Genomic DNA, 124,727 nt, shown 5'->3' with positions numbered 1-124,727 from the left:
ACTGCCCTTCTGTGCTCCTCCTCCAGATCAATATCTCAACTGCTTCAGATGCCTGGGTGGGGCCACTCCGGCTGAGTGGAGTAGGTTATGCCCTCAGCTAGTCCATCAATGTCAACACTATAGGCTTGAGAAACAGTACAGCATTCAACAAAAGGTAAGTCAGAGCCAAACAACAGTGCCAATGTTTGTTTTATTATACAAAAATAAAATCCAAATTACCCAACAGTACACAGCAGACCCCCTACTAAACCAAAGCATTAAAATGTACCACAAATTTTAGTGCTTTTTTTTTCCTACACTTTTTTGGGGGCTTGATCTAGATAGGAAAAAGAACACGAAAGGTCTGTGATTGTGGTCGACCGGTTCCTTCTCTAGCGTGGGTGTTTGTTTTTGCAAAGTCTTTCTACATACGCATCAGCCACAACATCGACATCCGCCTGACATTATCTATGGTTGAGGGAGAAATGAAAGAAACATCTGGGTTTCATGTTGGTTAAACAGAGCATCCTTAGATTATGTTGCGAGTACATTGTTGCCTTGGTGATGTATGATAACAAGTGCAACCCACCCCTTAGTGAGAGATCATCTAAAAACAAACTCCTGGGCTAGCGGAGGTGTACCCTAAACAACCCATTTAAGAGACCTGATCATTTTCTCCACTCGGTTATCTAGCACTGGGATTAGATTTGCTTCCATACTTGATAAAAGGTCACATTCACCATCTTCTATATCAAAAGGTTGGGCAATCAATGAGAGAAGGCAACCATTAAGTAGTCACTGAAAATTTCTCAAATACAATAAAAACAAGCCATCTCACTGTTTACAAATACACCATGACAGCGCAACACACAAGGGGTGGAACAGTGGCAAAGGTACCCACGGGACCAACAGAATAATATTAGTCCGACGAGGAGAGATTAAATAGTATTAATACAACAAAATATAATTCAAAACACTCCTTTAGTTTACACAAGTTAAACAGATGTATTTTTTCTTCATAATAAGCAGGAGTAATATTCTTAGCAGATCAGAATGACAGCAGACTGTACTTCTATCCATGTCACTAAAGACTAACAGAAACAAAATACAAAATTAACTAGAATGGCTTTTTATCTTTACTCCCCAACACACCAAGAGGTAACATGTAGATATACACATTTACTTTCAAAGCATACACACAAAACACCATAGTAGCAATAAAAACAAAAAATAAACTGAGGTACACTTGCGACATGTACTGAGAGTAATATTGCTTGTACTGGCAACCACACAGAAGAGTTGTTGCAGCATATCAAATGGGTTGTTTTTTTTGCATAGGCTAGTCAGTTACATTACAGAGGCGCGTGGAGCAGAAAAGAGGGACAATTTAGGGTGAAAGGAGGCCTTTGGTGTAGTGAGCAAGGTAAATGAAACTGGACAACTGATGGCACTGGTGCTAATGGTAGATTCTGAAAGATGCCAAATACTGATGCCCATTAAAAAAAAAGTTTTATATTCATGACAATAGGATCGCGTGTATGAGACAACGTGTGGGTTGAGTACAGTGATAATTTAGATACAGGCAAAAGATCTCAAAAGATAATTGTGCCTGCATGATCTTAAGGATGATATATGCAGAGGCAAAACCCCATCTCACAAAGACAAACATTGGTGTGGGTTGCCACAGTTTCTGTTACCATGCTCGGTATGGTCGGGCCCCCGGGGGAGAGGGGGGGTGTGTCTCATGGTCTAGAGGGATGCAATGAGCCATGGCTAAAGCCCCCATCACTATCACACCTGGGGCTAGTTACCTCATCAGGGGCCACATACCCAACTTGACACTGATCCTAGCTTGTGCCCTCTGTGCTGGTATATGGTGAGAGGCCATAGGGGACTGGGTGGGGTTTGAGAGAAAGAAGAGACCGAGCGAGGGATAAGAGCTTCACGCGCCTCTGTGAACATTGAAACAAAAGCGAACAGGGAACAAAAAGGCAAAAGATGCTTGAAAATATACAAATCTCCCATTATTCACACGAGTACTACAAAAGTCCAAAGAATTACGTTCACATATCGCCGATGTCTGCAACTGTAGGTAAGAGGAAAATTACAGAGCAGATGAATGAAATGGATGGGTGTTTGTCCATGACTGACTGATAGCCCTTTATCTAGGTAAACATGTGAAAGCCAAACAAGAGTTTGCCCAGTAAGTAGTGAGCAATGGGACTGAAAAACTATGGGTCCCCATTTTCTTTTTTCAGAAACATGAAACACCCTCAACGTCATAATCTTAATTTATCTATATTGCATAAAAAATAAATGCACTTTAGCATCTACATTTGTCATTCCCCCCCAACCATTCAAAAAACATCTCATATGAGCACAAGAAAAACTAAAACAAAGGATTTCTTAACATCATTTTGTTTGGTACTAACTCAACATCCTTTCAGGTCAGTTCAAATATCAAACTTATCTAGATCATATCCTTGAAATAAAAATACAATCATAACTAAAGAAAAATGGGGGTGGGGAAGGAAAAAAGTGATCAAATAACCACAGATAACCAGGGAGAAGCAGATGGCATTTTAAAACGTCATACACAAGCGTTCTGACTAAACAAATGTTACCTATTCTACATGCCAGCTTTTACAACATATGATCTCGTCTTGTGGTTTCACTCAGATACATTTCCTGCAACTCATAACCACAGCCTAGAATAAGTTGAGCCAATCGATTCATCAGACATAATTTTACACTTCGGACTCCATCTGTATAAAAAAAGGACTCCTCTGGACTACTAGAAGAAACTATGCACACCATGCTTCAAACATGGGAGAGGGGGGCTAAAACATTTTAGGTTTCTTCCAAAGCACAAGTCTGGAATATAATCGCCTACTCTTCAAACACAGATGCCAAAACACATTTAGTCTACCTGTCCCTAACTACATTTTACCACCGTGCCACAGTAAGGCATTTATTTTCTTATGCCTCAGAAGGAGCACTTAAAATGAGTGTTCATATGCCTTCTGAGGGGTATCCTACAAAGCAAGCTAGATCTACTCAGGGTTTTCTAAAGCTAACCAGCTTCAGTTAGCTTCACATTACAGCACAGGCTTCCTCTGTACTACGACCATGGATAATATTTAAAATCAGTCATCTCCCTCAAATAAAGGGGGTGATGACACAATCTTTGCAAGTGGGAGGGAATCTGATTTCATAGTCCTCAACTCACAGCCCAGTCATTTCATTCATGATAAGTGGAATTAGCCGACCCCAGAACAGGTAAGTGCTGAAGGATTCGTTGCCATAGAAATGTACCTGGCTCAAAGTTGAGCCACCATAGAATCAGGAATTAGAATACTATGTGAGCCACTTTCGTATGACTGGTTATCCCGAGTTGAACTCAGGGTTCACCAATGGTATCTCGCCAACTCATCAAACCTGCTTCGTAGGATACCCCTCTGTTGTGGTGCACCTTGAGCCGCATGTCTGCTCCCTAGCAACCTACCAAGGCAACTTATGGTGTCTTATCAAAAACATGTTAGTGTCCTAATGTGAGCGGGTGAGTCTTTGTGAGTGCATGACTATCCTCTGACTTTCCAGCGTTACTTTTATAGTGTCAAGACTTAACACTTGAAGACAGACAGACAACTTATTGATTGATAGTTGAAATTAATGTCTTTGTCTATCCTTTTTCATTAGCAGTGAAATAATAAACAGTGCATCAGTCCATAACCTACTTGAACAATAAGTGCTGCATGAAAGCAAATCAATACCCTAAATAATAAAACTATCATATCTTCACTGCCATTTAAAACACACCCAAGGCAGCTGGACTTTTGTGCTTATTTTTAGGTGGAACGGCAGAATAAAAACACTCCCGATTCTACGGCTGTGCTTCGACACATGCTGGGCAAGCAACGCACTTCACTGGTTTATCATAACAGTGTGCAGCTGCACTAACAGCAAAGCCAACCCCATCCCACTGAATGGAAAATACCAACACAAATCTGTCACATTGCTTCTACAATGTTCACACCACTGCAAGCCAAGGGCGTATGCAACAGCACATTGCAAGCCCAGTGCAAAGTCATAACATGATGAAACTAGATACATGGTGTCTATACTTAAACCTTGGTTCACTCTGTCCGAGTCCCACACGGCCAAGGGACTCGTGGCGGAAAGGGAGTGACACTATCAGACTCCGGCTGCTGCTGGGTAAAAACAGCAGCGATTCATCATTGTCAGCTCGGGGCCAATGGCCTGGGAGTAGTAGACTATATGAAACACGGGCCCAAAAACACACTGTTGCTGACAGGACGAATCAGAACGCAAATCTACCTACACAGACACACAAATGAATTACTCATGCCCTCTAAACAAGAACCCAGTGCATTTTTTTTTTTAAGAAAAAAGTGGTCCAGAGCCTGGTGAGTTGAGTGCACTAACTTACACCAGGGGCCAGGACACTGAGGATACACTAAATAAGACTACACTACTCCACACTCACAGCATCCCTTGGATAAGAGATTCTTTGCCATTGATGTGGGTTATAGTGGCCTCAGCTAAAGCAGGTTTTTAGAGAAGTAATAAAAAGACAAGAAAATGATACAGGACAAAGTACTACACTACTGAAACTTCAGTCTTCCCACCCTCTGGTTTGTACTTTTATTCCCAACAACATACCCCTTACCACTCGGTGAGACTGTCAGTCCTTCAAAATGCTGCTGACCCCACCACACACACGCCACGTTATTTCACCGCCGGTCTGTGAAAACACATACACGGTCGACCACCACAATGCTTTTTATAGATACCAAGTTGCAGGCACAGCGATGGGATATTGTCACGTCTTCAGTTCACTTGGCCAGTCAGACCAGATAATCACACATCAAAACATCCGTTCCAGTCCATTCAATACCTTTCAGTCTGGCCAAGTGTTGACCGGAGTACTGGTGGAGACATGAGGGATGGGTGTAGGAGGGGTGGAGTCTGATGTTATTGGGACACAGTTCAGAAAGACGCTATAAGAGACAGGCACATCTTCACTTCCCAGCCTTTTCTCTGGATGCAAATAGCCCTGCTGTCACTCCACAAGGAAACCAGATGCAGGCCAAGATTACCTCAGGGGTGACATCACTTTGCAGCTGTGTCCTAGATTACACAGTACACACACACACAAACCCCTGCAAAAACAAAACAAGTTTTATCCGTAACAGTTTGTATCCCCTGGTCAGGACTGTGTCTGGTAGCATGATCTTATGTTTTGGCCCCTATGTGCTGGGGCCTAGGGATTGGTGACCATGGTGGTATGCCATCCTGCCCTGTCCCCACAGAGGTGAAATGTTAGAAGGACCAAAGGAAAAATGTCCAGGCTAAACAGTTGGGTGGGAGAGTGAGGGACAAGTGGGTGGGTGGGTAGATGTAGTCAATTCTGTACCAGCATCAGCACCTCTTCTTGCCACTTGGTAGATCTCTAGAAGTTGGCATTTTCATCATCACCATTGCAAGAACTAAACAAAGCAGATGAGGGACCATCCATGGGTATTAAAGAATTAAACCGTTAGCCAAACTAAGCATCTTTTAAATAAACTTTTTTTGTCATCATTGGCGTCATTTTATGGATCATAACTGACAAGCATGTCAAAGAGCAGGACAACCTGGTTCATTTGGTGAGTCGTTGTGGGACATTTCATTTGCTGGTGGTGTCTGGGTTATTGTTATGATGACAAGGGCACTCCCTCCCTAAAGCGCAGATCCGGCAGCAGCAGCAGCCTCTGGGTGGTTGGTGGTGGAGCTCAAATCAGGCGGTCTCCGGTGCTGGCCCTTGGGTTCTTTCTTTGTGTCTGATGTGGTGGTGCTCAGAGGCAGAGCAGCAGTCCCCCCTGGCCCCCTGACACACCTGCTCCTCGTCCTCTTCCGGCCCAGAGCTCTCATCCAGTTGGCACACACACACCTCGATCCCCGAGTCGCCAGTCACATGCCTGCGCCGGGTCACCAGTTCCTCTTCCACCGGTCGTTCTGATTTGCTGGGAGCAGATGTGGATTCCTGGTCTGCTGAGGAACTAGCGGCCTGCTCCTCTCTTGGAGTGTCCTCTGTTGGGGGCTCCAGCACCACAGCAGCTTCTGATTGGATGGGGGGCAGTAGGATGGGAGGGGTGGTCTCTGGGGGGATCTCGGAGTAAGGCGGAGGTGGAGTCGGGGGATGACCCACCACCTCTTCATAGTCAGGAAGCTTGCAGTCTGTCCAGAACCCTGGGAGTAAATACAACAACAAAAAAAACACAGGAGTCAACCATTTTACCAGTCTAGATAGGGTTAGCTGGTGTTGAACTAATTCACTAATTGTCAGATATGGTTCTGAATCTGCTAAGAACCATCTCCAACTACCAGGCCTAGTTACTGTAAACAGTTAACTCAGAGGGAGAGGTGAAGTAATTTCAGGGCTGTAGGGTCTGGAGGCATCCAGCCCAGTGCAGATGGGGGAAATAAGTATCCTGCGGGGTTTAAAAGACTCACTCAAGTTGAGGGGTGGAGGGGAGATGAAAGAACTAGAAGCTCCCTGATAGGCCATAAGGCTGATTTCGCGCTGGCGCTGCTCCTGCTGCAGCCGCATCTTGACCCGACGGTGACGGTAGGCACAGCAGCAACTCAGCATTATGATGAGGGTCCACACCAGCCAGAACCCTACACAAAACAATCACATAGTTACATTCTCCATCAAATCATTTCAGCTTATGTTAATTAGGTTTAACGTTATTGATTTCGGCACCAAAACATGTAAAATTAGTGACTCGAAAAAACAAAGTGACACATTCAGAGATTACTATCATGAAGAATAAGTCATGGAAATATCGTCAGAAAATAAATATGGGAACGGGGGAAGAGGGACTGAGTGGTGCCAGAAAAGGAGAGAATAAAGGACACTGAACATACACCACAGCTCATAGTAGTAAGTGCAGCACTCGGTCTCCCCGCAGCAGTAGCCCATCTCACACCGGTATTGCTCATTGTTCACTCCAAAACAGAATTCCTTTCCCTAAACAAACACAGGCATGTTATTCAGTGACATCCTACAAAACACAAATGAGGAAAGCTATGTATTATGCATACACGCACACACAACTGTTTGACATAACTTCACATTGGCATTTACTGCACAAAACACTAGAAAGCATGCCTGCAAAGGCACAGACCTACTTTCACTGGGGATGAAAATTGTAGGCGCATTCAATGTTCGGAAAATCAAAATAGGTGTTGCAGTGATAGCTAGCTAAGTGACATTTCAGGATGATACAACAATGTCATAGTAGAAGCTGCCAAATGACCTCACAAATTAGTTTTAAAAAGGTTAGCTAACTAGCTTTTTAACTAGGTACTAACGTTACAGAGGTAAGCTAGCTAAACATGTTTGGCCAGTAGTTAACGACGGTAACAGCAAGCTATGCATCACTGCCAACAAATAAACAACAGGAAAAACGCAGTTAGCCAGCTAACGTTAACTGGTAATTTAGCATGTTAGCTAGCTATGTTGGTTTACGGGTTTTAGCTAACAGCCAGCTATTGATGTTATTTATTTGTTTTATATGCTTCAAATTGTGGCCACTTACTGTATAACAAAATATGTCGCCGTATTGTCTGCAAATATTTGAAAGCGTTAACGTTGGCTAACGAGATACTTAGCTGTGGCTAGTTTATCAGCTAGTCTTGAAAGATGTTGCGCTGCAGCTACATTGGTAGATGGTAAGATTTCGGATAATATCGTATAAGTATTTCAAGCTATAAACATTGTGTAAATATTTCAAGAAAACACACGATTTGGTCAAACTGACGTCACGCAAAGTTGGAGTTGCTAGCGAGCCCAAGTTCCTTTGTGGGGAAACAAAAAGGCACAATAGAAGGCCTACTTCCAGCTGCGATCCACGGGCTTGGTCGAAAGCGCCTACAGCGCTATGAAAGCAAACTGCCGCTTACCTGTACCAACCAGGTCCCGGTGCAAAGCAGACAAACAATGGATCCCAGTGTTTTCTGTGGCATCTTTCCCGTTGTTAGCCGAGAACACGACGGGAATCATATAGCAGTTGATCCAGAACTTGTGAAATGAACAGCTAATTCAAACCGTTACGTACGCGACATAATTTGTCCCTGTCGAAAGGCGTTTGAATTCTCAACCAGAAAATAAGAGTTATATTTTGCACCAGCCACTTGAGGGCGGTGTTGTGTCTATACAACACCAACTGGAGAAGCATTACTTTTGTGCAACTGGTGCGATTTAAACTAGTACCAGAGACAGAACAATGAGCCAGATGTTTCAATCTGAAGCATCCGGTTGGCGTTTCCACTCACCACCAAATATGGTCATGAAAGGAAGCCCAGTGGCCGGCAGTGGGAGAATATTGAGCGATATGGATTTTGGCCGAAATTCTGCTAATTTTCTCATCGATTAAATATTTGATCTCAATACAGTTTTCTGCTCCCAAGAACTAAAATATGTTACTAACACAGTGGACTAAGTTTTGTAGACATTACCATTTGCCAAAGTATTTAAGAACGTAGTTATTGACCACGCGCACTTCACAGAGTAGACGTTCCCTAACGGAAATATGCAAATAATGCTAGAACGCGCCAATAGGATCTCACTAGCTCTTGCTTGGCTCTGCCACCTCTTTGCTTGTTCTGCCCACTATGATTAATTTGCGCCTATTGAAAACGATAGGCTATGGTCTATATTTGGTTCTTTATATATATATATATATATATATATATATATAGTAGCAAAATAATGGGTAAGATTACGGAGACATAATTTATAGGTCGACAGGTAAGGGTGCTCTCGAGCAGCTAGATGGTCTTTACTATTCGGCCATCAGATTTGCCACCAATGCTCCTTATAGGACACATCACTGCACTCTATACTCCTCTGTAAACTGGTCATCTCTGTATACCCGTCGCAAGATCCACTGGTTGCTGCTTATTTATAAAACCCTCTTAGGCCTCACTCCCCCTATCTGAGATATCTACTGCAGCCCTCATCCTCCAAATACAACACCTGTTCTGCCAGTCACATTTTGTTAAAGGTCCCCAAAGCACACACATCCCTGGGTCGCTCCTCTTTTCAGTTCGCTGCAGCTAGCGACTGGAACGAGTTGCAACAAACACTGGATAGTTTTATCTCAATCTCTTCATTCAAAGACTCAAGCATGCACACTCTTACTGACAGTTGTGGCTGCTTGTGTGCTTCTTTCCCTTTGTGCTGTTGTCTGTGCCCAGTAATGTTTGTACTGTTTTGTGCTGCAACCATGATGTGTTGCTACCATGTTGTGTTGCTACCATGCTGTGTTGTCTGTCATGTGTTGCTGCCTTGCTATGTTGTTGTCTTAGGTCTCTCTTTATGTAGTGTTGTCTCTCTTGTCGTGATGTGTGTTTTGTCCTATATTTATATTTTATTTTAAAGTTTTAATCCCAGCCCCCGTCCCCGCAGGAGGCCTTTTGCCTTTTGGTAGGCCGTCATTGTAAATAGGAATTTGTTCTTAAATGACTTGCCTAGTTACAGTTTTTCTCAGTCGCTTTGGTGCATTTCTTAGATCAAAAGTGCAATTCTTGATACTACTTGTACAAATTCCAAATCATCTAGTCACTTGTGCACATCATTAAAGCCATTTCTTATTCCTTTGAACACATTGCAATTGATAATGTACAAGTGTCAGCTTTTTTCCACATTATCAATTGCTCATGTCATGTTGATCAAAATATAGTAGATGGTTCTCTGTTGAATAGTCTTACCCCTCAAAACATCTAGGCATTAGTTCCTTGCATAAGCCATTACATGCAAAATTGTTGAACTATTTGTCATAAACTGTCAAGCATAGTTTTACACATTTCTATTAGACCTTTTGTACAAAAACATGAATTGATGAATCGTGCAGGTGAAATTGACCCTCACTCATGAAGGAATGTAAAGTGTTAGTTCAACCAACAATCAACCAGTTGTCTAAATTGCTCAAAGGTGCATCTCATGAAGAATCAATTGGCAAGCATATATAGACAGACCACAACACAGAGTTGCAATTTCCAATAATGGATGGACCAGGAAACAAACAGGGTCAACAGCCAAGAGGAGGAGGAGGAGGAGGAAGAGGAAGAGGAAGAAGAGGAGCAAGGATGCGTGGTGGAAGGCAAAACAGAGGAAGAGGTAGAAGAGGACATAGGCGCATATCTGATGACATAAGGGCCACTATTGTAGACCATGTTGTCAATCATGGTCTTACAATGGCTGAGGCGGGTCGAAGGGTGCAGCCGAATATTGGGAGATCAACCGTGTCCTCAATAGTTCAAACGTTTCGAAGAGAGAACAGGTATGTCCACCAATGTACAGTGCACTGTTACTGTATATAAGCAGTATACTGTATACTTCCTACAATGCTTCATATTAGAGTAGTCCACTTGTATTTCACAGCATACAGAAATATACTCTATACAGATACATACTGCACCTTGCATGCACCCACCTGTATGTTTTACAGTAAAATGTGTGTTCGCATAGTTTGTCTATGTGAAAGTGTGCCATGCATCACTGCATTTTTCCCCACATAGGACTGCAAGATTACCTCAAACTGGTGGCAGAGGATGCCTTTTCACACCTCAACAGGAGGAGGCTATTTGCACCATGGACCGAGCAAACAATGCCATGAGACTCAGGAAATACCATTATAGAACACAACGATGTCTTTGAAAACATCTATATGGTTAGCATCTCAACCATCGACAGGGTGCTGCATAGAAACCAGATGAGTATGAAACAGCTGTACCGTGTACCATTCCAAAGGAATGAGGAGCTACGGTACCAGTATGTACAGGTAAAACATATATCTATGTAACTACTTTACAGCAACATTTTATAGTGATACATAGTACAGTAAGCATAAACTGCACACATTTCCATTGCTGTGGAAGGAACATGCAATATATGTACATTTTATGTCACTCTTCCTTACCAAAACAAATTCAACTGTGTGTTCTGGGATATAGCGTATAATGGAGTTGGAATCAAGTGAACCCTCTCACAACTTTGTATACGTGGATGAGGCTGGCTTCAACCTGACCAAATGCAGAAGGCGGGGTCGGAATATCATCGGTCACAGAGCTACTGTGGATTTGCCAGGCCAACGGGGAGGAAATATCACCATGTGTGCTGCAATTTCGGAGCATGGTGTCCTAACCCATATCCCCCTTATAGGGCCATACAACACCCAGCATCTACTCAACTTTTTAGAGACTCTCTACAGGGCTCTCATCCCTGATGATGAGAGGGGTTTGTTTAGAGAGGATTTGCCAAAGTATGTGGTCATTTGTGATACTGTGAGTTTCCATCGATCAAAAATCATAAGACCCACCCGATGGATGCTCATAGAATTCCTCCCACCTTATTCACCATTCCTTAACCCAATTGAGGAGTTATTTTCAGCACGGAGGTGGAAGGTGTACGATCGTCAGCCACACACACAGATGACCCTGCTGGCTGCAATGGATGCAGCATGTGAGGACATCATTGTAGACGCCTGTAGAGGATGGATAAGGCATTCCAAAATATTCTTTCCACGTTGCATTGGAAGGGAAAATATCCGGTGTGATGTGGATGAGAATATGTGGGCCGACAGATAGGAACGTCTGGATGTGTAGAGACAGCACAACAGTGCTGCGGGCAAAGTTGTGCCTTAGGGGTGGTTTCCTGTGTTTCTTTCTAATTTAGTTTTTTTTCCTTTGTGCCCCTTGGGTTGTCCAGTCTCTTTCAATCAATAACCCACATACAGTAATATGTAAATAGTACTGTTGAAATTGATATATGCCATAGAAGGGGGGGGGGGGGGGGGTGCTGTTGGAAGCCAAGGATGTAGAACGCATTTCCCTATCACTCCTGAGTTACCAAATGTGACCAAATGTATATATTTAACCTTGCGAAATTGGATATATTTCTGTTTGGCCAGGCATCTGGAGAGACAGCTAAACAATTCAGATCAAGTTTGAGAAATGGAAGTTTGTAATGTCGTCTACCCGGCCAAAAACGGAGTCTGCAAGAGCAGGCCGCAGCAAGCCCCCGCCCTCTCCTGATTCACCCCCGCCACCGGATGCTGCTAACACCGGCCCCACGGAAACACTGACTGTGAAGATGCTACAATCCGTGAGCGGCACCCTCAAAACCGATATTTTCTGCAAATTTGACTCTCTCTCTACCATTCTCAGGTCAGAGATATCAATGGTCAAAGTCGAGCTTAAAAAATCTATTGAGAGTATACAGAATAAGCTAGACGCACACGGAGTGGCCTTATCGGAGTTGGAGCGAGGTGCTAAAGACCACAGCACTCGCATTAGCTCATTAACAACTAAGGTGGCATACCTCGACAATAGATGCGAAGATATGGAAAGTAGAATGCGGAGGAACAACATTCATCTACTGGGAATACCGGAGGGAGTGGAGTGCCCAAGACCCACGGAGTTCATGGCCCAGCTGCTTCAGGAGCTGCTCGGTCTGGAGGAGAAGCCACAGCTAGACCGGGCCCACCGCACTCTGTGTAGCCGACCCCGGGATGGAGGACCCCCGCGACCATTTGTCATCAGGGTGCACTTCTTTCACGTCCGCAATGACATACTGAGGAGATCAGGAGAATCATCCCCTCTCCTCTATAAGGGTAAAAGAGTCTCAATATTTGCAGACTACACCACAGCTGTGGCTAAGAAGCGGGCTAGCTTTGGAGCTGTGAAGCGCCAGCTACACGCCTGCCCGGGCGTGAAGTTCGGCCTCATCTACCCTACGGTTCTGAGACTGACTTTACCGGACGGCTCCACGCACAGATTCGAGGACCCGGCTTTAGCGGCAGATTTCATCAACAAGAAAGTGAAAGCAGCTGTTGTACTGCATGGTGTGGAACAAATGGTTGGTTAGCTGGTCTTTTTAGCAGGCCAAATGGTTGGCTAGCGAAGCCAACTTTGCTGGGTTCATAGACATTTGAATGTCATTCTCTTTTTTTATTTTTTCATTTCCAACCCAGGTTGCCGCCTCTAATGCCAATATCCGTCTGTTTACATGGTTCAGTCGTAGTTTTACCATCTGTATTGCTGTTAAACCTCTCTTAACCGAGGTTAGTTTTCCTTAGACTCTGCTGGGGACCAATCTATGCATGTTTGGCTTACTCTAGTTAAATGGTCACACATCTCAGGTAGCACAGAGAAAGAGTTATCATGCTTTGCTCTAAACGTTTTTTGTATTCAGGGTTTTGCTTGCATCTCAGTTGGGGAGATGCTTCGGCAAGGGAGGTTGTGAGGGAAGCGGTTTTTCCCTCTTTATTTGTATATAGTTTTATTATGTTTTTTGTGCCTCGTCGCTTGTCTTTGTTTTTTAAATTTGCGCTTTTAGGTTCAACTAAGATCTTCAGTTTACATTGTACCTTGTCCTTTACACGTCCTCTCTCTCTTAAGACATGACTCAGCCTAGTGTAGCCCATCCTGCTGGAGGGAATGGCTTTAATTTTCTTACTTGGAACTGCAGGGGAGTAAATAACCCAGTTAAATGTAGTAAGGTGCTACACCACCTTCATCAATTTAAAGCTCACATCATCTTTCTCCAAGAAACTCATCTGAAGGTATCACAACACTCAAGTCTTAGGTGCAGATGGGTGGGTTAGGTGTTCCATTCCTCATTTCAGAGTAAGGCAAGAGGGGTGGCTATTTTACTTCACAGATCGGTACCTTTTACATGTTCTAATGTGATTGCAGATCCCCATGGTAGATACATAATTGTCAGTGGTATGCTGCTCAATACAAAGGTACTTCTTGTTAATATTGATGCTCTTAATTGGGGCAATGGTGATTTTTTTTTTTCAAATCGGTTTTCTTTACACTCCCAGATATGTCTTCCCATATGTTGATCTTAGGTGGTGACTTTAACTGTTGGTTAGACCCACATTTTAATCGATCCTCCACTAAACCTACCACCTTATCAACCTCAGTTAGAGTTGTCCGAACTGTTACGGAGTCTAGTTGATAGGTAATCGACTAGCCGGACTGTTCCCCGCACTCCACGTGTAGGGATTTGTACAATGCATGAACAAGGCTATTGAACTTGACATTGGTGTATGTCTTTATTCCTTTATCCAACATATCATACTGAAACATGGTATCAGAAGTGGCTCAAAAACCACACGTTTGTTATTTTTGTAGCTAAGTACAGTATAGGCGCAGTTACGTTCCATATGCGAACACACGCCGTTTCCTACTTCTAGTCATAACACTGATCAACTCTTTGTTAGCTGGCTAGCTAGCATCACTACCTACCTCGATGACTGAAGGCAAAGAAATCTCCTATTCCATCGCTATGGCAGCAAACATTCCGCCACCAAAATGGTTCTCACAGGGGACTGGAATACTAATTGGGACAACTTCAGAGATTAATTCGAGGACTATGCGCTGGCGACCGGTCTACATGAGAAACCCAACGAGGTACAAGCGGCAACTCTGAGGAGTTTAATGGGCAGCGAATGCAGGCATATCTACCTGCACAATCTCACCCTCACAGCACGACAACAGTGTGATGCCAATGCTATATTGGATGCATTGGAGAATTACTTCAAACCTGCCAGAAACGTCATTTACGGGTGGTTCGTTTTCGGAAGCTGCAAACAGGAAGAGGGTGAGTCAGTACACAACTTTGTAACTGGTTTGAGAGAAAAATCTGCCACTTGTGAATACAGGGGATTAAAAGATGAATTGATTTGTGACAAAATAGTACTGGGAATTGCAAATGAGGATACGCGCTGGCATCTACGGAGAGAGAGAGAGGCTTAACATTAGTAACTGCCATTGAAATGTGCCGCACTGCTGAAGTCACTGACGTGAGAATGAGAGCAATGGAAATCGAAACCCCACACTCCGACATTGATACTGTTCACGCTGTTGCTAGGCAGACATTCAGACAAAATCAATCGAGGCAGGGTAATTCAACACGAACGGTGAACACTGAGAGCCCCGTAGCATGTAAATACTGTGGGAATACATACACACGTGGCAAAGAGCACTGCCCTGCCTACGGAAAACCATGCAGAGCTTGTGGAACTAATAATCACTTTGCAAAAATGTGTCTCAAGCAAAAGAAGGTTGAGTGAGGGCAAGATTCACTGTGTTGATGATGTCACTCAATGTTTAGAGCTGAACAGTGAAAGTGACATTTACATGCATGAATCCATTGGGGCTGTACACTCAAGAGGGAATAAATGGTCGGTGACACTACGATTACACCATAAGCAACAACAATGTCAACTGGATTCCGGTGCTACATGCAACGTAATGAGCTACAAAGACAAAATCAATCTGGCACCTGACACACATCTATTGCCCAGCGATACTAGACTAAAGCTGTACTCAGGAGAGCTAATGAACTCTGTGGGTACCTTTTGAGACAAATGTGTTATTCGGGGACGCAAACACAAGCTGGAGTTTGAGATTGCGAAAACCAGTCAACATCCTCTCCTCTCAGGCTCTACATGCGAACGCCTGGGACTGATGCAGTTCACTGTACCAAATGACCTGCACATTGTGGAGCATGTCCAGCATGGACCCCTGTCCAAAGAACAACTACTCAGCAGATATGACAATGTATTCAACAGGCCCGTTGAATCAATGCCTGGGGAGGTACACTTTGAAGTGGATGAGAGCATCACTCCAGTCCAGTGTGCTCCTCGCAATGTGCCCATTGCAATGAAAGTGGCTGTGAAGGCCCAGCTGGACAAGTATGAGGCCGATGGCCACATGACATCTGTGACTGAACCAACTGACTGGATCAGCAATATGGTCATAGTGAAAAAAACAGAGAAGCTGAGGTCTGCATCAACCCAAAGCATCTGAACCAAGCACTGAAACGATCCCACTACATCATGCCTATACTAGAGGACGTCCTCTACAAGCTTCCCAAGGCCAGGATTTCCCCTTGGTGGATGCCCGAGATGCATTCCTTCAATGCAAGCTGGACGAATAAAGCAGCTTCATGACTACCTTCTGGACCCCCTGGGGTCGGAACCCCTGGTTCAAGCTCCCGTTTGGTGTCTCAGTGGCGCCTGAAGTATACCAACGGAAGCAGCACGAGTTACTGGCTGGGCTCAAGGGCATTGAACCCATTGCCGATGATGTCCTGATCATAGGCTGTGGTGACACAGACGAAGTAGCAGAACACAACCATGATGTGAAGCTCCTGGCACTGATGGAGCGCTGCTGATCAGTTAAGCTTTGTCTTGGCCTGAAGAAGCTGCAGTTCAAGGTGAAAGACGTCCACTTCCATGGCAACATTCGCTCGGCAAAAGGTCTGGAGCCGGACCCAGACAAGGTCAGAGCGATCCTCGACATGCCAAACCCGCCTGATGCAAAAGGAGTACAGCGTCTCATCGGCTTTGCAAACTATCTTGCAAAGTTCATGCCACACCTATCAGCAGTCTGTGAGCCTCTGCACCGGTTGCTGGACAAAGACACACCATGGCACTGGCTACCCAATCTCTGGCTTCATCCATGCCAGTGTTGCACTACTATGACGTCATGAAGCCTGTCACAATCCAGAGCAACTCCAGCCAAAGGGGACTTGGATGCTGCCTTATGCAGGAAGGCCAGCCCATTGCGTTTGCCTCGAGAGCGCTCACTCCCACCGAACAAAACTATGCACAAATTGAGAAATAGTGCCTCAGCATCGTCTTCTCCTGCCAGCGCGTCCATCACTACTTATATGGTCAAGAGCTGGTCACCGCTGAAACTGACCACAAACTATTCATTGTCATATTCAGTAAACATCTCCTTAACACGCCCAAGTGGCTTCAAAGCATGCTCCTGACTCTGCAAAACTACAGTCTGAAGGTCATTTACAAGCCAGGACCAGAGATGTACATCAGCGACAAACTGAGCAGGGCAACAGCACAATGTACAGACAGAGGCACTGTCTATTGTTCCTGCTGTTCGGTACAGCAGGAACAACAAGATGTTCAACAGATCAATCAGGCAGACTACTTAAACGTCACAGATCACCGCCTAGCCCAGTACAGGCAACACACTGACAAGGACGAACACCTACAATCACTGAAGTCCATGGCTCTCGCAGGTTGGGGTAGAAGAACTGCTCCCTGACTTGTCTGCAGAGACGGTCATAAAGCGCTGCAAGGCGCAGTTTTGCAAGGTCAGCCTGACAAGGTAATCACGGACAATGGCCCACAATTCACTGCACAGTTCAAGCATTTCGCCTCAGAATGGGAGTTTGACCACGTGACCTCCTCTCCAAGACACCCAAAAGCAAATGACAAGGCAGAGTCAGCTGTCAAGATTGCAAAAAACCTGTTAAGCAGGGCCTTGCACGACAGCAAGGACCCATGGAAAGCGATCTTACAGTGGAGGAACACACCCACCGAAAACATGGACAGCAGCCCAGCACAACACCTTCTGTCCAGACGTCTGAAGACTACCATACCATCCTCGTAGCTAACAAGATACTTGAGCCCTGCGTCATGGTTGGCGTCACGGACAAACTGCATCACAGAAAGCATCTCGCAAAGTGCTTCTACGACCGGACTGCTCGAGACCTACCAGAACTGGAGGTGGGTGAAACTATAAGGATGAAACCGCTGCCTGGAGACCACACAGGACTTTGTAGCCTGGGCACGTGCCTACAGAGAGTTGCACCACGTTCTTACCTGGTGGATGTTGGTGGCTATCGTAGCAATCGGGTGGATCTGTGCGTAGCAGAGCAGACAACAACCCTGAACACGCCATACACTCACCTAGGTGAGCAGGATCACAGCCCAGGCCTAAGGGTAAGGGGCGCAGAATTGAGACGAGCCAACTGAAGGTGAGGCTTCTACCCCACAAAGGTCTCCAGCTCGTGGCCCTAATCCTACCCCTGTCAGAGCCAATACTTACTCACGGGTGGGTCAGCGCTGTGCAAGCCACCAGACAGGAGCAAGAGACTTCATTAACTTGTCCTCTGTTTATAAAAAATAATAAAAGAGGAAAATGACAACTGAAGTAAAAAGGATGCTTTTTCAATTGTTATGTCTTGACTGTTAAGAACTTAATGTTATGCCGTTATGTTTGCACTTTCTATTGAAAAGGATGATGTTACGGAGTCTAGTTGATAGGTAATTGACTAGCCGGACTGGTCCCCGGACTCTGCATGTGGGGATTTGTACAGTGCACGAACAAGGCTATTGAACTTGACATTGGTGTCTCTTTATTCCTTTATCCAACATATAATACTGAAACACAAACCTTTATGTCTGAATTTATAGTCTTCGATCCATGGAGAATGTTTAATCCAGCTGGAAAAGCATACTCCTTTTTTTCTCATGGGTTCAACTATCCTCATAATTTCAGATTCCTAAAATGCGTACATCATCTGGAATATCATTAGACCCTAGGGGGATCAATGATGAGTTCAATAGATTTTACCAGTCTCTATATACTTCTGAAAGTAAAGCGGATACATTGGAATTGGATTTCTTCCACTTACTTGCTGTGCCTTCGCCTGACGGCTACTCGGCAGAGTTTTATAAAAAGTTTATCTCCAAAATATCCCCCATTCTAATTGAAATGTACAATGAAGCATTTGTAAATGGTGTTCTCCCACATACTCTCACTCAGGCAACCATTTGTCTTATTCTTTAAAAAAAACAAAGACCCTCTTGACTGTGTATCATACCGTCCAATTAGCCTGCTAAATGTTGACTATAAAATTCTAGCCAAACTTCTGGCAACGCGTCTGGAAACAGTCCTCTCATCAATTATCTCTCCGGATCAAACAGGTTTTTATTAAAAATAGACACTCATTCTTCAATCTGTGACAATTCTTTAATATTATATACTGTATAATCCTTCTGTCCTTAATACCTCTGAAGCCATTATATCCCTGGATGCGGAGAAAGGGTTTGATCGGGTGGAATGGAAATACCTTTTTTACACTCTAAATAAATTTGCTTTTGGCTCCAAATTCATGACTTGGATAATCCTTTTGTACTCATCCCCTCAAGCCTCTGTCAGGACTAATAACACTCAATCAAATTGCTTCCCTTTGCAACGATCGACATGCCAGGGTTGTCCTTTAAGTCCCTTACTGTTTGCCCTCGCCATAGAACCTCTTGCAATGGCACTTCGCTCCAACCCCCTCATCAAAGGTATAGTCAGATACGGACACGAACACAAACTGTCTTTACATGCAGATGATTTATTATTATACACGTCCAACCTTTCTCTCTCTGTTCCTGCTGCCCTTGCCACTTTTGCATCCTTCAGTCACTTATCAGGGTATAAACTGAATCTCAGTAAAAGCGAATTGATGCCGCTTAATATGGCCGCAAAAAAAATCCCCTTTACATAACTTGCCATTTAAAATCGCTCACAGTAGTTTTATTTATCTCAGGGTACATGTCACAATAAGATTTGAAAACCTTTTTCAAGACAACTTTGCTCCTCTTTTAACCCGCACTAAGGACAATTTGGAACGCTGGTCTTTGCTACACCTCTCCTTAGTCGCAATAATTAATTATATTAAAATCAATACTCTCCCTAAATTCTTATATCTCTATCAGTGCCTTCTGATTTTTCTTTCCAATACATTTTTCAAAAAGATCGACGGCCTAATACTACACATTATATAGGACAAAAAGCCCCCCAGGATGCGAAAACAGCTTTTGCAGAGGCCCAAACCAGACCGCAGTCTAGCTCTACCGGATTTTAGATTCTATTATTGGGCCTTAGGATCATTCAGTAATGGTTGCAGAGCAGAGAGATATTCCCACCCCCAATTTGGCTAGAGATGGAGGCCACCTCGTCTATACCGGTATCATTGTCTTCCCTCGCTCACTCCTCCATTACAGGCCCTTACTCTTCCTTCACCAAAAATACAGTATATATGTCAAAACAACATTGAAGATCTGGAATCAATTTAGGTGCCACTTTGGGTTTCAAACATTCTCTTCTTTGGCTCCGGTAGCCTCAAACCTAGCTTTTCCCCCATCTGTGGTTGATGGTGCTTTCTCAACATGGTCTAGTCTCGGAATTAAAAGATTCAGAGATCTGTATATTAACAATACATTTAGTACGTTTGAACAATTATCAGCTAAATCTGGTCTCAACAGACATCATTTTTTTAGGTTCTTACAAGTCCAGAGTTAGGTCCGCAGCATAGATCCAAGAATCCCCACCCTTCCTGGTAAAACACAGTTCGACACATTTCTTATCTCACTTCCTACTCTGAAAAGCACCGTGTCAATAATCTATAGTCAAATTTGCTCACTACAAACCATCTCATTGAACAATATTAAATCCTCACGGGAGGAGGAACTGGGTGAGGAAATATCTGATGAACTATGGGAAGGGGCACTCAAAGGAGTACATAGCTCTTCTCATCGCGCTCGACATGGCCTCATTCAATGCAAACTCATTCATAGGGCTCACTGGACCAAAGCAAGATTATCCAAAATTAACAAGGATGTGAACCATAATTGTCTACGATGTAATCAGTCTCCTGTTAATCATGTACACATGTTTTGGTGTTGCCCATCTCTTGTTGGTTTCTGGAAAGATATCTTTAACACACTCTCAGAATTAAGCGCACACAGATCGAGCCAGACCCTTTTATTGCACTATTTGGGGTTTCCTTACCCACAATACAGTTGACCAAAATGAATAAGGATGTAATTGCCTTATTAGACGATTAATTTTACTTAGATGGAAATCCTCTGCAGCCCCTTCTCATGCTCTTTGGATTAAATCTGTTTTGAGTTGCATAAAGTTGGAAAAAATTCAACACACTCAATGGGTCTGTATACAAATTCTATGCAATGTGGGCTCCCTTATTTTCTTATGTTAAACAAATACATTTCCCTGCAGTTCCAGAGTGATGTATATTTATATATTTGTGACGTAAGAGGCCTGGTATGTGCATACACGACATCTCAGATGTTAAGGACGGTATTATCTGTTCTAGTTGACCTATAACTGTATCAAATTATATATTTATCCTTTTTATTTTTATTTTTTTGTATTTAAAAAAAAAGTGTATTTTCTATGTCTCTCTCTATGTTTTGCTATATTGTTGTCTTTGATGTGTTGTTCTATATTACTACCAAATAACTTACAAGTGCAATTGTTTTTTAAATGCTGGTATTGAAAATTCAATAAACAAAGTTTAAAAAAAATAATAATAATAAAATCAATGTAAAAAATAGGCGGTGCAAATGACAGATAATGCAAATACTTTTTTTATATATATCCACTACCGTCCAAAAGTTTGGGGTCACATAGAAATGTCCTTGTTTTTGAAAGAAAAGCAAAAAATGTTTGTCCATTAAAATAACATCAAATTGATCCGAAATACAGTGTAGACATTGTTAGTGTTGTAAATTACTATTGTAGCTGGAAACGGAGGATTTTTAATGGAATATCTACATAGGCATACAGAGGCCCATTATCAGCAACCATCACTCCTGTGTTCCAATGTGCACGTTGTGTTAGCTAATCCAAGTTTATAAGGCTAACTGATCATTAGAAAACCCATTTGCAATTATATTAGCACAGCTAAAACCTGTTGATCTGATTAAAGAAGCAAAAAAACTGGCCTTCTTTAGACTAGTTGAGTATCTGGAGCATCAGCATTTGTGGGTTCCATTACAGGCTCAAAATTGCTAGAAACAAAGCACTTTCTTCTGAAACTTGTCAGTCTATTCTTGTTCTGAGAAATGAAGGTTATTCTATGCGAGAAATTGTGAAGAAACTGAAGATCTTGTACAACGCTTGTATACTACTCCTTTCACAGAACAGCGCAAACTGGCTCTAACCAGAATATAAATAGGAGTGAGAGGCTCTGGTGCACAACTGAGCAACAGGACAAGTACATTAGAGTGTTTAGTTTGAGAAACAGACGCCTCACAAGTTCTCAACTGGCAGCTTCATTAAATAGTACCCGCAGAACAGCAGTCTCAACGTCAACAGTGAAGAGGCGACTCCGGGGATGCTGGCCTTCTAGGCAGGGTTGCAAAGAAAAAGCCATATCTCAGACTGGCCAATAAAAATAAAAGATTATAATGGGCAAAAGGACACAGACACTGGACAGAGGAACTCTGCCTAGAAGGCCAGCATCCCGGAGTCGCCTCTTCACTGTTAACATTGAGACTCGACCAGCTGCACACAAGCCTAAGATCACCATGCACAATACCAAAGTCCGCTGGAGTGGTGTAAAGCTCGCCGCCATTGGACTCTGGATTAGTGGAAACGCGTTCTCTGGAGTGATGAATCATGCTTCACCATCTGGCAGTCTGACTTATGATCTATTTTTGGTGCATGCCAGGAGAAAGCTACATGCCCCAATGTATAGTGCTAACTGTAAAGTTTGGTGGAGGAGGAATAATGTTCTGGGGCAGTTTTTCATGGTTTGGACTAGTCCCCATTTTTATTTATTTTTGTTTAACCTTTATTTAACTAGGCAAGTCAGTGAAGAACAAATTATTATTTACAATGATGGCCTACCAAAAGGCAAAAGGCCTCCTGCGGGGACGGGGTCTGGGATTAAATGTTTATAAAATATAAATATAGGACAAAACACACATCACGACAAGAGAGACAACGCAACTCTACATAAAGAGACATAAAACAACAACATAGCAAGGCAGCAACACGTAACAACAACATGGTAGCAACACAACATGGTGGCAGCACAAAACATGGTACAAACATTATTGGGCACAGACAACCGCATAAAGGGCAAGGTAGAGACAACAATACATCAAGCAAAGCAGCCACAACTGTCAGTAAGAGTGTCCATGATTGAGTCTTTGAATGAAGAAATTGAGATAAAACTGTCCAGTTTGAGTGTTTGTTGCAGCTCGTTCCAATCGCTAGCTGGACGAGCAACCCAGGGATGTATGTACTTTGGGGAGCTTTAACAGAATGTGACTGGCAGAACGGGTGTTGTATGTGGAGGATGAGGGCTGCAGTAGATATCTCAGATATGGGGAGTGAGGCTTCATTTGTTTTTTTAAAAACTTTTTTTAATTGAACCTTTATTTAAACTAGGCAAGTCAGTGAAGAACAAATTCTTATTTACAATGACTGCCTACCAAAAAGCAAAAGGCCTCCTGCAAGGACATGGGCTGGGATTAAACATTTATAAAGTATAAATATAGGACAAAACACACATCACGACAAGAGAGACAACACAACACTACATAAAGAGAGACCTTAAGACAACAACATAGCAAGGAAAAATAAGACTACTTAACTTTAGATCCCTCACTTCCAAGGCAGTTATAGTCAATGAACTAACCAATGATCATAATCTTGATGTGATTGGTCTGACTGAAACATCAAATCAAATCAAATGTATTTATAAAGCCCTTCTTACATCAGCTGATGTCACAAAGTGCTGTACAGAAACCCAGCCTAAAACCCCAAACAGCAAGCAATGCAGGAGTAGAAGCACGGTGGCTAGGAAAAACTCCCTATAAAGGCTAGAACCTAGGAAGAAACCTAGAGAGGAACCAGGCTATGAGGGGTGGCCAGTCCTCTTCTGGCTGTGCCGGTGGATATTATAACAGAACATTGCCAAGATGTTCAAACATTCATAGATGACCAGCAGGGTGAAATAATAATAATCACAATGGTTGTCGAGGGTGCAACAGGTCAGCACCTCAGGAGTAAATGTCAGTTGGCTTTTCATAGCCGATCATTCAGAGTATCTCTAATGCTTCTGCTGTCTCTAAAGAGACTGCTGTCTGGGACAGGTAGCACATTCGGTGAACAGGTCAGGATTCCATAGCCGCAGGCAGAACAGTTGAAACTGGAGCAGCAGCATGGCCAGGTGGACTGGGGACAGCAAGGAGTCATCAGGCCAGGTAGTCCTAAGGCATGGTTCAAGGGCTCAGGTCGTCCGAGAGAGAGAAAGAGAGGAAGAGAGAAAGAAAGAGAGAAAGACTGAGAGAATTAGAAAGAGCATACGTAAATTCACACAGGACACCGGATAAGACAGGAGAAAAACTCCAGACATAACAGACTGACCCTAGCCCCCCGACACAAACTACAGCAGCATAAATAATGGAGGCTGGGACAGGAGGAGTCGGGAGACACTGTGGCCCCATCCGACGATAACCCCGGACAAGGCAAACAGGCAGGATATATCCCCATCCACTTTGCCAAAGCACAGCGCCCACACCACTAGAGGGATATATTCAACCACCAACTTACCATCCTGAGACAAGGCCGAGTATAGCCCTCAAAGATCTCCGCCATGACACACCCCACCCAAGGAGGGGCGCAAACCCGGACCATTCCATAAAAATTGAGCTCTATAGAAGAAAGCCCTGCCTCTAGCTGTTTGCTTAGAAATTGTAGGGACAGTAAGGAGGCCTGCGTCTTGTGACCGTAGCGCATGTGTAGGTATGTACGGCAAGACCAAATCGGAAAGATAGGTAGGAGCAAGCCCATGTAATGCTTTGTAGGTTAGCAGTAAAACCTTGAAATCAGCCCTTGCCTTAACAGAAAGCCAGTGTAGAGAGGCTAGCACTGGTGTAATATGATCCAATTTTTTGGTTCTAGTCAGGATTCTAGCAGCCGTATTTAGCACTAACTGAAGTTTATTTAGTGCTTTATCCGGGTCACCAGAAAGTAGAGCATTGCAGTACTCTAACCTAGAAGTGACAAAGGCATGGATACATTTTTCTGCATAATTTTTGGACAGAAAGTTTCTGATTTTTGCAATGTTACATGGATGGAAAAAAGCTGTCCTTGAAACAGTCTTGATATGTTCGTCAAAAGAGACATCAAGGTCCAGAGTAACGCCGAGTTCCTTCACAGTTTTATTTGAGCCGACTGTACAACCATCAAGATTCATTGTCAGATTCAACAGAAGATATCTTTGTTTCTTGGGACCTAGAACTAGCATCTGTTTTGTCAGAGTTTAAAAGTAGAACATTTTCAGCCATCCACTTCCTTATGTCTGAAACACAGGCTTCCAGGGATGGCATTTTTGGGGCTTCACAATGTTTCATCGAAATGTACAGCTGTGTGTCATCCGCATAGCAGTGAATGTTAACATTATGTTTCCGAATGACATCACCAAGAGATAAAATATATAGTGAAAACAATAGTGGTCCTAAAACGGAACCTTGAGGAACAACGAAATGTAGAGTTGATTTGTCAGAGGACAAACCATCCACAAAGACAAACTGATGTCTTTCCAACAAATGAGATCTAAACCAGGCGGGAACTTGTCCGTGTAGACCAATTTGGGTTTCCAATCTCTCCAAAAGAATGTGGTGACCGATGGTATCAAAAGCAGCACTAAGGTCTAGGAGCACAAGGACAGATGCAGAGCCTCGGTCTGACGCCATTGAAAGGTAATTTACCACCTTCACAAGTGCAGTCTCAGTGCTATGATGGGGTCTAAAACCAGACTGAAGCCTTTTGTATGCATTGTTTGTCTTCAGAAAGGCAGTGAGTTGCTGCTCAACAGCTTTTTCTAAAAAATTTGTGAGGAATAGGAGATTCGATATAGGCCTATAGTTTTCTATATTTTTTGGGTCAAGATTTGGCTTTTTCAAGAGAGGCTTTATTACAGCCACTTTTAGTGAGTTTGGTACACATCTAATGGATAGAGAGCTGTTTACTATGTTCAACATAGAAGGGCCAAGCACAGGAAGCAGCTCTTTCAGTAGTTTAGTTGGAATAGGGTCAGGAATGCAGCTTGAAGGTTTATTTAGAGAGCATGACTATTTTTTATCAATGTGTCATGAGATATAGTACTAAAAAACTTGAGCGTCTCCCTTGATCCTAGTTCCTGACAGAGTTGTGCAGACTAAGGACAACTGAGCTTTGGAGGAATACGCAGAGTCCGTAATTTGCTTTCTAATGATCATGATATTTTCCTCAAAGAAGTTCATGAATTTATCACTGCTGAAACAGTGGTTTAAGCCTGATGAATTTACTGTGTTAAATGAGGCCTCTCCTCCTGGTTACACTAGTGACCATATCAACCGCGCATCCCGCAAAGGAGGAGGTGTTGCATAACATTTACGATAGCAAATTTAAATTCTAGTCATGAAATCTATGCAGTTTACTCAATCCCTTTTTATACCTACTGTTTACAGGCCTCCTGGGCTGTATAAAGCATTCCTCACTGAGTTCCCTGAATTCTTATCAGACCTTGTAGTCAAGGCAGATAATATTCACATTTTTGGTGGTTTTGTCCAACATGTCTCCGGACCAACTCACTGCCACAGTCATACTCTGGATCTAGTTTTGTCCCCTGGAATAAATATTGTGGATCTAAATGTTTTTCCTCATAATCCTGGATTATCGGACCACCATTTTATTACGTTTGCAATCGCAACAAATAATCTGCTCACACCCCAACCAAGGATCCAAAAGCCATGCTTTAAATTCTCGGACAACCCAACCCCAACCCCAACCCCAACCCTAGCTTCCAGAAAATTGCAACGGAAATGGCACTGCACCAAATTGGAAGTCTTCCAATTAGCTTGGAAAGACAGTACCGTGCAGTACCGAAGAGCCCTCACTGCTGCTAGATCATCCTATTTTTCCAACTTAATTGAGGAGAATAAGAACAATCCCAAATTTATTTTTGATACTGTTGCAAAGCTAACTAAAAAGCAGCATTCCCCAAGGGAGGTTGGCTTTCACTTCAGCAGTGATACATTCATGAACTTCTTTGACAAAAATATCATGATCATTAGAAAGCAATTTACGGACTCTTTAAAAAATGGAATACTATATCTCGTGACACATTGATGAAAATAGTCATGAACTCTAAACCTTCAAGCTGCATACTGGACCCTATTCCAACTAAACTACTGAAAGAGCTGCTTCCTGTGCTAGGCCCTTCTATGTTGAACATAATAAACGTCTCTCTATCCACCGGATGTGTACCAAACTAACTAAAAGTGCCAGTAATAAAGCCTCTCTTGAAAAAACCTAACCTTGACCCAGAAAATATAGAAAACTATCGGCCTATATCGAATATCCCATTCCTCTCAAAACGTTTTGAAAAAGCTGTGGAGCAGCAACTCACTGCCTTCCTGAAGACAGACAATGTATACGAAAGGCTTCAGTCTGGTTTTAGACCCCATCCTAGTACAGAGACTGCATTCATGAAGGTAGTAAATTACTTTTAATGGCATCAGACCAAGGCTCTGCATCTGTCCTCGTGGTCCTAGACCTTAGTGCTGCTTTTTAACCATCGATTACCACATTATTTTAGAGAGATTGGAAACCGTAAATGTAGGTGTTCCTCAAGGTTCCGTTTTAGGACCACTATTGTTTTCGATATATATGTTACGTCTTGGTGATGTCATTCGGGAACATAATGTTAACTTTCACTGCAATGCGGGGGGTGCGTCACTTGAGTGGGTTGAGTCACTGACGTGATCTTCCTGTCCAGGTTGGTGCGCCCCTCGGCTTCGTGACGTGGGGGAGATCTTCGTGGGCTATACTCGGCCTTGTCTCAGGATGGTAAGTTGGTGGTTGAAGATATCCCTCTAGTGGTGTGTGGGCTGTGCTTGGGCAAAGTGGATGAGGTTATATCCTGCCTGGTTGGCCTTGTCTGGGGGTATTGTTGGACGGGGCCACAGTGTCTCCCGACCCCTCTTGTCTCAGCCTCCAGTATTTATGCTGCAGTAGTTTGTGTTGAGGGGCTAGTGTCAGTCTGTTATATCTGGAGTATTTCTCCTGTCTTATCCGGTGTCCTGTGTGAAGTTAAGTATGCTCTCTCTAATTCTCTCTCTCTCTCTTTCTCTCTTTTTTCTCTTCTCTCTGAGGACCTGAGCCCTAGAACCATGCCTCAGGACTACCTGGCCCGATGACTCCTGGTCGTGCTGCCGCTTCAGTTTCAACTGTTCTGTATGCAGCTATGGAACCCTGACCTGTTCACCGGATGTGCTATCTTGTCCCGGACCTGCTGTTTTCAACTCTCTCTCTCTCTCTCTCTCTCTACCGCACCTGCTGTCTCTAACTCTGAATGATCGGCTATGAAAAGCCAACTGACATTTACTCCTGAGGCGCTGACCTGTTGCACCCTCGACAACCACTGTGATTATTATTATTTGACCCTGCTGGTCATCTATGAACGTTTGAACATCTTGGCCATGTTCTATAATCTCCACCCGGCATAGCCAGATGAGGACTGGCCACCCCTCAGAGCCTGGTTCCTCTCTAGGTTTCTTCCTATGGTTCCTGCCTTTCTAGGGAGTTTTCCCCAGCCACCCTGCTTCTACATCTGCATTGCTTGCTGTTTGGGGTTTTAGGCTGGGTTTCTGTATAGCACTTTGTGACATCGGCTGATGTAAAAAGGTCTTCATAAATACATTTGATTGAATTGGAACGCGGACTGTGAGCCAGGTCTAATCGCACAATGTCAGTATCGGACCTCACTAATGCTCTTGTGGCTGAATGGAAGCCCCATTCAGCCACAAGAGAAGTCCTGCAGCAATGTTCCAACATCTAGTTGCAAGCAATCACAGAAGAGTGGAGGCTGTTATAGCAGCAAAGGGGGACCAACTTCATATTAATGCCATTGATTTTATAAAGAGATGTTCGACGAGCAGGTGTCCACAGGTAGTGTACAAGGTAGTGTACAATATTGTATTTGTATGGGTGAGAGTAGTCAGTTATCCCATTAAGATAGAACTGAAACATTATTTTGAAATTATCAGTAAATATAAAAACAAAAAAGCAATACGTACCATACATTTTTTGGAGAAATGTAACATTTATTTTGACATGTAATACCCATCTAGGTTAAGTGTATCTACATTTGTCTGTATATTTCTGTTTTTGTATTTGTGTTATTTTTCATAATAATACAAAAAATCCATGAAAAAGCAGTCAGTTATCCCTAAGTAAGTGTAACACAGCTAACGTTAAATAAAGATTAAATAAAAAACATACAAAAACGTTATCTAGCTAGCGCAGTACTTAACTGGTAACATTAGCCAACTACAGCTTACTGCACCTGCCAATAAGGTGTGTACCTGGCAGGATAGGTTTGTTGCCATTCAAGCAAATCACTCATTACTGTGTTGTAACTGTCAGATCAAATCATATCAGTCGTGCTACTGTGGTGCATAGGCTTGCTATAGCTAGCTAACTAAGAACAATGTTTCAAATGTTATGGACACAATTATTTACCTTGTGATTGGCAATCAGCTATCTAAACCAATGAGTACTGCTTAATCTGATTCATGCAATAATAAGGTACCCTAAACCAACAGAGAGTCACCTGTGGTCTCTCAATTTACTTAGCTAGTCCTAATTATTGTTGCCTGCTCAGGTATCTAAGCTACAGACATTTTGACATTAGCTATGTCACAAGGATGTGGCTAGATAATCGGCTGTCTGTTTAGTTGACTGGCTCAAAAAGTACAGTGACATCAGTGTATAAGAAAACCTCATAAGCATCCCTCACTCTTACAGTCAGACCAAAGACCAATAGAACAACCAATAGAAGAGTCTTGTTGCTGTGCACTGACCCTAGCTGTCCAATCAAAGGCTGATGTGAAGGTAGGCCATGGCAAGAGGCTAACAGCTAAGTTTGTGCTCTTATTGCTTCTTGCCTTCTGCACTCGGAGCTCAGGCTCTTCTGGATTCGTCTGTGCCAATCCTTATCACACCAGGGCGTGTCGTGATTGGCCGAGGTTGCCTGCTGCACTGGCCTTGCATTGTTTCGGCTCTGGTGTGTTGGCTCTGTTATGCAATAACGTGCTTTCAGGTAACCCTGTTAACAAAACAGTGGTTTGGAGCTGGACCACTTGCTGTTAATTATGTTTGAACCTAATGCCTCGTTGCCTAGGTCCTTATTATCTCATTACATAGTTGTAACCTAAGTATCAACTTGCGTTGTTTATAATGATGTCACCTGACCTCATGTGTGTTGGGCCTCAATCTGCACATCATCAGAGACGGGGTATAGCTGATCCAGGCCTGCTCTGCAGTCACCGCAGCAAAACACACATATCTCCACGTGAACTGCCCATACATTATATTTGCATACAACACAGTACACACATGTATGTACATTTAGAGAGCCTCACAGACACTGATTGCACTCTAATGTTGAACACTATGAGTCTGTTTACTTCCTCACTTTATAGGATGGCATGCCATGGATGTGCAAGAACATAGCAGTTCGTAAGAAGTGACGCCAGGGGCATACTTATTCCCAAACACTCAAACGAAGGGTCGGAGGTGAAACGTGGAGTGGTGTTCATAATCAAAGCTTTTGACTTGCTCATAATATAGTTTTACAGTATTGTGATCTTTAAATAGATCAGGGGTCAGTTGCAAAAGAGCAAATACTTTGAAGAGAAGCATTCTATAATGTTGACATAACCAGCATTTTATTAATGCTTCTTGAGTTGTTTATACTGTATATATGTTATTATCTAAAAAATGGGAATTATTCAATTATTACTCAACTGTCATTTCTGTGTACTTAATGTTGCCAGGTTTTTGTAATAGTCGTGATGCTTCTTATGAAGATGTCTACATTCTGAAAGTAGTTTTTTTTTAAAAGTATAAACAGCTGAATACTTTGTTGTGTGTATGTGAAACTATCTCCTTAGTACCAGTGGGTCAGGGAAATTCCTCTGTGTATCAGTAATTCCCACATACAGGATGTCAGACAGAAGGACTGTGTTTCTCCTAGAAAATAACTAGAGGGCACCATTTCTCTACTATTGATCTCCATGACATAATGCTTGCTCACAGCACTCACAGATCCACCCTCGTTGGATACTCCTTGTACTGTACTTCAACAATGTACATTTTAACATGTTTATGTGATGATTTTATGTTATGGACTTAATTAATTAATCCATATCAGGTGTTTATTTTACAGGGTCAAATAAAGTCGTTATTCATTATCCTTTAGGACACAAACAAGCAAAGCAAGAAATCATTTATTGAAAATGTTAACCTCTCCCTGCTTTCCACCCTCATCTGACTGGACTACTGGTCTAGACTAGATCATCTGCACCCCTACAATAAAAGCCCAAAATGACTACGAAACATAACTATGATGATTTCTGGATTTCATATCTTAGAATTTTAATAAGATAACATTATAAGCATGAGAGTTCTTCCCTTAGTAAAGCAAATACCATGAACTGCACCAACAATCTCTGACACTGGAGCATTTACAACAATCTCTCTTGCATATACAGTAAATCAAATAGAATACCTTAACCATTTAATTACTGAAGTTCTCACCTTGTTTATGATTTACCACAAGGCAATTGCATTTTTTTTATTCAATTCTGTCTTTTAAAAACGTAGCCCATACTAATCTGCCTGGGCTGAGTGCTCCACTGTGGTGTTATAGGACATTAACACACAACCTTTTTCCAGGACTCTAGTAGATCTCACATACAATTTGCATTTATATAGCCCTCTTCATACCAACATAATTTGGGTGCTTTGCCATGAGAAAAACAAACCTCCTCTGGCCTTGAGTTACAATATTCTGCGGTTTGCCCTGCTCTCCATGTAAGCTTGGCTGACTTTAATAAACCAGAGTCTGTTGATCCTCCATCTGATGCAAAACGAGAGCAGGAGTATTCAACTGGACCTCAAGGTGATTCAACATGGAGGTATGGAGGATTTAGTAGACCATGCACAAGTGTGATCCATCCATGTTCACAGTGGTTTGCTGCTTTGGTACGCTTGAAATCTATAGTGGTCATTACTCTACCTAAGAAGACAAATATTTAATGTAAAGATAAATGTATTTACGTACAGAATGAGGTAATCTAGAAGGAGATACATTTAAGATCTGAGGAAATAAGTATAAAATCCCACATTTAGCTCTTGGGTTTGTTCCAGTGTAGAATATGCTTTTATAGTTTTATAAAGATCTACACTGAGTGTAAAAAACATTAGGAGCACCTTCCAAATATTGCCTTACACTTTTTGCCCTCAGAACAGCTTCAATTCCTCGGGGCATGGACTCAACAAGGTGTCGAAAGCATTCCACAGGGATGCTGGCCCACGTTGCTTCCCACAGTTGTGACCTTCTAGGTGGTAGACCATTCTAGATAAACACGGGAAACTGTTAAGCATGAAAAACCCAGCAGTGTTGCAGTTCTTGACACACTCAAACCGGTGCGTCTGGCACCTACTACCATACCCGGGCTCCCAAGTGGCACAGAGGTCTAAGGCACTGCATCTCAGTGCTAGAGGTGTCACTACAGACACCCTGGTTTGAATCCAGGCTGAATCACACATAGCTATAATTGGGAGTCCCATAGGGCGGCGCACAATTGGCCCAGCATCGTCCGGGTTTGGCTGGTATAGGCTGTCATTGTAAACAAGAATTTGTTCTTAACTGACTTGGCTAGTTAAATAAAGGTGAAATAAAAAAATGCCCCGTTCAAAGGCTCTTAAATCTTTTGTCTTGCCCATTCACCCTCTGAATGGCACACATACACAATCCATGTCTCAATTGCCCCTTCATCTACACTGAATGAAGTGGATTTAACAGGTGATATCAATAAGGGATCATAGCTTTCACCTGGTTAGTCTATGGCATGGAAGGAGCAGGTGTTCCTAATGTTTTGTACACTATGTGTATGTTGCGTTCTTCTAAAGGTGAAAAAAATAGAACAGGGAAATGAAAGTCGACCATGTGAGACAGGTGATAAAATCTCCATAACCTCTCTTTCTCTTTGCATTGCTTAATTATTAACATCTGATCTCCACAATGTAATAATCAAACTAATAAAATGCAGTCAATTACATATAGACGCGTAATGGTAAAAACATTTCCCCTTTTCCCGAATAGGATTGTTAATCAGATCGTAAAGTGGAAAGGATGCGAGTGACAATAAATCCCAATGAACAATATAGGATTTCACAAATAAGAGAATAGAGTGAAGCAATCAACCCTCGTTACCTCTACTGCTAACCTCATTGAGGAGAGAGGCAGTCAGGCCTGCAGTAGGCCATAAATCATGGGACTTTCCCAGCTTCTCACCCCAGCACACAGGCCTCCCACACAGGGGATACGAAAGACACAAAGACAGATTGACCAAGGGGGTAAAGAGAGAGATATCCTCTGACTTAATTAAAGTGTTGTGTGTCACACAGTCTTTGTAACTAAACCACAGGCCAAGAGCATAGTATGCCTTAGGATCAGTGGCTCTTATGATAAGGATTATGATGATGAGGAATATGACATTAATAGGCATTAAATGTTCAAAGGCCTTTCAGTCCTCTGTCCTGCAAATGCAATGTGTTATCATATCAAGCTAGGTCCCACTTTACTGCCGTTCTAAAACCACCCACATATCCCACCGCGTTGAGAGCGAGGGCCCACATATCCCACCGCGTTGAGAGCGAGGGCCCACATATCCCACCGCGTTGAGAGCGAGGGCCCACATATCCCACCGCGTTGAGAGCGAGGGCCCACATATCGCACCGCGTTGAGAGCGAGGGCCCACATATCCCACCGCGTTGAGAGCGAGGGCCCACATATCCCACCGCGTTGAGAGCGAGGGCCCACATATCCCACCGCGTTGAGAGCGAGGGCCCACATATCGCACCGCGTTGAGAGCGAGGGCCCACAAATCCCACCGCGTTGAGAGCGAGGGCCCACATATCCCACCGCGTTGAGAGCGAGGGCCCACATATCCCACCGCGTTGAGAGTGAGGGCCCACATATCCCACCGCGTTGAGAGCGAGGGCCCACATATCGCACCGCGTTGAGAGTGAGGGCCCACATATCCCACCGCGTTGAGAGCGAGGGCCCACATATCCCACCGCGTTGAGAGCGAGGGCCCACATATCCCACCACGTTGAGAGCGAGGGCCCACATATCCCACCGCGTTGAGAGCGAGGGCCCACATATCCCACCGCGTTGAGAGCGAGGGCCCACATATCCCACCGCGTTGAGAGTGAGGGCCCACATATCCCACCGCGTTGAGAGCGAGGGCCCACATATCCCACCGCGTTGAGAGCGAGGGCCCACATATCCCACCGCGTTGAGAGCGAGGGGAGCTGGCGAGGCTGACATTAATCTGCCCTATCTGACCAGCAGATACATTTACAGCAGCGAGGAGTGTTTGTTTGGCCATCGGAGTGCTCAGCACCTCGTTCCCAGCCAATCCTTTTTGATTAAGCAGCAGAATGCCGGATGATAAAACAAACACATGTCGGCATTCCTCCCATAGCCTCTTTGATGTGTCTGTTTCTCTCTCTCTCTGGAGCCCTAACAGCTCTGGAGGCACTTTGCCGCTCCCCAGGACATGGATTTGGGGGCCAATAAGGGCCACACTGTAATCAAGGCAGAAGCCATAAAAGGCCAGGGATGGGGACAGTAAAATGGCTGGAGCTCCATCCGTTAGGGGTAGAGGCTGTCCTCACACCTCAGTGGGGGTCAAACCCAGACCAAAGCCATGGGGTCACCACTAAGGCCATCTTGGCAGGGGGCCTTGTTCTGTTTGATGGTGACGAGACAGAGACATATATAGCAGAGAGAGAGCGATAGTACTAGGCTGTCTGCTCAGTCAGGGTCATATTTCCACTGTGACATAAGGAACCTTGTGTTACAGATACAGTACAAGAGTAGACATGCAGTACAGTTCTGTTTGCTGTCAGAGTGCCATGGGATGTAATTTCTCCACACTGTTTCAGTAAGGGAGTATTTTGAATACCAATACAATGGATGGAACACAGTGTCCAGCACTGCATGGGTTTTATGCAACATTTTTATAGGAAAATTGTGTTTATAGGAAAATCTTCATTCACTTCTGGGCTATTATTTCATCCAGCCTTTAATGTGCTTGTTATTTAGTGCCAGTACAATTATATGATGATCAGTTGCTACAAATAATAATCTATTCCACAATACAAATTACATTCCAATTAGGTTCATTTGAAAGCGATATTGTGCAATACAACAAAAACAGACTGTGTAGACTTTAGGTCTTTGGAGCAGTCTGGTATTCTGCTGCCTCAGCTAGTGCCAGGTTAAAGGTCATGTTCTTGACCCCTCGCTAACCCCTGACTCCAGACTGCACACCGGAGAATAACGCTTTCCATCACTCACATGAAGAAATACTTTCCTCATTGACTGATTGGCCTTATGTCTTGACGGATCTTTTCCAATTCCCTGTCTCTGTGTCCGTGCATCCCCACCTGTCTAACCCAGCAGTCATAATTTGACTTTTTATCACCTCTCGCTGAAAGAGAGAGCCGGCGTCATCCGTCATTACAGCACACAATGACAGCTCTTCACAGATGCATGAAAGGAATGGATTTTTACATTCGACTCAATCCGGGGGGTTACTTTACTGTAACAGATTCAATATTCTTAAACGAGCCTGGCGATATACATACACGTCGGCCAGATGAGATGATCTATTGCATGGCCTTAATGGATTTCCTAGACTTCAAAGGCTGATTACTTGGAGAAAAATACATAATGTGTGCAATAAAAACATAATTATTAATTTGATTAGCCTGATAATTTATGCCACTCACATTGTCTTAGGCCTTAATAGTGACTGGAGTGTGTTATTTAGGATACACAGATTTCTGATATGATTTCTGATTTATGTAGAACAAAAGAATTGGAAAATTAAAAGGTAAGCAAAAGGAAAATCATTTGTTTTAGAAATAAGAAAATAACCAAACATATGAAAATGCAGATTTATGATAGGGAAGGAATACAATATGTTTTTTAGATATTGGGTGGCAGGTAGCCTAGTGGTTAGGGTGTTGGACTAGTAACCGAAAGGTTGCAAGATCAAATCCCCGAGCTGACAAGGTACAAATCTGTTGTTCTACCCCTGAACAAGGCAGTTAACCCACTGTTCCTAGGCTGTCATTGAAAATAAGAATTTGTTCTTAACTGACTTGCCTAATAAAATAAAAAATTGGTCCTAAAAGCACAATATGGGGGCGGCAGGTAGCCTAGTGGTTAGAGCGTTGGGCTAGTAACCAAAAGATTGCTAGATTGAACCCCCGAGCTTACAAGGTAAAAGTCTGTCGTTCTGCCCCTGAACAAGACAGTTAACCCACTGTTCCTAGGCCGTCATTGAAAATAAGAATTTGTTCTTAACTGACTTGCCTAATAAAATAAAAAATTGGTCCTAAAAGCACAATATGGGGCGGCAGGTAGCCTAGTGGTTAGAGCGTTGGGCTAGTAACCAAAAGATTGCTAGATTGAACCCCCGAGCTTACAAGGTAAAAGTCTGTCGTTCTGCCCCTGAACAAGGCAGTTAACCCACTGTTCCTAGGCCGTCATTGAAAATAAGAATTTGTTCTTAACTGACTTGCCTAATAAAATAAAAAATTGGTCCTAAAAGCACAATATGAGGGCGGCAGGTAGCCTAGTGGTTAGAGCGTTGGGCTAGTAACCAAAAGATTGCTAGATTGAACCCCCGAGCTTACAAGGTAAAAGTCTGTCGTTCTGCCCCTGAACAAGACAGTTAACCCACTGTTCCTGGACCGTCATTGTAAATAAGAATTTGTTCTTAACTGACTTGCCTCGTTAAATAAACATTCAATAAAAATATGTATCGATACTGTCCCCAAAAGTGTAAAACATCCCTCTCTAGAAACCAAAACCTTTTTCCATACATTTTTTTTCAAGATATTTCATAATTACTTCATGCAAAATTAAAAGTACTGTAATATCCATGTGATATTATGACAGACGTTTACAAATATATGCTTAAAGATCATATAACAGAGTGGTGTGTGTACATTTGAATCTCTGATTCTCTGTGAGAGAGTGAGAAAGAGACGGAGATAGAAAGAGAGAGAGGCAGAGAAAGGGGGAAAGGAAAATATTATTGGTGTTTTTGTTTTGTTTGAATATCTTCCTGTTTTTAATGGCTTGGGTTTGAGTTTTGCGAGCGTCTCACACAAACAGACGGTCTGTGTGTGTGTGAGAGAGCGGGAGAGAGGGAAAAAAGAGAGTATTCTCAATTTCCCTCTTAAAAGAAAATTCATTTGCAGTTGCTAATGTAATGTCATTGTTGTGTTTACTGAGCGTGGATGATGTATAGGGGATGTTGCATTGAGTGAGACTGCTTAATGATGCATAGAATTAAGTCTGCGGCTTTCAGCTGAGCTCCCCTCTCCCTCATACACTCCACGCTCCCACTCCCTCCCTCTCTCTCTCCCTTCCTTCCTTCCTCCCTCCCTCCCTCTCTCTCTCTCCCTTCCTCCCTTCCTTCCTTCCTCCCTCCCTCTCTCTCTCTCTCTTCCTTCCTTCCTTCCTTCGTTCCTTCGTTCCTTCCTTCCTTCCTTCCTTCCTTCCTTCCTTCCTTCCTTCCTTCCTCCCTCCCTCCCTCTCTCTCTCTCCCTTCCTCCCTTCCTCTCTCTCTCCATTCCTCCCTCCCTTCCTCCCTCCCTCCCTCCCTCTCTCTCCCTTCCTCCCTCTCTCTCTCTCCCTTCCTCCCTCTCTCTCTCTCCTTCCCTTCCTCTCTCTCTCCATTCCTTCTTTCCTTCCTTCCTCCCTCCCTCCCCCTCTCTCTCTCCCTTCTTCCTTATTTCCCTCCCTCCCTCCCAGCCTCTCTCTCTCCCTTCCTCCCCATCCTCCCCTCCTTTCCCTTTTCTGTCCCTCCCTCTCTCTGTCTTCCCTTCTCTCTCCTCCCCTCCCTCTCTCTCCTCTTTCTCTCCCCCTTGCTCTCTCCCCCCTCTCTCTGTCATTCTCTCTGTCTTCTATCTCTCTCCCCCCACTCTCTCTCCTTCCCTCCCCTCCCCTCTTTCTCTTCCTCTCTCTCTTTCAGTGAATGCTGAGAAACAGGCTGTCTCGGACTGGTGGCCACACGTTGCTCTGTCGCCTAACTCCATCAATCACTATGGAGGGAGAGCGAGAGAGGGTAAACCAAGAGAGAGAGAGTGTGTGTGGGGGAGAGAAAAATAATAAAAAGAGATATTGATAAAAAGTGAAACAAAACACATTGTGTGTAGACATAGAATATAAATTATAAAGAGAAAAAGGGAGACAAAGTCAACAAAATGAAAGGTATAACAGCCGTTATTAATAATTTGCCATGCCTAATGGTGTCTCAAATAAATTTGTTTTTCCAATACTGCTTGACTACAGTGTGAATAAAGCGGCAGAATGGTGCACTGTTTGGCTGGGGCTGTAATTATAATTGTATGATGATGATGATGATGATGATTATGAGGATGGTGATGATAGTACTTATGGTAATTGTATGTCCTTTGTTGTTATGGTTATTACCTTTGTGAGATCCCTAACTGGGCGTTATGAGGGCTGAGCGAGAGACGTACAGATGGAGAGAGGTTACTGGATATGGCATTTCTGTCATCTCTGTAACACTATGGTAATGATAGGAAATTCTCCTAATGAATCAATATGAAATGGTTATAAAAAAACCTGAGCTAAATACCGTCACCTGTTCACATTTTTCGTCTCAGTGTGTTTTGCCGAATGTACTTTTTTCTTCTTTCCATTTTGACAATTACATCATAGTTATGAGACTATCATTTTCTGGCAAGAGGACTGACCCAAGCAAAGGGAGAATGGAAAATGTGTTGTCTTCTGCGAATGTCCTTGACATGCACAATTCTGAAATACTCTAGCTTACATCAACAACAGCTTGTTGTTTTTGTAATCATCCTAACAAGAGGTTTAGGTGCCTATAAAATATATTTCAGCTCTGTTGTGTGTAGATTTATGTGTAAATATATGGCCGACAGCTGCCACACTAAAAGCATCGCAGAGAGTGGCCTATTTCACTTCCAACTGCCGAATGTGCTTCTCTATTTGATTTGATTTGGACTCCTCGTCACTTTTTTACAGGCATTTAAAAATGCTAAAAGGTCTAAACTCCTGAGTACTGAAAGAGGTCCTTACTATAAAGCATTCAAAAACATCAGTCTCTCAATCAATCTCTTATGAAACAAAATATAGGACACCAGTTTTCTGTTATGTTGAAAACAGAACCCATCTAAGTCCCACACTATGAAATAATACTATTGTATTTGTTGTAATAGTGTGAGAATGTTCAGCTATGCAAATATATTGGTTACTTTCAGCTGATGTCTGCAGAAAATCCTACAACTTCGACCAAACTAAATGTAAATCATATTTCTACACAAGTGAAATGACAGTTTTATCGCCTTTAGTTGGCAAGGTAGTCACAAGTGAAATTGACAATTCAGCCTTTCCATTTACTCAACTTAAAGAGTAAAGATAACATTTCTTCTGAATATTCAAATACTTTTTATAGCTCAGCTGGCTGCTAAATTATTGCTCAAACGGCTCTGAAAATATATCATAAATCACTATGGTTAACTAACTAAACTGTATTTATGAGGCTAAATGAAGCAGTGAATTCCATCATTTCAAAGAATGGTGCCAACACTTTCTGCTATAAGGACATCTGCTGGACCGTTCCTTTCAATTCATCTTGTTTTCTCAGTCACACATATAATCTGCTATCTGGAGTGTGGCTATTTCAGCTAGTTGTGTGTATGAAAACAGCATGCAAACTATTTCAGTGACCAATGCAATGTTTGTTTGCTTGTTGATTTTCCAGTTGTTCTCTCTCTCTCTCTCTCTCTCTCTCTCTCTCTCTCTCACACTCAGCCCCCTCCCTCTCTGTCTCTCTCTTTCTCTTTTTCACTCTCTCTCACTACATTGCTCCGTTGTGATCCAGCTGTCCAACCCATTCATCATTCCGCCACACTCCCCGTGCAGAATTATTATTTCTTTGATGTGTTACTAGTTGAAAACAAATCCATTTTGCAGCCCATCAATTTATCATTTGGGATGGGGAGTCACACTTGAGTTGTAGGGGCAGCAACATTTTCCCAATTTCCACTGTACCGGGCAGTGTGTGTGTGTGTGTGTGTGTGTGTGTGTGTGTGTGTGTGTGTGTGTGTGCGTGCGTGTGCGTGTGCGTGTGCGTGTGCGTGTGCGTGTGTGTGTGTGTGTGTGTGTGTGTGTGTGTGCGTGTGCGTGTGTGTGTGTGTGTGTGTGTGTGTGTGTGTGTGTGTGTATGTGCTTGTGTGCATGTGAGTGTGTGTGTATGTATGTGTATGTGTATGTGTATGTGTATGTGTATGTGTGTGTGTGTGTGTGTGTGTGTGTGTGTGTGTGTATGTGTATGTGTATGTGTGTGTGTGTGTGTATGTGTATGTGTATGTGAATGTGAATGTGTGTATGTGTATGTGTATGTGTATGTGTATGTGAATGTGTATGTGTATGTGTATGTGTATGTGTATGTGTATGTGTATGTATATGTGTATGTGTATGTGAATGTGTATGTGTGTGTGTATGTGAATGTGTATGTGTATGTGGATGCGAATGTGTATGTGTATTACGTTAATGTGTTTGTTTTTTATATCTGAGTGGGAGAGAAAGAGAGGGAACAGAGCAATTGAGGTAAATAGAAAGGAGGAAAAGAGAGGTAGTATGTGGGAAGGAAATAGAGTGAGAAGTAGAATGAAAGGAGAGAGTGAAGGGAAAAGAGAGAGAGAGTAGGAGAAAGGGAGGGCTTCTCTCCTCTCCCACTCACCCTCCCTCACCTAACGTTTGTGATAATTTATCACTTCTCCTAGCTTGGCTGACAAACTATTTGCAGGAAAATGAGTTTTTCCGCTACGGATTTGTCCTCTGGGAATGGAAAAGGGAGCTGCTGTGTTTTTATTCTTTCACACACACATAACACCCACACACACAAACGCACACATACACACACACACACACATACTCTCACTCTGACTGAGGTCTCCAGTATTTATGGGGGGGGGGTTTAAGATAAATGAGGTAAATTAATAGAGTCACTGAGGGAAAAGATCTGCTTCCGCACCAGCAAATCTGCCAGTGACACGCTGCCAGTGACACGCTAGGGAGGAGGAGATACTACTCTCTCTCTTTTTCCCTGCCTCTCTCCTTACTTTGCTTCCCTAGCCATCCCTAGTGCAATCCCCTTTGCATTCTGTCTTCACCCCTCCTAAACTGTTTCACTCAAGCTGACAAATGAAACACTCAAATGAATACCAGAAGGTATATCGTAATAAAACGACAGGGTATATCCACACTGGGACAAAGACAAACATCACAACATAACCAACATCTATCACACATTTACCAAGCATGCTTGAGAGGGAGAGAGTGCTTTGCAAGGTTGCTATAATTATCAAGCTTGACCTGGGTCAGTGGCTCCAATCTCACTTTCAACCTCATCAACCAAGATGTTGACAATGTGCTTGACGGAGAATTACATGGCAATAAAGGCCTAATTACATTGCTATTACTCTGGGCCATCCGTAATCGTCAGACAACGTGTCCACGGGACATCTCAGCAGTAGATTTGCAGGGGGGCTCGTGTGCATGGGGAGCACTCTCCCTCTTATAATGGAACTCGATGCATGCATGGTTAATTTGCATATCAAGCACATTCCTGTTTTATGGCGTAAACTGTGGTGATAAACTCGCTGGATTGACAAAAGGGGACTGACTTCATGACTGGTAACAAACAAACAAACACCAACTGCCAGATACATAGTGCGCCGCATAAAAATGTATCTGTATTTGAATGTATTCAAATCAATGAGTGTTACCTTATAACTGGGGGGGTTTTCGCATCACGTGACTTGATTAGGAAAAACTCATGGGCCCTTGTTATTTGTAATAGGGCATAGGGCCCCACATTTTTCCTGGGATTTTCTGTGTCAGCTAACTGCGAGGTCTACATATGAAAAAGGGAAGAGTTACCCATCAAACAAGGAGGAGCTGATGTGTTTTGGCCTATTGTCTTTCCCAGAGGGGGGTGAAGGATGCTGCTGGAATTGGGGCACAAGAGGGACACTGCTCAGGCCTGTCTGAAAAGGATTGGGGGTCTTTGTGAACCCAGGAGGACCCTGTGGCAGTCCTTACCTGACCTTCTGCCCTCTGGCTCATTCCATGTGTCAAAATCTCCTGCTCACACATTATGGCTTCATCAACACAGCTGCACCCTCCTCCCTCTATTATGGCCAACTTCACCTAAGACCTTTCTCTACACATCAAATTGAGTGGGTGGAGATTCTGCAGATTCTTGTATCTTCTTCATGAACAGCATTTCAGACTCACAGAGCCTATAGGCTGTTCCCTTGCACTCCATTGACGGATTAAATACTGAGTTGACTGATGTTAAACATTATCTAGATGAATAATCCAATTATGCTGTGTTGGACTGTAAATTGATTTCTTTGACCATTCGTTTGTCAAGTATCTCTCCGGTGGTGTAGAATGTTTGCCACCTGAACATGGCTTCACCTGTGTCCTCTCAACTCCCCCCCCCCCCCTGCTTTGCACCCTGTGATGTCAGTCTCTATGGAAACCACTACCCTGACTGACAGGCAGGAAGAGGGGGACTACCAATCACTCTGACCATCCAACTCTCCCTTTGCTTATACTTTGTCTGCCTGTTTGTCTCTCTGTCTGTCTACATATTACTGTAAACGTAAGTTCATCATTCACATGTTAGCAGTTGTCTTTGTTTGGTTTTTTTACCCCTTTTTCTCCCCAATTTTGTGGTATCCAATTGTTTTTTTTTTAGTAGCTACTATCTTGTCTCATCGCTACAACTCCCGTACGGGCTCGGGAGAGACGAAGGTTGAAAGTCATGCGTCCTCCGATACACAACCCAACCAAGCCGCACTGCTTCTTAACACAGCACGCATCCAACCCGGAAGCCAGCCACACCAATGTGTCGGAGGAAACACTGTGCACCCGGCAACCTTGGTCAGCGTGCACTGCGTCCGGCCCACCACAGGAGTCGCTGGTGCGCGATGAGACAAGGATATCCCTACCGGCCAAGCCCTCCCTAACCCGGACGATGCTAGGCCAATTTTGCGTCGCCCCTCGGACCTCCCGGTCGCGGCCGGTTACGACAGAGCCTAGGCGCGAACCCAGGGGCTGCGCCCTTAACCACTGCGCCACCCGGGAGGCCAGCAGTTGTCTTTGTTTAAGGAGTAGCCCTGATCTCATTGACTGAATTTATCTCTTTCATCCATATGTCCTTTTTTAAAAAGGGGATTCTGTAGTTAGGATTGTGTTTAAATGTTTTAAATTGCTGAAGAAAATCATTGCCCAGAAAATTTAATGTGGTTAATGATGTATACATTTTGAAGGTTGGGCCTTGAAATTAATTGCAAAATCTCTGAGGGAAAGGTCCACATATTTTCTTAATAAAACATGCATGAATCAATGAATCCTTTGAATAAGCTGCTATGCGCAAAAATACTCAAATTTGACTACTATACCACAGACCAGGCAGACACCATTCAGTGTGTGAGATTTCTGCCTCAAGCCTGCGAGTCTGAAGTAAAGTCACTGATGACAGTCACAATAGACGAGAGAAAGAGAGTGAGAGAGAGAGATGGAGAGAGCAAAAGAGAGAGATAGGTGGAGAGAAAGGGAGAAGGGTAGGCAGAGTGACAGGAGAGAGAAAGGTAGAGCCCAAATAGGCTGGGTGGCAGTGCAGGTAGGGCTTAATGTGGGGCAAGCCGCTCCGTGGCTAATGGCTTTTACCGCCTGGGTGCCATTGTGGCCTGTACAATGGCCGTCACGCTGGGATTTTGTGAGGAGCTTGCCGGCAACAGTTATTAGCCCCAAAACCTCAGGGGGAGCAGTCAACAGAGGAACAAGAAGATTTGGGGTGCCAGGGGGAGAGGGGAACAGGGTGTGGGGTCAGGGGTCAGACCCAAAGTGGAAATGGGAGGCAGAGGGTGAACAATAGAGGGGGCTGGACTGGGCAGACAAAGCTGGAGGGGGGTGACGGTGCACAAAACACAGGAAGATGAGGATAGAAAGATGGAGACAGAATAGAGGGGTACCAAAACAGATGGTAAGAGGAGGTATGAGAGAAAAGGCAAGCACCAAAGAACAGGAAAAGGTCGCTGTTTGCAACATATACATCAGAGGGTCAGTCGAGAGAGTGACTGAGTACCTAACTTAAAGTGGGTAAATCACATATGGCAACATACTGTTAATTTACATAGCCCAACTAAGCATTAATGACTGAATGCATCAATGGACGCATTAATGACATCTTGTAATGGTTTCAAGGGGGGCTCATGCTCTCCTCATGCTGTAGTTGAGCAGTAGGCTATTTGTATCCCCTCACATATTCACTGTAAAGCTTCTGCAATTCTAGTTGGATACTTTTATGTAGGCCTAAACTATGCAATGCATTTACTGCATGGTTGACATACATTTAAAACGGCTGTTCCTCCAAATTACAAAATGACATATTGGTTTCCTTACCCTAAGCAGTCTATGGACCAGGTATGACAGCGATCCATGCTTTGGTTTAATTTCCCTGGCACCGTTTCCACATGCTAATGTTTTAGCATTTGTGGCACAAATCCCATTCAAGTCATAGGACCGATACTTGCATTTTTCATACATGTTCAAAACATCTGAAAGGGACTTTGTTAAGCTTCACAATCAATTTGAAATACCTTCGGATGATTTGGACATCCCATTATATGTTAGCTTGTGGAAACAGTGCCAGGGAAACTAAACGAAAACATGGATTGTCATAACTTGTCCATAGACAGCTTACACGGTAAGGAAATCCATGTGTAATTTTGTAATTTGGGTGAACTATCCCTTTAACACAAATTAAATATTTAAGGAGACTATAAAGAAGAATATAGAACAATAGAAAATGCTATATGTTGGAACATCCGGAAAAAAAGTACCATGGACATCAAACATGAGTGTAGATGAGTGGAAATCCATGAAAAATAGAGGGTGCATTGAATAAAATAAGAAAGCAATTGGAATTGTAACAGGACCCTGGTGGAAATGGTTAAGTTAGGACCAACGCAGGCAAAAATGTTGGCAAGGAGATAATGGAATCAGCAATATTGAGGCGTTTCTTCAGCTATTATAATCTAATTATCTGGCTCATCTCGAATCGCTGACAACAAAGAGACAAGCGTAAGGGTATATTTATAAAAGTTGCTATAAAGTGGGCTTTAACATGAGCCCATTCATCTTGCAGAGCATGCGGAGTGACAAGCGGAGCCTCGTGGAGCAAGTGGAGGCAATGCATCACGCAGAGACCGGGACGGGAAACGCGCGTGCACGCGAATTCACTTTTTCTTCACTTCGCACCCACCTCTGCAGGTGGAGAGACTACGACAAGACAAAACGGTCGTTTAGTTTTTGTAAAATAGTTTGACAAGAATTTCACAACGGAAAGTTAAGTCAGAAAAATGACAATTTTGGTGACAATGTTGGTGGTATGAGAAAAACAGCCTATAAACTATGTCTATCAACTGAATCTGGCCTGTTCTTTAGCCCACTCTCTCGATACAGTTCGGTCTATTCTTATTTTGTGGGCTGTCTTTTAGACCTATGCAGTGTGTACACTACGAAAATGTGAAAAATGTGTACGCCTATTAGTATAGGCTGAGCATTTGCCAAGCCCAATAGAAAATTCATATTTGAATTTGTATAATTTACACCGATTAAATGTCGGGCCTCTTAGGTTTATCAGTTGTCATGTCATAGCCTATATTTGAAAAAAATATAATTTGCAGTAGTCTACGTCGTGGTGTTCCCTTTATGGTCTCTCAAAATCATTCTCCAGTGAAAAATAGCTCAGCTGAGTTGCATGGTGTGTACAACATGCCTTTTACCGGTGTAAAGTGTCAAGCTAAAGAAAGGTTAGCCCTAATACGTAAACAAATATTTTGTTATTATGGAATATTAATTGTTTTGCTTGAGGCTACAACTTAAATCTAATGCACTTATGATACACTTCAGTTGAAAAGCACAGGCCTGATATTATGGTAGCCTATATAGGCCCGTCATTTGTCAATCGGTTTCATTTTATATTTATAGCTTCTCTTTTGGACCAGAATTGATCCTGCTTTTCCAAACCTTTGCCCTCTGGTTTGCACCTGTCACCCCGGGGTCTGAACTTTGTTGCCGGTCCAGAGTTGGTCGGGGAAGCTTAATCCGGAGACCCCCGTTGCAAATTCTCAACCATCAACAAGACACACCCGACACATTTGGGGCGTGCATCTTCTTTGGCCTCATGCCCTTAAAAAAGTCACAGAGTATCACGTATGTAAGTGAGCGATTTTTATATAGGTATTGTAGGCCTATCCATGTTAGATTTTTGTACAGAAAAGTAATTAAATATTGCCCTCAGGGAAAAGTAGCACAACGGAAAGAATAGTTGTGATTGAAATTCAGAAAACGTCAATTATTCTGGCAGTGGTGAAATGTTACTGTTAAAATATTCATTAATTATTACGATTAAAACATAGACTTTGATGCTTCTTCTTTTAACTTTGTGTGATCATTGATGCTATACCTGTCGAGATAAAGCAACAGTATTTCAAGAGCACTACTTCGTCCAATCTGCAAACGGTGGTAGGCTAGTAGTCGTTGAGCCATTTGGACTTAGGAGACGTTATTATTTTGCAAGCAATGTTTTTTTAGCATTTCTGCTGAAGGTGGGCTGTGCTCATATCCTACAACTGTTATAAAGATGTATTTTTCTTTGATCAATGTATGGTTTTTTTTCTTCAGATTTTCATTTGACTTTGTATTAACTGGCTCCACCGGAGCGCTAAGTTTATTGTGTCGGTCCATTCTAGAGTCAAATCGCATAAGAGCTTGAGAATATCCTCTGGCGAAATGCTTTTCTCCATTGCATGTTGACAACCAAATCTGAGAGTGGTTCTGAACTGCAGGGCATGCACTGTACATGATGTGCAGACCTGAAAAACCATCTGCGGGTTGTCTTTATAAAATCTCGCAGAACAATGGAAGTAGGGGTTATTAATAATCAATCAAGTTGCAAATGAAACTGTCTTGTTGATATGGCCTGGGTGAAGAATCCTTTCAGAAACTGTCTACGAGTTTATCTAAAACCAGATTCATTGCATATGCTATATTCTTTATTCGAATATTTCAGGTTTTATTTCGATATGATTATAGATGACTATAGACTATTTACAAAAAGTTTAGAAACTATATATATACTCCTATTGTATTCCCCGCAGAGCGACGCTCTCCATGTGTATGTTTGTGTTGCAGAGGCTCATGATAACTATGCAGTCGCACTGTTTAATTGTCAAAGGAGTTATGAGATTATTGGAAATATAACAGATTATTTTAGGTGAATAATTCATCATAGTTATTGAACGAAGTTTTGACAATACACACAACATGAACATCCCCATCATAATCGTCGATGTAGTTATTAAATTGATGGAGGCCTAATTATGTTATTTATTCTTTTTCAATTTCTTCCTCCCCTTCTCATATTCATCATCATCATCATGACTATAATATTAGGACTACTAGGAAGTGCTGGAATGATGTACCAACATGGTCTAGGAGGATAGGGGGGGTCATATAATTATTTTAACAGTTTCAAAGGTAGACTAATAAAGATTAACATACTATATTTTTTATAATAATTATTATTAATGGGTACCCTATGACCCAGTCATCCGACAGATATTGGGTGTATATTCATGCGGCCAGTTTGCCTCAAAGCAAGCCACATAACAAAACCCCTGAAATTAAACATTATTACAATTTACACCTCTGATCTACATACCCATCTAGAAGTTTTAATCCCCTGTTAAACTCTCGATAACCTCTGTCTCTCCTCTTTCTTTCTCTCCATCTCTCCCCTCCCCAGGCAATTGCCCTTCGCGCTCTCTCTCTCCACTTTATAGAGGAATTCTCTACTTCCATCTAATGTTGTGTTTCGCTTTAGTCCCTCGACAGTTTTTTTATTTCAAAACACTCGCCCTTTTGTCCCGGAGCGGCACTGATGTAATGGTATTTACATTGCACCGCGGGCCAGGGAAGATGGAGAATGACTTCAGCAATTGTAGCCTAACGAGATAAGGAATTGAGGTGCATTGACCAATGATGTTAAATTGTTTGGGGCGCACAAGGGTCCCCTTCTTCTATCTTCCTTGCCTATAGGTCGTAGCCTAATCTCGCAATTAACAGGCCTAGGTCAATCGAAGTTTCTATTAGATTGTTTTAAAGGACCTACTCTTGCTCGGACCATATTTGTTCTGTTGCATTGCATTTTTAACTACTAAATTTTGCTATGTTTTCAACTGGCAAAATTGTAAAACAACTGTAAATTGGTGCCACGAGCCATATGGTTAAATAGCCCGTACTTTCTGCTGGGCAGACGACACTGTGGCCATGTTAGGAGACATGGGGCCATAAACGAGAGTCATTAGTGGTGTTGTGTTTGTTTTACAAGCTCATGAGAACAACATTAACAGTGTTGGAACGCAGAGGGACACCGACACCCTGTTGCGAAGAACCACGCGCATATTTCATGGTGCGCACTCACTTCGATTAAGTGGTGAATGGGTAAAATAAACTAAGGCATTCAATACACAAAATCAGAACGCTTTGGCTATATATCATAACCAACATGTTTAAAATAGAACAGACGTGGGATTTTCAGACGTAATGTCTGAACAATGTAAACTGGATAGGCACTTTAACTGGGTTGACCCTAAAGACCTGTCTATAGACGAGTATTATGTAAGAGACCATTAGAAATGTAGCATTGGCATTTACAGCGCTTCTTGATGGTAACTGAAGAGACGAACAGGATAGTAGGCTTTGCTCAGGTGCTTAGAGGGATAGAACACAATCCATGTAACACTGTCTGACCTACAACGACACAACCAAGCACAGAAAGCAATCTAAGGGCAAGTGGGTGAAAGGTAATAGAATAATGTCATCTCATATCAAGTACCGAGTAGTTGTTTTTTTCACTGAAGGTGGCGATAATGTTGAAGATTAGGATATGGTGTATGGGATTTACCTTTGCATCTATCAATGTGTAACAACTGAATAAAAACAGTTATAATGTAATAATTATAATAATAATAATAATATGCAAATAGTAATAAAAAAACAATTGAAAAAGGCTATTCTAACAAAGACAATAAGCAATTATATTGGAACAGACATGTTGGCTATTAATGTGCAAAAAGTAATAATGCAAGCTAAATGATTATGGGCAACCAGAGCCTATTTGAGCCATATTTAATTGGTTGAAAGTTGTGTAAAAAGTAATAAAATATTAACAATAGCCTATGCAACCCTTTATTTTATCCATTATTTTGTCATTCTAATTTAATTATGTCCCCTGAAACGAAATAATAAACTAGCCTAGATATACTTCAATTATGACTGTAAGTAGGTCTATGTAATACACTATATCTGATGTACTTAAACTTTCTGATTTAAACATCTTCAATATATAGGCCATACACCCATGTCCCTGACATGGTATAGGCCTATTTAGTCATTATTTTATCACTCAAATAAGGGGACATAGGCCTATACCTGTTGTGTGATAGCAGAAATTGTGACAGATCACAACAAATCAAGTAGGACCTACCAAATTGTGTGTGAAAACAGTGTACTCCAAATGAACCTGAATTCACAGACCCCCGGAAATCGTGTCACATCTTGTACACAATCTAATCAAAGCGAAGCTGTCGCTGGGGGTGAATGAAAACAAACCCGCTCCTTGACGAGTGTTTCCGTAAACGTTGCTGTTTTGCTCAGTCAGTGTGCTGTGTTGGGTGGAGTGCCACTCAAACCACAAAATCAGTCATCCATGTGGCTTTGGGAAGGGTGACACCCTCTTTTCAAATAGCCACACCTCATCCTTCGTTCTACTGCACCCCGCTCGACTCCATCATCCAATGGCCGCCGCGCACCCTCTCCACTGCGCGCCTCGGAGAGCATCTGTTGGATAAAACCTCGCACAGATTTAGTAGCAGATCCTAAACAGTTACACCACCTCTTGACTGTTGAGAGAGCATCATAACAGACGCTTTATCAACGATTGACTTGGATCTCCCCGGCCGAGGTTACATTTTCGCCAGTGTGGTCTAGCATTGGATAATAATATAAGGATATCTGCCCGGACCTTTTTTCTGCAAGGCGAAGGTAATTCTTTGCCCCAATTATGTGCTTTAGATTGTAAAAGCAATGTTCGAAAGGCTATTCATGTGATACATCACTGTTTTAGCAAATGTGAATGGTTGTTAAAATATTTAACAAATGGTTGTAAATGTGTAGCTTATTAACATTGAGCAGTGTATTGGCTGATCGTTTAGTTAGTCTACCGAGTCAGGTTAGATTCGCTGAGTAATGTGAGAGAGTAGTCCCAACAAATATCCAAGGCTACCCTACTACGGAGTATAGGCTACGATAAGCAGTGAAAAGTGTTTTTTGTTTTGGTTTATTACAGACCTAGATATATTTTTGAAAATAAGAGGGCGATAAGAGATGAGAGAACGGAAGACTCAACTTAAAACTGCAGCGCGGGCAATAATATAGGCACACTAAAGAAACACAACATCACCACACGATATTCATAACAAACCCATATTAACTATTACAATGTCCTCTTGCAGAGCATTTAAGCGTGCACTCAGGAACACATTCATGCCAAGCGAGGCCCCACATGGACTAAAAACATCTAATTAACTGGGAGAGAGAGAGAGAGAGAGAGCGCGTGGACCCTCTTACATTTGGCAAGGACACCCAACGACCAAGACCTCAGAGATATGTCCAACAACACCGGACGAGGTAAAACACAAGATCTGAGACCCCCTTCCCTCGTATTGCTATATTTTGGCCGGTAAACAGAAGATATCATTCATACATATGAAATATGTAATTGTCAAAGCAAGCAAAATAATGTAATATAGGCATGACTAAATATTTTGGAGGCTGTAGCCTACACAGACCTAGACAGAAATCAGCCGTCAAAAGTGTATGCTCATATAGGTGTTGACAACGGAATAAGTGCCTGTCAATATTTTCCAGTTATGTTTCAGTAGAAATATCTAACATTATTCATGTGGAATTCTAATGGCATGAATATGAACTGCTTTTCAAGTAATTGGGTGATTAGGCTGATAATAAACTGGATTTGTGCACCAACGAAATGGTGGCTTTACGGCTGCCTTGAATCAGGAAACCCTGAAATATTGTTTGTTGTTTCATTCTAATAAATTGGCATTATTAATGTTGAGTAAGGACTTTATGAACAGAAACAGACTGTTTTGTAGGAACATATTTTATAGAACACATTAGCATGGTTTCTAGAATTCGCCCCTGGCTGTTTATACAGTAATTGGTCTCTATGCATCAAAGTAGAGATTGGAAGGCCAATAACCTTAATCAATGAAAGCCATAAGGATTACTAATTGAATAACTTAACGTGCACCTGTCCTTATAGGCCTACATTGTTTTTAGATTTATTTTCCTTCATTTCAGGGTCTTTGTAAAAGTTATGTCCATTTATGAATGTAACATTTAGGCCTATACGAAAGCAAACTATCAGTGATTGACCAACAATTCTGAACGTTGAGCATGGTGTTATAATTCGTGTGTGTGTTCATTAAACAGAAAGCCAGGGTGAACTAATAGATTTTCCTTCTCTCGTGGAGGGGTTGGGAAGTTAATTGGACGTTAGTTTAGCTGTCAGATATAGATTTGGGCCAATCCGTGGTCATTGTCACTTCAATCGAGTTAATGATGGAATCGTGGGGAGCTGAATGGTATGGCTTGTTTACGTTTCACCCGGTCTACCCCGCGGCATAAATTATGACACCCTCTTGTCACCTCAGACGCGCCATCTTCTTTCATGTTATCATAGCACCCTCTGTCAGGGGTTACAATAACCGTTCAGAAGTTATAGCACCTCAATGTTTTTTTTTGTTGGTTTATGGATGTAATCAAATTACGTGACATACAAATGTGACATAATACATATTGTTTAAAATTGCTGGGAGTATAGGATAGTCAATAGTCAACCAAGTTGTCAAATGTAGGCTCGATCTCTAAATTAGTGGTTGATAAATAATTGTAGCTTATGGCCTGTGAGCGCAGGAGCAAACACCTGCTTATGTGAAACATAATCTTAATTTCTTGTGTTATCAGTAATTGTAATGGAAATCAAGCAATGTTGGACAAATCACAGACAAACGATCTTATTTTGAATTTAAACTAAATAACGGGTAAGGCTAATCTTGACCAGTGTGGCCACACATTGATTCCATAGCCTAATGGTGAGTTAGTGGGCTATAGCTTACAAAACCAAAGGGTATAGGAACAAAACAGTGTAACAGAAATGCTGCATTATTGAAGTTATTATGGAACCAACATGGTTTTCATGAAAGTGAGAGGTTCTGCAATATTTCGTGTATATTCTATTTAATATAAGCAACAACAAAACACTTATGGCAGATATTTCCTCAGGCGTTTCGACGGCACCTTATGTTACATTGTAGAGTATGTTCTCGTAAACATGCATCCAAAACGGTAGGCCTGTAGTAAACCTATAACATTAGGCTTATTTCCCGTATAATTCAAATCAAACCAAATCAAAAATCGAATTGTGTTGGTAGCATACATATATTTAGCTGATTTTATTTCGGGTATAATGAAATCCTTGTGTTCCTAGCTCCAACAGTGCAGTAATATCTAACAATATACAACAATACACACGAATCTAAAAAGTAAAATAATGGAATTAAGAAAAATTAAAATATTAGGAGGAGTCCAGATATACTACATATTCTATCCATATACTGTCCATATTGTCTATACATCCCATCACACATACATATAGATTCCTGTGTATTGTTGTATATATATATGTGTGTGTGATGGGAGGTATAGACAATATGAACAGTATATGGATAGAATATGTAGCATACCTGAAGAAAAGTGTATGTACAGTTGGCTCAGTTAGTAGAGCATGGGGCTTACAACGCCATGGTTATGGGTTCGATTTCCACGGGGCACCAATACGAAAAATGTACGGCGATGTATGAACACACTACTGCTAAATTACAAAACACGTCAAGTTATTAACTGGAATACGGTATATACATATGAAGTGTGTAAAACATTATTTAAAGTGACCAGTGTTCCATGACTATGTAGCCTCAAAGGTGCATGGTAGAGTTAGTTACCGGGTGGTAGCCGTCTACTGACAGTGACAAATATGAGGTCTAGAACCAATAAAATTGTACATTTTACAGTGGATTATAAATTCGAATCCACTTTGATGGGGAAAACTATAAAGATTAATTATTTCAAGGGAAACAACCTAAAGAAGAAGTTATGGCATATCTATAAATGGCGCATACATGGAGACCATATAGGCTTATAATTGTGCAATTACAATAAAAAGTCAGTATGAGGGATGTGTGTGTGTGTGTGTGACAGAAAAGAGAGAAGAGAGAGTGCGCGCGCGTGTGTATATGCGTGTGTTTATTCCCTTGGGGTTGCTTGGCTTTAATATCCTGCAGGTTGGTGAAGCTTGGCGGGGAGATTTTTACACACTCCGCTAGCACCGTTAATGGTGCTCCTGTTCCCCACCCAGCCTCGTCCGGCCTCCGTTTGATGTGGAAATGAAAGCTGGGAAAGGACTGAAAAAAAGAGCCAGGGGAAGCAAGCTGCTGAATGGGTTAAATTAAAAGCATTGGGATTCTTACAAAGTCACTGATGCAGTCCATAGAAAGACAGAGTAGCTGCTGACAACTTTCAAAATGACATGGCAAACCTCTCCACAGCTGCATTTCCAAGTCCTCACATAAAGGATAAGTCGATTTTTGTATTTATTTCTTTACGTTAAAATGGCCAACTATAACTAGAACATGTGGCCTATTCCCTGGTGCAGGCCTGTGGTATTATTTTCAGCCTGGACACAAGGGAATGAATGTTCTTCTACAAATGAATATACGCATTATCCTGAGCGCATAAGTGGTGAAACAGGAGAGTTTTATAGGCCTAGGCCAAATAGGAGTAACTATTTCATTAAATCCCTATAGTTCAAATACAGACAAATCTGGCATATAACCTACAGCACCCTATATTGTTTTTAGAATACTAACCTTATTATACCAACTGACTACCGACAGCCGCCCATCGATGTGGAGAGATGAGAAGCCTATAGCATTTGTGTGGGGTGAATCAAGTTATTGAAAGCCTATTTGAGTGATATTTGACCTAAACAGTCATTGGAATTGGTCGACTTGCTCACAATGTAAAAGTGTCTAATATATAAATAACGAATGGTTAACATTTATTTTGCGTAATTGTATTTTTTTTTCTTCATTAGACTATTAACGTGTTATACATGTCAAAGAGCTGGTTTCACATTGAACTTTGCTGTGTAGGAGGCACCCGTTGACCTCGCATACATACAACAATTTCCAAAGAATAACTAACCAAATCGTGGAAAAACAAACTCCAAAACATAACATGATGACAAATAATTGACCGTGTTATTTAGGCTATCGAATTGTAGCCTAGACAGTATCACTTCAGGGTATGTTGAAATCGAAATTATGGCAATAGGGGATCATTGTGCATGTGAGCTGTTTTTCCACGTCGCGTGCTAGAATATGCCTAAATTATGGCATTTTATAGGCCCCAAACTTCTGACAAAAATAAGACATCTAAATCTATCCGTATTATAACGTTTAATGTGACATTAATTTATATCAAAGTTAGGATAAACTTACTTTCTCTGCGAGGAATGACTACCCTGCTCTCGCTGCCTTGTGTGTCCCATAGGAAACCCAAACCCGGAGAGAGGAATCTAGAGGTCAGAACCAGGATTGAGAACATCTAGAATGTGGAAGACATACACAGAGCTGTCTAGACCAGAAGCTGTCAAATTTCTAGCTAGATCCGACTTAATTGGTCAGTTACCCTCTTTTACCACTCTTTTAAAACAACAATGAATTATGCATGGTACATTTACAAAATATGTTCTGATGTGCATCATTCACATCGCTGAAGTCATCCTTTTTATATAGCCCTACTGAGCAGTATACCCGGGTTAGGGTTACTTATATTTTGATTAACTGTTTTATGATCCAACGTTCATATCAATTATATATAAACTTGAACTCGCCAGACATGCTTGTCTCCTCTCCTCAACATAAAAAAAACAACTTAAATTAACTTTATTGAAAACAATGCTTTTTTATCAAATTCCAGGAAATAAATGCATTTTTTTTGGTTCATGACATACACAATTTTGTGAAGAAATTAGATAAATAATATATTGTACTTCACTCATACTTGTTTACTTTGTGCTGAATTTTCCCAACAGGTTCAATTACATCTTCTCTTACAAATCCAAATGACCCACTTTTTTTATTCTATTTCTTTTATGCATTCTGAAAATACTTTTGCCAATAGACACCTAAATAATATTTTATTTATTTCATTAATTAATCTATTTTGTTCTACCTGACTGTAGTATGTCATAATCCTATCTATGTAAGAATGTTAGGTGCTAAGTAATCCCTGTTTCAGACCAAACAAATAGCCTGAAGACAAGTAAAATCAGCTCAGAACCCGTTTCAGTCAGCCCTCCCTGTGTGTGTGTGTATCTTCTGTATGAGGTAGTGCTGAGTGTGGGTGGTAGCGTGGGTGGCAGTGGGCTCAGGTTCCATGACATTTATGTATGTTTCATCCCCCCTCCTCCCCCAGGTCATGGGGGTCTTAATCAACTAGGCGGAATGTTTGTGAACGGCCGTCCGCTTCCGGAGGTGATCCGGCAGCGCATCGTGGACATGGCCCACCAGGGCGTGCGTCCCTGTGACATCTCCCGGCAGCTCCGCGTCAGCCACGGCTGTGTCAGCAAGATCCTGGGACGGTGAGGACCTCATAGAACTTTTGCAACTTTACACAACAGGGTTATACTGTTTATGGCCCTCCATTGTGTTCTCAAGACACTTAGACCAAGAACCACTGTCTCCCATTATTTAATCATTCTGGGTTCGCTATACATTATGGAATTGGTATCGTAAACACTTATTTTTGTTCAATCTAAATGATGACCATCCACATTCACTATATTGCTCTCTTATGTAGCAAACCTCTCTGTCCTTTTCCAGCTACTACGAGACTGGCAGCATCAAGCCAGGAGTGATTGGGGGCTCCAAGCCCAAGGTGGCCACTCCTAAAGTGGTTGATAAAATAGCAGATTACAAACGTCAGAACCCCACCATGTTTGCCTGGGAGATCAGAGACAGGCTGCTGGCAGAGGGAGTGTGTGACAGCGACACCGTGCCCAGTGTCAGCTCTATCAACAGGTAATGACTAACCTCTACATTATGCTATGTGTAAACCAATACATATCAGAGTGGACCTTTAAAATAACCATTGTGATCTCTTTAGTAATGTAAGACAAGTGTTTAGAAATGAACTGGGTATAAGAAAAATAGTTTTCACTGTTCACCCACTGAAGTGGTTCAATAGATTTTAAACTGTTCTCTAATCCCGGCTCTTTATTCCAGAATAATCCGAACCAAGGTGCAGCAGCCATTCAATCTGCCTCTGGATGGCAAAGGCCTAAGCCCAGGACACATACTCAGTGAGTTTCTACACAGACACACGTACACACACACACACACACTCACATCAACCCTTGTGATTAACAATGCGCTAACACTCCCCCCACTCTAAGCACAGACACACGCCTTCACTAAGGTCCAGCATTATGATCTGATCATGCAGTATTAAGCCTAAAGAAACTCCATGCTTAATGGTACGTAAGATTAAGCGCTAATGGTCAACGATAATATTGGAGTAATAATGGTCCATTTCCCTCTGTCTGTCTGTCTGTCTGTCTGTCTGTCTGTCTGTCTGTCTGTCTGTCTGTCTGTCTGTCTGTCTGTCTGTCTGTCTGTCTGTCTGTCTGTCTGTCAGTCCCCAGTTCAGCCGTCACTCCCCCTGAGTCACCCCAGTCCGACTCCCTGGGCTCCACCTACTCCATCAGTGGCCTGTTGGGGATACCACAACCCAGCCAGGAGGGCAAGAGGAGCCATGACGACAGTAAGTACCCTCAAATTCTCGTGCAATCCCAAATTCTCCTCTCACATTTTAAGATTATTTTATTCAATTAGATTCAATAAGATTCACTCTCCCAATTGAATGAGACCTCCCCACAAACTCAAATAAATTCAGCAGTTTCTTAATATGACACACTCTCTCTGTATCTCTCTCTGTATCTCTCTCTGTATCTCTCTCTGTATCTCTCTCTGTATCTCTCTCTGTATCTCTCTCTCTCTCTCTCTCTCTCTCTCTCTCTCTGTATCTCTCTCTGTATCTCTCTCTGTATCTCTCTCTGTATCTCTCTCTCTCTCTCTCTCTCTCTCTCTCTCTCTCTGTATCTCTCTCTGTATCTCTCTCTGTATCTCTCTCTGTATCTCTCTCTGTATCTCTCTCTGTATCTCTCTCTCTCTCTCTCTCTCTCTCTCTCTCTCTCTCTCTCTCTCTCTCTCTCTCTCTCTCTCTCTCAGGTGACCAGGAAAGCTGTAGACACAGTGTGGACTCTCAGGGCAGCGGGGGCGTTCCTAGAAAGCAACTGAGACCAGAGCACTTCCCACCGCAGCACCTGGACTGTGGCTTCGACCGCCACCACTACCCCCCAGACTCCTTCAGCTCTGCTGCAGCTAGCAAGACCGAGCAGGTACAGCAGCCTACATGGCACATTGGCACTGAGAGCTGGTGGATCCTGATTAACTCCACTCCCAAAATTACTCTCTCTATCCCTCTCCTTGTCTTTCTTTCTCTTTGTCAATTTCTTATTCTCTCCCTCTCTCGCTTTCACACATGCAACACACACTTACACACAAATGGTTAATCCGATCTATCCTCCACAGACTGTGTACCCTCTCTCGCTCATCAATGGCAGTCTAGAAGATGGGAAGACCAGCCTCTCAACATCGAGTGCTGCTATTGGTCGGAATCTGGCAGCGCACCAGGGCTACACTGTGGTGGCAGGTAAAACTCTTACGATGGATGCTGCCTTCTCACCCTGCACAAATATCAGAGCTTAAAGATGAAACCGAGGACAAACTGAACACGCTGACACATGGGAGAATTGTTTTCCATCAGCATATCTGAAGACCCAATTCACAAAGACAGTTATGTTGAATGTAATAATGCATTCATAATCTGTGAATGTAATAGCAGTCTGTTTAGGCGTGTATACTCTAAACTGTATCAACTGCGGTTGTCATCAATCTGATTATAGATCTTGGTTTCCGACTGAGCTATCATAGCAGTGGATGTTTATCTCTGTAGTGCAGCCACATTTTAGCTTGCCGTGCCTGCTGATGCGTTGTGCAATTAATTTGGCGTATTATCACAAGCTGCCCAAAGCACCCTTTCAAGTTTAATTTAAAACAGATGTACATGATGTGCTGTATGTCTATCCGCAGCGCAGTTCGCAAACACATCAAACACGATGTAGTACCCATTCACTCATCATTCATTTCAATCAGCTAACAGGCTATTGCTGCTGTGTATTTGTTAATCCATTCATATCAGTTAATTCCATTTTATTTCATTTTCTCACCCATCCACTGAACCACTGGCCGTGCCACCTCAGACCCCCTACAGCCCCTCCCACTTTGTCTGAAACAGGAAATGTCCCCAGAGGTGACCAGCACAAGCCCCTCTCCGAATGTGGTGGCCAACTCAGCTTTTCTGGAGCTGCAATCGCTGCAGGCCCCTGTGTCTATCAGTAGCAGCTGCAGCAGCTCCAACCATTTCCCCCATGCCTTCAACTCATTCTCCCATCATGCACCAGTGTACAGCCAGTTCAGCAGCCAGTCTCTCATAGCAGGTAATGAAGCATTCATCTCATCCATTGCCACTCCCTGTAGGGGGTTCATATGGACAGTATACTGGTAGACTACACTCTCTTATCATGTCACCTGCCACAACCACCAAACCCCATGTGCAGTACTGTACACGAACATCACTTGCTGTATATGATGGTAGAATATGGGAGTCCCATAGGGCGGCGCACAATTGGCCCGGAGTCGTCCGGGTAAGGGTTTGGCCGGGGTAGGCCATCATTGTAAATAAGAATTTGTTCTTAACTGACTTGCCTAGTTAAAGAAAGGTTAAATAAATAAATAAATAAATACATATGGTGGAATGGTAACTGGCATGATTTCATGTACATGACGCATATTTTGGGGGGGCCAAAGAATTTATCTGTTTTTCATGTGTACATCCACCTCCTGAGAAGAGCTGACATTGTGTGTTTTGTCCTTCTCTGTTTCAGGAAGGGACATGGTTAGCTCCACTCTCCCCGGCTACCCTCCTCACATCCCCTCCAGTGGCCAGACAGGCTACTCATCCTCCGCCATCACTGGCATGGTAGCAGGTAAGACTCCCATCCATTGACATTCACACTGAGACAGGCTATGGCATCTCAGATGGGGTTTCAGAGAAATAAATGAATGATGTCTCTCCTTTCAGTTGAGCTTACGTAAAGGTCCAATGCAGCCCTTTTTATCTCAATATCAAATCATTTTGGGTTAACAATTAAGCACCATACTATGATTGTTTTAGCAATGAGCAATTTCTTAAGCCATAATTTTGCAAGGACTGTCTGGGAGTGGTTTGAGTGGGGAGGGGAAAACAGAAAATGAGCTGTTATTGGCAGAGAGGTTTGGAACTTTCTTTCTTATGGGTCTGTTAACTAATTTACTGCATGGTGATGCCACCATGGAAGGCCAAAACTCCATCCCACCAAAACAGGTTGACATGACAGGCAGTCTTTTCAAACAGCTCTTACACTAAAAGGGCATTCATTTTGCAGTATTATTCCAATCTCATATATATAAAACACAGGAAATCATGTTTTTGACTGCACTGGGCCCTTAAATGCAGTTCATAGTTTTATTTGTGACCCAAACATGATCCCATCTGGGTTTTCCCTTTGGGGAAAGCTAAAACTGAATATGCTATGAGGACAAAGCACCACTGAGAAGAATGTAGACAACAAAACAAAACATTGTTTTGGGGTAAGGCAGTGACCAAAACCAACGTTAAAAAAGCAAGGATGGGAGTGAGAGAGGGAGAGATAAGTGCTGGGAGGGAGGATTGGAGATTAACAGGAAGGCATGGTGGTTAATAAGTAGCCTGCTCGGCTGGTGAACTGCACGGCGGTGCAGCCAGGGCCCAGGGGGTACAGGGAACAGGCTGGGGGTTCCGCCCTGCTGCCCGCACCCCCACGCCGCCCCTCTGACCACACATCGCCATGGGAACCAGGGGCCCCACCAGACGGGGAGAGGGTGGGGGGCCACAGGGTGGCAGAGTGGGCCCGGGTGAGAGGGAGAGAGAGAGGGGGAGAGAGAGCACTGTGGTGTGTGTGTGTGTGTGTGTGTGTGTGTGTGTGTGTGTGTGTGTGTGTGTGTGTGTGTGTGTGTGTGTGTGTGTGTGTGTGTGTGTGTGTGTGTGTGTGTGTGTGTGTGTGTGTGTGTGTGTGTGTGTGTGTGTGTTTGTGTGTGTGTGTGTGTGTGTGATGTGCCTTTTTATTTGAAGTCTGCCCTCCGAAGCGCGAAATGAGAGGGTCTGATTTATTATTTTTCTGGTGGGCTCGCTGTGAGGAAGCGTTCATACACAATTACTCACAGAAAGGGGGGGTCTGGGGGGGAGCGGAGGGATTCAATCCAGCCAACATAATTACCAATTAGATATTGGAATGTAAAAAAAAAAGAAGAAGAAGAAAAGAGGACAGAGAGAAAGGTAGAAAGGCTAAAGCAGGAAGTGAGGGATAGAGAGGAGAGGAGGCCATTTTGGAGGGACAGGGAGGGGAGGGTTAAATGCTATAGAGAGGATGTGGAGACTAGCCACACGCATCAATGAGTCGAGGGATTTTACCCCCAGCCATTCACCTGGCTCATAGATTAATGGTTTACAAGCTACCCTAACCGTTGGTGAATTATGAGCTAAGTCTCAGCAGATGCTGGCAAGAGGACAAACACCCTCAAATGAAGGCAAAATAAAACTTTGAGGAAGTCGTGTCTTTTTAAGAAATATAATGCATAATACTGTCTAGACTGTAATTTAATTTTGTCTATAGGCTACACGTACGTGTGAATTTCTTACTGAATGATGTTGGTTACTGTATATATGTCTCAATGTACATCTGATGCATGTGTTGTTTTTTTGTTCCCTGTCCTACAGGTGCAGACTACTCTGGCCAGACCTACACTCACTCCCCCTACACCTCCTACAGTGAAGCTTGGAGATTCACCAACTCCAGCATTTTGGGTGAGTCACAGTCAGTCCGGCACAGTGGTGTTCACCTTTCATAAGTATTAGAAGCATGTACTGTAGTCAGTGTTGTTTGTGTACTGGAACGATGTATGATTCCACACAGGACTCTACTGTTTATAAAGCTGATGTTATGATTGGATCGAACGTGATCTTCATGAACAAATACAAAATTAAGGTCTTCAGAATATAACTCACGGATCAGACTGAATTGTTGTAGATAAAAGTTCCAGCTTCCAATTAAAATGTTTGTTTAAAGCTTCCCTTTGAAATGTTGAATACAAACCATTCATGTCATGTCAAGTTTATACTTTAAACCTTATTCTACTGCTTTGAACCTAAGATACAATGAATGAACCCTGAGTATCAATGGGAAATCCGCAAATACATATCCTCACTCCAACCAGGAAATCATGTACAGCCAAATGTTTGGTTTCAGTCACGTCACATGTATCATGATTTCCCCTAGTCCCCATGGAAACTAGTCACCCAATTACCAGGAGGTCGGCTTCAAACCACTGCCGCCCATTGGTGTACAGTAACTCTCTTGGAGCTGACTAGCCTGAGAACTCGTGTCACCTTGACCCAGCTGATTTCACCAGTTATTAACGACACAGGGGAAAATAAACAGTATTAATGCTTGTGTGTTGTAAATGCTTAATTCTATGCATAACGCAAAACATTCTGTGATATTTCTTCCATCAAGTAGCAGACCCATCCTTTAAAGAGAGATTGCAAAACAGGCAGCTTTATTCATGGGACAAACTATCCAAGCAGGGCAGATTTCCATCTGAACCATCTGCTATTGTCATGTGGTGGATGGGATAAAGAAAGCCTGCTTTACATTGCATTGTCCCTCCTAACACCATCAAAGCCAAGCTAAAGAACAAAACACAATAGTAAACTCCTTTATCTCTGTCGCCCCCTGCAGGTTCACCCTATTACTATAGCTCGGCCTCCCGCACTGCTCCACCATCCACTGCAGCCTACGACCATCTCTAGCTCCCATGGACCAACCCTCATCAAGAGGACTGGTAATGGGGACCAATAGGCAAATGCAGCAAGGGATAGGAAGCTATGATGAGAATTGGACTGTCTCCCAATAATGGACAGGGAAGTAAAAATATGGAGACTTTGGAGACTTTTAATGGCAACACTGGACCAGCAGTGCTTGAGCATGAACTCATGGACAATACCTTCTCATGGCTAACTAATGAATTATTTATTTGTTTTTAATGACAGCCTCATCCAGGATGACTTTACACGTTTACACATGACATTCTAAACACTGTAATACATTTGGGCAACTGATTTCTATGACTTTTTCAGTGGCAACGCCCTGAATCCTGCATCCTGTATACATCACTCTAAAGCTGTTTCACCAAAGACTTTATTTTTAGCACATTTTACAACTCTGACATGCATTTTTGACTTCATGGTGACATCATAGGATGAATTGTGGTGTCACAGTGCGGTAACTGCTTTTATGTGAAGTTAGGCCTGAATTTGCATCAAGTTTACAACAGTTTTATACAATACACATGTCCCTTTCGCATTCTAGGGTATGTTTTTCAGGATTCTCTGTGTTGAATTCAAAATTCAGCCTATTTGAGCTCATCACCCAGCAAAACCTTCCAGATCTTAAATGTAACACAGTGCCAATAGTCTAAATGAGGAATACAGTCACACATGGTATCATTAACATAGCAAAATGTCCTCATGTCTTTGTCAAAGAAAATGTGCTACCTGAATTGAACTGTCTGGGTTACGCTACTCTTGTTTGGCAATATGTATATATAGTAAATTGCAAACTGCTCTTAAGAAAAAAATGCAACTTTATCATGAGGATGATTTGGGGTGAATATTGTGGGGATTAATGACTCATGAAAGATTTGGGGGGTTTTCTTCAATGATATTTCGAGGTTGTTGTAATGCTGATGTTTGGTAAGAACTGTGACTAAACACGTTTTTTCTTATACTGTTATTAATATTATTGAAGATGTAAATACGGAATTTCTAAAAAAGTATTTTAATAAAATAAAGCATGACAAAGTGATTCTCTGCCTTACATATTTTTTGGACATCTTACTAAATCAAGTCAAAACTCCTATTGTGTAATAATCACAAAACTGGAATAGTATGTAGGCTTGTGTCACACAAGCAGAATTTAAAACTTTGGTCCAATTCTGTGGGGTCTAGTATCAGTGAAAATCTTTAGGTGTAAAATAGTTGAAGGCTGTTTAGCCTACAGTTAAAATAGTTGTTCTGCTATTTTAAAATGATCAACACATCATTATCTGACCATATCTTACTGCTTCACAGTCACACTGCTTTACTGTGTCCTATTTGTGCTGTTTAATTCTCCACAAAGACAGTAGGCCTACTTTGTTGCCATGGATGTAGGACGTAGGGTTCCCATTGTGCACAATAAATACTGTACATAGTGAATTAAATAGTTATAACAGAATAACTTATCATTGTCATCATCATTATTATTAGTATTAGTTGTAGTAGTTGTAGAAGTAGGGCCTATATGGTTCTACTGCAAAACTCTTAAATGTTACCTATTTTCTGCGACTCAGCAATTTACTGGAAACGTAAGAGGACAAAAGCAATGATCCTGAACACACGCACATCTGTTTAATTTATTATTTTATTTTCTGCATCATGTAGTTTTATTTGCAATTATTTCTCCCCTCTTTGCGGCCTCATTATTATACCGCGGTAAAGAGGCCATGGTTCGGCAGTGCCACAGCCCACCTGGACCCACCGTCACAGCAAAGGCCGCGGGACTTGACTGATTGCCTCTCCGCCGTGGATACAGCCAATACGAAATACCAAACCACACCCCACGTTGTTGGAGAGTTAACCTATACATAAAGTCTATCTCTGGAAAAAAATGTATTTTGGTTTCGAAAGGGACCCAATTCCGTTTTGTCTCGAATTGTATTATTTTAATGTTAGACTAGGGATCAATTCGTTACTGGCTTGATTTTCCCCTAGTCCTACTGTTTCATATTCAACTTCATCAATGAGTTTCCGCGCAATTAAGCCTTGAATGTGAGCTGTCGAATGTAATAGGTTACATGCCACATACAGTGCCTTCAGAAGGTATTCATACCTTTTGACTTATTCCACATTTTGTTGTATTACAACCTGAATTCAAAATTAATTAAACATGTATTTTTCCTCACCCACCTACACACATTACCCACAAGCATTTCGCTATACCCGCAATAACATCTGCTAATCATGTGTATGTGACCAATAAAATGTGATTCGATTTGAATGACAAAGTGAAAACATGTTTTATGAAATGTTTGCAATTTTTTGTATTCACACACGAGTCAATAACTTGTAGAAGCACCTTTGGCTGCAATTACAGCTGTGAGTCTTTCCTGGGTAAGTCCACATCTGGATTGTGCAACATTTGGCTTTTATTCTTTTTAAAATGTTCAAGCTCTGTCAAATTGGTTGTTGATCATTGCTACACAGCCATTTTCAGGTCTTGCCATTGTATTTGAAGTAGAATTAAGTTTAAACTGTAGCTCGGCCACTCAGCAACATTCACTGTCTTCTTGGTAAAAAAAAAACTCCAGTGTAGATTTAGCCTTGTGTTTTAGGTTATTGTCCTGCTGAAAGGTGAATTCATCTCGGTGTCTGGTGGAAAGAAGACTGAACCAGGTTTTCCTCTGGGGTTTTGCCTGTGCTTATCTCCATACGTTTCTTTTTTATCCTGGAAAAATGGAGAGTTGTATTGGATTTGACCCAAACAAAACACTTTGCATCCAGGACTAAAAGTGAATTAGTTTGATTACTTTAGTGCCTTGTTGCAGACAGGATGCATGTTTTGGAATATTTGTATTCTGTACAGGCTTTCTTCTTTCACTATGTCAATTAGGTCAGTATTGTGGAGTAACTACAACGTTGTTGATCCATCCTCAGTTTTCTCCTATCACAGCCATTAAACTACGTAACTTTTAAAGTCACCATTGGCCTCTTTCCTTCCACTCTGGCAACTGAATTAAGAAGGACGCCTGTATCTTTGTGGAGACTAGGTGTATTGATACACCATCCAAAGTGTAACTAATAACTCGCCCAAAGGGATCACATGCCCAAAGGGATCACATGCTCAAAGGGATCACATGCTCAAAGGGATCACATGCTCAAAGGGATCACATGCTCAAAGGAATCACATGCCCAAAGGGATCACATGCTCAAAGGGATCACATGCTCAAAGGGATCACATGCTCAAAGGGATCACATGCTCAAAGGGATCACATGCTCAAAGGGATCACATGCTCAAAGGGATCACATGCTCAAAGGGATCACATGCTCAAAGGGATCACATGCTCAAAGGGATCATCAATGTCCGTTTTTTTCTTTTTTACTATGTTAATTTATTTCAATAAATGTGTTGTTTTTCTTATGAACATAGGCCTAGGCTACTGTACGCCCTTCAAAGACTGAGTGTATCATGGCCTTAATTTACCACAAAAAGAACCATCAAAAATCTAATAAAACTAAGGCTAAGCTGCCTTTTGAAAAATGGTTTTAAGCACACAATATCAATGATAACTGGCAAGCAATACAATGTGATCAGGGCAGTACTCAGCAACTGACGAAGATGAGTCATGACATCTCTTTATTTACTGTATACTGTGTCTCTCTCACTCCCCTCTCTTTCCCGCCCTCCCTCACCCCTCCCTCCGTCATTGTATTTACAATGGTGTTTGTTCTTCACTGGTTGCAATTTTTTTTTTGTGGCAACAGGTCACAAATCTGGCTGCTGTGATTGCACACTGTGGTATTTCCCCCAATAGATATGGGAGTTTATCGAAATTGGGTTTGTTTTTTAATTCTTTGTGGATCTGTGTAATCTGAGGGAAATACGTGTCTCTAATATGGTCATACATTTGGCAGGAGGTTAGGAAGTGCAGCTCAGTTTCCACCTCATTTTGTGGGCAGTGTGCACATAGCCTGTCTTCTATTGAGAGCCAGGTCTGCCTATGGCAGCCTTGCTCAATCGCAATACTATGCTCACTGAATCTGTACATAGTCAAAGCTTTCCTTAAGTTTGGGTCAGTCACATTGGTCAGTTATTCTGCCGCTGTGTACTCTCTGTTTAGGGCCAAATAGCATTCTAGTTAGCTCAGTTTTTTTGTTAATTCTTTCCAATGTGTTTTGTCAGGATTTGGTTGGGTCTGTTTGTGTTGCTGTTCTGGGGCTCTGTGGGGTCTGTTTGTGTTTGTGAACAGAGCCCATTGTAAAGCACCAAAAATGCAGGCCGATACTCGCTAATGATCAAAATCCAGAAAAGAGACATTAAATTCTACAACCACCTAAAAGGAAGTGATTCCCAAACCTTCCACAAAAAAGCCATCACCTATAGTGAGATTAACTTGGAGAAGAGTCCCCTAAGCAAGTTGGTCCTGGGGCTCTGTGGGGTCTGTTTGTGTTTGTGAAGAGAGCCCCAGGACCAACTTGCTTAGGGGACTCTTCTCCAAGTTCATCTCTCTGTAGGTGATGGCTTTGTTGTGGAAGGTTTGGGTATCACTTCCTTTTCGGTGGTTGTAGAATTGAATGTCTCTTTTCTGGATTTTGATCATTAGCGAGTATCGGCCTGCGTTCTTGGTGTTTTACAATGTACACGGAGGATATTTTTGCAGAATTCTGCATGCTATCTCAATTTGGTGTTTGTCCCATTTTGTGAATTCTTGGTTGGTGATCGGACCTCAGACCTCACAACCACAAAGGGCAATGGGTTCTATAACTGATTCAAGTATTTTTTGCCAGATCCTAATTGGTAAGTTGAATTTTATGTTCCTTTTGATGGCATAGAAGGCCCTTCTTGCCTTGTCTCTCAGATCATTCACAGCTTTGTGGAAGTTACCTGTGGCGCTGATGTTAAGGCCGAAGCATGTATAGTTTTTTGTGTGCTCTAGGGCAAAGGTGTCTAGATGGAATTTGTATTTGTGGTTCTGGCAACTGGACCTTTTTTGGAACACCATTGTGTTTGGCTTACTGAGGTTAACTATCAGGGCCCAGGTCTGACAGAACCTGTGCAGAATATCTAGGTGCTGCTGTAGTCCCTCCTTGGTTGGGGACAGAAGCACCAGATCATCAGAAAACAGTAGACATTTTACTTCAAATTCTAGTAGGGTGAGGCCGGGTGCTGCAGACTGTTCTAGTGCCCTCACCAATTTGTTGATATATATGTTGAAGAGGGTGGGGCTTAAGCTGCATCCCTGTCTCACCCCATGGCCCTGTGGAAAGAAATGTGTGTTTTTTGCCAATTTTAACTTCGCACTTGTTGTTTGTGTACATGGATTTTATCATGTCCTATGTTTTTTCCCCAACACCACTTTCCATCAATTTGTATAGCAGACCATCATGCCAAATTGAGTCAAAAGCTTTTTTGAAATCAACAAAGCATAAGAAGACTTTGCCTTTGTTTTGGTTTGTTTGTCAATTATGGTGTGCAGGGTCTGTCGTATTGTAATTTGGTCAAAAGCCAATTTGACATTTTCTCAGTACATTGTTTTCATTGAGGAAATGTACGTGTCTGCTGTTAATGATAATGCAGAGGGTTTTTCCAAGGTGGCTGTTGACGCATATCTCATGGTGGTTATTGGGGTCAAATTTGTCTCCACTTTTGTGGATTGGGGTGATCAGTCCTTGGTTCCAAATGTTGGGGAAGATGCCAGAGCTAAGGATCATGTTTAAGTATAGCCAATTGGAATTTGTGGTCTGTATATTTTATAATTTCATTGAGGATACCATCAACACCCCAGGCCTTTTGGATTGGAGGGTTTTTATTTTTTCCTTTAGTAAATTCAATGTAAATGGAAGAATCCAGTAGGTCTAAGATTCTAAGATTTGTATTTGATCATGTATATGTTTTTGCCTTTGTGTTTTGTTGTAAGGCCAAAAAGATTGGAGAAGTGGTTTACCCATACATCTCTGTTTTGGATAGATAACCCTTTGTGTTGTTGTTTGTTTAGTGTTTTCCAATTTTCCCAGAAGTGGTTAGAGATCATGAATTCTTCAATTACATTCAGCTGATTTCTGACGTGCTGTTCCTTCTTTTTCCGTAGGTTATTTCTGTATTGTTTTAGCTAAGGCGTAGGCTCAGGTTTTCTGTGTCTTTGTGTTTTTGGTTGGATAGGTTTCTCAATATCTTTCTTAGGTTTTTGTATTCTTCATCAAAACATTTGTAATTGTTGTAAAAAAAAATTGGTTTTCTGTTTGACATTTTTAGACTTGATAGGGAAGCTGAGAGGTCAAATATACTGTTTAGGTTTTCTACTGCCAAGTTTACACTATTACAGTCAAACGTCAAATGTTTTGTCCAGAAAGTAGTCTAAAAGGGATTGAATTTGTTGTTGCCTAATTGTTTTTTGGTAGGTTTCCACACTACTTTCCTTCTATCTATAGCCTTTCTTAAAATTATTCAGTCCTTTGGCTTTGATGCCTCATGATTGAGTATTGCTCTGTTCATGTAGACTGTGATTTTGCTGTGATCTGATAGAGGTGTCAGTGGCCTGACTGTGAACGCTCTGAGAGACTCTGGGTAGAGGTCAGTGATAAAGTTGTCTACAGTACTACTACCAAGACATGAGCTAACGTAGGAGTCCCTTCGAAGCCTACCATTGACGAAGTACATACCCAGTGTGCAGTTTCTCTCTCTCTCTCTCTCTCTCTCTCTCTCTCTCTCTCTCTCTCTCTCTCTCTCTCTCTCTTCACACCTCTCTATCCTATGTCCAAGCTGCAACCCTCATGCTCACTCCCTTCCTCTACAGTCTGTCCTGTCCTATCCTGTCCTGTCCTGTCCTGTCTTGTCCTGTCTACTTTTGACAATGCTCCCTTCTCCATTGTTGTTGAAGTGGGATGCCACTCTAACATCAATCGAACAGAACACAGTTTTTCAGTTTCCTTCGCAGGCACACAGAAACACACATCACATCCAGAGACACAGAGGAGCTTTAAAGTATATGTCCCCTCTGTTTTTTTAACAGCAGCAAAATGAGGCAATCCCCCCAAAGCATCAAATTCAAATTCCAAAGCCTCCACATACAGAGCCAGCTGATGGACTGCCAGGGAAATAATAACAGCAACTGTTAAACATTAACAATCCTGCAGCCAAAGAGTCGAAAACAGCATAATGCCGCCACAAACAACTACAACACAAATACTTAATCTCTCTCTCTCTCTCTCTCTCTCTCTCTCTCTCTCTCTCTCTCTCTCTCTCTCTCTCTCTCTCTCTCTCTCTCTCTCTCTCTCCCTCACACACACACATCCTCCCCATCCCAATCCTGGTTCTGGGTGACAGTGGGCCTATTAGTATTGAGGTTTTGGGCCACAGTGCTTCTAGTAATGAGCCCGGCAGCACAATACAGGCACCCGGCCGGAACAGCTGAGGGGAGACAAAGCCAGCAGGATGGGGAGAGCGCTGGGGGCTTGGGGTAACTACATTTAACACAGAGATGGACAGAGTGGTGTGTGTGTGTGTGTTTGTGTGGTGCGTGCAGTGCATGTGTGTGGTGCATGTGTGTGTAGCCATTACTGGGACAAACTAAGAGACAGATAGGGGCCCCTGGAGGAGCTGCTGACAAAAAGGCAGTGCAGAGCGGAGTGTGTGGCAATCAGTGGAATGACGGGTCAGAGTTGTCCCGCGCCAGTCAACTGGAAACTTCACCACTTATCTCTGGGCCTGAGACACTGGTGAACCAACTCAGACTCGCAAATAAGCATTGTGCACAAGACAATATTTGTCTGCCTAAATGAAACACAGGCTGCTGTTGTTTTAAACTGTGAATGGCGAGGCTGCAAGGTTGCGCTGAGGGTCTCTTGTCTGCCGGACGCCTTTGTGAGGACAGGCTTTGTGGCTTGGAGAAAAGCACTTAACCCAGACTGTGTGAGTGAACACATCACCTTAATTTATTGATTTGGATGGCGCTGCGTTCATTAATGTGAGCCCTGTTGGTCTGTTACATAAAGGTTCCTCCTCTTTCAAACCAACGTGAATAATTGGAACTATTTAAAATGAGCTCATTGTCCTGGAATGACATTTTTATACCAATTCTGAATGGTCTCTATGACGTCACCATATTTCCTCTTTGTCAGAATCAACCTAAGAAAAGCTTATGTGATTACCAATCAACATATTTGAATAAGAGTTCTACTTTCAATTATACAGATGTAAACAGTTCTGCTCCCTCAAACATTTATAATAAACACCCTCAGCAACTTTAAGGATCTCATCGGTCCATTAAACCATAGAAGGACATAAAACAATTGCAGTGGTCAAACAGGAAAGAAGTGGCCAAACAGACGGTCTCTGTGAGCCTGTGGTAGGATCGGAGGTGAAAGACAGGTGCCCTCTGTTTGACTGGCCTATTAGCACACAGCCCTGAGGGCAGGAAGCACTATTGACTGGAGACATCAAGAGAAACGCACCTTTCAAAGCACACACCTTCCGGACCCAAACACACACGCACCTATATACACCCACCTGGATAAAATCTGCCAGGTATCAGGTACTGCCCCGAGGGAGAGTCCTGAACTCTGGACATGGGGACAGAGTCAACCAAGACCAACACTGGTATCTCCATCAGACTCTTCAAAACATACTTTCCTCACACTCAACATGTCATTTGCTATAAAGTACTATTGTAGATCTATCATGAATAACACCAAGATTAAACCCCATCACAACTACTGATTAAAGATCAGTCAAGCTTAGATTGAAAAGAAAAACACAGTCAACATATATTCAGTGTTGGTCCTGCCTTCCCAGATGAAGAGCTCTAACGGCAGCATCCTGCTGCCTCTAAACGCTATGTATCGTTATGTTTGTCTGCAGCTAGTGTGTCTGAGAAGCACTGAATCCCTGCCCAGGGAGTGTTGTCACAGGCAGGAGTGTGTGGAAGTGGAGAGGGCAAAGTTAGGTCATGCATTGAAATGCCCTTAAGCCAGGCACTTTACCTTAGCTGTTCCAGTGAGAGACTCCACGGGTACAAAGGCCTTCATTCTAAAGGGTATGGAGGAAAGAGTAGAACATCGAAGTGTTATTCATGTTCGGCCTGGGTCTGCTTAGCATGTAAAATAAATATGTCTGGTCTGTGAGTCTAAAAGGGGAAAAACAACATATAGAGTGTTGTCCAGGAATAAGAAAAGGATAGATGTAGCCAGTACTATTTCTGTACTTCCAGCCTCTGTGCCCTCTCATCTGGTCACCTATGACAGAGACAAAAGAAAACAGAAGGAGGAGAGCAATAGGAAATACGATGGTGAACATGAAACTACTGAAATGAAACAATAAAATGGATCAACAATAGAGTTACTTAAGGAAACAGCATAACTATGAAATTGAGCACCTTTTCTCTTGCTCCTTGTGTGTGTGTGTGTGTGTTCCAGTCCAGGGGTCGAGACGCGCACTAGAGACTCTCTACCTCAAGTGGAATAGAGGGAGCTGACAGAGTGGTTCAGTGAAGGGGGGACCAGGTTCCAAATGGAAAAGAGACTCCTGAAAAGATCACAAGGAGAAAGAGAGAATTCAAGAGCTGGACCACAGAGAAAGCCACGCCACGACGCCAGCAGTCAAGAGTGGAGCGACTGAAAGACCAATAATATAAAAGAGGAGGGGGAGAGGTAGAGGGAGTTAAAAGCTAAATCGAATACAGAGGGGTGCGAGAGCGGGAAATAAAGGGTTAGTGTGGATAAAAGATAAAAAGTAACAAGTAGAGCGTGGGAGGCGTCAGCACCAGATGGACAATGTGTGTCGGGAGGGACATAGTGCAGAGGCAGGAGACAGACGGAGAAAAGGAAGCAAAGGGACACATACAGTGTGTGTGTGTGTGTGTCTATATTAGAGCTTTTGGAATGTTATATGGCGTTCAGAACAGGACGAGTGTTTGTGTGCATGTGTCACACCTTATGCATGGAGGGGCTTATTTTGAGCCTGCTGCCCAATGCAACCGTTGGACAAGCCCCTAATGATCACAACTCTGGCTTGGCCTTTTTAATTACCCAACCAGCCCTGACAGAGCGCCACAAAGCTCTCCAGTCCACAGAATGGGGGAGTAGAAGGCGGAACAAAAACAGGATCTTTCCATCTGAAGTATGGCCCTAACCTCTGCTAATGCAAGCCTGAGTCCTGCCTGCCTCACTGCCATGGCCACTCTTTGTGTGGAGCGGAGCAAGATGGCACTCCAACCCAGCACCACTGCTGCTGTCATGGTCCAGAGGCCATGCATAAAGCCTGGGTCAAGACCCATCCATTGATGAAAGCCAAAGTATGCACTGCAATTTCTTCCCTGCATGCATTCAGAAGAAACCATATGTGAATGTATTAAAGTCCATGGGCCTCATTTATCAATATTGCATAGAAACGATTCTACTTAGAACTGAATTTAGAATGGTCATATGCCTAAAAAGTGTGATTTATCAAACAATCCTACCAGCGTCATATGCACACCAGTAGGAGATATTCCAATTTGTTCTCAGCCTCAGTGCTCTTGCAGTACCTTGGATGTTTGTATTTCGAAACCCTCCTAATTAACCATATATGGTCAAAATCAACCCTTTAAAGCCTGTAGAGTATATACAATGCCGTACCATGAAATACAATGGCACAACCATGGGGGGGGGGGGGGGGGGGGGGGACTGAAATAGAGGTGCAAGTGTCCGAAATTGAGTGTAGCCAAAAGGTGTTATTTGGCTCGCTCAGTTGTGGCTTGACCAGTAAAAATAAAAACAAAGCTGCAAAGAGAGGACCATCAGGACAAATGAATAGGCAAATGAGTAGGCAACACTCCACAGCCATCCATCCTCAACAGCCCCCTCCTTTAGGCCAGCCTGGTCTCATAGACTACACTTAACATAGTAAATGTAAATCCAGGACACTCAAATTAGTAAGATATGTTATGTTTGGTATGATTACGTAAGACAGATTGTTACTTAAGGCAAAAACTAAAGTATGGTGGTTGGGTGGACATATAACGCAAACGTCTAGCAACCCAAAGGTTGCGAGTTCAAATCTCATAACGTACAACTTTTGAATTGTAGCTAAATAGCAACTTTTTAGCTACTTAGCATGTTAGCTAACCCTTCCCCTAACCTTAACCCTTTTAACTAACCCTTCCCATAACCCTGACTATTTCAGCTAACCTTAACCATAACAGTACCCCTTTAACCTAATTCCAAAATTTAACCATAACCTTAATCTTAACTCTAACCCTAACCCCTAGCCTAGCTAACGCTAGCCAGCTACCTAACGTTACCCACCTAGCTAGAATTCTTAACATATAGCACATTTTGCAAATTTGTAACAATTGTATGTTTTGCAAATTCGTAACATTATACTAATAGTAATTCGTAACATATCATATGAAATGGGTGATGGACATCCACAAATTAATACATATCATATGCCAACATATCGTTCTAAATGGAGAGTCTTGGATTTATGTACAGAATAATATGAAATGCTCTAAGACCAGGTTGCAGCTGTAGGTGTATAGGCCAACATTGCTCTTCTGCAGAATGAACGAGTTGTGCGTTCCACCTGGCCACCTTGCCACCACATTCAGCAGCAGCTTTTCCGCATCAAATATTTCTATCACCTGCACATAAAGAGTGGAAGCCTTTCCTTTTCACATAGTTGAAATTGTTTTGGGATGGTGATTTCATGGCGATGTGAGTGCCGTCTATTGCTCTGTTTGTATTTGGGAACCAATAGATGGCATCATGGCAAAGAAACGCATCTTGACTTCAACATGTTGTGTGATTCTGTATGGAAATTGTATGTGTTACTGTTAGTTTTGCTGATGATTGCATCCAAAACATTGACTCGAGGGCTGTGAGATGCCAATCGGAAAGCTCCCACTGAAAGCTCTTGCCAAAAACACGAGGGTGGATTTTATTTCTTTAACCTTTATTTAACTAGTCAAGTCAGTTAAGAATAAATTCTTATTTACAATGACGGCCTACCAAAAGGCAAAAGGCCTCCTGCGGGGACGGGGGCTGGGATTAAAAATAAAATAATAGGACAAAACACACATCACGACAAGAGAGACACTACAACACTACATAAAGAGAGACCTAAGACAACAACATAGCATGGCAGCAACACATGACAACAACATGGTAGCAACACAACATGACAGCGGCACAACATGGTAGCAGCACAAAACATGGTGTAAACATTATTGGGCAAAGACAACAACATAAAGGGCAAGAAGGTAGACACCAATACATCAGGTGAAGCAGCCACAACTGTCAGTAAGAGTGTCCATGATTGAGTCTTTGAATGAAGAGATGGAGATAAAACTGTCCAGTTTGAGTGTTTTTTGCAGCTCGTTCCAGTCATTAGCTGAAGCAAACTGAAAAGAGGAGCGACCCAGGGATGTGTGCGCTTTGTGGACCTTTAATAGAATGTGACTGGCAGAACGAGTGTTGTATGTGGAGGATGAGGGCTGCAGTAGATATCTCAGATAGGGGGGAGTGAGGCCTAAGAGGGTTTTATAAATAAGCACCAACCAGTGGGTCTTGCGACGGGTATACAGAGATGACCAGTTTACAGAGGAGTATAGAGTGCAGTGATGTGTCCTATAAGGAGCTTTGGTGGCAAATCTGATGGCCGAATGGTAAAGGATATCTAGCCGCTTGAGAGCACCCTTACCTGTCGACCTATAAATTATGTCTCCTAGCATGGATAGGGTGGTCATCTGAATCAGGGTTAGTTTGGCAGATAAGACTTGGATGTGAACCGGAATAGCATGTGTTTGTCTTTTTAAAGTAGGTCTTAAATCCTCAAAAATCCTATAACATTGGTTTTGAGACATGATATCGGATGATCCAATCTGTACTTTCTGCAGAAAAAGTCCCACCTGTCTCTAAAAACGTGCTCTCTGAGAAATGCAGCGTGGGCCAAATCTTCAAACGGAGCAAGCCATTCCTCATTCCATTTCCCATTATCTGTCTTCTATAGTATTTCAACAATAACTTCACTTTCACACGTACCTCTAATTTAACAAATGACTACTTTATATGGATTATCGTAATAAATGCACTGATGTGGTCAAATTATAGGCTACAGCATGTCAAGATATTTTGCATGAATTCACAATGGAAATACTATGAAATCGAACATTTATTTAATTATTACTCTCACAATTTCACACATTTTCAACATACATTTTCCCAATTCTACTCTTGACAAGGAGTTCCCTTATTCCACCACTGGCCCTGTGCGTATGCATGGTCATGGCTGTGTGTAAATCTATGCACACTCTCAATCAACCAGTCATATTGATAAATCTCACTCTTTGCGTCGAAATAATCCCACCCATGATTTACACCTAGATTTGTGCCTATGTATGATTGATAAATGAGGTCTCATGTGTTTAACAGGTTAACATTGGTCCAGAACAGCAGGATTTTGGATTTCTCCTACTGTTACAATTCATGTACAACAGACCAATAACATGAAGGTTTTCCAAGATGGCGTCTTTTCAGTTTATCAGGCAGACACACCTGGAGCATTGCCATGGCCTGATGCTCCTGCCAATCATTTGCTCAATCAATCATCCACATCTTTAGAGTCTGACTTCATCTTAATAGTCTGTTGTTATTAAAATAAAGGAATAGGAAATATTTTCACAGAAAATACATACACATAAGCATTATCACATTAACCCAGGTCCTGTATCAGCAATATCATAAAATGACATATTTGATGAACCCATGTCTCATAAGAAGGGTCCCTCCTTTATCCTTACCAAGTGACCTGAACAAGAAAAACTCTGGGCCCTAGTAGTTGGTTCCCAATAAAATGATGAATGTATCATTTATTTATGCATGTACGTATGTTCCTGTTAAAGCTACCAATCTTGATCCTGAAGAGACCAGCCCAGTGAGAGAAGGTTAGCCCCATCTGTATTGTCTGTACCCCTAACTGTGTTCCTTACTGTCACATCACATTCCTGTGTGTCATCTACAACAGTGACATTAAGGAGCAATGTGGGGGTCTTCTGAAACATCCTGTTCTTTATTGAGACACTCCAGGTTGACCGCGGCTGAAGATGTCACTCTGAAAGAGGACAAAACGGCCCAGAACTCCTCCATGTGCCACCAAGAGAGATCAAAAAGTTGTCTTTGTCTGCTATTAATTCCCTTTATGCCATTCCTATTACCACAAGGGGATATGTGACTGGCCGGCTCAATGAATCGGGATGGATAACTGAACTAAACTCAAAAAGGCTAATTGGGATTGAAATAGATTAACTGTCATAAACTTCTCTGTTCTCAGAAAATAATTGTGATACTTATAGTGTAATATTATGGTAGTGTTAGTCTTTCATGGAGATGCAATCCAAATATGTTTATATAAAATTACATAAAAGATACAAGAACTAAAATGAGCATATTGACATAATTTTGATGGTTTTTCAAACTGTACATGCCTTCATGTGTAATATGCTGTTGTATAGCACCCTCTTGAGGTTATAATTGCGCACTGCATACATAGACCATATGGCGCAGACAAGTAACATTTTGTAACTGCAGAGACACATTTCTAATAGAAATAAACACGAATCTCAACATATCACAGGAAATTCAGAGGTGTAGGTATGTTCATGTGCATTTTAAAGGGAATGAAATCATTCAGAGACAAACATTATCACTATTCTTGACCTGTCTCAGCAGGGAGCATTGACTTCTGAGATTTAATTCATTTTGTTCAATAGAAAGTGCACAAATATTAATTAAATACTTTTATGTAAAGCAAATATAACAAAGAAAAGGACACAAGCAAGATCCCTGAGATTGATTCATTCTCTTTTGATGACTTTTGCCTTCTTGCTGAAAATGAAAACGAAAAGGACAGTGCTTAGAAGTAACACATTGTGTCTATGTCCTCAAAGGAGCCCTTTAAAAACTAATGTAAGAGTCATATTTTAATCCCTTTTGGGCACCTTTTCTCATATGTCCCGGTTGCGTCGAGGTATGACGATCTTGCGATAGGTCCGTCTTTCCGAGATGTTGCGTTTGACTTTGACCACGTGGGGTAAGGCCATCTCCACATCCAGGGAGGGGCTGGAGTGGGACTTCTTCAGGGTTCCCTCCTCTCCCTTTTCATCCACTGTGTCCTTACACACAGCTCTGTCAAACAGGCTGAGCTCGCTGGTTCCCACCTCAGTGTCGACTGACTGATTCAAACCCTTCCAGACCTCCAGCATCTGGATGTAGGCCTCGTAGCGACATTTCTGTAGGGAGAGGTGGGGTGAGAGGGACTGTGAGTTAAAGACCAAACAAGAACATACTCACACACAAACCCATACCCACACACCACGCAGACTCATCGTCCTCTCACACACCTCATGCTGCAGGTACTCCTCTCTGACACGGTGTTCCTCCAGCTCCTTGGCCTTGGCCTTGCGGCTCTCAGGGAGACTCTGCTGCAGGTAGGCCAGGTCCTCCTGGAAGGACAGCAGCATGCGAGCATGGGACTGCAGCTGTCTCTCCTGCAGGGGGCAGCAGAGAGCCAGGCTCAGTGAACAGGCTCACAACACACTAGGTACAAGGTGTCCCTAACCACAGATCTAGGATCAGATGAACCGACTTGCCTCAGCACAACTATAGTACATAACAGTCTCAACGTACTACTAGACCACTAAATATCACAATTTACAAAGATGAAAACAATGCATTAGATTAGAAAACAAAGAGACAGGGACTATGGGGAGTGAACCAAGAGTGTGAAAGTGTGTGGTGAGTACAGTACCAGTGTGTGAGCAGACTGGGAGGCAGGCAGAATGGGTCTGCAGAACCTCCTCTGAGAGCCCACAGCAGCAGGGAAGGGAGGAGAAGAGTGCAGGGCTGACACCAGGTTAATACGGCTGATCCATGAACTCATCTCTGCTGTGGAGCTGAAGGACGACAATGAGTCCATGTACATAGAATATACTGTATTAGTTAACCTATGTCTAATATTAGTTTTATATACTGTATAAGAACATATCATGTGAATTAAAGGCAAAGTCATGGGATTACCGGACTGTTGCATCCTGATTCATTTGTTTGTTCCTTCACACCATCAAACACATTAGTCTCATGTATAACAAACGTACATTCACAATTCCAATACTACATAGATATAGTTCTTGTCTCTCTTTGACACTACCACACACACACACACACACACACACACACACACACACACACACACACACACACACACACACACACACACACACACACACACACACACACACACACACACACACACACACACACACACACACACACACTAGACTCACGAGGCCTGGAAGAGGAAGACCCTCCAGTCGGCAGTCTGCAGACGGAAGACATGTGGTCTCTTAGTGTAGTCTGCTGCCTGCTCTGCCAGGGCATGGTGCACACTGACCACCTCCTCTGTACTCTGCCACTCCATATTATACTCATCCTGGGGAGGGGGGGGGGGGGGGGGGGTGGACAAGGTAACTAGCAGTGAGGGGTTAGTGTGAAAGGCATCCTGGACATTATCAAGAGGCTGTTCAATGGTAAGTATGGAAAAGGAGGAGTTGACAAGAAAGAGGAGGAGACTAACCTTCTGTAAGTAGAGGACCATTCCCTTCAGCACTCCATAGAAGGTCTTCCAGCTTCTCTTCCCCCAAGGAGCTGTCACACACAGTTACATTACATCACTCCTGAGGTCAAAGGATGCTTCTCAAACACACTTACACACTAAATAATTTAGTCAGACTGATGAATCACCAAAAGATTAATCAAAACACTATGATGCTCTTGTACATGGTTTATTGCCCTGACATTTTAGTTCCTATGTTTTTGTGCTAACAGTGTCACAATCTAACTAACTGCGTTTGCCATCGATGTCAGCGTGGGCCTTGCGTTTGAGAAAGCCCTGTTTGAACACTGTGGCCTTCTTGTCATGAGGCACATCTTGGAACGGGTTGCTCTTGGAGCGCAAGGGTGCATCCTCTTTAGCGTCCTCCACCAACAGCATGGAGCTCTTCAGTTCCTTCTCATCACTGCACAGGGCATATAGAGAGATGAGGGGAGAAATGAAGAAGCAATGGGGATTAAATAAAAGAAGAATTAAAATATGAAAGGTGAGAAGTGAAACAAAATCAAAATCTATTGGGGAAAGTAACAGAATACTGTGATACTGAACAGCTGGTGGTAAATAATTTAGAATAATGATACCCATTTCCTTGTTCTTAAGTCAGACTACTTACACTGCCCATTCCAGAGGCTCATTCTTAATGGTGTTGTAGAGAGCCTGAGAAAGAGACAAGAGGACACTGAAAGAAGGACACTGGAAGGACACTTAAGTCTTACATAAGGACACTTAACAGTCTCTACTGAAATATTGAGTAGGTGTAGAATGAGGAGTGTAATCTTACCTTTAACAGCTCCTTGCTGAAGTTCTCACCCTCATTCATCCCATCCAGGTTGGACACGAAGCTGGACACAGACATGGCTTTACCCACATTCTGAGGACAGACACAAAAACATTATGTTTAAATGTGTACATATCCCACAACCCACACAACCATTTCCTTACAGTGAAAGGCCTAAATATCTACATGTTTGTCACAGTATTTCATCACTGCAGTGGGGACTCACCTGTCCATGCAGATCAGAGTTCAGAAGCATCACAGCACAGGTGAGTGTGAGTACTTCTCCTGAAGAGGAGAAGGTGTGAGGGTTGCACTGCTGGAAGCGGCAGGAGAAATGCTGCAGTACTCGCTCTCTCTCCTGGGTCTCACCGATCAGCACCACCACCCTCAGGAAAGACCTGGGAGAGGAGGGCAAAATAGAGGAAGTAGAGAATGATTTATCAACGGAATATGATAATTTAAGAACATTACTTGTTACTATTATAGTGAACTAGGAGAAATCTCATTAGGACGTGTGAAGGACTTACCTCAGGCCTTGGTCTAGACTCTGACCGGTGAAGTCAAAGAACTTGAGGTACTCCTGCCCAACAGCTTGGCTAAAGCCATTGCTGAATTAGAGAGGAGCAGGGAAACAAGGACAGGTCAAGTGCATGATTCAAGGTGACACCTTCTGCGAAAGAAACTCTGAACGTACTTACTAGATCATTACCCTGATAGTTACTACTGCATAAGAACCATGTAATGTAATGTTTGGTCACTCCATGTTTTGCAGCCTTTAGTTCTTACTCTTTGTCTAGGTGTTTAACCACATCTGTCTTGTGGATCCCATCCAGCCTGTAGAGTCTTTCAGCCATCCTGCAGGCCTTCTCCCTGTCCAAAACTCCACCATTCATATGGACCACCACTGGTTCTGAGGCCTCTGTTTGCTGTACCTGAGACTCCAGTTGCTCTAAACTTCCTTCCCTAGGCGGCAAACATGAATCCTCTTTATACTCTTTTGGTTCCAATTCTTCTACCTGCTTGGAATGCTCTGTCTGCGCATCCTCTTCTGTCAACTCAGTCAGTTCAGTCTGCGCTGGCTGTTCAATCTCTGACTGTTTCTGTTCTTCTGTATGGTCTGACTGTTCAAGTTCCTCTGTACAATGGAAACATAGATCTAACTGCTTTGAATGTACTGGTTTGTTATCTGTCTGATCTGACTGTTCCGTCTGCTCTGACTGTTCCGTCTCCCCTGATTGTTTTGACTGGTCAGAATCCCTTGACTGTTCCGTCTGTTCTGTCTCCCCTGATTGTTTTGACTGCTCAGAATCTTCTGAGTGTTCCATCTCCCGTGATGGTTCTGTCTGTGGTTCCGTCTGCACTGAAAATTCTGTCTGCTCTGAGTGCACTGTTTGTTGAGAATTTTGTGTCTGTTGCAATTGTTTTGATTCTAAACATTCTGTCTGCTCTGACTCTGACTGGTCTATCTTGTCTGATTGTTCTGCCTGTTGTAAACGGGTCTCTTTAGTTTGCTGTTCTTCCTCCCCTGACTGATTTGAATGCTCTACCTGGTCGGACTCTACAAGTTGCTCAGACTCTTCTGGCTGCTCTGTTGTCTCGGTGTTGTCTTTGTATTCACTCTGTTTTGTGTGGTTAGGCTCTGACTGCCAAGTGTGTTCAGACTTCTCTGTGAGTTCTGACTGTTCTTTCAGTTCAGCTGGCTCAAACAGGTGCTCTACAAGTTCTATAGTCTCGGATTCCCCCTCCCTATCTGACTGTTCCCTCCCCTCTGACTGCTCGGTCTGTTCTGTCTGCTCGTCACAATCTCCATTATAAACTAAATTCGTTACAGCCTGTTCCTTCTCCTCATAGTTCGCAGAACTTGATCCTTGCTCTGAATTGATCGTTATTGTTAGCACTCTGCTAGTCTGTTCCTGTTCCTCTCCCAGTACAGAGTCTAGACTCTCACTATCCTGCCCCGTCTCTGACTCTCCTGTCTGTACAGGGCTAGGAGCTCTGTCAGAGGGTGGGATAGTATCTTCTGTCACAGGCTGTCCCATCTCTTTCTCTGTCTCCTGCCGCGGAGAGCTTTCTGAAAGAGAGTCTGAACACAGAGATACCCATATTAACATTGACCAAGTCACTCGGTACTTTATGAAGTAAAAGTGGCACGAGAAGTCAAAAGCATTTCAAATGGTAGCATCTATCAGAATATGTCAAAAATTGTTCAATAAACTGTACAACATTCAAATTGGGTTGGAATGATCAGTGTTTGGAAAAATGCAAGCTGTGTGCTAATATAAGTGGCAACGCACATGCCCTGCCCACCTAAGGATCTCTCCTTTTCAGCCATATATTTCCTGTGTTTAGGGGGTGCAAAATCCACTTGTCACTTAACTCATCTTGCTGGATTGATTGCTTTCATTTTACTCAGGTGACTCTTTCCTACTCTTGCTTGTGCCATTGTTTTTTTCTCTTAACGTAACGACTGCGGAAACTTTGGTAATTACCCATCAAACACACTCTGGTAATGGCTGAAATGAGCTCAATGGATTACATTGGCTTTCCGCTGTATCTGAAACAATGCTTCATCTGAGACTTAACACACCGTCTCACACACACCGTCTCGTCACAGGAAAGAGGAAAAAAATAACTTGATTTTGAAGGGGTGTTGATTTTTTCAAATTAGATGCTCTAAAGCAATTTCCAAAAATGAAAACTTGGATTATTAAATTTTGTCTGATTTCACAAATAATGTAAAGTATGTATTGATAGGTGTAATCTAGAGCCAGGAGTTTTTTATTTTAAATTGCATAGTATCCTTCTCTTGACACACTTGTTGAATTAGGCAAGGTTACATGACAACAACAGTAATGAATAATTCATGAGGCAGTCTAGCCACAGGTATAAGCCTATTAACAGGTATAAGTCTAGTGACAGGTATAAGTCTAGTGACAGGCATAAGTCTAGTGACAGGTATAAGTCTAGTGACAGGTATAAGTCTAGTGACAGGTATAAGTCTAGTGACAGGTATAAGACTAGTGACAGGTATAAGACTAGTGACAGGTATAAGTCTAGTGACAGGTATAAGTCTAGTGACAGGTATAAGACTAGTGACAGGTATAAGACTAGTGACAGGTATAAGACTAGTGACAGGGCAAGTTTTTAGTGGTTGCAGCCCTGTTCCACCCCTTTATATTCATTTAGTAATTTATGCAAATAGTGGATACAGTGCATTCGGAAAGTATTCAGACGCTTCACTTTTTCCACACTTGTTATTTTTTAAATTGAATTAACCAGATAAGTTGACGGAGAACACATTCTCATTTACAGCAACAACCTGGGGAATAGTTACAGGGGAGAGGATGAATGAGCCAATTGTAAGCTGGGTATGATTAGGTTACCATGATGGTATGAGGGCCAGATTGGGAATTTAGCCAGGACACCAGGGTTAACACTCCTACTCTTACGATATGTGCCATGGGAACTTTAGTGGCCACAGAGAGTCAGGACACCCGTAAAATATCCCATCCGAAAGACAGCACCCTACACAGAGCATTGGGATATTTTCTGTAGACCAGAGGAAAGAGTGGATCCTATTGGAGTTCCAACACCACTTCCAGCAAGATTTGGTCTCCCATCCAGGGACCGACCAGGACCAACCCTGCTTAGCTTCAGAAGCAAGCCAGCAGTGAGATGCAGGCTGGTATTCTGCTGGCACAATGTTATGTTAAAGCCTTACTTTAAAATGGAATAATGTTGGCAGCATTGAAGGTCCCCAAGAACACAGTGGCCTCCATCATTCTTAAATGGAAGAAGTTTGGAACCACCAAGACTCTTCCTAGAGCTGGCCGCCTGCCCAAACTGAGCAATCGGGGGAGAAGGGCCTTGGTCAGGGAGGTGACCAAGAACCCGATGGTCACTCTGACAGAGCTCCATAGTTGCTCTGTGGAGATGGGAGAACCTTCCAGAAGAACAATCATCTCTGCAGAACTCCACCAATCAGGCCTTTATGGTAGAGTGGCTAGACGGAAGCCATTCCTCAGTAAAAGGCACATGACAGCCCACTTGGAGTTTGCCAAAAGGCACCTAAAGACTCTCAGACCATGAGAAACAAAATTCTCTAGTCTGATGAAACCAAGATTTAGCCTGAATGCCAAGCATCATGTCTGGAGAAAACCTGGCACCATCCTACGGTGAAGCATGGTGGTGGCAGCATCATGCTGTGGGGATGTTTTTCAGCGGCGGGGATTGGTAGACTAGTCAGGATTGAGGAAAAGATGAACGGAGCAAAGTACAGAGAGACCATTGATGGAAACCTGCTCCAGAACACTCAGTACCTCAGACTAGGGAGAAGGTTCACCTTCCAACAGGACAACAACCCTAAGCACACAGCCAAGACAACACAGAAGTGGCTTCAGGGACAAGTTTCTGAATTTCCTTGAGTGGCCCAGCCAGAGCCCGGACTTGAACCCGATCGAACATCTCTGGTGAGACCTGAAAATAGCAGTGCAGCGAGATGCTCCCCATCCAACCTGACAGAGCTCTTCAAGGATCTGCAGAAAAGAATGGGAGAAACTCCCCGAATACAAGTGTGCCAAGCTTGTAGCGCAATACCCAAGAAGACTCAAGGCTGTAATCGCTGCCAAAGGTGCTTCAACAAAGCACTGAGTATAAGGTCTGAATACTTATGTAAATGTGATATTTCAGTTTTTTATTTTTAATACATTTGCAAAAATGTCTAAAAACTTGTTTTTGCTTTGTCATTATGGGGTATAGTGTGTAGATTGATGAGGAAAATCTATTTTTAAATAAGGATGTAACGTAACAAAATGTTTTAAAAAAGTAAAGTGGTCTGAATACTTTCCGAATGTACTGTATATGCAAATGAGGCACATATAGTTTTCTTTATTTTATCACAATGCATTTTTTTAAACTGATATAAGAAAACATTTCTATATGTGAGTGCATAAAAAAAGTTAAATTCTACTATAAATTGAATACCTGAATTCCCACCAAAATGCCTAAACTTCTTTCATTCTTTGTCAGTGCCAGTACAATGTTATATAAGCTAGGATTTTTTTAATTCTATAAGTTTGAGCATCCTCATCTATTGTCCAACTCATGCATTTAATAGAATCAATTTTTTTTTTTTTTACCTTTTAACAATTTCGATGACCGTTGCTAACATAAGAGTTAGCCTGTGATTTGCTTGTGAACAATGACTAGGGCCTGCACTCACCATGTTCCTCAAATAGCTGTTGTGCTGAAGCCTCCACATCTGGGCTCGGTGTGTCACATGCCTGGAATTGCAACAGCAGCTGTCAACAATAAACATCGGGCCGGGGAGAACTTGTGATTAAGTAAGACGTGGGATGATCAGCACTCAGACAGAGGGGACCTGGGTCTCAGATGACTGATACGTATAACGGTATATATTCCATCCACCTCTTCTCCGCCTATGACTGAAACTTAAATACTGGTATCTATGAACACAGAAGTATTGGTATTTATCACTCTAAATATGATCTTCCTCTTGCACTCTCGCAGACAGACAAACACACACACGCACACACATTGTACCCAATGCTATCATCTCAAACAGACACAAAACCACAGTCCCTCCCTGTTGGGCTGACGTACCGGATGGGAGTTTTCACTGTCCAGAGGCAACTGCTGTTCCGGTCTATTGTGCTTCTCTGTCTTCTCCTGGACAGACAGCTCTATGTTTATCACTGTCACACAGGATTGATGCTGCTGCTGTTGGTGGTGGTGGTGAAGGGACAGCGGGTTCACAGTCCAGTCCAGACTGGCTGCTCCACTGGAATCCAGCTCATCGGCCAAGCTATTGTCAGTCATGGGGAAGGGTGTGTCAGGGGAAAGGTCAGGCATGTCCCACTGCACTGTGGCAAAGGACAGAAGGACACTGGGACAGGTAATGGGGTACACGGGTAAAGTCATGGAGTCCCAATGCTCCTCTGGCTCCTCAGAGATCCTTCCAGTTTGAGGAGAGTTGTCCTCTTTCTCCCTGTCGGCCTCATTCACCTGCTTCTCCATCTCTCCCCACCGAATAGCCTCCTCCAGGGGCCTGCTCGGTGGTAGGAGCTCCAAGGAGGTGCATATCTGGCTGTTTGGCTGCTTGAGGTCTGGGAGAGGAGAGCACACCATAGCCTCCTCCATAACCTCTCTCTTCACTCAGTCCTAAGCAGAGAGATACGGTTCAGCTTAGTTCAGTCTCATTACTCTGTGCAGGGCAGGTTATCCATCTCGGAATTAGGTCACAATGATGCTGTCATGGTAGACTCCTGTGGTTGGTTACAGCTTCGGGTGCTGCCCTAGTAAGCAAGAACATTAATGTACAACAAAATGACTACCGGTACACAACACACATGAATCCAAACCCCAGAGTAACTACTGACTCCTTGTTCATAAATTCCCAAAGTAGTTTTTGTAGAGTAGGGTGACCAGACGTCCCCAATTTCCAGGGAGAGTACCTGATTTTGGTGGCCTGTCCCTGTCTAGAGCTGTCCCCAGAATTGTCCCAGATTAGCCTTCAGAAAGAAAAAAGCAACTCTAGAAGTTGGGGCTGATATTTCAATTATCAAACGCTGTATACAAAAAAAATTTGCATGAAAAAAGGTCTGTCCCTGTAACAAAATCTTTGAGAACCTCATGAGAACATTTGATCAGTGATATATTGTGACCACCGCATGAACAACCATGGCCATGGCCAGAAAGTGTTGCCTCAAACAGCATAGGCTACCAAACATGGGTGATTATGAAATTACTAGATAGGCTAATACTAAGAAAACTGTTGAGAGGTAAGGGCTATTTGACCAAGAAGGAGAGTGATGGAGTGCTGCATCAGATGACCTGGCCTCCACAATCACCCGACCTCAAACCAATTGAGATGGTTAGGAATGAGTTGGACCACAGAGTGAAAGAAAAGCAGCCAACAAGTGCTCAGCATATGTGGGAACTCTTTCAAGACTGTTGGAAAAGCATTCCTCATGAAACTAGTTGAGAGAATGGCAAGAGTTTGCAAAGCTGTCATCAAGTCAAAGGGTGGCTACTTTGAAATATCTCAAATATAAAATATATTTTGATTTGTTTAACACCTTTTTGGTTACGACATGATTCCATATGTGTTATTTCATAGTTTTGATGTCTTCACTATTATTCTACAATGTAGAAAATAGTAAAAATAAAGAAAAACCCTTGAATGAGTAAGTGTGTCCAAACTTTTGACTGGTACGGTATATATATTATGCGCAGCTATGAAAGGAAAGCCTATCTAAACATGTGCAGTACATCCAAGAGAAAATACCAGTCTGCTGCCTCATGTCTAAAATCTACTCACCAATACTGTCTACCTGACTAATATATTGAGACTCTTACAGTAAGACATTTAAATTAGTAAATTGTATACAATTTCTAAAACTGGACTATGGTGTGAGATTAACATTCCTTAAATTGACAGAAAGACAAAATCCCTAAATGTAGACCTGTTGCGGTTCATGTCACTCTCACACACAAACAGCCATGGTTCAGTGACAAACAAACCAAGAGCCTCTAAAACATATTAAAACGTAAGCCAACACTCACCATTCACTTCTGTATACCCAACACTGTTAATTTATTTTATTAACCCTGTTTACTGCACTCTCTTTTGGCGTGGCATGGCAGACGCGCCTTGCAATGACTTTTGTTGAAACATTAAAGAGGCGCATTTACTTCCTGACCACAGAAGAGTATTCTCTCCGAATGAGAGAGGGAGAGAGAGAAAAGGTGGAGAGCAAAGATAGAGAGAGAGATTGAGAGCCAGAGGGTTGGGGTGTGAACAGATGCCATGAATATTCATGTCTACTGCTAACCATGAACCTGAGCTATCGCAATGTACATTCATGTCATGTACGTAAATGTATGTCACTGTCCATGGACAGACCCTGAAAATATCAGTGAAGATATACAGTAGTATGTTGTTGATCCATACCAAGGACACTATCTGATTTAAACACAGCATTTTGGTAACGATTCATGTGAAGCCTCATTTTAAGCCTCAAGTCTTCAGAATTGCGCTGTCATAAAAAGTAGGTTCATGTGGAAATTTTTCAAATACTAGACACCTATTCCCTCCATTTTAAACTTTCACTCCATTTCTCTCTGTCACTCTCTCAGTCTTTTCTTCAATAGTCTACTCACGTCACACAACCGACATCCGGGACAATGCTTGGCCACACTTCCTGTTTGGGTGCTCATTTCTCATTTCCTGTCAGGCTGCTGGGCTGGCGCTGCATCTACCAATACCAAAGAGTGGAAGAAAGTTAGAATGATCAATGGACACGTTCTTTCTGCACCGCATAGTTCCTCACTGAATTTTTGCGATTGAGATTTTCAGATCATTGAGATTGTATAAAGACCCACACGTATTGTACCAACTCTTTTACTCTTACATTGGAGTCTGGACAAAACACTTTACAGTAATCAACTTTCCTTAGGTATAATATTTGAAGCTATTCAGGAGGTCATGGGTTCCACTTGAAATCTAATTAGTCCCTTGCAGGCACAATATAGGCCTATCTATTGTTTGGTGTAATAACAACACTAATCTGTGTACTTAGATTTGAATGATGCTGGCGATTAAGATTTCAGATTTTTAAAGTTGAGGAATAAACGTGAATTGATAAAACAGAGATTTTAGCCAAATTAGGGAATGAAAGTATAAGGAATAGCGACAAGAAGACAATGGCAAAGGTTTAGCACAGCTGATGAACCATTACATGAACTTGTGGATGTCCCAGAAATTATGTGGATCTGTTGGTATCCCCTACCAGTGGACCGTTGTATTAGCATACACTTTGCATGAAACTCTAGTCTAGAGGTGTTGAAGCAGCCCACAGGCTATCAGAGTGAGATTCCAAACTGATTGTAACCACATTGACTCTTAAACAACACAACCAAAGCCGCTACATGACACATAAAAATATGCAGAAATCAAACCACAAACTTGAATGAAACCATATATACCAACAGACTAACATGGTTAAAATACAGTATATTACTCATGTGTGGAAAAACTCTAGATAATAAGCACTACTGTTGTCATTAAAAACGAAAATACATTACACAGTTAGAGCTACAAAGTAAAAAAAATATATATATTTTACCTTTATTTAACTAGGCAAGTCAGTTAAGAACAAATTCTTATTTTCAATGACAGCCTAGGAACAGTGGGTTAACTGCCTGTTCAGGGGCAGAACAACAGGGGAAATCGGGGATTTGAACTTGCAACCTTCTGGTTACTAGTCCAACGCTCTAACCACTAGGCTACCCTGCCGCCCCAGAGTGTCCCTAAAAACGACCAAGGTTTCACAGAGTAACACTTTCCAATTTCATAGTAAACTTGGATATCGACTTACCCTTTCAAGCTTTCTCAAGGGGTATCATATGATCAGTTAGCTAGTAGGGCTTTAAGTCAGTCTGGGGGGGAAAAAACTCTTTATTGCCATGTAGATAGACGGCTTACAGCACACGGCGTAATCCCTCCAGTGACTTGTCAATCTGGGTGCTGCAACACAGACCCACAACAAACAAGTCTTACAGCCTCTCTCAGACAGCGCTAGCCTGGGGTGTCACAGAGAGAGGACGCATGCAACTCACAAGTCCTGATCCACTCCTCTGTGACAGATACCTCTCATCTCCAGGCAACAGATCCCAGACTTCCGCCACTCTCTGCTCATCTGCAACACGGATATGCCTGGGAAAGACAGGGGAAGGGGAAGGAGGAGTGGAATGAGAGAGCTGAAAGAGGCAACAAAAAGGAAGAAAAGGCACATTGTGATTGGCAGTCAGAGAAAGCGCACAAAGACACCTGAGAGCATTGGGCCTCTGCCCACAGCCTAAAGGCACCCACACAGGTTAGGGGAGTGTCTGAACTTCATTCCTGAAACTCAGACTGACACAAGGGAGTGAACTCGTAGAGCCTCAGAACACAGCAGGTATTCTTTTAAGCAAATAACGATGTAAGCCATTGGACCCTATTCCCCAGGTCTACTTACAGAGGAAGAAGACGCTGTTACAAGACAACATTCCCTCAGTTTTTTCATAAGGATTGTTCCATGTAAACCTCAAAATAACAATAAAGGTAAACAAGCACTTTACATGTGTTGACTTCCTAAATGATGTTGTTTTGTAGCACTACATACAGTAGGACACCACATGAAGAGCTAGTTGTTGTGACAAGTAGTATAACTTGGATCTATGCTTCTTGAACACTAGCTACTTGAACAGTAAACACGTGTCAAATCACCAAACAACCCCCTACAAGCTCCCATCGACAGAATGCACTAAATGCATGTCATATTAATGAACATTAAACGTACCTTTACCTGCCAGGTGGCTACTACGCTTGAATTGACGGCCAACACACATGCTATGCGTACTCCTAAACTGCGGAGGCGGTAAAAAGGCACTACGGAAAGAGAACAACGAAACGAAGGAAAGGGACGTCACTTTCACGCGACGTTTACTGGTTCGCTTTGTTCCGTACACGGCAGCAACATCATACACACCCATCTTGTAAGATAGTTTAGAAGGTTTTAAAATATGTTTATCGTTTATTTGTATGCTATTTATTAGCAAACTATGGCCAAGTCAAAAGATTTAAAAGTATTCTTGGAGTCGTCTCTGAATGAGATTTTTAAAGCCACAGTGAGTGACATATTGGAATCAGTGGACCAGACATTGTCTGAGTACAAGGGTAAATTACAAAGAATTGAAACTGAGAATGAAGATCTTAGACAAAGGTTGCACGATCAAGACAACAAGGATTCGATAGTTAAGGGTATGTACATAATGCACAGTTGTTTTAAAAATGTGTGCATCTATCGATGCACACCTGGTTGCATAATGACGAGGTAGGCCTAACTGTCCTTTGTTGTCCAAACTTGAGGTACAAGCCGCCCTCAATATGGCCACCGAGCCAAGCTGACTCTCACTCTGTTGCATGTTTACATGTCCTTTTCCAGGCACCCATTGAAACCATGGATAACAGTTTACTTTAAAAAAAAAAAACTTAAACATGTGTTTTGTTTTGCACAGACCCTGGAAGTAACCAGGATGCTGTTCACCTCCCTGACTTGTCAAGGAAGACCTGTTCCAGACATTCAGTTGTTGGCCAATCCCAGAAGCCAATCAAAACACAGGGTGATGAGCGAAGGAGCTCCAGGAGACAGCAGAAGGACAAAATGCCTCAGAGCAGAGGGTCTGTCTCTTTTACAGATGCAGCAACTCAGCAGGAACCAGAATGCCTCCAAAACGTTTCTGCCTTAATGTTCAAAAACATAAAGACAGAACCTGATATGGAGGATGACTACGCCATAGACCTCTCAAAGCCCCCGTCTCCTCTCAACCTGGCTTCTAAGCAAATTAAGACAGAGAGTGCTGAGGTGAATTACATCATTCCTGAAGAGTATGATGAACACCTTCAGTCACCACTGGACACAGATGTGGACTCTAGAGACAGCGACAGTGACGTCAAAGTCACCATAGTGTCTGACAGTCACATGGAGATGGGAGACGAGTGCGGCCATTTTGTTGAGTCAGAGGGAAGGCTGTGTCACAATGTAACTGGAGAGGCTGAACCAGAAGAAGACCCCTTCCTGACATACTACCCTGACATGGGATCTAACCCTGCTGGGATGAGTGGGGAGGATATTTTACCCACTTTGAACTCTGCAGAGTCCTCTAAAAACGCACAAGGCTTCTACAACTGCACCCAGTGTGAGAAGACATTTAGTCGAGTGCAATCCCTCAACATCCACCTGAGGACTCATAGTGGCGAGAAGGCCCACTGCTGCAACTACTGCGGCAAACGCTTTGGCCGAGCAGACCTGCTCAAGTCCCACAAACGCACTCACACGGGAGAGAGACCGTTCAGCTGCGACCTCTGTGGTAAGAACTACGGTCACCCGGGCCAGCTCAGGATACACAAGCGTGTTCATACGGGAGAGAGACCATACTGCTGCCCACACTGTGGTAAACGCTTCAGTGAACACAACCAGCTTAAAGTCCATTTACGAACTCACACAGGAGAGAGGCCATACAGTTGCACTGTGTGCGCCAAAACCTTCAGCAACGCAGGTAACCTGAGGATACACCAAAGAATCCACACTGGTGAGAAGCCTTACTGCTGTGTACAGTGTGGCAAGAGGTTCAATGGTATGGGGGACTTGAAAACACATTACAGGATTCATACAGGGGAGAGGCCGTACCATTGTGACCTGTGTGAGAAGACCTTCAGCCAGGCAGGCCACCTCACCATACACAAGCGGATGCACACAGGAGAGAAACCGTACACATGCTCAGAGTGTGGTAAGGGGTTCAGTGTGGCGAGCAGCCTCAAGCTGCACCTGAGGACTCATACAGGGGAGAAACTCTTCAGCTGCTCTTACTGTGGGAAGAGCTTCAGTAGGTCTGGCCATCTGAAGAGACACGAACAGGTCCACACCAAGGAGAAGGTCTACCCTTGTGACCAGTGTGGGAAGACCTACACCGACCAGTCATCCCTCAAAAAGCACCAGAAGACTCATGGAGCTGAGGAGCTGAGGACCGAGGAGCTGAGGACTGAGGAGAATGAGAGCAGTACCAGTGGGACTGATGTTCCCCATAACCTGGAAATAAAGACTGAAGACTAAGACTGTTATGTCATGTTACTGTATGTGTTACAGTGCACTCTATATGGCTATTTAATGTTGATGTATCAGTACGTTGTAGAAACACTGCTGAATTTCACAAGAACTCAAGCTTAGATATCCCCAAGTAGTAGGACAGGAAACAGCTTTGAGTGTATGTAGCCTAAGAGCCATTCTTGCCAGTAATGAAGTATGGTAATGATTGTCATTTGTGTTAGACTTTCTATGTATAAAGCGGTAATGTTATTTTCTAACACTGTATATAGATTTTAAGGCATATTCTCGATCAACAAAATGTTGATTTTCTTTAAAAGAGTGTCATGCATTTTAGGCTGTGCAAGGTGTAAATAATGATTGGCTGCAATGGCTTTTACCTAGAGACGAACCATTTTATTTAATCTATGAACATGTCACTAATTTTCACAGTTAATGGTTTTAGGAGCCATACTTTTAAGACATGAATGTTATGGTAGAATATTGGATTATTTTGGTAAGAATGATGCCAAACTTTCGAAATTATTTATTATTCAAAGTGTAATTAATTGGCCGATGTATTGTGGTAAATGATACATAAAATTTGACTTGTTACTGAGGATCTATCCTTAATATGGAATATATTCTGCTGTTAGTCGAAATTAAAAATAATTTATCAAAACCAAATACCTCCATTCCTAAGTTTCTATCTACAGTGTTGTATTTATTTCTACAATTTATTTTTTACCTTTTATCATTCTGACACCAGCATTCAAATCAGTTGGTATACAGACAACCAAATGCATAATCCTCGAAGACATGATAGAGTATGTGTTAATATTTGTGTTACTAATTCATTACACACCTTTGATACAACAGAAGTAACATGAAATGACATCGGCATACAAACACATGTCAAAAGAACTGAGTATGCTCAACATTTTATTGCATTTACTTTCTAGATAGGCTTATTTTCTCGAAGGCATTTCCATCCCCATATATGCAGCATGAAGTAAGTAAAAACAAAGATATAAAGAAAGTTTAAAAAAAACATTTTGCCCATATGCTAATTTAGTTTCACCTTAAATCTGAGAATAGTTGTCTACTAGTAGTCTACCAACATCTTGTGTCCTCACATTGTCCGTTTTGGACCAAAACTACTTCCCACCATAATAACCAGACTTCTACCAGTACAGTATGTGTGTTGAGGGATCATCCTGAGTTGGCTGTATTTCTGGTACAGCAGCAGCCAGGTTTCTGTGGTAGTATTTTCTCTTTTGACAGGTAAAGCACAGGTTGGATACTGCTGCTAATGTCCATGAAGCCAAAGGCAATGTAGTGGATGTAGCACTGGAATACATCTGGGGAGAAGTATTGCTGGAAGGGGAACAGAGCCACGGGAGGGAAGTAGTTCAAAAGAATGATTGCCAATATGATGAGGACCATTTTAAAGGCTCTCTTCTTGACAGGGTGCATCTCGTCACGGCCCGGCCCAGACTGCCTCAGGGCCCATAGGATGGCGACATTACAGAATACCATGAAGGCGAATGCTGCCAGGATCATGACTGTGAAGACCTTGTCAAAGTTCACAATGTTGCCCACGCACTTGGCGGTGGAGTAGGCCAGCGTGACAATCCACACGACGGCGGCAAGCACGGGCCGGTGGCTGCGGTCCTTGAGCTCTGTGAAGGTGATTGGGTGGAGCACGGCCATGTAGCGGTCCAGGCAGATGCAGGACAGGAAGAGTGGAGAGGAGTCCTTGACGCCGTAGAAGAAGCGCAGCACGTACCAGGTGTTGCTGGTGGTCAGGTAGACGATGTTGGCCAGCTCCAGAGGGGGGATGAGGCAGAAGAAGGTGTCCAGGATGGCCAGGTGCAGAATGAAGATGTCCGAGGTGGTGGAGTCACTCTTGTTCTTGTGCAGGAGCCACAGCACCATGACGTTGGCTGGGATCCCCAAGAACATGTTGATGAACTGCAGCACCAGGTAGAAGAGAAGAACGGCTGGCATGCCGTCACACTGCTCATATACAGTCTTGTCCCCTATGCTGGAGTTTAATGGTTTGTGTGAGATGAAGAGCAAAGACGAGTTGAAGAACACCTCCATGATGACTGGACTAGTGGGAGACTCGGTGGACACCGGACAAGAACTCTATATCTGGACAAACAAATAATACAAACTTGTCAGATTTAGCACAACTTCCTTAACAGCTAGTTTGACACTTAAAACAACCTTTCCTGTAGCATCTTAATTTTTCTCTTTACCCACTGAAGAACATCAACATGACTTAATATCTGTCTTAAAAAAGAAATCGTGTTACCTAATTCCAGAATCTAGTTGTCTGATATATTCCCCTTGCCACATGTTTGTAATATGTACCACTGTTTAAACGTAACCTGTGAGTACATCCCGTTTTAGTTTCTAGGCACGTACTAAAGACTGAGACTTGCCGTATGTACTCTGTTTCCTAGGAGATATTCCTATGTACGGTAGCTAAAGCCCAGACTCATATACTATGCTTGACAATATAAATTAAAACTTTGGTTCTTCTGTTCTGTTCTAATAATAGTCTACATTCTGGACACTTGACCTGGAGCTCGACTGATAAGAAGCCCATTGATGGTTTCTGAAAATATTTGAATGGACAGAAACTCCCAGTATATACAAAACAAAGAGACAGACTTACTGGTTACAGGGCTTTTGGTAATAAAACATTTGAATGGAGAGAACCTCCCAGTCTATGCAAAATAAAGAGACAGACTTACTGGTTACAGGGCTTTTGGTTTGAAGGAACAGTATGTCTTCAGCTGGTTCAGCTCTGTGTTGCAGTGAATGGTGTCTGCTCTGTGGTGTCTCCACTGTTGCTCATCCTCCTTAATTCTTCATCTGTGTTCATCTGTGAGTGTGTGAGTATGGACTGAGCCCTCACCTCAAAATAAGGTGTAGAGAAGACCCCCTCACCGATGACCCAACACTACGGGGATCCTGACGCTCCAATCACCACATGAAGATAAGGGTGTGGAAACCTGGAAAATGTTTCCCCTGGCATCCATAGCACGCTTGGCCGTTAACTCACTGTACACACATCACTAAGCCATTTGCATGGCTAAAACACTATGTAACAGTACTGTTTTGTCATTTATTAAACAGTTATAGTATAATAAATATAGTCATAATCCTACATTTAAAGAGAGGTGTGGGTACAATGGTTCCATTGGTTTGTTTGGAGAATGTGTCGTGAGAAGCCATTGCCATTCACACTGATTGGCAATGATGCAACACGCCATTGGAGCCTGACGGAAATTTGGTGGTAAACAACTGATGTAACAATCCAGAAGATCACTTCTGAAATTCAGTGTAACAAAGGGTAATCTGTTACATGGGCATGACATGCATTATTTTGTGATCCGTGAGCCGTGATGACTGTCAGTGGTGTACACAGTACATTGGCAGTGAGGATTTTGTGTTTGGCTTCATTGGCGAAAAAGGCTCCTTGATGCATAGCCTGCATGTGCTGTTTGGCATGTTATCTGTACAGATATATAGAATAGCTCCTAATAGCCTACTCTTAATGTCAGAAACGGATCTCATAAAGAGTTCGTTTGACCTTTCAGATGACCTCTCAAATTACAGAGCACAGATTGTTCTTTCTTCATTTTCATACAATTATGGAAGAACCGTAACTTAGAGAAATAAAGACACCTACACAAATGAAGGAAGCTTTTTTCAATGATAAATTGTAATTAAATGACACTTCACTATGATGCCACATATTGGTGGTTATCTTTAAAGCATTTGAATAAACTTTTCATCCAATGACAGTCAATCAACTCAACTGGATCCAGTCCAGAAGGATTCACCTGATTCCTTTACTAATTTGTATGTCTGATTTGTTTCTGTCAGATTTTTTGGGGGTGAATATGGTTATAACTTCTGTATAACTTTGTGTGTTTATCTTGGTTAATGGTTACAACTCGCCACAGCATCTGTCCAAAGACAACCCAGGTTTGTTCATCGTGACTGAATCCAAGGTTGTGTCTACATTAGTTCTATGTTCATACAGGACATATTTTGCTCATATAAGGGAAGACTCCCAGACACGTGCCACTTTCAGCCCGGGGCTTTGAGCTCCACCTGCAGCCACAAGACCAGGTTCTGTTTTTATCAACAGACAAAATATCTAACCAAAGTTCACTTAAATGTCCCCACATTCAAATGTCATATACATTTGAATTATTCCATTCTGATTTTGTTTCATGTAATTTCCTTGTAATTTCAGTTATCAGTTTCAGGAAATGTCTCATTAGATTGCCAATTTTGATGAAAATGACAGCAATGAAACTGATAGGTTTAAAGGAGATGCTTAAATCCCTTTCTCTTGCAAGTATCTTAGAGAAAAGTGACATCCTGAAATCACATAATTGAAGAACACATAATGCCAGACATTGTTTTCATGCTTCTCCTATCCCACAGACAGTACGTAGTGTAAAAGTCACGACCCCACCATGCAGCAGTCAGTCATGCAGACGACATGATGCCCCTGGGATGCCATTGCCATTCTGTTTAGTTAGTCTCTGAGAGAGAGATGAAGAGCAGAGGAAAACTGCCCTTGGAGTCTCTGACTCAATATGCTTAGTTGTTGCTGCTTTGGGTGCCCTTTTAATTAGTGGGAATTCATGCTTCAAGTGGAATCAGTGGACTCTAAGATAATCGTAATTAATTAGGAATGTTCATGGTTGTTGTTGTTGTGTTTCAAGCTGGTGAAATGTAGAGCAATAAAAAATGTGAATGTCATATGTTCATTGTTAATTTGCTCTATAGGTATTACATATATAATATATTTTAAACTCATGTCTCTAATGAATAAACCCCGCTGTCTCACCATTTCTAAAACTTTGGCAAGACATTACACCAATTCCAATCAAGTTTTTCCTGAGAATTATATGCCCAGGACAAACATAATTATATTCCTTATTAAAATCTCCTCCACTGGATCTGACCTAATAAAATCCAAGGGTACAAAATGAATATTAGATGAATTATGTCACACAGTGAGAACGTAGTGGGACATTTCCTAATCGGATGGTTATCTGTGAGGCAAGAGCCCCCTACTCAACTTCAATGGGTGTCATTGATCTGTCATTGATTCTCAACAGAGAAGATACAAAGATCTCTATCTGAGAGTTGACTATATAGCTTCTAGCAATCTGGAAGTGGTGCCTAATATTCTCAATGATATTATTATTGATAGACCTCCTCCTCATCCCTCCTGTTACAATAACACACAATCAAAGGTTATTCATCTCAACCTGTCTATCAACTTGGCACTAGTGACTTTTATATTTGATGAGAATGGACAATTTGGAAACAAAATCAGTCAGAATCTTTCAGTGCTAGTGTATATGTGTGTGATTATTTAATAGTGCTATTAACAAGCAACAACAGACACAAGGAGTTATACAATAGAAGGGGAACAAAGTGTATCAGATGAGGATGTATCAGTCAATCTCTCTCTAGACAGACCTCACACAACCAGGCCTCATTCTCTCCACCATGCAGGAGAAACACATCACATCTCATGGAATACCTGTTCTCTTCCTCACTGACATACTTACATCCAGACATTTGTGTACCAGCAGTTTTAAGATTCTAGATTTTCCATAGACACCCCGCACTGGCAAACATTGTTTGAGACTACGTTGTTCCCATAATGTAAACATTGTTTGAGACTACGTTGTTCCCATAATGTAAACATTGTTTGAGACTACGTTGTTCCCATAATGTAAACATTGTTTGAGACTACGTTGTTCCCATAATGTAAACATTGTTTGAGACTACGTTGTTCCCATAATGTAAACATTGCATCGACATGGCTCTTTGATAGATGTTTCCGATTTCGAAATTTAACCCAGGTTCCAACTACAAAATCAACAACAAGTTTTGGTTGATTTCGATTTGAATTCATGTTTTCTGACAACTCAATCAAATATTAATACAAATGTGTCATATTTTCCCAGTGTGCTGTCCATATAAACATTTGTTTAACCAAAGTAAGTATTTTTTCAATTTTACTTCATTTTCTAAATGTTTGCTGTGCTGGAAAAGAGGTTGGAATATTAATTGAGGAGTAATATGAAAGGTCTAAGCTCCCAACTGTGCCATGTAAAACATGACTTGGAGACATCTGCACCCAACAGCTTTTCAGTCACCATCCTATAACATCCCCCTGAATAGAGGTGACCTCTTTCTAAATCAAGTAAACTTTGTGCAACAAGAGGCAATATATCAAATCTTCAAAACCCTCTACCACTGATGACTGCCATCTGGATTGACCCTGTAATTACAAAGGAATAGAAGAGTGAAGTCAAAGTGATCCCAAGGTGAAACACTACAAGATAAATAAAAAGGGGGTCTGATTATAGCACCTTATGGTCAAGTTCACTTTACTGTTAAGTGGGAATACTTAAATAGAAAGAGGAAAGGATAGCGAGGCATTCACTAACATGCAATGTGAAGCAAGATAATCACAAGACCAAATACATAAAATCAAACAGGAGAGACAGCTAGGCAGTCAGTCACAGCAGAGAGTATTTATATGCAGACATCACAACAGTACCTAATAAGAGTTGCATTGCAAAATCATTACATAGTTGCGTTAAATAGCAATTACTGCCACTAAAAAACATCTTGTCAATTAGAAATGTAAGAGGATTCAAGATTGAATGGGCCCAGTTGACTATGTGGTTTATGAGGCCACTGGTTTAGATTCTGATTCGGTGGGACCATTATGAGCACAGCATTGAAAGAGCAGCAGTACCTATGCTTGGTTTTAACCTCTCAGCGAACCAGGTCTCACAAAGCACATTCTGTTCATCCTGTACTAACATGGCATTACTCATTTTTGACACAAAGACTCTGAGACACCTCTGTAGGAAGGCAGCGAGGAAGTGGCACTATAAAGCCAGTCTCGCATGAATCATTACAGCACATTACATTACATTTGAAGTCTATCAACCAAGGAGGACTCGTTTTTTCCCACTAGCCAATCCAACATTACTCTTCTCTGAACCCTGTCCCGTTCCAGTGGTCCCTCTGCCACCAGGGACCAGGGCTCAAACACATTCAGAAAATACCAATCCTTCTCATCTTCAAGTCTCTTCTACGTGCAAACTTCTCTCCTACCCTCTCCTCTACTAGGTCTCCTTGGCTTGTAGGACATGTGTCACTTTTCTAGTGCTAGTACATTCCCTTCAAGGGAAACAAAACAACAGTTACATGCTGCTACATGATGCTTCTGTTATACTCTTAAGATGATGGGTAATTAAGCAATAAGGCCCGAGGGGGTGTGGTATATGGACAATATACCACGGCTAAGGGCTGTTCTTACGCACGACGCAAAGCGTGCCTGGATATAGCCCTTAGCCTTGGTATATTGGCCATATACCACCAACTCCCCACCAACCCCCAAGGTGTCTTATTGCTATTATAAACTGGTTAACAACGTAATTAGAGCAGTACAAATAAATGTTTTGTCATACCCGTGATATACGGTCTGATATACCATAGCTGTCAGCCAATCAGCATTCAGGGTTTAAACCACCCAGTTTATAATAGACTATATATACTAGTGCTTCACATCATGTGTATTTGGCTCACTTAAGGGTACAAAGAGTGACAATCAGTAAATTAGATACTATACAGTCATGTTGTCATCCTTAGGGAAAGGGGGATACCTAGTCAGTTGTCCAACTGAATGTATTCAACTGAAATGTGTCTTCCGCATTTAACCCAACCCCTCTGAATCAGAGAGGTGCAGGGGCTGCCTTAATCGACATCCACGTCTTCGGCGCCCAGGGATGGGAAAAGCTCTCTAGAAACCAGTAAGCTCCTCCAGCTCAGGAGAGCCCAGCTTCTCATCATACCAACCATTTCAATTAGGTTTGAGATACACAAGTGGATATATTGGAATACAAGGGGAGAGATATCTACCAAAGTATGACTGAGATAAAAGTATCTGGAATAAATGTTTCATAAAATAAATACATTTTGTGTGGTGTGTGTCCAATGGAACCCCTCCAACTAATGCATTTGTATAGGAGCTGTTGTCATGGTGATTGTCAGGGATCCAGTAGCTCCATGTAGGGGTTTGAGATTTAGTTCATGATGTCCAATCAAATAGCTTATACTATGATGGGAGGGAAGTCTGGAAAGTCTGGTAAAGTCTGGTCCAATAAGGTAGGATCCTAGTGGATCACAATAGATCCTTGGAGTATTTCGAGGGGGAGTAGAATCCTGGGTAGGTCCCAGTTAAGAATGGTTAGACTATGGTGTTCCAGGCTTTCTGCCCAGTGGGTGAGGTATCAGAGGACGGTGGACTCGGGAGTCTCTCTCCTCTGGGAGAGGTCGGCCCAGATTAGTGTACAGGCCATTTATTGGAGTTGTCGGTTGGGGAGATCCAGAGGGTGTGGTCAAGTGGGGGGTCAAAGTTCAAGGTGCTTTCATCATGCCAGGAGTGGTGAGTTGAGTCTGATACAGTTGTCTTGTTGTGAGTGGAGGGGGGTCAGATAGAGCTGGAGACCACTACAGTTGTATTATGGTGTCTGTATTCAGATGAAGGTGGAGTCCATGGTGCTGCTGTCATGCGTGCTCCGGGCGCGAGCCTCAAACAGCTGTTTGATCAGAGCAGACTTCTCCTGCTCCAGCTGAGTGATGCGCTCACTCTTATCAGTCACCTCCTGCACCAGGGTAGAGAGGGATGGAGGGATGGAGAGAGGAGGAGTGGTAGAGGAGGAAATGAGGAGGGGAGACATGGACCGGGGAGAAGAGAGTTTAAACAAGCTTTTATTGTGCATTTAAGGAGTGTACATACAGAGCTTCGATGCAGCAGAGAGAAGAGAAGAGATAGGTAGAGGTTAGACGATCATAGAGGGACAGTGGGGACGAATACAAATACAGTATATACAGTACATTTAATTGACATCTAACAGTATCTTCAGTTTACCTGGGTGAGAAGGCGGTTCTGGTCCTTCAGTCTCTGAATGGCTTGTGGTGGGGCAGTGGCAGGAGGCTGGGAGCTGGAGGAGATTGCTGTGGGCTGGGTGCCAGAGAATGGGAAAGACTGCTAAGAGGGAGAGAGAGAAATAAATTATTCACCATTATTTACCATGTTTCAGTAAAGACTCCAGTGTTTAGGGTTGACTATACTCTCTGTCTAAAACATAGAAAGAACTTTCAACATATAATTGCCACTGAGAGGATTTCAGTAAGAGTTTTCCTCTTACTAGAACTTGAACTTAGAAACTGAACTTAGAAACTGAACTTAGAAACTGAACTTAGAAATTGCACAATTATATGAGACAACCATTCCTCATAGGGCAGTGAGGAGGCTGAGTTACACACAGTCAGGTAATATGTCTTCTTTCAAGGTGAATCATCAATATTCACCATTCCAGAGCAGGAAATGAGGTCATTAAGGCAGCGGTTGGCTTCCTGCAGCTTGGGAAGCAGAACATCCATGCGACTTTGATTCTGGGATTCTGTGAAGAAATCCTGGTGGGAGAGAGAAAGAGAGACAGTAAGAACTAGACAGTTTCAGATCATTTATATATTATCCATACCTATTGTACTGCATTATACTGTACATGACCTGGGTCATCTTCATTAGGACATATTCATATTTTTTTACTTGTAATTTACAGTATATATACAGTATATATATATATATATTTATTTTTTTTACTCCCTTTTCCCCCCACAATTTAGATCTTGTCTCATCGCTGCAACTCCCCAACGGGCTCAGGAGGCAAAGGTCGAGGCATGAATCCTCTGAAACTTGACCCGCTAAACCACAATTCATGACACCCACACGCTTAACCCGGAAGCCAGCCACACCAATGTGTCAGAGGAAACACCGTCCAACTGACAACCGAGGTCAGCCTGCAGGCGCCCGGCCCGCCACAAGGAGTTACTAGAGCACAATGAGCCAAGTATAGCCCCCCCAGCCAAACCCTCCCCTAACCCGGACAATGCTGGGCCAATTGTGCGTCATCCTATGGGACTCCCGATCACGGCCGGTTTGTGATAAAACCTGGGATGGAACCCGGGTCTGTAGTGACACCTCTAGCACTGTGATGTAGTGCATTAGACCGCTGTGCCTCTTCGGAGGCCCTCGGGACATATTCATTTTTAAAATGAAAATGGACAAGTCCAGGAGGTAGTCCCTCCCTGTTTCAGTTTGTTTTCTTCTGTTTGCTGCCTAATGAACAGTCCTTACCGTGCAGTGGTTGCTCTGGCCCACGTGTCTCTGTCTCTCTGTGACATTGTGGATCTGGTTCTGGTACCACTCTCTAGCCCGCTCCACCACCTCCAGACCAGCCAGCAGAGAGTCCTTCTCCTGTTCCAACTCCTTCATCTGCTTCAGCTGGAGCAAGAGGGAGTCAACATCTATCTCACTATGATCATCAACTTGGGTCACTAACCTGAAGTCATTTGGAGACTCTGTGTGCTTGCTGCTTGCTCCTCAAGCTTAGACTCATCCTGAGTTTCAAAAAAGGGGTCCCTAATTTACAATCATCCCAGGGTAAATGTTGTGTATTAGCTAAGGTGCATGTTGATGATGATTATGATGGTCAAAAATCTACATCTCTAAATGTTGTCCTGAGACAATGGCCCAGGGCCAATTGTGCCAGCATTGTACCCCGACCTCAAAAGGAAGAGCAATATTCATAGGAGCAATCAGCCCGGCGCCATGGCAACCGTGCATAGACCTAAGAATGGGTAAACAGTAGCCACTCCAACAGGCCGTCCTGTCCCAGTGGCAGGCAGACAGTATTGAGTTCTGCTGACCATCTTATCCTCCAGTGCCACAGCACAGCACAGGCCCCATTCCTGGCATTCAGCCACCTGATGTGTCATCCACTCTCTCTATACACTATCACTGTTGGGAAAACCATGTCTGTACAAAGGCCTATTTCCCAATGACATAAACCAACCAGCATTGTCAAAGTGTGCTGATACTGTTGTTGTTATCTGATCTGGACTATAACCAGCCAGGATAAACCTCTTGTGCCATCACTGCATACTAAACACATTTCCCCTTTCAGCTCTGGCCCTGCTGGGTTGAATGGGACCTGCAAACAGAGGACAGAGGAGAGGAGAAAGAGAGATGAAAGAGAGAGAGAGCACGGAAAGACGGAGAGGGGTGGCGGGGGATTGTGGCTGGAATTAGGCGTGACCCAGTGTCAGGCTGTGTGTTTGTGTGGTGGGCCACAGGCAGGGCAGCTCTGTAGAGAGAGGGGGGAAGTGCAAGGGGAATGATAGAAAAGTTAGAGAGGGGAGAGGGGGTACATGTCCCAGCTAGCTGACAAGGCTAACATCACCCGTGTTAAAATGACAAAGCATACAACACCAAGAATGGCATGACACTGATGATGTTGTCATATCTAAAATCACTTTTTTTTTTTTTTTACCTATAATTAACTAGGAAAGTCAGTTAAGAACAAATTCTTATTTACAATGACGGCCTACCAGGGAACAGTGGGTTAACTGCCTTATTCAGGGACAGAACGACAGATTTTTACCTTGTCAGTTCGGGGATTCAATCCAGCAACCTTTCAGTTACTGGCCCAACGCTCGAACCACTAGGCTACCTTCCGCCCCAGAGTTTCCTGCAGTTATATGTTCTGGTGCCTCTCAGGCAGTTAAATGATTGATTGGGGACCTCTATGTAGTTGAATGTGATTGCTTTTATTAAATATGTTTATTTTAATTGTGTACACACATACAGTGCCTTGCGAAAGTATTCAGCCCCCTTGAACTTTGCGACCTTTTGCCACATTTCAGGCTTCAAACATAAAGATATAAAACTGTATTTTTTTGTGAAGAATCAACAACAAGTGGGACACAATCATGAAGTGGAACGACATTTATTGGATATTTCAAACTTTTTTAACAAATCAAAAACTGAAAAATTGGGCGTGCAAAATTATTCAGCCCCTTTACTTTCAGTGCAGCAAACTCTCTCCAGAAGTTCAGTGAGGATCTCTGAATGATCCAATGTTGACCTAAATGACTAATGATGATAAATACAATCCACCTGTGTGTAATCAAGTCTCCGTATAAATGCACCTGCACTGTGATAGTCTCAGAGGTCCGTTAAAAGCGCAGAGAGCATCATGAAGAACAAGGAACACACCAGGCAGGTCCGAGATACTGTTGTGAAGAAGTTTAAAGCCGGATTTGGATACAAAAAGATTTCCCAAGCTTTAAACATCCCAAGGAGCACTGTGCAAGCGATAATATTGAAATGGAAGGAGTATCAGACCACTGCAAATCTACCAAGACCTGGCCGTCCCTCTAAACTTTCAGCTCATACAAGGAGAAGACTGATCAGAGATGCAGCCAAGAGACCCATGATCACTCTGGATGAACTGCAGAGATCTACAGCTGAGGTGGGAGACTCTGTCCATAGGACAACAATCAGTCGTATATTGCACAAATCTGGCCTTTATGGAAGAGTGGCAAGAAGAAAGCCATTTCTTAAAGATATCCATAAAAAGTGTCGGTTAAAGTTTGCCACAAGCCACCTGGGAGACACACCAAACATGTGGAAGAAGGTGCTCTGGTCAGATGAAACCAAAATTGAACTTTTTGGCAACAATGCAAAACGTTATGTTTGGCGTAAAAGCAACACAGCTGAACACACCATCCCCACTGTCAAACATGGTGGTGGCAGCATCATGGTTTGGGCCTGTTTTTCTTCAGCAGGGACAGGGAAGATGGTTAAAATTGATGGGAAGATGGATGGAGCCAAATACAGGACCATTCTGGAAGAAAACCTGATGGAGTCTGCAAAAGACCTGAGACTGGGACGGAGATTTGTCTTCCAACAAGACAATGATCCAAAACATAAAGCAAAATCTACAATGGAATGGTTCAAAAATAAACATATCCAGGTGTTAGAATGGCCAAGTCAAAGTCCAGACCTGAATCCAATCGAGAATCTGTGGAAAGAACTGAAAACTGCTGTTCACAAATGCTCTCCATCCAACCTCACTGAGCTCGAGCTGTTTTGCAAGGAGGAATGGGAAAAAATTTCAGTCTCTCGATGTGCAAAACTGATAGAGACATACCCCAAGCGACTTACAGCTGTAATCGCAGCAAAAGGTGGCGCTACAAAGTATTAACTTAAGGGGGCTGAATAATTTTGCACGCCCAATTTTTCAGTTTTTGATTTGTTAAAAAAGTTTGAAATATCCAATAAATGTCGTTCCACTTCATGATTACAGTTTTATATCTTTATGTTTGAAGTCTGAAATGTGGCAAAAGGTCGCAAAGTTCAAGGGGGCCGAATACTTTCGCAATGCACTGTATAAACAATATCACCTAAATCCAATACAGGGAGAAGCATATAAACAATATCACCAAAATCCAATACAGGGAGAATACAGGGAGAAGATTTCTCCTATTTTCAATACTGAGGCATGATTTATTTCTATATAATGTGCATGGGGCTAGTCTACACAGCAGCTCCAAACAGTACAAACTACCATACAACTGCTAGAGCATTAACATGACAACTAGGGGTTTACATGTTATCAACAAGACACAACCTGATACAAACCCACACTAGCACTGTCCACTGGCACTGTTCACTAGCTTCAACAACTCATTAACCACAGACACACAACAGAACTGTCAAACATTCAGCTAGTTGACAACTTGTTATCTCTCTCTGACTCTGCTCATAACTCCATAGTTAAATATTGACACAGCTTGACATGCATCTGGAGTGGGTAGTAGACATGTATATACATGGAAACTCCTCAATGGCCAGTCTAAATATCCTTCCTTCTCTTCGTCTCTCCTGTAATTGTTCTCACTCACCCAAAGGAAAAAGTGCAGTGCCTTGCTGCTGTACAGACTGCTGCTGAGAGGGATGAAGACAGTGGTGTAGGCTGCCCAAACTGCTGTCCAGGCTGGGCCGGGTGGACCAAGCGAGTCCCCTGCTTCCAGGCCCCTGGGTCCGACCCGGCTCATTACCATGTGGACAGGCAATCAGAGGGGGGAGGAGGGAGGGGGAGGGGGAGCAGCTCCCTCTACAACTCAACACAGAGAAAGAGTGGAAGGAGAAAGGAAAAGACAGAGAGAGAGGGAGAGAGAATAGGGTTCAGAGAAATGAGAGGCAGGGGGAGAGAGGAAGAGAGAGAGAGAGAGAGAGAGAGAGAGAGGCATGGAAGGGGGGCAGGAGATTGGGAGGGCAACAGTAGGGGAGGGGTTGGACTGAGAAAAAAGGGGGAGGGAAGTAGGGAGAGGGGTGGAATGGTGGGTGTTGGCCAACAGAAACAAAGTGCCAGAGAGCAGTAGAAGTCTGCACAGAGCAGAAAGGCCTGTTTATATATGGAACTGTTCCTCAGCTCTCAGCTCTACCCTCTAGATAAAATTACCCCTAACATGAACACCATCACTGAACATCACCAGCGTTGAGAACATGGTTGTTTGACTGCCTCTCTTAAATCTGTGCAACAGTGTGTGTGTGTGTGTGTGTGTGTGTGTGTGTGTGTGTGTGTGTGTGTGTGTGTGTGTGTGTGTGTGTGTGTGTGTGTGTGTGTGTGTGTGAGTGTGCACGCGTGTACGTACCATTCCATAACCCACTCCGTTGGTGATGGTGTGGCGTCTCTGCTCATCCCGGCTCCGCCCATGGCGTCTGGAGGCAGTGAATCCTGTGGCTGATTCACTCTGGGACCTCGGCAAACCAGCCTCCACAATACCTGGACCAGAGAGAGGGCAGGAAGGGGTGGTCACCAACTGACTTCCAGATCTTGTCTGGAACACAGGTATCAACTGTCTGGTTAGTACATTGTACAGTGAGCTCCAAAACTATAGGGACAGTGAAAATTCTGTTGTTTTGTCTCCGTACTCCAGCACTTTGGATACAATGACTATGAGGTTAAAGTGCAGACTGTCAGCTTTAATTTGATGGTAATTTCATCCATATTGGGTGAAATGTTTAGAAATTACAACACTTTTTGTACATAGTCCCCCCATTTTAGGGGACCAAAAGTATTGAGACAAATTCACTTATATGTGTATTAAAATAGTAAAAAGTTAAGCATTTAGTTTCATATTCATAGCACACAATGACTACATCAAGCTTGTGACTTGGCTGTTTTTTGGGGGGGAGGTGGATCAGCTTTAATATTGCGGGTAGATTGTTGCTTCCATCAATGTTAATTGTCTGCATCATTTCCAATCTCCCATATATATTTTTGGTATATATATATATATATTCCACCCAATATATATATATTTATATATACATACAGTACATACATACATATACATAACCACACATATATATATATATATATAAGCATTCATACATATACACATATATATGCATACATACACATACATTTATACATACAGTTGAAGTCGGAAGTTTACATACACTTAGGTTGGAGTCATTAAAACTCATTTTTCACCCACTCCACAAATTTCTTGTTAACAAACTATAGTTATGGCATGTCAGTTAGGACATCTACTTTGTGCATGACACAAGTCATTTTTCCTACAATTGTTTACAGACAGATTATTTCACTTATAATTCACTGTAGAAGTTTACATACACTAAGTTGACTGTGCCTTTAAACAGCTTGGAAAATTCCAGAAAATTATTGAATGGCTTTAGAAGCTTCTGATAGGATAATTGACATCAATTGAGTCAATTGGAGGTGTACCTGTTGATGTATTTCAAGGCCTACCTTCAAACTCAGTGCCTCTTTGTTTGACATCATGGGAAAATCCAAATAAATCAGCCAAGACCTCAGAAAATAAATTCTAGACCTCCACACGTATGGTTCATAGTTGGGAGCAATTTCCAAACGCCTGAAGGTACCACGTTTTGTCTCCTAGAGATTAATGTACTTTGGTGTGAAAAGCGCAAATCAATCCCAGAACAACAGCAAAGGACCTTGTGAAGCTGCTGGAGGAAACAGGTACAAAAAATATCTATATCCACAGTACGAGTCCTATACCGACGAGTCCTATACCGACATAACCTGAAAGGCCGCTCAGCAAGGAAGAAGCCACTGCTCCAAAACCGCCATAAAAAAGCAAATGGGTCTTCCAAATGGACAATGACCCCAAGCATACTTCCAAAGTTGTGGCAAAATGGCTTAAGGACAACAAAGTCAAGGTATTGAGTGGCCATCACAAAGCCCTGACCTAAATCCTATAGAAAATTTGTGGGCAGAACTGAAAAAACGTGTGCGAGCAAGGAGGCCTACAAACTTGACTCAGTTACACCAGCTCTGTCAGGCGGAATGGGCCAAAATTCACCCAACTTTTTGTAGGAAGCTTGTGGAAGGCTACCCGAAACGTTTGACCCAAGTTAAACAATTTAAAGGCTACGCTACCAAATACTAATTGAGTGCATGTAAACTTCTGACCCACTGGGAATGTGATGAAAGAAATAAAAGCTGAAATAAATCATTCTCTCAACTATTATTCTGACATTTCACATTCTTAAAATAAAGTGGTGATCCTAACTGACCTAAGACAGGGAATTTTTACTAGGATTAGATGTCAGGAATTGTGAAAAACTGAGTTTACATGTATTTGGCTAAGGTGTATGTAAACTTGTATATATACATACACACACACTTTTTTTAAAGAATATACCTTCCTTTATTATTTCCAAACCCTACCCCCCTCCCGCAATTGGAGTAAACTAATAAACAATAACACTTATGCTTCTACTTCCAGCTTATACATACTAATCACATTTTACAGACACAATCTATTTTACAATAGTTATATTTTGTTTGTTTTTAGTCCTGGCCTCTATTTCTGATGTCCATCCAGTTTGATTTCTATTTGCCATATATTTGTAACTGTGCTATTTCACAAAAGTTCTGAACCTATATACATTTTACAGACCCCGTATGTTTTTACATTGGTTATCTTGTTGTTATTAGTCCCATCATTCAGCTCCATTCAACCCCTCCCATCTATCTCTTAACACCATCAATATTGGATTTCTATTTGCCATACATTTTTCAACTGTGCTGTGATGCTTCACAAAAGTACTGAACCTTTTATTCTCATAGTTTCTACAGATTGTAAATTAAAGAAACATTTTTGCTAAAATAAATATTATTTTAATAATCCATTGACTATGACTTTTCAAATCACCCAGTATTGCTATCTGTAGTGTTAGTTCTAGGTAAATGTTGCAATTCTTCATCCATTCCTGGACCTGGACAAGCTACATATGGACAGTACCAAAATACATGATCTAATGACTCTGCCTCCTCACAGCAAAATCTGCAGAGCTGGGAAGATTGTATCCCCCATATATATAACATTCTATTGGTTGCAAGAATTTTGTATAATCATTTAAATAGAAAATTCTAAGTTTTGAATCCAGCGTCGTTTTGCGTGTCAATTCATAAACCATGTGCCATGGAATTGGTCCATCAAAAATCTGTTCCCAACTATTTTGCAATTTATATGGCACAGCTGTCAATTTTTTGGTCCTTAAATGAAACTGGTATATATTTTTATTTATCACAGTTTTCTTTAACAAATGATGGTCTTTAATGCAGGGCCGACAGATAAGTTCATTACTTTTTCCCCCTTCTACCTGCCTCCTCCATTTTTTGTGGTAATGCTGCAACTAGTTGGTTGTAATTTTGGATAGAGCAGACATTTCCATGTCTATGGAAATGTTGCTTGTTTTGTTTGTGTTTCAGATTATTTTGTGCCCAATAGAAATTAATGGTAAATAATGTATTGTGTCATTTTAGATTCACTTTTATTGTAAATAAGAATAGAATATGTTTCTAAACACTTCTACATTCATGTCGATGCTACCATGATTACGGATAATCCTGAATGAATCATGAATAATGATGAGTGACAAAGTTACAGATGCACAAATATCATACTCCTCCAAATAATGCTAACCTCCCCTGTTATTGTAATGGTGAGAGGTTAGCATGTCTTGGGGGTTTGATACTTGTGCATCTGTAACTTTATCACTCGTCATTATTCACGATTCGTTCAAATTACAGCTGACAGTCTGCACTTTAACTTCATAGTCATTGTATCATTTCAAACCCAAAGTGCTGGAGTACAGAGCCAAAACAACAAGAAAAATGTGTCACTGTCCCAATACTGTTTGAACTCTGTATATGCTTCTGGGTACCCATCACCTAACACATTAAATGAAAACATAACCATTTGTAAGGAATAACATAAACTTTAGGTACATGTTAGTGTTTGGGTATCTTTGCTCTTATATAATGTTAGTATCAAATACATAGAGCTAGGTGGACATGAAAGCCAGAGACGAGAGAAGTTCTGACTCGCTCTGTTGTGTTCAGTGGATGAAGGTTTTTATCTACAGTGGCAAGAAAAAGTATGAGAACCCTTTGTTTATACATGGATTTCTGCATAAATTGGTCATAAAATTTGATCTGATCTTCCTCTAGGTCACAACAATAGACAAACACAGTCTGCTTAAACTAATAACACACAAACAATTATATGTTTTTATGTCTTTATTGACCACACTGTGTAAACATTCACAGTGCAAGGTGGAAAAAGTATGTGAACCCTTGAATTTAATAACTGGTTGATCCTCCTTTGGCAGCAATAACCTCAACCAAACGTTTTCTGTAGTTTCTGATCAGACCTGCACAACAGTCAGGAGGAATTTTGGACCATTGCTCTTTACAAAACTGTTTCAGTTCAGCAATATTCTTGGGATGTCTGGTGTGAACTGCTCTCTTGAGGTCATGCCACAGCATCTCCATTGGGTTGAGATCAGGACTCTGACTGGGCCACTCCAGAAGGCATATTTTCTTCTGTTGAAGCCATTCTGTTGTTGATTTACATCTGTATTTTGGGTCGTTGTTGCATCACCCAACTTCTGTTGAGCTTCAATTGGCGGACAGATAGCCTAACATTCTCCTGCAAAATGTAATGGCGCCAGAAAGGATGGCTACCGTTTCATGGGCTCTTAACCAACCATGCTATTTTGTTTGTTTTTTCACATTTTTTGTAACTTATTTTGTACATATTGTTGCTGCTACCATTGTTTTTGCCCGATAGGAGCCTCTGGAAATCAGAACAGTGATTATTCACCTTGATCTGGATGAAGCATTTCTCCTTAATGAGTCGGTTGAGAGGGATTTACTCCAGACACCCGAACAGGCACTCATCCCCGTCATTCGCAGGAGAAAGCGACGGAAAAGATATTGCGGAAAGAGATCGGGCTGCCTTGTGAGGATCTGCTGACGCGTGGCTAATCTGTCCTTGCCATCCGTACTACTGACCAACGCACAATCGCTGGAAAATAAATTGGACGAGCTAAATGCACGTAAAGCCTGAGGTAGAGTATCTCATGATAAGCTGTAGACCACACTATCTATCTAGAAAGTTTTCATCTGTATTTTTCATAGCTTTCTACATACCACCACAGACTGGCACTGGCACTAAAACCGCACTCAACGAGCTGTATACCGCAATAAGCAAACAGAAAAAGAGGCGGCGCTCCTAGCGGCTGGGGACATTAATACAGGGAAACTTAAATCTGTTTTACCTGATTTCTATCAGCATGTTAAATGTGCAACCAGAGGGGAAAAAACTCTAAACCACATTTACTCCACACACAGAGACGTGTACAAAGCTCCCCCTCGCCCTCCATTTGGCAAATCTGACCATAATTCTATCCTCCTAATTCCTGCTTACAAGCAAAAATTAAAGCAGGGTTTCATCGGTGACTCAGTCAATAAAAAAGTGGTCAGATGATGCAGATGCTAAGCTACAGGACTGTTTTCCTAGCACCGACTGGAATATGTTCCGGAAGCTTATAAGAAATCCTGATTTGCCTGATCTGATGAACAATCAAACAGGCAAAGTTTCAACACAGGACTAAGATCGAATCATACTACACCGGCTCCGACACTCATCGGATGTGTTAGTATCACCATTACAGACTACAAAGGGAAGCACAGCTGAGAGCTGCCCAGTGACACGAGCCTACCAGACAAGCTAAATAACTTCTATGCTCGCTTCGAGGCAAGTAACACTGAAACATGCATGAGAGCATTAGCTGTTCCGGATGACTGTGATCACGCTCTCCGCAGCTGATGTGAGTAAGACCTTTAAACGGGTCAACATTCACAAGGCCGCAGGGCCAGAAGGATTACCAGGACGTGTACTCTGAGCATGCGATGACCAATTGGCAAGTGTCTTCACTGACTTTTTCAACCTCTCCCTGTCTGAGTCTGTAATACCAACATGTTTCAAGCAGACCACCATAGTCCCTGTGTCCAAGAACACTAAGGTAACCTGCCTAAATGACTATCGACCCGTAGCACACACATCTGTAGCCATGAAGTGCTTTGAAAGGCTGGTCACGGCTCACATCAACACCATTATCCCAGAAAACCTAGACCCACTCCAATTTGCATACCGCCGGAACCGATCCACAGATGATGTAATCTATTGCTCTCCACACTGCCCTTTCACACCAGGACAAAAGGAACATCTATGTGAGAATGCTATTCATTGACCGCAGCTCAGCATTCAACACCATAGTGCCCTCAAAGCTCATCACTAAGCTAAGGACCCTGGGACTAAACACCTCCCTCTGCAACTGGATCCTGGACTTCCTGCATGCTCAGTCCCCTCCTGTACTCCCTGTTCACTCATGACGGCACGGCCAGGCACGACTCCAACACCATCATTAAGTTTGCCGATGACATAACAGTGGTTTGCCTGATCACCAACAATGATGACACAGCCTATATAGAGGAGGTCAGAGACCTGGCAGTGTGGTGCCAGGACAACAACCTCATCCTCAATGTGATCAAGAATAAGGAGATGATTGTGGACTACAGGAAAAGGAGGACAGAGCACGCCCCCATTCTCATCGACGGGGCTGTAGTGGAGCAGATTGAGAGCTTCACGTTCCTTGGTGTCCACATCACCAACAAACTAACATGGTCCAAGCACACCAAGACAGTCGTGAAGAGGGCACAACAACTCCTATTCCCCCTCAGGAGACTGAAAAGATTTGGCATGGGTCCTCAGATCCTCAAAAGGTTCTACAGCTGCACCACCGAGAGCATGGTTGCATCACTGCCTGTTATGGCAACTGCTTGGCCTCCGACCGCAAGGCACTGCAGAGCGTACATCACTTGGGCCAAGCTTCTTGCCACCCAGGACCTCTATATTAGGAGGTGTCAGAGGAAGCACCAAAAAATGGTCAAAGTCTCCAGCCACCCTAGCCATAGACTGTTCTCTCTGCTACCGCACGGCATGCTGTACCGGAGTGCCAAGTCTAGGTCCAAGAAGCTTCAACCCCCAAGCCATAAGTCTCCTGAACATCCAATCAAATGGCTACCCAGACCATTTGCACCCCCCCCCCCCCCCCCTCTTTTATGCTGCTGCTACTCTGTTATTATCTACGCATTAGTCACTTTAATAACTCTACGCACATGTATATATTACGTCAATTACCTCGACTAACCGGTGCCCTCGCACATTGACTCTATACCGGTGCCCCCTGTATATAGCCTCACTATTGTTATTTTACTGCTGCTCCTCAATTACTTATGATTAAGGGCTAAGGGCTTGTGAGTAAGCATTTTACTGTAAGGTCTACTACACCTGTTGCATTCGGCGCATGTGACAAATACAATTTTATTGTATTAGAAAATGTCTTGATAAACTTGGGAATTCCTTTTTCTGTCAATGGTAGCAAGCTGTCCAGGCCCTAAGACAGCAAAGCAGCCCCAAACCATGATGCTCCCTCCACCATACTTTACAGTTGAGATGAGGTTTTGATGTTGGTGTGCTGTGCCTTTTTTTTCCACACATAGTGTTGTGTTCCTTCCAAACAACTCAACTTTCATCTGTCCACAAAATATTCTACTGTAGTGCTGTGGAACATCCAGGTGACTATTGCAAATTTCAGACGTGCAGCAATGTTTTTTTTTGGACAGCAGTGGCTTCTTCCGTGGTGTCCTCCCATGAACACCATTCTTGTTTAGTGTTTTACGTATCGTAGACTCGTCAACAGAGATGTTAGCATGTTCCAGAGATTTCTGTACATCTTTAGCTGACACTCTAGGATTCTTCTTAACCTCATTGAGCATTCTGCGCTGTGCTCTTGCAGTCATTTTTGCAGGACGGCCACTCCTAGGGAGAGTAGCAACAGTGCTGAACTTTCTCCATTTATATACAATTTGTCTTACCGTGGACTGATGAACATCAAGGCTTTTAGAGATACTTTTGTAACCCTTTCCAGCTTTATGTACTTCTACACCTGCATTGCTTGCTGCTTGGGGTTTTAGACTGGGTTTCTGTACAGCACTTTGAGATATCAGCTGATGTAAGAAGGGCTTTATAAATACATTTGATTTGATTATGCAAGTGAACAATTCTCTTTTGTTTGAAGCATGGTTCACATCAGGCAAATTTGAGTTTGAATCACCAGAGATAACATCAGACTAACACATTATCACCACAAACCCACCCCAAATCTTGTGAGTGTGTGTGTGTCTCACTGACAATGATGAGACAGCCTATAGGGAGGAGGTCAGAGACCTGGCAGTGTGGTGCCAGGATAACAAGCTCTCCCTCAACGTAATCAAGACAAAGTAGATGATTGTGGACTACAGGTAAAGGAGGTCTGAGCATGCCCCTATTCTCATTGACGGGGCTGTAGTGGAGCAGGTTGAGAGCTTCAAGTTCCTTGGTGTCCACATCACCAACAAACTATTATGGTTCAAACATGCCAAGACAGTCGTTAAGAGGGCACAACAACTCCTTTTCCCCCTGGCATGGGTCCTCAGATCCTCAAAAAGTTATACAGCTGCACCACTGGTTGCATCACCAACTGGTATGGCAACTGCTCGGCCTCCGACCGCAAGGCACTACAGAGGGTAGTGTATACGGCCCAGTACATCACTGTGGCCAAGCTTCCTGCCATCCAGGAACTCTATACCAGGCGGTGTTAGAGGAACCCCATAAAATTTGCCAAAGTCCTCAGCAAGCGGTACCGGATTGCCAAGTCTAGGTCCAAAAGGCTTCTTAAAAGCTTCTACCCCCAAGCCATAAGACTCCTGAACAGCTAATCAAATGGCTACCTGGACTATTTTCATTATCGTCCCATATTTGCATTACGCTGCTGCTACTCTGTTTAATATCTATGCATAGTTACTTTACCTCTACCTACATGTACATATTACCTCAATTAAACTGTGCCACCGCTCAATGACTCTGTACCGGTACCCCCTGTATATAGCTTCGTTACTGATATTTTATTGTTGCTCTTTAATTATTTGTTATTTTTCTATTTTCTTCTTTTTATTTATTTTCAGTTTATTTGAGTAAATACTTTCTTTTTTTTTTTAACTGCATTGTTGGTTAAGGGCTTGCAAGTAAGCATTTCACTGTAAGGTCTACACCTATTGTATTTGGCACATGTGACAAATAGAATTTGATTTGATATTGTGTGTGAGACATCCTGCAGTGCCTATGGTGGCCACACGAGGAAGCTAATCTCCCTGCTAACCAATATCAACTGAGAGACAAGAGGTTTCCCTCTGGTTGTTTTGAATGTGGACAATTTACATTTCTGAGGGGGGAGATGAGAAGAAAATGCAAGTTCAGGTGATAGTAGATAACAGAGCAGGAAAAACATGATACTCTTCCATGTTGTGTCATGACTCCCAGAAATCCTGTTAATCGGTAACTGGATATAATTCCTTGAGGGCAGAAGTATGTGGGGTTCAGAGTGGCCAAATATGTAAGGAGAAATATGTAAAGCTCCTAGTTTAGTGTTTCTAGATAGTCTTCAAGTTGGACTCTGGCACCCGAAGAGGATATTGTTTACCAGTGTATGTAAGCCTCATTTGCACACCTTATAACAGCATTGCTAATTGAAATGGTTTCCTCTGTCGATGTGCCATTTCCCATTTGGTCTAAACACATAAACACAACATGTATTGTTTTTCCATTCCAGCAGCAAGAAATTGTGATGAAAAACTTTTTTGATTGTACAGCAGAGGAGAGGTTAGTTTGAGGGAGCATGTGAGAAAGAGCCAGTCAGTGAGAGAGAGTATAGAGAAGAGAAAGAGCGAGACAGTGGGAGAGACAGCAAGAAAGATAATTAGTTAGTATTGAAATCATCATATCAGGGTCAGAATCTGCCCTACAGAGGAAGAAGATAAGATGGTGACCCACGGGGGAACCTGTAGGCTTATTCTATCACACTCAACTGATCTAGACTCAGCTCATTTTATTTGCACTCATTATAGAGTCTCTTTAACACTTGGATAGAAGGCTAACAATAGTTTAACATTTACCGTAGCATTGTCTATTATTAACTCAGTGTTGATGGAAATATTGACATTATCACATATGGCACTGACTTTGCCTGTGCTACATTCCTAACTCTGTTGTGCTGTGAATGAATAACATTCCAGGCAGTTGAGGGACATCTTTATAGTAGTTTCTATTGCTCCATGCATCCACAGGTGATGTCATGTTGTCTTGAGCAGTAACGGCTGACAAAGAATGTCCCTCCTGTACTCTGTGCCTCTCTCTCTCGCTCTCTCTCTCTCTCGCTCTCTCTCTCTCTCTCTCTCTCTCTCCAGAGCCAGTTTTTCCTGAGGTGAGTTGTTCCTCACACCTCACAGTTAATCTGCAGTCAGACAGGTCAGGAAGGCAAGCTCTGACAGGCTCTCTCTCTCTCTCTGTCCAACCACTTCCACACAGCCTCCTCCGCCTGTCTGGCTGCCTACAGCTCACTGCTCAGATACACAAAGATAGAACAGCAGGATCTGCAGCCATGAAAAATGTTAAATCTTTCCTAATGTTTAGAGCATCATATAGCATGGATGTCATTTCACCCACACAGTGATGCTGTCCAGAAGCTGCCTTTAAAAGCGTGGGAATTATTTTCCAGTGCTCCAGAGGAATGATAATTGTTATTATGCCTTTAATTCAGCATAACCTTGGCAGGACACTAAAGCATTGGGGTCAGTAGCTCTGTAGACCATAGCCCACAATCCAGCACCAGCCGCTGGCCCATTACCCTGCTCCAATACCACATCAGCCTCTTCACTGAGTACCACAGGGGCAGCCGTGACCTCTATCCATGGTTGTGGACATCCCCCAAGAAGAGACAGCATCCCAAATGTCACTCTATTCCCTATATAGTGCACTATGTAGATAATAGGGTGCCAGAGAGAGAGGGAGTGCAGGGTAATGGCGCTTCTTCAGGGGTGGGCAGGATTTCACAGCTGCCGTGCCTCAATTACCCTGCGTGTGGTAATCTGCTCTAATCCAGCGGGTTTGCTGGGGGAGTTAACATCACCATTCACCACACTTTCCAATCCCATGTACAGGCTCCTCTAGAGTGGCTATGTGGCACTGACGTAAGTAGCTATCCAGGGCCTCCAGGCTGCTTCTTCACGGACATGTCACAGTTATAGCTTCAGACATTCCCAGTTATACAGACAGACAGGCTTGGATTCAGCAAGGCCATTAGAGAGAGAGAGAGAGTGTGTGTGTGAGAGAGTGTGTGAGAGAGTGAGTGAGAAAGTGTGTGTGTGTGTGTGTGTGTGTGTGTGTGTGTGTGTGTGTGTGTGTGTGTGTGTGTGTGTGTGTGTGTGTGTGTGTGTGTGTGTGTGTGTGTGTGTGTGTGTGTGTGTGTGTGTGTGTGTGTGTGTGTGTGTGTGTGTGTGTGATGCATGTGACAAAGCAGGATTTTCTCCATGGCTTTCCCGACCTCGGTGAACACAGGCCAGTCTAATGAGGGCACCGGGAAAGGACCAGTAAAGGTTGGGCTGATGATCCCGTTAGCAGCAGTCCAAACCCCAGTCTAAACTCTGGCTAAGCATCCTGAGGAATTTGAGACATGATCTGTGACTCACGCTGGACAAGTTGGAGGCCAATTACTCAATTACACACTTTTCACTGGAGCGGAGAGATTTAAAAGGCATACCAGGGCTTTGAAATAATGGTGGTTAGTTAGCTGAGCTCACCCATTAGTAAAATACCAGCGAGTGTGGAAGGATTGACCCCTAGCTGTGGCCCCTAGCTGTGGGCTCTGGTTCTCTGTTCTAATGTGGCAATTTGGCAGTGGTTCCAGTGGTTCAATGGCTAGAAAATGTACAGCAGCGGTGTGGCTGGTCTTATCATCTTCACATAGAGGGAGAGAACAAACAGCTAAGTTATTGAAGAGAGCTGTCCATAAACACTGACACTAGCAGTATGTGTGTAGTGTAGGGTAAGGTTTGGTGTTAGAATGTGTGTAGGTGAGGTCAAATTAGAAGTTACAAGGCTGTGATGACAAGCTCAGAGTAGGCACCTTCACACTAAAAGAAAGGATGTGATCAAAAGATCTGGGAATCAGTTAGCTGACTGAAAATGGAGCCTATTGCACAGTACTTGTCCTGCACTGTAAAAAGTAGGACGGCACAGTTCTTCACCTGAAGTGTTTTTTCTGATTGGTATGATCCAAAATTACGCTTTGGTTCTTTCAACTTATTCAATTAGTCTGAAATCAAATAACGACTTTGACAGATCAATGTGATTTTGGAGGCCTGGCCCTATTGGGGCTGTGGCTTTCAGTTTGTTATTTTTGGCCACCTGTGAGAGTGAATGTCATTCCAGGTAATGTGTTCTGTTTTTTATTATTTTATTATTATATGTTGACTGCCAGCACTGAATCTTAAATGGAAAATCCACTCAAAAACTAACTTTTGGTATCTTTTTCATTAGTCCACTATTGATACAGTCCCAAAATGTTTTGCATGTCAGCAGTCAAGATTTTAAGATATTGGACTTTCAAGAAAAGTGGATGGGTCACTATTGTCTAGACATGTACAGTACACAGCTATCTAGCTAACATTAACAGTTTTACCTACCTGCAGATTCATACTCTATCATTTCATGCATAGTGGCTAGCTATGACAATCCATTTGTACTGTAGCTATGGGCTGGGATTATGGTTCATTGTTTAGCTAGCTAGCTGGCTACATGTCTAAACAAAAGACTCTACTTCGCAATAGAATGATTACATGACCCATCAAGTTAGCCAGGTATGTCTGGGGGTGGTTACGGACATCTATTGTATATCATGAACATGTGTACTGTACATGTCTAGACAATAGTGACCCATCCACTTTTCTAGATGTGGTTGGGGGTGATTATAGCGTTTCTTTCACATGACCTATCAACTTCGACAAGTGTCTGGGTAAGCATCATCTAATAGGCTAATTATAGAATATAAATAAAATATTTTTATCTGGACACTTTCAAAGTCAGATTAGGATATAGGCCAAGTACTAGATGAAGTGTATAATTACCTGGAGTTTTGTAAAGAGATAGGTGGGGCTAAGGCTTAAGGGTGTGTGAACGATGCTGAATAGGTGTAGACAAAGACGAGCTCTCCAGTAGGTGTACCAAAACATTCAAGGGACATTTTCTCAAAAGTGGGGTTACAAGTTTGTCAACTTTCAAAGCAGAATTACTTTCTCATTGTTTCTCAACTGCAGTGTATGATGTACCATTTTGTAGCTCTGAATCTCTACTTTTATCCAATGTAAAAAAATAATTTAAAAAAGCAATTTCAAATGTTACTAGTCTACATAAGGCCGAATGGAGGCGGTGGATCACACATAGCCAATATTGACTTTGCAGCTGGCCCATCTAGAGGAAATCGCTCAGTTCTGCCTCCAGGGCAAGATTCATGACAATAAACGTCAACCTGCGAGACTGCATGCATCAAGAGCTCAGAGGGCAGCTGACACTTAGTCCAGTGGTGGAAAAAGTACCCAATTTTCCTACTTGTGTAAAAGTAAAGATACATTAATATAAAATGACTCAAGTAAAAGTGAAAGTCACCCAGTATAATACTACTTGAATAAAAGTCTAAAAGTATTTGGTTTTAAAAATACTTAAATATCAAAAGTAAATGTATTTGCTAAAATATTCTTAAGTATCAAAATTAAAAGTAAAGGTATAAATAATTTCAAATTCCTTATATTAAGCAAACCAGACGGCACCATTTTAGTGTTTTTAAAATGTACAAATAGCCAGGGGCACACTCCAACACACAGACATAATTTACAAACGAAGCATTTGTGTTTAGTGTGCCCAGAGGATCAGAGGCAGTAGGGATGACCAGGGATGTTCTCTTGATAATTGTGTGATTTGGGCCATATTCCTGTCTTGCTAAGCATTCAAAATGTAATGACTACTTTTGGTGTCAGGGAAATGTATGGAGTAAAAAGTACATTATTTTCTTAAGAAATGTAGTTCAGTAAAAGTAAAAGTAGTCAAAAATATAAATCGTAAAGTACAGATACCCCAAAAAAGCAACTTAAGTAGATACTTTAATGTATTTTTACTTAAGTACTTTACACTACTGATTTAGTTTGATGCTAAACATTTTGTAACCTGGAACTTAACCTGTTGTGCTGCAGCGGTTTAGTGAGAGTATGTCTGTGTGTCTGGTATAGCGATGATAAGTGCTCGTGTGTGTGTTTCATACTCTATGTCCACAACTGGGTCAATGAGACTGAGACAGCAGAATAGCCCTGGCCGGTTTACAACCCACTTGATCTCATTACTGAGTGACGATCAATGAGCTTTACATCATTGAGTCTTTCCCGATCGCTTACCCTAGTGAGAAACAAAATACACCCATGGAGAGAGACAGCGAGAGAGAGAGGTGGATGACTGGTCCTGATCTTAGATAATTAATCTGTCCTGCAGACCCACTCAATACTCATTCAGATATGTATTTAATTTATCACAATGTGAAATCAATCAAGAGTGACATTCAAACTTACTTGGTTTTTGGAGGCTTGGTGACTCGAGCGCAAGGGACTCTATGGACCTCACCCGACTCTGCTGTGGATGCGCTTGCTTCACCATTCGAACCGAATCTTCTCGATACGAACCGCTTTCGAGCACAATGGGAATCCGTTCCAAACTTCTGCCTGATCTCTCATAACCCGCATTGGTGTACCGCACGGGGCCACCTGCGACAGAGGTGACTGGGTATCCAGTGTTCCCCTCCTCATGTCTGGACCGACTCTGAAGTGAGGACGCGCGGTTGTGATGCGTTTTGTTGGTCCCGTTGCTCGGATCCAGTGGAATAACTTTGTTTTCAATCCGAGTTCCGACAGAGCAGGCAGAAAGCGGGGCTGGTTTTTGCGCTGGCAGATGGTGCTGTTTAGAGTGCGGGTGTTCCGGGGCAGACGGGCCCTTCATTTGGTTGTTGTTGTCCGGGTTCAGCATGGAGTATCGCAACCCCGCCACGAAGCGCTCAAATGTCAGGCAACCATGCGGTGGGGCCACCCGCCTCAGGCACTCCAGCACCCCGCCGGGCAAATCATGAGTATCTGCCCCTTGCCATCGACTCTCAATCTCCGATATGTGCACATACCCTCTCTTCCCGTCATCAAGGATGTCAAAGAGTGTCCTCAAACTGTGTAAAAATGCTTTGGGTAACCCATCTGTTGAATATTCCGTGTCTTTAGGCTGCATTTTACCGGTTCTGCTTGTCTTGCCTTCTCTTCTTGTGCCAATCCTACCGTAAATTGTCGATGACCCGTTCAATTTGCACCTCCGATCAGTCACTATCAGAGCCATTCATTTATCAATCGTTGAACTGAATAATGGCAAACTCAAACCTCACCAAGATATATCTTATAACGTGGTTATAAAGTCGTATTACTTTGCGCGTGATACAACAACTATTCGTTTGTAATAAGTAGCCTAGCCTACTATATTTATTCAAAATTAATTATAAATTCTACCCATTTCTCTTTATGCCTTCCATTGACGAAACACTGCTTTCCTTTGCAGCTCCAGGATACTTTTTTTCAACTGGACAGTCCTTCAAACGTCTGCGCAGATTTGTCTAGGGACACAGCCATTGGTCATCGTCAGAATTGCCGTGCGCTTATTGGTAGGAACTTGTGGAAGGTAGAAGTTTGAGTTGTGCTTTTGTTATTCATTGAGCCGGACGTTATTCGCCCAAGGATTCATACCCTACCCACTTAATGAGTCAGGAAATATGTGTGTTTACCCTACATCTGGGTCTAATTGTAAAAAAAATAAAAATAGGCAGTCTTTATGCAAGATGTTTACAATAATGGTTATACATAGTAATAGGCGTATGATACATTGTAGCCTATGAGTGATACATTGTAGATTAGAGCATTGTATCACCACTATATTCCATAAATAAAACACTTTCAACTGACTAAGCCATTAATATTTCACATTGTTTAACATATAGGGCTTTTTAAGCTTTATAGGACCAAACATATCGTAATATATCTTTAGAAAAATGTTTCTTATAGCTAACACAAGTCACAGCTATCTCATCTTTCCTCCATGTAGATACATCATTAGAGAAGAGCAGTCACTTCCATTTCATCCCCAAGCCTCGCTTGCTCAGACTTGAATTCTTCTCTCATCCCTTGAGGACAACTTTTAATTTGATGTAATTTAAGTTTCACTCTGTCACAGGGAATGCTGCAACTTATATAGGCTACATTTATGATGTATCCCTGTTTCTCTCCTCTCCTCTCACTGTAAACCAACCAACACAGTACTAGTCATTATTGATAACATATTGATTTTGGGAACAGAATCACTGAATGCCTGAGGGTGAAATCAAATTGATTGTCATAGTAAAGGATCTGACAATTGCATACAGTAGAAAGTCCTACACACAGTGGCTTTGGTCATTAATGGAGGGAATTATCCTAACAGTAAACCCACTTTGGCTACTCCACCGGGGTCAGCTAGTGCACGCTCCTATGTAGTAGCATAGCTAGAGAAAAAGATGGTGTGTGTGCGTGCGTGTGCATGCTCATGTGTGTGTGTGCACGTGACAGAGAGAGATAGACTGCACTGCCAATGTGAGTGGTGTTCTTTTACTGATCGGCAGGTTCAGAGTCAGACAATTTAATCCTCAATTCTCTACCAGCCTCCCTCCCCTCATTTTCCTTTCACCCTGTCTCTCTCTCCCTGTCACGCACATACACTGCCACAGTCACACAAACACATAAGCCTGCGTGTACATGCACATGCACGCACACACACACCCACACTACAGTGCCCACAGTTCATGAGTGGAAGCTAAACCATGAGTGCACTGAGGGAATTATCCCTGACCCTGCTATTGTTTATCTTACTTATTAGAACCATAGGTTTACCCTCACCCCACTGGCCAACTCACACGCACACACATTATATATAATTTTTACTTGTGCTTTGTATCTCTGTCTCTCCCTTCAGCAATATCACTGTGCATGTGGCAAACCATTTGAGAGCTGGATCACTGCATTATTTTCGGGAAGTGCTTCAAATCTTAGACTTTTATCCTAAGTTGAGTCATAATGGAAGACAGAGAAGAAGTGGAAGTACATTTAAGCGATGGAGGCTGTAAGCTTTATAGTCTTTCTCTCATTTAGCCTTCAGATTAGACTGTGAATGTCTATTCCCAAATAATGAATCCAATCCAATCCTCATCTATGACAAGGATTGCCTAGTGGTTAGAGCGTTGGGCCAGTAACCCGAAAGGTTGCTGGATCAAATCCCTGAGCTGACAAGGTAAAAATCTGTCAATCTGCCCCTGAGCAAGGCAGTTAACCCACTGTTCCCTGGGTGTTTAAGATGTGGATGTCGATTAAGGCAGCCCCCCACACATCTCTGATTCAGAGGGGTTGGGTTAAATGCGGAAGACACATTTCAGTTAAAGGCATTCAGTTGTACAACTGACTAGGTATCCCCCATTTCCAAGCCTTCATTCTGTTCCTGCTTTTCTGGTGTTTCTGGGTTTATTAAGAAGGTTTATTTAAGCACTTCGCTGGGTGCCTAAGGGAATGAACTTTGGTCACCTAGTTTCTCCAGATAGTTATGTGTAAAAAGACTCTATTGTTTCACAGGCCTCCATTAAGAGAGAAAAACACATATTTGCACAAATTTGAAAAGGAAACTAGTTCAGCTATGCAAATGGTGCCACAGTAGGGTTTAAGATACAATACAATCTCATCGTGTTCTATTTACACACATACTGATTTTTACCACCCATGAAGCTGATCCTATGTTTTTTATAACAATAATGATGCAAAGGACTGATATCTTAGCCAAATTCTTCAGACTCCTATAAATACATGCAGTATGTATTTATAGATTGTAATGCATGTCTCGCTCTAGTCTAAGCCATCTATCAAATTCATCATGTGACAGGCGGCTTATGAAGAATGTGTTCTTGTTCTTGGAAGCATTGTTAATCAGTGTATATACCAAACTACATAGTAATGACACACTGTGCCTCTAGTATGTATGAAGACAGAAATATCAGACCAATTCCAATATGCCTGTTAGCACTAGTTTCAAGTATGATTTTTAATGGCCTTGAGAAAAGGAGCTTGA

The 124,727-nt window shown here is 42.5% G+C and overlaps 6 protein-coding genes across 19 annotated transcripts; 2 read left to right on the top strand and 4 right to left on the bottom strand.

Annotated features, from left to right (window-relative positions):
- Positions 1 to 4,614: 4,614 nt before the first annotated feature.
- LOC139408624 (WW domain-binding protein 1-like) lies at positions 4,615 to 8,203 on the bottom strand. The gene is made up of 4 exons (XM_071152729.1): positions 7,951 to 8,203; positions 6,913 to 7,015; positions 6,496 to 6,663; positions 4,615 to 6,231 (listed from the first exon to the last, which is right to left on the bottom strand). Exons 1-4 carry the CDS (start codon positions 8,011 to 8,013, stop codon positions 5,780 to 5,782), a joined length of 786 nt encoding a protein of 261 aa, XP_071008830.1. The 5' UTR covers positions 8,014 to 8,203; the 3' UTR covers positions 4,615 to 5,779.
- Positions 8,204 to 54,711: 46,508 nt separating this feature from the next.
- On the top strand, positions 54,712 to 63,064 carry LOC139409945 (paired box protein Pax-8-like). The gene is made up of 11 exons (XM_071155352.1): positions 54,712 to 54,781; positions 55,580 to 55,745; positions 55,987 to 56,184; positions 56,389 to 56,465; positions 56,801 to 56,926; positions 57,394 to 57,563; positions 57,757 to 57,877; positions 58,488 to 58,724; positions 59,172 to 59,273; positions 61,082 to 61,168; positions 62,103 to 63,064. Exons 1-11 carry the CDS (start codon positions 54,712 to 54,714, stop codon positions 62,171 to 62,173), a joined length of 1,425 nt encoding a protein of 474 aa, XP_071011453.1. The 3' UTR covers positions 62,174 to 63,064.
- Positions 63,065 to 75,318: 12,254 nt separating this feature from the next.
- On the bottom strand, positions 75,319 to 89,367 carry LOC139408622 (PH and SEC7 domain-containing protein 4-like). 13 transcript variants are annotated; one of them, XM_071152716.1, is made up of 16 exons: positions 89,239 to 89,367; positions 88,998 to 89,146; positions 87,781 to 87,875; positions 85,222 to 85,913; positions 84,821 to 84,899; positions 80,386 to 81,682; positions 80,127 to 80,207; positions 79,826 to 79,997; positions 79,603 to 79,692; positions 79,435 to 79,478; positions 79,055 to 79,227; positions 78,786 to 78,856; positions 78,496 to 78,641; positions 77,961 to 78,105; positions 77,554 to 77,700; positions 75,319 to 77,442 (listed from the first exon to the last, which is right to left on the bottom strand). In XM_071152716.1, exons 4-16 carry the CDS (start codon positions 85,756 to 85,758, stop codon positions 77,158 to 77,160), a joined length of 3,267 nt encoding a protein of 1,088 aa, XP_071008817.1. In that variant the 5' UTR covers positions 85,759 to 85,913; positions 87,781 to 87,875; positions 88,998 to 89,146; positions 89,239 to 89,367; the 3' UTR covers positions 75,319 to 77,157. The 13 variants fall into 13 exon arrangements, with proteins under 13 accessions (XP_071008817.1, XP_071008816.1, XP_071008819.1 ...); XM_071152715.1 differs by having other exon boundaries at positions 85,222 to 85,779; XM_071152718.1 differs by having other exon boundaries at positions 88,998 to 89,058; positions 89,270 to 89,367.
- A 721-nt stretch (positions 89,368 to 90,088) lies between these two features.
- On the top strand, positions 90,089 to 92,932 carry LOC139409943 (zinc finger protein 723-like). The gene is made up of 2 exons (XM_071155351.1): positions 90,089 to 90,421; positions 90,679 to 92,932. Exons 1-2 carry the CDS (start codon positions 90,223 to 90,225, stop codon positions 92,271 to 92,273), a joined length of 1,794 nt encoding a protein of 597 aa, XP_071011452.1. The 5' UTR covers positions 90,089 to 90,222; the 3' UTR covers positions 92,274 to 92,932.
- A 523-nt stretch (positions 92,933 to 93,455) lies between these two features.
- Positions 93,456 to 94,349, bottom strand: LOC139409671 (hydroxycarboxylic acid receptor 2-). The gene has a single exon (XM_071155087.1). It carries the CDS (start codon positions 94,347 to 94,349, stop codon positions 93,456 to 93,458), a length of 894 nt encoding a protein of 297 aa, XP_071011188.1.
- A 5,190-nt stretch (positions 94,350 to 99,539) lies between these two features.
- LOC139408621 (suppressor APC domain-containing protein 2-like) lies at positions 99,540 to 122,040 on the bottom strand. Of its 2 annotated transcripts, none has more exons than XM_071152713.1 (6): positions 121,124 to 122,040; positions 106,881 to 107,011; positions 102,517 to 102,663; positions 101,688 to 101,792; positions 101,245 to 101,364; positions 99,540 to 100,978 (listed from the first exon to the last, which is right to left on the bottom strand). In XM_071152713.1, the coding sequence occupies exons 1-6, from the start codon at positions 121,926 to 121,928 to the stop codon at positions 100,850 to 100,852; spliced, it is 1,437 nt and encodes a 478-aa protein (XP_071008814.1). In that variant the 5' UTR covers positions 121,929 to 122,040; the 3' UTR covers positions 99,540 to 100,849. The 2 variants fall into 2 exon arrangements, with proteins under 2 accessions (XP_071008814.1, XP_071008815.1); XM_071152714.1 differs by having other exon boundaries at positions 101,245 to 101,361.
- Positions 122,041 to 124,727: the final 2,687 nt, after the last annotated feature.

Source organism: Oncorhynchus clarkii, chromosome 5 (assembly GCF_045791955.1).
Source record: "Oncorhynchus clarkii lewisi isolate Uvic-CL-2024 chromosome 5, UVic_Ocla_1.0, whole genome shotgun sequence".
Lineage (NCBI taxonomy): Eukaryota > Metazoa > Chordata > Actinopteri > Salmoniformes > Salmonidae > Oncorhynchus > Oncorhynchus clarkii.
This window is presented reverse-complemented; position numbering and strand designations above follow the sequence as displayed.

Excerpts from the sequence above, each read along its gene's own strand:
- LOC139408624 (XM_071152729.1), bottom strand. The coding sequence starts at position 8,013 with ATGCCACAGAAAACACTGGGATCCATTGTTTGTCTGCTTTGCACCGGG. Across the intron at positions 7,016-7,950 it reads CCGGGACCTGGTTGGTACAG|GGAAAGGAATTCTGTTTTGG; the intron begins GTAAGCGGCAGT and ends GTGTTTGTTTAG. Across the intron at positions 6,232-6,495 it reads CCCTCCACCCCTCAACTTGA|GGTTCTGGACAGACTGCAAG; the intron begins GTGAGTCTTTTA and ends ATTTACTCCCAG.
- LOC139409945 (XM_071155352.1), top strand. The coding sequence starts at position 54,712 with ATGTGGAAGACATACACAGAGCTGTCTAGACCAGAAGCTGTCAAATTT. Across the intron at positions 56,185-56,388 it reads AGTGTCAGCTCTATCAACAG|AATAATCCGAACCAAGGTGC; the intron begins GTAATGACTAAC and ends TCTTTATTCCAG. Across the intron at positions 61,169-62,102 it reads CACCAACTCCAGCATTTTGG|GTTCACCCTATTACTATAGC; the intron begins GTGAGTCACAGT and ends CGCCCCCTGCAG.
- LOC139408622 (XM_071152716.1), bottom strand. The coding sequence starts at position 85,758 with ATGGAGGAGGCTATGGTGTGCTCTCCTCTCCCAGACCTCAAGCAGCCA. Across the intron at positions 78,857-79,054 it reads TGACATCGATGGCAAACGCA|CTCCTTGGGGGAAGAGAAGC; the intron begins GTTAGTTAGATT and ends TGTGTGTGACAG. Across the intron at positions 78,106-78,495 it reads GTCTTCCTCTTCCAGGCCTC|CTCCACAGCAGAGATGAGTT; the intron begins GTGAGTCTAGTG and ends GTCGTCCTTCAG.
- LOC139409943 (XM_071155351.1), top strand. The coding sequence starts at position 90,223 with ATGGCCAAGTCAAAAGATTTAAAAGTATTCTTGGAGTCGTCTCTGAAT. Across the intron at positions 90,422-90,678 it reads CAAGGATTCGATAGTTAAGG|ACCCTGGAAGTAACCAGGAT; the intron begins GTATGTACATAA and ends TGTTTTGCACAG.
- LOC139409671 (XM_071155087.1), bottom strand. The coding sequence starts at position 94,349 with ATGGAGGTGTTCTTCAACTCGTCTTTGCTCTTCATCTCACACAAACCA.
- LOC139408621 (XM_071152713.1), bottom strand. The coding sequence starts at position 121,928 with ATGGCTCTGATAGTGACTGATCGGAGGTGCAAATTGAACGGGTCATCG. Across the intron at positions 101,793-102,516 it reads GCCAGAGCAACCACTGCACG|GATTTCTTCACAGAATCCCA; the intron begins GTAAGGACTGTT and ends CTCTCCCACCAG. Across the intron at positions 101,365-101,687 it reads TCATTTCCTGCTCTGGAATG|CAGTCTTTCCCATTCTCTGG; the intron begins GTGAATATTGAT and ends TCTCCCTCTTAG.